We start from the raw sequence: 144,179 nt of genomic DNA, 5'->3' as shown, positions 1-144,179 counted from the left end.
TAAAAATGCCAATTGAAGAAAAAAGGAGTGGTGGTGGCGTAGTGGACTAAAGCAGTGAACTGGTATGCAAAAGGTTGCTGGTTCAATCCCCACAGCCACCACCATTGTGTCCCTGAGCAAGGCACTTAACTCCAGGTTGCTCCAGGGGGACTGTCCCTGTAATAAGGGCACTGTAAGTCACTTTGGATAAAAGCATCTGCCAAATGCATAAATGTAAAAAAAAAAAAAAAAAAAAAAAAAGGATCTTTATGAGTGCCGTCTCTGTGCTATGATGTGGTCGGAAACCAGACTGGAAATTGTCCAAGTAGCAATTTGAGATTAATAATTTGTTCAGCTGATTGAAAACAACCTTTTCAATGATTCTGCCTATGCAAGGAAGATTTGAAAATGGTCTGTAGTTGTTCAATATCAAGTTAAGAAGAGACTTGACAATTTGAGTTTTCAGGGACTTCTGAAACGTGCCTGAAAGGAGTGACATATTTACTATTTCTAACAGATCTTTTTCCAGACAGTTAAATACATTTTTGGGAAAAAATGTGGGGAGTGTGTCAAGACAGCAGGTTGACGTTTTAAGATGCTGTACTGTTTCTTCCAGGGTTTTGCCATCAATTGCCTCAAAATCAGACATAATGACTCATTTCTGAAGTTTTTGTGGTGAATGCTGTCTGACCTCAGTGCAACATGAGGACGAGCTGATCGCCATTCTAATATCATTGGTCTTCTTCATGAAAAAAGATGCAAATTCATTACATTTGCTGTCAGAGAGCATTTCATAGGGAACCTGAGTTGGGGGGGTTTGTTAGACTCTCTAAAGTAGCAAAAAGAGTGCTGGTATTGTTTATATTGCTTTTAATAATGTTTGAGAAGAAGGTCTGCCTAGCTGTGCCTAGTTCCAAATTGAAAGCATGAAAGCTGTGTTTATAGATATATAATGGACTTCAAGTTGTGTTTTCTGCCACATTTGTTCTGCTTTCCTGCATTTTCTTTTCATGTTTTGCACTGCTGTTGTGTTTCTCCAAGGTGTTTTACACCTGCCAGTAATTGTCCTTACTGGCAGGTTTAATGCAATGCCATCAATAGCATTTTTAACTTTTGAGTTAAAGTTATGAAGAGAACATCAACACAGTCTGCGGATATACTCTGTGATCATAGATATTGCCTTGATAAATTGCACACTAGTATTCTCATTTATGTATCTATTTTTGACGGACAGTTCTAACTTCAGTGGCAGGAGAAATCAATATTTCAAAGAACAAACAGAAATGGTCAGATAGCGCGGCATCCTTAATAGTAGTGGATGAAATGTTCAGACCCTTACTAATGAGCAGATCAAAAGTGTTTAAAACTGTTATGATTTCTTTGGCAGTGTTGTGTTCAGGAGTATCTATATGAATGTTGAAATCCCCAGCAATAATAAAAAAGTTAAATTCAGAGGAAGTTGTTGATAACAGTTCTGTAAAATCATTAACAAGCCAGGAGAGTATTTTGGAGGCATAAATATAATTATAAATAGAATGCGTGGAGCACCTTTTAGTACAATACTTAGATATTCAAAGGTCAAGTAATCACCAAGTGACACTTGCTTGCATTGAAAGACATCTTTAAATATTGCAGCTAATCCTCTGCCTCTCCTAACAGCTCTGCAGACACTCATAAAAGTAAAGTTTGGAGGGGCTGATTCATTGAGGACTGTTGCACTGCAACTGTTGTATAACCAAGTCTCATTTTGAAACATAAAGTCCAGGTTGTTTGTGGTGATGAGGTCATTGACTAAAAATGACTTGTTCTTTAGTGAGCGGATGTTTAAAAGTGCTAACTTGACAGTATCTGTTTTTTGCCCCACAGCAATGTCGGATTGACGTCTAATAGGCAACAGATTAGATCGGTTTGCCATACGTCTTGATAAGGCCTTAGCCTTCCTATCACTTAACATAACAGATATAGAAAAAGCTACTGGCACAGCGGGTTCCTGCTTGTTCTGTAAACATTTACGAGTGTTGCTGCTACCGTAGCGGGGACCCAACATATATCACTGAGAGCTGTTATCAGTTGTTTGTTGTTCACCGAGAGCAGAAGAAGGATGATGTGTGCCCTAGTGTTGTGGCAGTTGCCAGAGAGCTCTCTCAGAGGGAGGGGGAGGGTGAGTTGGGCCTGCAAGCTTTGGTGGTAGAGGGGCCCGCTGGGCTCACAACAGTGGAGTGGGAGAGCTTTCTTCCAGCATACACTAGTTCCTCCATTTTCTCAGCGAAGCGCAGAAGGGGGATATTGACGAGACGAAGAAAGTGTGTGTTGTGAGAGGCTGTGGCTCTGGTGTTTCCAGAGGCTGAAGTATGTTATCTTGGCACACTTGGCTTTTCTCCAGGAAATCATCCTTGGGTCCTGTATCTTGGAGCAGTTCTAAGTTGTCACAGTCCAATTGTAGTATGGTGTGTGTGTGGGGCTCAGCCTGGATTGTGTCCCTGAGGAGTGGATGTTGTGTCTTCGCTGTGTTATTGTAGGATTTGTCGACCAAATGTCCATCCAGGTGCTGATGTGTGATCCTGTGGTCATCCTGACACTGCAGTGGCGTTTGTGTGCCATCCAGGTTGAGTGGATTTGTGCATGTTGCAGATGGATGAAGGAGGGAGAAGTAGATATTGTCCTTTAGCACTTTTGTATCAAGTTTGTTTGGGTGGAGGCCATCTGATTTAAATAGTTCTCTCTGACTCCCAAAAAGATTAAAGTTGTCAATGTAGTTTTGTCCTCTCATGTTGTAGGTTTTGTGTTTAGACTTAGCAACCGAGAAAACATATTTGTTCCTCAGGCTAAGAGCGGTCCATTGATGAATGACTGAACTTTCAATCTCCCAAGTGTTTCAAAGAGTTCATTGAAATCCCTTTTAAGGAGTTCTGACTGCTCTTTCCGAATATAATTTTCCCCCACATGTATAATAACCTGATTCATAGTCTTATGGTTCTTCAGAATGTTCAGAATTCATTGCTTGGAAAAGGCAGCAAGTGGTAGTAGCCCAGCTACCAATGTTTCTAATAATGGAGTCCCCCAATACCAGAGTGCTGGGCTTGACTGTGGTCTCAGCCGAATGCTGCTGCCTGCTCGATCTTGAGCGCCTGCCAGCTGCAATGTTAACTGCTGGCTGATGTGATCTATGCCTGATCACGTTTGGGGATTCTTCCTCCACATTCATTAATGGCTCAAATCTATTTTCAAGATGAATACCAGTACTGGTTAGTCGAGTCATATATGGAGTGGAAGATGCCAATGTTGCAATATGCGATGCTTGTAACTGTCTGATATGTTGAGCACCTTTGGCACTAGCTACCTGTTTATGTCATTGATTTTTGCTCTCACTTTGAGCAGTCACTTTTTCCACCTGTTTTGCTGGTTTTTCTAAGCTCAGTATAGCCTGTCGAGGAACATTAGATTCACAGGACTCTCTCCTGTGTGTTCCGTCAAGGGTGGCAGTACTGCAGGTAGTTTTGTTCAAAAAATGTGATCTTTTGTTGAAGTCTATGGCAATTTGTGCAGCAAGTGGAGTTTGATCTGAAAGAGGGCATTTTCTTTCTCGTCTGTCTGTGTGAAGGCAGCTGTGTTGTCCTTTTTCAGGAATGTAAACTGCGGGTAGTAGGAGGCTGGTAGAACACTTTCACAGAAAATCCCCTTTTTATAGTAGTATTTCAGTACCAAAAGTCTCTGGTTGTAGTGTTGGTCCCAAATTAGGTTGTTTTGAGCACTGTGCTGAACTTCTGATATGAAAATTTGAGATTAGAGAGAAAATTATTTTCTTTTTTGCGTGAACTATCCCTTTAACCAGAGGCATAATTGGGACAGGAAAAGCAGACTTTAGATCAGCAGCTGTGGTCAACTTTAATCAATTACTATGTGCACACAGAGAAAATATAATAATTAAAAATAATTATACATTGTTCAAACAAAATTGAAATATAAGGAGAGTAGTTTGTGGGATAAAAAAAGTAATTACTAGATTATGGTAGCATTAAAATAAGGTTTATATCCACATTCACATTAATATGTGAGAATCTGCTAAGTGCACAGACACATTCCTTGAACATGTAAAGAGGGCACTCTCTACTGAGTTTTATCTTAACTTCCAAAAACCTTTTAAGATGGCACTGTCAATGTTGTGAGGACCTCATACAGTAGGATGGCCTATGATGCCAGGTTCAAGCGCAGGATTTTGCGGCATTCAGTAATACACTGTTTATTGTTTAATAAACAACAGTCAGTTCTGGTCCTTGAATCTGATTGGATGAGAGATTTTCCTTGAGTGCTGATGTCTTAGAACAGCAGTACTCAGACGCTTCAGTCTTTGTATCACTCCTCTGGTGTTTGTGGCATTCTAAACTAAAGTTTAACAGCAGCACAAATGTGTTAAAGCTAGATATGTGTCTTTTCATTTTTTACTGCAACATTAAATATTTAAGCCAGCAGGTGGCGACAAAAGATCATTTTGTTATGGGCGAGTTGAACTGACATTCAGCTTGAGTCAGCGGGTGGTTTCTTTGAAGTCATTGGCAATTGCCTCTCACTCCATGATCGCTCGGATTACTACTAGACTACAACTGGGAAATACAGTTAAACTAACAGCTTCAGCATTAAGGCTTACCACTGCTGAGAGACACAGCAGACGAAGTAATCACACATACTCAAGGTGCTTACCTACTGGAGTTTCCACGTTGGGAGCAGAATGCAGATATAAACATGGCAGAGGAGAGAAACAAACCATATACCGCAAAATACTCAGGGAGGACCTTGCACGGACAGCTATTTTTTACACAGAGAAAATAGAATGTATTTGAGCAAAATTACATTATCTTCACCTACTATGAAGATTAGAAATATAGTTTAACAGCTATAGCTTGATTGTTCATATCTGTTTGGGAGGCGTGACAGACGCAAGTAATCACACACACTCAATCGCTTTCTCTCTCTCTCAAACACACACACACACATATCCTTATTTCTTCAATAACTTGTTAGAAACAGCCACAGTTACTAATTCTAAAGTGTCGTTTTTGAATTAGTGACAAAGGATTGAGCGCATCTTTTGAACTAGCAACGGCAAATCCTGATCAGTGGCGTAAGAAATGGTTTGGCCTGCTGCCTCGTGCTTGTGGCCGAATCACAGCCGTGCTGATGTAGGGCCATATAGCACACTTGCTCGTGTGATATTTCTTTATTATTAGGCAGAGGTAAATAGTGTTAGCTGCAATTTACACTCCTAGTTAAATAGTAAAATATATATTTGTGATAATGTTGAGTTCATGGGCAATGGAGGAGTCAGGAGACAGTCAATGTGAGTATTTTTATTACTCTTTCAGCATCATATAAAAACTTAAACAAAAAGGGCTCTTTGTGGCCAAAATACACAAGCGAGTCAACAATTCTTGTAGCACACACAGGAACAGTCTCTGTCTCTGGTCTCTCTCTCCCCCACTCTGATGCTCTGGCATGCCTTTTCAGGTCTCCCTCCACCATCACTATAATTAGGGATAGGTGTTAGAGACAATTATGACCCAGGTGACGAGCCTTACCGCTCTCTCCACATGACCACGCCCCCCATGCCACATACCCCCACCGCCGAATCAGGCCGGGGCAACATCCGGCCTGCCTACTCCCCCCCCCCCCCCCCATTTCTGGAAAGAAAGTCAGCCACAACCACCTGCACCCCTGGTCTGTGGACCACCTCGAATTTAAAGGGCTGAAGAGCCAGATACCAACAGGTGATCCACGCGTTAGTATCCTTCATGTGGTGGAGACACTGCAGAGGAGTGTGATCGGAGCAGAGGGTGAAGGCCTGCCCCAGCAGGTAGTAGCGGAGGGTAAGAACAGCCCACTTAATTGCAAGACACTCCTTCTCGGTGGAACTATACTTTGTCTCCCTGAAGGTGAGCTTGTGATTAATAAACAGCACTGGCTGTACCTCCTCTCTCATCTCCTGCTAGAGCACCGCCCCCAGCCCCCTGTCAGATGCATCAGTCTGTAAAATAAAGGGGAGAGAGAAGTCAGGTGCATGCAAAAGCGGCCCCCACAAAGTGCGGACTTTACCTTCAGGAAAGCCTGTTGGCACGACTCTGTTCACTGGACCGGATCGGGGGCCCCCTTTTTAGTAAGGTCAGCCAATGGGCTGGTAACATCAGAGTAACTAGGCACAAACCTTACAGAAGGAATGTTGGTAAGACCCGAACGTAATGGGCAATCTACTTTATAGCTCCATGGTACATGGTTCCTGGATGCTGCGCAGCGCCACCTAGGCGATTTTTGCTGACGCCTTCCGCATTACCGTGCCGGCCTGGGGGTCCGCCAGAGACGGCAAGAGGAGTCCCCGAGCGGCTGCGCCCCACGGTGGCCATGCTAGGGGCCGTCGAAAACGGCCCCCCATAAAAGTTGTTCAGCCATCACCCACAGGGTGGTGACACCACGTTCCACAGCAAATGTATAGCAATGGGTGCTTTCTCCATTCATATGCATTGCAGCTGGACACCCAGGTGGGTCAGGGAACACCCCCTAGTGTTCCTCCGATTGGCTGACGGGGGGGGGTTGTCTGGGAGGGGGCGAGGCTGTCCATAAACAGAGTATTTGTCCACTTACCAAGTATATTAGACCACTTCATCCCTGTGGGGCCCCGGACCCCGGGGGTGTGTCCCGGAGGGGGCGGGGCCATCCATAAACAGTGTATTTGTCCACTTACCAAGTATATTATGCCACTTCATCCCAAAACACAGGAAGATACCACGTGCAATGTATTTAGTGGCTGCCAAATACTAGGTTTATGGACATTTAATTTATTTAAAATAACTATTATTGTTTGAAACACCTACTTTGCACTCAGGGCATACAAATGAAAAATATACATAACTTTTAATTCAAAATTATGTATAACAAGCATAAAACAGGACTGTCCACAAAGAATGTATTTGGATGCAATTGAATACATTGCAGCTGGGACCTTCCTGTGTGACTTGATGTCCACCAACCATGTCTTTGACACCAATTAAATTCATTTTAGTGAGATGGTCCCTTGTGCAATGTATATAATGGGTTCTGAATACATTGTTCATGGACATAAATTTTTATAAGTTGCATGATCAAAATATTGACTAAAAAACATATTAAGGTGACTATATGACACCCCCTGAACAGTATGCACCCTTCAAAACCTCAAAAATCCACTGTCCACAATACAAAAATATACAACCATGTATATTTGATAATATAAATACATTGGAAATGGGATGGTCCCTTGTACAATGTATTTTCATTATCAAAAATACATGGTTGGTGGACATCAATTTTTATAAGGTCCATAATCAAAATATTGACAAAAAACATACTTAGGTGACTATGTGACTCCCCCTGAACAGTATGCACCCTTCAAAACCTCAAAAATCCACTGTCCAACAACCATGTATATTTTTGTATTGTATACATTGCAGGTGGGATCTCCATATCTCAGAGTTGGGACCACTTAAAAACTTGAAACCTACACTTCTGTGCTTGCCCTAACCTCCCTTTCAATTGTGCAAATTTGAAGTAGCTCAGAGAAAGTCAAAAATTTAGACCAAAAAAGCTCCAAGGGAGTTTTGAGTTCCCTATCTGTCACTCACTCGATGTTGTGTCGATGTAGTGACACTAGGGGTCACTCTTGGGAGCCCGAAACACCTCTGGTCTTTGATAAAAGGCCAATGAAAATTTGCATACCACTCCCCTGGACATACGGGTATAAAAGGAGCTGGTATGTCACCACTCATTCAGATTTTCTGAACGGTCGATGTTCACTGAGCTGAATTCCACGACTGTTCATTCACCTTTGCTGGATCTGATGGCACATTTCAGCGGCTTCTCCCTCCTCTGCACTGGTGCACTGCAGAGAATGCCCCTGGGCACTTCAGCAGAAATAAAAGAGCATATTTCTCTAAAAGAGCAGCACACACGAAACGTCTTTTTAAAGATGCCTTTCCGTTTGTGTGTTATTCCTGGTTGCGGTCGTTATCTCTCGCCTTCTGATGGTCACGATCGCTATCTTTCGTGTCTGGGTGCGACCCACGCGGAGACAGCGTTCGTGGATGGATCATGTACTCATTGCGAGAGCATGACCATGGCAACGTTGTGGTCACGGCTTGCCTTCGTAAGAAAGCAAACCACCCCAGCGGCTCCCCGCCTTGGCCCTTCTACCTACGTGTATGAGGCCAGTGCGGCTAGCACTGGGGGCGATTTGGGGACCCCAATGGGACCACCTCCGCCGGGTATCCCCCCACAGACCTCCCATTCCCCAACACGCTCATCTGCCCTGATCGGGCTTCCGGATGAGTCCACCGGCTCGTCTCACAGCGAGTTTGACCTCTTGTTCGGAGCCCGTGAAGGCGATGAGCTCTCGAGCGCAGCATCGGAGAGCGGGCTCGTCCAGTAGGATGCGGAAGCCTCAGCTGGGCTCCCCCTCTCGGGTATGGTCGCCCAGTCACAGGCTGACGCGGAAATGACGGACATGCTTTCCCGGGCAGCCACGAGCGTTGGGCTAATGTGGAACCCTCCGCTCTCCCCTGAACCCTCGCGGTTCGATGATTGGTTCCTGGGCTCGCGGTGCCGCTCACGGCCACCCCCTGCCCCAGTTCCTTTCTTCCTGGAAGTGCACGAGGAGCTGACAAGGTCGTGGGAGGCTCCCCTGCCCTCACTACCCTCAATGGTGGGGCGGTCAGGGGCTATTCGGCGATTCCCCCGGTGGATAAGGCGCTCATGGTGAACCTATGCCCGCAGAGCGCCACCACCTGGTGCGGGCGCCCAAAGCTCCCGTCCAAGGCCTGTAGGTTTACGTCATCCCTGACGGCCAAAGCCTACAGTGCCGCTGGACAAGCCGCCTCTGCCCTGCACCCCATGGCTCTCCTGCAAGTCCATTAAGCCAAGGCGCTAAAGGAACTGCACGAGGGTAGTTCCACCCCGGGATTGATGCAGGAGCTGCGCTCGGCGACCGACCTCGCTCTCCGGGTGACGAAGGTCACGGCGCGGACTCTCAGGCGGGCGATGTCCACCTTGGTGGTCCAGGAGCGCCATCTTTGGCTCAACCTGGTCGAGATGGGAGAGGCCGACAAGGCACAGTTCCTTGCTGCCCCCATTTCCCAGGTTGGCCTGTTTGGTGACACCGTCGAGGACTTTGCCCAGCAGTTCTCAACGGTGAAGCAGCAGATGGAGGCTATCCAGCACATCCTGCCCCAGCGTGGCTCAAGATCCCGCACCCCGTCTGCTCATTGCCAAGGGCATCCCCCTGCGGCTTGGCCCCGGCATGGAGGCCACCGCAGAAAGTAGACGCCACCCGTCTCACGGCCGGCCGCCAAGAACCCGCGAAAGGCTTCGAAGCGCCCCTGAGATGGGTGACCCAGGGACAACGAAACCCACTACTTTGGAGCTGATGAGCAGACCACTCCATTCCCCAGTGGAGGGCCGGGAGGAGAATCTTTTGTTGTCTTTTCATTTAATTTCGCTGCATGCCCAAGTGGCTGCGGTAGCCAAGAGTTCAGCAAAAGAGCAGTTTCCTTGTTCCCTGGGTCACATACCCAGTGTGCACGACCGTCATCATGACCACCGTCCACCATTCCATTTTGGCAGGTTTGGCGCTCCAGTGGTGGTCTCCCCGCCCCTGCGCACCCAGCTGTGGCACAAAGCCGCCCCCAATGTGATAGTATCCACAGGTCACGAGGACAGGCCTCTTCCTCCCCCATCCCAGGCTGTTCTGGGGGTGGTCACAAGGAGCCAGGTAAGTGCTTCGATGTCACTGAACTCAGCACAGCCACGACACGGCGTGGCACCTCAGGCTCTGCCCCGCAGCAAGGCCCCACCCGCCGGTATGTCCGACGAGATTGTCCCCTTGGTTCCCCTCACCCGGAGCTTGGACTCGTGGCTTGCGCTTTCCAACCCGTGCCGATGGCTGGTCCGGACCGTCTGACTCGGCTACGCAATTCAGTTCGCCAGGCATCCGCCCAGGTTCAGCGGTGTCCACTTCACCTCAGTGAAGGGCGAGAACGGCACTACCTTGCGTGCGGAGATCGCTACCCTCCTACGGAAGGATGCGATAGAGCCTCTCCCTCTGGCCGAGATGAAGAAGGGGTTTTACAACCCCTACTTCATTGTACCGAAAAAAGACGGTGGGTTGTGGCCAATCTTGGACCTGCGAGTACTGAACTGGGATTTACACAGATTCCCGTTCAAGATGCTGACACAAAAACGCATTCTAGCGAGCGTCCGGCATCAAGATTGGTTCTTGGCAGTAGACCTGAAGGATGCGTACTTCCACGTCTCGATTCTACCTCGACACAGACCCTTCCTGCGGTTTGCATTCGAGGGTCGGGCGTATCAGTACAAGGTCCTCCCTTTCGGCCTGTCCTTGTCCCCTTGCGTCTTCACAAAGGTCGCAGAGGCAGCCCTTGCCCCGCTAAGGGAAGTGGGCATTCGCATCCTCAACTATCTCGATGATTGGCTAATCCTAGCTCACTCTCGGGATGTGTTGTGCACACAGGGACCTGGTGCTCTCGCACCTCAGCCGACTAGGGCTTCGGGTCAACTGGGAAAGGAAGGTGTTCCCCTAGAACAGATATCCAGGCGCATTGTGGTAATGACAGATGCCTCCAAAATGAGCTGGGGCACTGGACGGGCCCACGGCTACGTTGGCACATCAACTGCCTCGAGTTGCTGGCAATTCTGCTTGCCCTGCGGAGGTTTCGGCCGTTGATCCAGGGCAAGCATGTGTTAGTTCGGCCAAACAACACGGTAACGGTAGCATATATCAACCGTCAAGGCGGTCAATGCTCCCATTGCATGTCACAACTCGCCCACCGTCTCCTCCTCTGGAGTCAGCAGCACCTCAAGTCGCTGCAAGCCACTCACATCCCGGGCGACCTCAACACTGCAGTGGACCTGCTGTCATGGCAGGTTACCCTCAGGGGAGAGTGGAGACTCCACCCTCAGGTGGTCCAGCTGATATGGAGTCGATTTGGGCAGGCACAGGTAGACCTGTTCACTTCCCAAGAATCCTCCCACTGCCCGCTCTGGTACGCTCTGACCGAGGCACCTCTCGGTATAAGACACGCTGGCACACAGCTGGCCCCCCGGACTTCGCAAATATGCATTTCCCCCAGTGAGCCCACTTGCACAGACCCTGTGCAAGGTCAGGGAGGACAAGGAGCAGGTCGTCCTGGTAGCACCCTACTGGCCCACCCAGACATGGTTCTCAGACCTCACATTCCTCACGACAGCCCCCCCCGGCGAATTCCCCTGAGGAAGGACCTTCTTTCTCAGGGACGGGGCACCATCTGGCACCCACAACCAGACCTCTGGAATCTCCAGGTCTGGCCCCTGGACGGGACGTGGAAGACTTAAGCAGTCTACCACCCGCGGTGGTAGACATGATCACTCAGGCTAGGGCCCCCTCTACGAGGCGCCTGTATGCCTTGAAGTGGCGTCTGTTCACTAAGTGGTGTTCTTCCCGACGCAAAGACCCCCAGAGATGCGCAGTCGGATCGGTGCTTTCCTTCCTACAGGAGAGGTTGGAAAGGCAGCTGTCCCCCTCCACCTTGAAGGTGTATGTAGCCGCTATAGCAGCACACCACGACACAGTGGACAGTAAGTCCTTAGGGAAGCATGACCTGATCATCAGGTTCCTGAGAGGCGCCAGGAGGTTGAATCCCTTCAGACTGTGCCTCATTCCCTCATGGGACCTCTCTGTAGTTCTTCAGGGTCTACAGAGAGCCCCCTTTGAGCCCTTGCAGTCAGCTGAGCTTAAGGAACTCTCTTTGAAGACTGCCCTCCTGACTGCACTCACTTCCATCAAGAGGGTAGGAGAACTGCAAGCATTCTCTGCCAGCGAAACATGCCTGGAGTTCAGTCCGGGCTACTCTCACGTGATCCTGAGACCCCGACCAGGTTATGTGCCCAAGGTTCCCACGACCCCTTTTAGGGACCAGGTGGTGAACCTGCAAGCGCTGCCCCAGGAGGAGGCAGACCCAGCCCTGACATTGCTGTGTCTGGTGCATGCTTTACACATATATTTGGATCGCACGCAGAGCTTTAGAGTCTCTGAGCAGCTCTTTGTCTGCTTTGGTGGACAGCGGAAAGAAAGCACTATCTCCAAGCAGAGAATCACCCACTGGCTCACTGACGCCATAACAATGGCATATCACGCCCAGGACGTGCCGCCCCCAGCAGGGATACGAGCCCATTCTACCAGGGGTGTAGCGGCCTCCTGGGCCTTGACAAGTGGCACCTCTCTAACAGACATTTGCAGAGCAGCGGGCTGGGCAACACCCAACACCTTTGCGAGGTTCTACGATCTCAAGGTGGAACTGGTTTCATCCTGTGTAGTGGCAGGCACAAGCAGGTAAGTCCAGGACAGCTGGCCGGGTGTATCGCTTGCGCATAGCACCTTTCACCTGAAGACTTGAGCTGTTGACTCCCAGTAGTGTTCACAAACTGTGTTCCCTGGATGATTTCCTCCGAGCCCTGTGGCAGACAAGTTCGCAGAGAAACTCACTGCTGGCTCAGTACATGTGCTAACTAAGCCATGTACTGGGGTAGGTGCTCCACATGTGTTGGTTCCCCATAGGTAACCCCATGCGATGTATATCTTCTGCTAATTTGTTTCCCTGTTGGTAAACTGCATCTTCCTTGGGCAGAGGCCCCTCTGCCCCAGTCACCATGTTTGTAGAAACTCCTCTCCCGTAGGGTAAGACCTACCATAGGACTTCTCCACATGACATACTTCCGACAAAGCTCGGCAAGACCATGTGACATATTTCCACTCAAATTACTCCTCCTCCCCTCTCTCTGGGTGGGGTGCGGTCTCCGTGTTGTCTTCCCGACGTAGACCTGGTGGCCCCAGTCGGTTAATTCCTTTTTTGGGGGGGGAGAGGGAAAAAAGAGGATAAGAGGCCATGACTGGGCTAGCCTGTCTCTATCTTTTGGGCAGTTGACTTGTCCCCAAAGGGCCGTTCGACACTTATAACAGCGTTGGGGGAGGTTACATGTCGGCCTGGTGCGCTGGTTACGAGGCACACAGTGGCCTGCCCGTCACACACTGCCAGTTCACGTAACACAGTTCAGCCAGTTGTGGCGTTTCGTATAGGGACCCCTAGTGTCACTACATCGACACAATGTCGAGTGAGTGACAGGTAGGGAACATCCTGGTTACTTGTGTAACCTCCATTCCCTGATGGAGGGAACAAGACGTTGTGTCCCTCCTGCCACAACGCTGAACTACCCGCTGAAATGGCCGGGACCTTGTCTCAGCTCCTCAGCACAAAACCTGAATGAGTGGTTGGAGACCAGCTCCTTTTATACCCGTATTTTTGACTTTCTCCAATCCTCCTGATATTCAAAACATGAACAGGGGAGGTCAAGACAAGCACAGGAGTGCAGGTTTCATCTCTCTAAGTGGTCCTCTTTCTGGGAAATGGAGATACCACCTGCAATGTATACAATACAAAAATATACATGGTTGGTGGACAGTTGATTTTTGAGAATTTGAAGTGTGCATGTTGTTCAGAGGGAGTCACATAGTCACCTAAATATGTTTTTTAGTCAATAATTTGATCTTGTACCTTTAAAAATGGATGTCCACCAACCATGTATTTTTGATAACGTAAGTGCATTGTACGAGGGACCATCCCATATAAGGTCCATAATCAAAATAGATAGATAGACAGATAGTGCACATATTGAAAACTGAACTGTGCAAAAGTGCTAAAAGGTGTACTTTTTAGCACAAAATCACATACAGTTTAAATTTTTTGCACAAACTTTTTGACTTTCTCCAATCATCTTGATATTCAAAACATGAACAGTCAAGACAAGCACAGAAGTGCAGGTTTCAGCTCTCTAAGTGGTCCCAGTGTTGAGGTATGGAGATCCCAACTGCAATGTATACAATACAAAAATATAAATGGATGGTGACATCAATTTTTATAAGGTCCATAATCAAAATAGATATATTTTTCCCAATTTTCTCCAATCTTCTTGATATTCAAAACATGAACAGGAGAGGTCAAGACAAGCACAGGAGTGCAGGTTTCAGCTCTCTAAGTGGTCCCAATGTTGAGATATGGAGATCTCACCTGCAGTGTATACAATACAAAAATTATACATGGTTGGTGGACAGTTGATTTTTGAGGTTTTGAAGGGTGCATGTTGTTCAGAGGTCACATAGTCACCTAAATATGTTTTTTGTCAATATTTTGAGTATGGACCTTGTAAAAATTGTATTGTATTTTTGACAATGTAAATATATTGGGAATTGGATGGTCCCTCGTACAATGTATTTACATTAAGTCAAATGTCCACCAACCATGTATTTTTCACATACACATTTTATTAGTCTTGACATTAAACTTGACTGATTAAACCATGTGTATGCCACTCAGTGTGCTCCATAGAGCCATTCATCTAACCAACATTTCATATTTGTGTATAATTTGCTTAAAACATTACTGTCCATAAAGCATGTATTTGACAGCCATTACAGCTGGGATCTTCCTGAATGACTTAGAGCTTTTTCTTATATGAGGTTTAATATTACATATATAATGATCTTTTTGAATGTAACCACTTTAAGGGTACTTATACATCTCAGTAGAACCCATTTATGTAACTTACAACTCATTAATATGTATAATATGCATAAAAATGAGTGTCCACAGACTATGTATTTGGTGGCCATTACATACATTGCAGCTGGGACTTCCTGTGTTTTTGCTAAGTCATACAGGAAGATCCCAGCTGCAATGTATATAATGGCCGCCAAATACATTGTCCGTGGACATTCCATTTAAATGTATTTAATAAATATTTGTAATAAATATTATCGATTAAACCACATGTTAGCACTTAGGGCATACAAATAAACATATATACATACGTTTTCAGTCATAATAATGTCTAATTAATGTAATAAATGAATGTCCACAGACCAAGTATTTGGTGGCCATTACATACATTGCAGCTGGGATCTTCCAGAATGACTTGGAGCTTTTTTTTATATGAGGTTTAATATTACATATATAATTATCTTTTTGAATGTAACCACTTTAATGATACTTATACATCTCAGTAGAACCCATTTATGTAACTTACAACTCATTAACATGTATAATATGCATAAAAATGAGTGTCCACAGACCATGTATTTGGCGGCCATTACATACATTGCAGCTGGGACTTCCTGTGTTTTTGCTAAGTCATACAGGAAGATCCCAGCTGCAATGTACATAATGGCTGCCAAATACTAGGTTATTAACATTCCATTTAAATGTATTTAATGAATATTTGTAATAAATATTATGATTAAACCACTTGTTTAGCACTCAGAGCATACAAATAAAAATATATACATGAGTTTTAAGTCAAAACAATGTCCAATTTGCATAAACAATGAGTGGCCACAGACCATGTATTTAGTGGCCATTACATACATTGCAGCTGGGCCTTTCTGCATGACAGAGTGAAAATACCCTTAAATGTGGTGCAAACACCTAGAGTCTTCAAATGCTTATTCATTGAGCCCCTGTGAACAACATATTGAAATTTTATTTTGATCGGTGCAGGGCAAGTACTTGAAAAAAATCAGGAAAAATATTATAGAAAATAACTGTCACTTTTCATTCACAAGTCAGCCAATTTAGAACTTAACCAACTCATTCACACTTCAAACTTTGCACATTGTCTAGGGGTCCCCTGAGAAGATATAGAATTCAAATTGGAGTCATTTGGAGGATTCTGAGTGGTGTCCATAAACAGAGTATAGAAATGAATGGTATACATTGTACGTTAGGGTTAGAAAGAGAATATTAAAAGTACCGAGACAGAACTGAAGCGCCGAATGTCGTCTGAAGGCCTCAGAGAATTTACCCAATTGAAATACAGATATAATACTATTTTGTCACGGAAGGTGGAGTTTTGGTTATTTAGGGCAAGACTGTCATATTTTGAGTCGGGGGACAAAGCAGGGAAGCGTTTGTCTAGATATATAAAGCAGAGAGAATCTTTTTCTACCATTCCCTCAGTGAAATTGTCATGGCAGATTCCCCACAACAGCCATCGAAGTACAGTCGAGTCAAAGATTTCTCGGAGGCGCAAAGTTCTGATTCCAAAAATAGACTTTTATTACAGAGTAACAAAGCCGAGGTGTTCCATGGAGCATCTAAAATTACACTTCAGAATCATGTATTTTTATGCAGTTTCTGTTCCACCTTATCTCTTTGAGTGATGGCCTCTTCATCCAATAAAATCATCTTATGCCCCCCTATTTTCGTCATCACCGTCTCCCTTCTAGCTGGTCATCCTGACCCAGCTTGCTTCAATAGTGGCAAAAGCATGACTATTTCATTTCATATGCATAAAACACACTATAATCACTTCATATGGTTACATATTTTATATTAACTAACAATCATTACTTTCTGCATTCATTTGATTAGTATATTAAATGATTTCCCTTATTACAGTCGTTGGTTACACACATTCCTGCAAGATGGGAAATGTGTCCACACCCACATACATTCATTTAATCTTGTTTCTAGCACTAATTAACACACATACTGTATATCCTCTGCCTCTTTCAGGCAGGTACCAGACAGTGCCTGCCTCTGTTCTAATTAAAACATTAGATCATCCCTTTAGTATCAATACACACATTTTTTCTCTGGGTCATTCACAGAAAGGGTCATACACAGAGATACAGAGAGAGGCAGTAATTCTCCATTGATTTTCACTTTGATTATTAAACTAAATTATAAATCAATAAATTAATGATTAAATATCTAACGTATTTTATAACATTTATAGTGCAGTTATTCATAGGACATTGATTACACATTGTCATTTTTAGATCATTGCATATTGCATACATTTTAATTCAATTATCAAAAATGGAATAAAAATATTCTATATATTCCCTCCATTGGGACGTCCTACAAAGTCCCACTAACTTAGCCTAGTTCAAGAGTGCTACTTCACAATCCAGTCCCTTCACCCATCACTTTCTACTGACCAATTTTAGGTCACACAGTCTCTCTTATCTATGACTAGATCATGGAACTGCACTCGTGTGGAGCATCAGGACCAAACGTTTCCCCCCATGTTTAACAAGAGAGGAGTAAAAGATCCTGTCTCCCTCAACCCTACAGTCAAGAGAGAGAGAATATTGTGTTATAAGCATGAGCATGTAAATGGTTCAGCACTTGCTTGTGGTTTCAAGGTTATGTAGAATATAACAGAAAACACCATTCAAAATCATAACATTTTGATTAGAGTAGCACATTACAGCATAAAGATCAAAATCAGTAAATATATCAAAGACATCAAAAATAGTAGAAATAACCCAACACTAAAAAGTTATTGTTCTTTCAAAGATCCAGTTGACAAAAGATCTTCGACCCAGTTACTTTGTGTAACGAGGGCCACCACTGGGGAGAGGTTAGGCTAGTACTTACATCCCAGGGCATGGCTCATCATTCATCTCCTCATACATATCTTCATTGGAGGAATCAATTTCCTCCCAATTTTGGTCTTTCTGTCCATCCAGGGTAGTTGTCATTGTATTGCATTGGACCATTCACATTGATCAATGTCATCTGCTTCATTGTTGTGATTTGATCAATGGTAACAAACAACAGAATATTATTCCTCCCACAAGAATTGTTATCCCAATAATTATACTAATTTTAGCCAATCATGCACCCCAACTCTTAAACAATTCTATTTAAATTGTTATAAACAAACAAACAAGACAAGCAATCTTAATCTTTTCACCACCATGTTTTCTTCCATTCTTCATTACTATTAAAATGTACATGAATTCAATATAAGCATAAGTAAAAGTAATAAATCATCTTTCAATCTTAATTATTCATCATACAAACATTCCCAGGTTTGTTTAATACTTCTTTAATAAGTCAGGCACTCCTTTGTCTGCAACTGTTCTCAAAACTTTACCCGCAAATCAATCTATAAATAATCTTCTACACAGGGTATGATCCCTGATAGTACAGTGACAGAATGCTTGGTATTTAACACTGTGATAAATTGTTTTAGTAAAACGGTTATTAAAATGCAGTCAGGGTGGGAGGGCTTCCGGTGTCCGGCCTTGTGATGGCAGCACGGTAACAGGGCTCCTTACTTAGCAAGTTAAAACTTGCCCCAGTCATCGAGTCAGAATAAAATAAATGGGTTGTTAATATACATAAATTTGTTTTTGTAATTAAACAGTGAGTTTAAAATGCAAAGTCGAAGAAAATATCCGATGCCTTCAAGCCTAGCCAAGTGGTTAGCGTAAATGCTAACCAGAATGCTTTCAGTGACTCGCCGACCTCTGAAATACTCAACGAAATGCGAGGCATGAGGAAGGAAATAAACGAGAAGTTCAAATGTAAATGAAGGTATAAAAGGACTCAAAAAACGAATGGACGAATCCGAAGAAAGAATCGGCACTACAGAGGACAGATGTGAGCGATCGGACAGGTTGCTGACATATATGCTGAAAAAACAGCTTCAGATGGAGGAGAAGTTAGAGGACTTGGAAAATCACTCAAGGCATTCAAACGTGAGAATATATGGACTGGAAGAAGGTGCAGAAGGGAATAGAAACATGATTGAATTTGTATCGACAACGTTGAAGCAGATTCTTGATCTGCCTGAAGACGAAGACTTGGGTATAGAGCACGCACACAGATCACTGGGGATGAAACTGACAAATCCAAACACGGCCCCGCAATCAGTTGTGGTGAAGGTTTTGCACTTCCAGACGAAACAACAGATTCTACACAAAGCCTGGGCAACTAAGGATTTGCAGTTCAATGGGAGTTGCGTTGCGCTGGATCATGACTACTCCAGTACAGTACAACGCAAACGAAGAGAGTATAAAGACATCAAAAAGCAGCTGAAAGAACGCAAGATCAAGTTACTGTTTTCATGATACTGAAAGTTCAGCTTGAAGATGGAGAAGTGAGCTACAATTCTGCTTGGGAGGCATGGAATGTCTTCAACATCTGGGGATTCGAGTGAAACTTTCAGAAGCTGAGATGCGAGAAAAAGACTTGTGCAAGCTGGGCTGGTTGCCACGGAAACACGAGGAGACAATTTTCAACGGCTCTGGTTGTAGATATTAAATCTCTCTCAAAATGACTGATAAAATAAACTCAGGCAAGTAAGTTGAACAGACTTTAATGCTTAGAAATGCTCTAGAGACTGTCTGAGGTAAACACTGTTTTCTTTACTACACACATTACTATATGGATTTATGTTAAAATGTTTGGCTTTGTGTTAAATGATAGAATGATGGTAAAATGTTTAGCTACAATTAGGGATAACAGAATAGGCTGAATATGATGCTGACTAAAGGGGTAGGTTGAATGCAAAAGGGCGGACTTTGAAGGGAAATTCGCAGCAGGTAACTGGTAGTTCCTAATAGGCGAATAGAGTACCTGCTTTACTGCCTTTTATATCAGGCAGTGAAGGCCCAAGCACCAATAAGGCTGCTTGGACAAACCTTACATTTATAATTTCAGTTGGAAATGGCAAAAGGAACCCCATGGTTCTGGGGTGAATGTTGTTGTGGAAGTGGTTATGTTCTTTCAGATTCCACAATGTATTGTTCTTTGTTCTTTTTTCTTGTCAATATAGTCTTAATTTATGTTTGGTTTTATGTTTTTATTTATTTATTGTCAGAGTATTAAAAGAGTGGGGCTTACAACAGTACATCTACTGGTAATACTAATAAGTCATGTTTTAAGAGATAGGTGCAGGAATATTAGGGTGTTAAGTGAGTCAAAACAGGAGAGTAAGGGGCAATCCAATAGGACAAGGTAAATGAAGGGGTATAAAGTAGTATCTTATAATGTGAAAGGTTTATATAACCCAATTAAACGGTGGAAAATTATGGATCATCTTAAGCATATGCACTCTGATATTGTATACCTTCAAGAAACGCACTTATCAGATGATGAGCACAAGAAATTAATTAAGTCGTGGGCTTCACAGGTTTATTCTTCTTCTTTCAGTTCGGGCCATAAGAGAGGGGTAGCCATTTTATTACACCGATCAGTTCAGTTTTGTTTGGATTCAATATTTAAAGACAAAGAGGGGAGATATATCATAGTGAAGGGAACGATAGATGGGGTATGGGTAACTATGTGTAATGTATATGCACCGAATGACAATAAACCACAATTTATAAAAAAACATCTTTAGTGTAGTAGCAGAAAGAGCAAAAGGCCTTTTGTTGGTTGGGGGAGATTTTAATTATTCAATCTCTTTGTTATTAGATAAATATCCACCTTCATCCTCACCTCAGACATCAATGGCCAAAGCCCATAAGAATGTTTGTGAGGAGCTAGAGTTTTTAGATATCTGGAGATTTTTACATCCTAAATAAAGAGATTACACCTTTTACTCGCAACCTTAAAGTACATACTCTAGGCTAGATTACTTCTTTATGCCAAAAAGTGAAGTTTATAGAGCAAGAGAGTGTGAAATTCATAATATCTCTTTATCTGACCATGCTCCTGTGGCGCTGATATGGGAAGTTGGCCAAAGACATACGTGCAGTTGATGGAGGTTTAAAACATCTTTATTAGGAAGGTCAGAGATTAAAACATATATAAGACAAGAATTTGAACAGTACCTAGAAATTAACGATAAATCGGATATATCACCCATAACATTATGGGAGGTGGCAAAAGCTGTGCTAAGAGGGAAAATTATTTCAAGGGCTTCCACATTAAAAAAATGAGGATAGAAAAGCAAAACAAACTTGAAAAAAAAAATAATAACAATTTGGAAACACAGCATAAACAAAACCTAACAACAGAGAATTTAAAACAGCTGAAGGAGATTACATGGGAACTTTAGAGAAAGTAGAGAGGAATCAAAGAGTTTTGAAGCAAAAATTTTATGAACATGGGAGTAGAGCTAACCGTTTGTTAGCCTCTCAGTTGAGGAAAAAATTGATTTAAACATTGTGCAAAAAATTAAGACCAACTCTGCTGATAAACCTTTTTTTATATAAACCTACAGAAATTTTGGAGACCTTTGCTGTTTTTTATAAAAACCTTTACTCAGATATGGACATATGCTCAGAGGCAGAACAAATAAAATAATATTTAGATAAAATTAACCTCCCCAAGATGGATTTTTTTAGCTTCGGTGGTAATTGATAACCCCATAACAAAGGAAGAAATAGCGGAAGCCATTAAAAACGTAAAACATAATAAGATTCTCGGGACATATGGGTGTAAAAATGAGTTTTATAAAACATTTAGTGATATTGTAAGTCCTTTATTAGAAAGAACAATGCCCATATTATGGAAAGAGGTGAAATGCCCTATTCATGGAAGGAGGCAATCATTTCAGTCATTTATAAAGAGGGGAAGGACCTCATACAGGCCAGTTGCCCTTCTTAACACTGATTGCAAATTGTTAACATCTATACTGGCTAAGTGTATAGAGAGAATAGTTGCGCATCTGGAAAACCCAGATCAAACTGGATTTGTGATCGGGCGGCATTTACAGGATAATATCCGCAGGCTACACAATGTTATGACATATAGCTCCTCTCAAAAACTCCCCTGTATGGCACTAGTGTTAGACGTGGAGAAAGCGTTCGATCGTGTATCTTGGCCTTTTTTGTTTAGGGTGTTAGAAAAATTTGGATTTGGCCCTAAATTCATTAAGTGGATCCAAATGTTATACTCAGGCCCGCAGAGTATGGTCAGAGTGAATGGATGCCTGTCTCAGCCATTTCAGTTAGGTAGGGGGACAAGACAGGGATGCCTCTTGTCCCCATTATTATTTGCAATGAGTATAGAGCCACTGGCTCAGGCTATTAGAGACAGTAGATAATAATATGCATAAGTTGTCCCTCTACGCAGATGATGTCCTGGTATACGTTTCGGATCCACTAAGTTTAGTCCCAATATTAATGGAGGAAATTAAACAATATGGAAATTTATCAGAATACAAAATTCATGTGAATAAAACTGGAGCCCTAGCTCTAAATGCACACATTTCCCCTCATATTAAAGCATCTTTTCATTTTAGATGGCCAAGAGAAGGCATAACATACTTGGGAAATGAGTTATATGAGGCCAACTACATTAAGCTCATTAAAAAAAAATTACAAGTGATCTGGACAAGTTGTCTATGGCCAGAAGAATCGAGTCAATTAGAATAAATATCCTTCCCAGATTGCTTTTTCTATTCCAGGTATTACTCCTCACACTTCCAAGGTCCATGTTTTCACTGTTGGACAGATTAACTTCCAGATTTATCTGGCATGGAAGATGCCCCAGAGTTAGATACAAAGTTCTGCAGCTACAGAAATCGCAAGGTGACTGTGCTCTTCCAAATTTTAGATATTACTGGTTAGCATGTCAGTTGAGAGCCATGACAGTGTGGGTATCAGGTAGGTCTGATACAAGATGGCTAGAAACAGAGAAGACAAATTGCTCGTGTGTGCCATTGTCGGCTATTCCTTTTTGTGAAGAAAAGAGCTGGAAAAGCAGTTTAGGGAGATGGACAATGACTACTCTTTCAGCGTGGAGAGAAGTTCAGCGGAGTTACAGTCTCTCAACTGTCAGATATTTCATATTTAAAGAAATGTATGCTCCTACAGCTAGATTCAGGCTTTCAGAGGTGGAGACTACATCATTTACGTTTTATTAATCAACTGCTTACTGGTAATACATTGAAAACCTTTGAACAACTGGTATTAGAGTTTGGTTTACCAAGAGCTGATTTTTACCAATACCTTCAAATAAGAAATTTTCTTCTCAAACACCCAAATTCAAAAGAAAACCTAAACCAATTATCACCAATAGAACAATATTTTAAAAGAATTCAGCTTAATGAGTTTGCAGGTAAACTGGTATCTACTCTATACCGGGCCTTATCTGACATGAAAAAAGATAATGGAGAAATATTTTCATTGACTTGCATAAAGTCACAAATTCAGTTAAATGGAGAGAATTCAGCTGGAAATGTTCAATCCGATTTTTCAGAACACCAGTAGTGGTATCCAAGATGAATCTCAACCAGACAGCTTTTTGCTGGAGAGACTGTGGAGAGGCTTTGGCCAATCACACACATATATTTTGGACTTGCCCTAAACTAGCCGGTTTTTGGAATGAGGTATTTGATATTGCAGAGAAAACATTTGACATGAAATTAAATAGAGACCCCATGGTGGCTATTCTTGGGGCCAGTATAAAAGATGTGAAATCTAAGGAGGGAAAATATTTGCTCCAAATACTCTTCGTAGCAACAAAAAAAGTTATCACTATAAACTGGCTCAAAGAAGAGCTACCGACCTACAATAAATGGTTATCTTTAATTAGAGAAATATATGTCATGGAAAAAATAACATATACTCTCAGATTGCAACAGGCCTCATTAAAAAAGATGGGCAGCCTGGTTAGAAGGAATGGTTTTAGACTGGGACTGAAGGCTGTCCAGTTATGGCCAATCTATGAGATATACACTCAGTGATAGGACCTATAATAAAAAAAAAAAAAAGAAAGAAAAATAAATAAATAAATAAACATGATATGGCTCTGGCTTTAAGTCCCACTCTCCTTAGTTGGATTCAATAATTAATTTATTCATATAGTTTTGTTGATTGTTTTATTATGGTGTCATTATTTTATTATTATTATTATTATTATTATTATTATTATTATTTTATTATTATTATTTTTTTCCCTATGTGGATTAGTTTTGTATATTGTTTGTTAAATAAGTTTGTTTCTTGTTCATGTTTAGTGAACTATGTTGACCTGTAATGAATGTAAGAACAAATATATGTGATGTATGTTTAAGTTTGTTCCTAAAAAGATAAGAAAAAATAAAAATTAAGCTGCAGTCAGGTTGAGTGGAACTCACAATTTTCGGGCAGGTTTCTTCTAGACCTCCCTTTTGATGCTTCCGACCTAAGAGCATCCATCCACTTCCTTAAACCCATATCAAACTTTCTTGGTCAGGTTTTCAGGGTGGTGATGCCCTGCCTAAGGTTGCCCCCCCTTTTTGCCATTGGAGAGTCTTACCCATCATTGGGTCATCACCTCTTGCCACTGGTCTTGATACCGCTCAGTCCTATTAGCCAATCCTTAATAATTTGGTATCAGTAAACAGATATTTTCTATTGTTTCAGGGAGTATCACCAGAGAACCGTCACAGCCAATGGAACCATCTACAACTGCTTAAATATGGAGACAGTTCATGGTTAAATTCACAAAGCATTATTCAAAATGTAACAATCTATTAAAATTGTCCAAATTAAAAGTAAAAGTAAGAATGCTAAAATTGAACTCATTTATAGATCGTTAATTTCCCTTCAGGTTGTATTTCTGCTACTTTAGCAAATGTCACAAAAGACCATGTATCATGGTGGGGACTAACATCAGAACGAAACTAAAATCTTGAAAGACGATACCCTTTATTTTATCACCTTTATTCAATAATAGTCTCTAGATTGTTTTTGAACCTACATTAAGTGTGTCAGATCAACTTTTAACTGAATTTCTTGTCTTTAGTATAAACACTTAACTTCAAATTGCCCTCTGAATATATAAAATCTTTAATAATGATGAGGAAAGCTGTTTGAACCTCTCCTTCATATCACTGTATCTAACATTATTGTCAAGTCACATAAATTTCCATATAAAAGAAAATAAAATCAAAAGAAAATAAAACAATTTAGCGATGTCTCTTTAGCACACTTCAAAATCTGCTCTTGTGTTTCTGTTTCAAGCAGACACTTATCAAACCTAAACTGAGAGTGTGAGAGAGAGTAGGGCAGGGGAGAAATTCGGAGGGGGACATTCCACTCCCTCACGCTGTTTCTAATCTTGTTACAGTTGTTCCTTTTCATTTTAGAACCTCACAATAATACATTTAAGTTATTCTTCAACAGTGAAACTAGTGATAATTATAATAATTCATTATATTTACTGCTTTTCTCACAAAGCATCTCCAAAGGATTCTTTCAAACTTTCCCATCTTAAACCATCTTCAAGAAAACCTCTTCCAGAACTTTCAACCTACTTCTATCATCCCCTACTTTCTTTTGTCCATTCAAACAACATACATCAAAAACTGTAGAACCTTCAAATCTTTAATAAAACACAAACTTTGCCTTTCTTTTCTTGACATTCTCTTTACATTCAATACAATTTACTTTAGCCTTATGTTCAAGCAGAGCTTTAAATTTACAACACCTATCTTATCCCCTCTTTTTTTTTTAAAGTCGAATAACTCTCTTATGATTACTTTCTCCCTTAATCTTTCTCAGAAGGAACTTCCATTCTATCTAATGAAACAACATAAATCACCTTTTTAAACTAACAGAAAAGTAATTAAAAGTTTAAATAGAAAATAGTAAAGTGGCACAATGGAAATTCAAACAAATCTCTTTTCTTGTGTTTTGAAATAATTGATCAGTAAAATACACTACGTCCTTTTAATTTCTCATGTCTCTTTTTTATCCTGTTTTAGCATCATTTAACAATAAGATTTTTCAGTTATTATTCTCTTATACTTATCAGCATTTCCTGACAAATTATTCAGTTAAATAGCAGAACCAAAATTCACAGTGCAGAACTGTATGCCTCTAAAGTGATACTTTCATGGATTAACTATGGCAAATAGAAATAGTAGTAATAGAAAAAGACACTCAATCCTTCTTTGTAGCACCCACTAAACTTTTTTTTTTTTTTAAGTGAGGGTACTCTCTGGAAAATTTGGGGGAGTAACCAATCCAATAGGTAACACTAACTTTGCCATCAAGTTTGTAAAATTTACTCTTCAAATAAATAAATCAGTGGTTAGATGCTGGATTTAAATTTAGACCCTCAGAAAAATTTAGACATGGGTATTGAACCTATGGATGGCAGTCTGGAAAATAATAAATCCAATTGGTGGTATACGACTGAAATCAACTTATCCAGAGAAATTTAAATCCACATAAGAAATGGCAAATCAGTAATGATTACCAGCAGTCATGAGAGCGGGAGGACCAATCGGACAAAAGCCCACCTCATTTTCAGTCTTCTTTTTCTCCGGACTTCCTCCTGCAGTATTAGCAGCTTCAATAAATCATATGGCCCAGCCATCTGCAATGGTTCCAGAATTAGTTAGTGAACAACATCCACACAATGATGACAAAAGAAATGGTAAAACATAGTTAGTATCAAAGACACACAGAATAGATGTGTGAATATGAAGTTATTAACATTCATAGTTGAGGAAGTTACAATGTTCAATTTAATCTTAACGTTTCTCCATGGGTTTCACTTACTACCAATGACCAATTCTTCCTTAGCATTATCAATAATTTTTACAATCAAACAGGTCCAAGATATTTCTTAAATCTTCAAATCAGAACTTCTAGCACGAATAACATTTTCAGTTTTATGCACTTCCAAAAGAAGAAAACTTCAATTTTCTTAGATATTAGAGCATCTGAGCAAAACTGTTTACAACATTTGCTTTGTTCTGCCTCCTTATTGGAGGTTGGGACTTTATTTTCCATTTTAACTAGCATGATAGGTCACAGATCAAACCCAAGGAAAAAGCATCACAATATTGGCAAGGCTGCCACACATAAAGATCAGAAAACAGGTATTAGGAGCATGACTTTAGCGAATTGAAAAAGCAGAGAACATGAAATGATCCAAATCATTCTTAAATTTATTTTCCTATAATTTTAGTCTCAAATGCAGATCTCAGTGTACCCATGATTAACCAGTGCCTACACTGTGTATATAAACAAGAAAATAAAAGAAAAATAAATATCTAATCTAGACTAAAATAATCTGCTATCTATCTTTTTTAAATTTGGGGCGCCCCTGTCTGAGTGGAGACACCAGCAGAGACGAGTTTTCCCATTCAAAGTTTGCATACTATCATTTGCAAGCCATCCTCACAGAGTATTAATTTCGACCCTTTAATAAAAAAGGTTTTCGAGTTATGTGAGTAGGTGGGCTTCATTACATTTATCTATGATTGGGAAGGTTAATGTTATTAAAATGAATTGTATTCCAAAATTCAACTGCCTGCTACAATCTCTCCCTGTAGATATCCCCCTCTCTTATTTCAAGCAATATGATAGCATAGGGAAGTCCTTTATTTGGAATGGTAAACATCCCAGATTACATTTCAACAAGTTACATAGGCCGATTGACAAAGGTGGGCTAGGCCTACCCAAGATTTTGTTTTATTATTATGCATTCGTCTCAGACATCTGCCTCATTGGTCGCATCTAAATGAGAGAGCCCCTCCCTGGTTTTGTATTGAACAGGAAGTTCTTGCCCCTATTTCGCCATTAAGCCTTTCTATCAAACTAATCGGAGAGGTTACGTCACACCCCGTTATCTCGCATTTGCACGTGGTTTGGACAAAAGTGTCCAGAGTATTTAATTCGGACATTTATTTAAATGTTGCCTCACGCATATGGCTGAACCCCAAATTATGTATTAATAAGTCCCCTTTCTGTTGGTCAGTGGATTGTGAGGGGGGTTACTACACTCGGTGACCTATATGAGAGTGGAGTGTTTTCCCATTCAAAGTTTGCATACTATCATTTGCGCACCATCCTCACAGAGTATGGGGTGTAACCCCTCCGCTCACTCTCCTTACAGAGCGTGCGGTCTCTTTTTATTCAGGGCACTAACAGCGTCTCACTCAATCTTTCCATCAGACAGTCCCTAACAAAATAATAAACTCTACCTATCATATTTTTGTTGGTTGATCAAGTTTACACCGATAAAGTTGCAACTTTGTTCTCCAGACATACTTAAACACATAGGAAGTCAAAAACAAAACAAATAATCATGGGTTCTTTCATTTAGATATCAAGACTTTACAGTGTTTAATTTTATTCTCTCATAAACTGGACCAGACAGAATATAAAACAAATACATGAATGTGAAGTTTTCACATTTAAGGTTTGCTTTTCATACTCAAGTTACAAAATAGAATTTGGTTTTGGAAACATTTTTCTTATTAGTCAGTGTCACCCTTTTTTATTATTATTACTCTTTCCCATTTCTTTGAGATTTTATCAATCAATTCTCTACACAGTGGATTTCTAAATTCTAGTATTTCCACTGGAGTATTTGTCATAATTATACGTTATCGTAATATAACAACACTTATCTTCAATACAACCTTTGTTTAAATTCCAATTATTTAGTTGACTTTAGTTTAAAGTAATACACTGGCTCAAAGCTTTATTGTTTGTCCAGATAATGTGATATCCCAAATGGAATTCAATCACTTTAAAGTTCTTTATAATTTCAATATTCTTACTTGTCACTGTGATATGAACTTTAACTCTAAGCACAGTTATACAACTTGAATGTATAAATTCTCTGTATGAAGTCAAATAAGCTTCTATGCTACAGTCTAGTTTTAGGAGTTATAATCTGGCACACATCCAACAAACACAACAGCTGCTTTTTCTCAGTTTAGTTAATCTTAAGAACAGCCCAAGGCTAAATTTTGTCCAGCCAGCTAAGAGTTCACTTTTTGCTTTCATTCACACTTTTACAAACAATCGCACTTCACAGTCATTTCACACACACTTTCAGACACAGATACAAACACTCCCACAAACACAGAAACTTTGACAATTTTTACAAACACAAGGCCTTTATAAACACAGACCTCTCAAAAAATACAATACAATTCTAAAACGCAACTATTCTACCACCTCAACCAAGCTGCCTTTCTCGCCATTTCACTTCTTCGACATGACGAAAAGCAGTATTAGTAGGATTTTTGCCTACCCGTGCAGCCCTCTTATCTCTACGCAATAGAGCGGTATCTGTAGGACGTTTTCCTGCCTACCCGTGCAGCCCTCTTATCGCTACGCAAGAGAACAGTATCCGTAGGACTTTTTCCTGCCTACCTGTGCAGACCTCTTATCGCTACGCAATAGAATGGTATCCGTAGGACTTTTTCCTGCCTACCCGTGCAGACCTCTTATCACTACGCAATAGAGTGATATCCGTAGGACTTTTTCCTGCCTACCTGTGCAGACCTCTTATCGTTACGCAATATAGCGGTATCCGTAGGACTTTCTACACATTAATTTATCTTAAATTCTCACTGTTATCAATCAAGGCCCACTTAACAGTAAAACATTTTTTGCATGCAAGTAAATTATTTTGAATCAGAAATTTGTCAGTTATTTAATTTGGAGAAGCTTTTTTAAGAATGCTCTTACCACTACGGGCAGACCTGTGACGATCTACACAAAAAATTATACTAAAAGCAAAGTTGCTTACCTCAAGTGCCCACTAGTTTGTGTAGCTCGCCTCGTGCCAGCCCGATGCAGTAGCCTGCATTCCTCTCCTGTTCCAATCCTACTTCTGACACCAGGTAGTTATGTTGTGGCAGATTCCCCACAACAGCCATCAAAGCACAGTTGAGTCAAAGATTTCTAGGAGGCGCAAAGTTCTGATTCCAAAAATAGACTTTTATTACAGAGTAACAAAGCCGAGGTGTTCCACGGAGCATCTAAAATTACATTTCAGAATCATGTATTTTTTTATACAGTTTCTGTTCCACCTTATCTCTTTGAGTGATGGCCTCCTCATCCAATAAAATCATCTTATGCCCCCCTAGTTTCATCTTCACCATCTCCCTTCTAGCTGGTCATCCTGACCCAACTTGCTTCAGTAGTGGCAAAAGCATGACTATTTCATTTCATATACATAAAACACACTGTAATCACTTCATATGGTTACATATTTTATATTAACTAACAATCATTACTTTCTGCATTAATTTGATTAGTATATTAAAGGTGCAATATGTAAAATGTTTCATGTAATATTCGCCTTTTTTGCCAATATGTGGCTTGTAACGCAAATTAAAAAATTTGCCCTTCCCAGACTTCCTAGGTTGCCTATTAAAGCCTGTAGACTGATTTTCATGCGAAGGGAGCGGGTTGCTTTTGCCGGGAAAATCCAAAGGATGTGACGTTTTTCACGCTCCCGAGAGCCTTGCCTCAGTGCTTCTCTTCTGCTATTCAACAGTGTGAACAGACAGTCTGCAACACTAGGTAACGTTATCTTAGAGATGGAATCCAGCAAACGTCTGGCTCCTAACACAACACTGACTCCAACACAAACTCAAAGTAAGCAAAAAAACAAAAGAAAAAACAAACAAAAAAAACATTTACTGAATCCCTTCTGGCTAAGCGGGAACGTGATCATGGTTGAGCGAAAAGTAGAGCGAACATCGGCAGGACATTTGATTCCTGGAGGGGCCTTCGTTTGGTTTTGGGGATCAGAACCGACCCTGAATTGGCATTCTTCTTATAGGACAGGTAAGCTTACATAACTGCAAAGCATGTGAAATATAGTGCCATAAGGACTGATCTGTGTAATTTTAGCTAACTTGAACTTGCCTGCTAATGCTGACGAATTGCAAGCTACCTTGCTTTGTAACTTTCAAATAATTTCAACGATCTTCTCTTTTATACTAATAGTCAGATATGCTGATTCACAGTAACTGACGTAATGTTAATCTGTAATTATTCAGCAAGGTAAACTACAATAACACATGAAATGAATGCTAGACAATGTTCAAGATAATGCAAAAAGACCCATTCATTAGTGTAACGTAACTTGGTTATACAGAAAATATATTCATTCTATTATTATAAAACAATAGCGCATCAATATATCGAAATGACACTTATAATGGAATCACAACAATACTGAATTGTGTCAACATATTTATAATGTACAGACTATTTTATAAACAGCTACTGTCATCATCCACCAAATTTAGCTAACAGCTTTTGATAAAGCTGGCTAGCTAGCTAACTCCGACACAGGCTATCGTATAAATGCAGACAATGTATCATGCAAAGAAATGTGATTACTTCAAACTACAGTCTCGCATAGCCAGACCTATATCCACACTTTGTTTTAGCCCTGTTCCAGCACTGGAGAGTCAAATATAATGTACAGTCTCAAAGTTTGTAGTAAAACAATCATAACTGTGTCATTTTAATTATGCTACCTCATCTGTCATCATGATGCCGGTGAATCACGTTCAGTCTCTTTGTTTTGGTTGATGCTCGCTCGCGTCAATATGGAGTGTGTGCACGCGATCATGAGCAACAGGCTGCAGTTCACTTAACGGCAACAGGTGTCATTAATAACAAGAGTTTCTGAATCTTACATACTGCACCTTTAAATGATTTCCCTTATTATAGTCGTTGGTTACACAAATTCCTGCAAGATGGGAAATGTGTCTACACCCACATACATTCGTTTCATCTTGTTTCTAGCACTAATTAACGCACATATATCCTCTGCCTCTTTCAGGCAGGTACCATACAGTGCCTCGCTCTGTTCTAATTAAAACATTAGAACATCCCTTTAGTATCAATACACATTTTTTCTCTAGGTCATTCACAGAAAGGGTCATACACAGAGATAAAGAGAGAGGCACTGATTTGCACTTTGATTATTAAACAGAGTAAATGATAAATCAATAAATGAATGATTAAATATCTAACATATTGAATAACATTCATAATGCAGTTATTCATAGTTCATTGATTACACATTGTCATTTTTAGATCATTGCATATTGCATACATATTAACTCAATTATCATAAATTAATGATTAAAAATCCATAAAATCTGCTGGTGGTGAAATATTTACCTCGGCCATTGATTTTAAAAATGCTTTTAAAGAATTCTATCTTGATCTTTATAGTTCCATGTCTTCGTCTATTGATGAAGATTTTAGTAAGTTTGTGGAACCATTAGATCTCCCTAACTGACGACTGAGCAAAACAATTCTCTTGATTCTGAGATAATCTTGGAGGAGCTTGACAAGATAAAGTTATGACATCTCTTATACATATAGATCAGGTGGGGTTTATTCGGGGCCATAGCTCTTTTGATAACATTAGGCATTTCATCAATATCATGTGGTCAGTAGCAAATGATCAGACTCGGTCGCTGCCATCTCACTTGACGCCAAAAAGGCGTTTGATATGGTAGAATGGGATTATCTTTTTAAGATTTTGGAAATGTACGGGTTCGGGAATACTTTTATTGAATGGACTAAGTTACTTTATAGACACCCGGTAGCGGAGGTACAAACAAATGGATTCATTTCAGATTATTTTACTCTGGATAGGGGCACCCGGCAGGGTTGCCCTCTTTGCCCATTATTGTTCTGTCTTGCCCTGGAACCATTAGCAGCCACGATAAGAAAGGAAGATGATTTTCCAGGGATGATGGCGGGAGGTGTAGCGTATAAGCTTTTGCTTTACGCAGATGATATTTTATTATTCGTCTCTGACCCCATTAGATCTGTGCCTTGTCTCTACAGGATTATTAGTTCCTTCTCTAATTTCTCAGGTTACAGAGTCAGTTGGTCTAAATCCGAAGTTTTGGCTCTGACAGCGTACTGCTCAGTAACGGATTTTCAGCCGAGCACCTTCCAGTGGCCCAAACAGGGCATTAAGTATTTGGGCATTTTATTCCCAGCTAATTTGTGTGATTTAGTTAGAGTTAATTTCGACCCTTTAATAAAAAAGGTTTTCGAGTTATGTGAGTAGGTGGGCTTCATTACATTTATCTATGATTGGGAAGGTTAATGTTATTAAAATGAATTGTATTCCAAAATTCAACTGCCTGCTTCAATCTCTCCCTGTAGATATCCCCCTCTCTTATTTCAAGCAATTTGATAGCATAGGGAAGTCCTTTATTTGGAATGGTAAACGTCCCAGATTACATTTCAACAAGTTACATAGGCCGATTGACAAAGGTGGGCTAGGCCTACCCAAGATTTTGTTTTATTATTATGCATTCGTCTCAGACATCTGGCTCATTGGTCGCATCCACCTGAGAGAGCCCCTCCCTGGTTTCATATTGAACAGGAAGTTCTTGCCCCTATTTCGCCATTGCAAAGCCTTTCTATCAAACTAATCGGAGAAGTTAGGTCACACCCCGTTATCTCGCATTTGCACGTGGTTTGGACAAAAGTGTCCAGACTATTTAATTCTGACATTTATTTACAGTTGTGCCACCTGCTCTGTATTGTTTTTGGGAGTAGCACACACACCCCAGATACTTTGGAAGAGGTGATTACTGCTTTTGGAAAATGTCATGAGGCATCAGTGTATTACTCCCTGCTTATTCAGAGTTTGGGGGACGGAGTTTTAACTTCTATCAGAAGATTATGGGAGAAAGATTTGAACTTGGTATTGGAGGAAGGAGTGTGGACTAAGATTCTAAAAAATTTCAAGTCTGCATCTAGAGATGCAAGGGTTTGCCTTATGCAATTTAAGATTTTATATAGATTTTATTGGATCCCCTCTAGATTATATAGGCTTTGTCTTAAAGTCACACCCACCAGCTGGTGATGCCAGTCAGAAGTTGGAGACACAACTCATGTCTTTTGGGGGTGTGTTAAGATTCAAGATTTTTGGTTGAGGGTTCAGAGTTATTGTGTGACGTTTTGGGCACTCAAGTTTTACTTTGCCCCAGACTTTGTATTTTGGGTGATGGGGCGGTCATAAATGTTAGGGACAAATATATAAAAAAATTGGGTTCTGACTAGTGTTATGATTGGCAGACAAGTTATTTTAAGGGGTTGGAAGTTGGACGGAGCATTTCCGTAGTGGTGTGCGGAGATGGGTAGGGTGGCAGCTTTTGAAGAAGGGGGATCTAGAGGACTGGGAAATTTGCACTTGTTTGTGGGAAAGTGGGGCAGATATCTGGCATTTTTGGAGGGCTCTCTGGGAGGGACAGTTGAGAGAGAGGCGTAGTTATTATGTGTGTGATTATTATATTCTATTTATTTATTTATTTTTCTATATGTTTTTGTGTGTCTAGAATCATGTGGGACCACTGGGGTGTTCTTGTGGGTGGGGTTGAGGATATGTCCATGGCAACGTTGCAGTCGCAGCTCGCCTTCGTAAGAAAGCAAGCCACCCCAGAGGCTCCCCGCCTCGGTCCTTTTACCCACGGGTATGAGGCCAGCGCGGCTAGCACTGGGGGCAATTTGGGGACCCCAATGGGACCACCTCCGCCGGGTATCCCCCCGCGGACCTCCCATTCCCCAGCACGTTCGTCTGCCCCAATCAGGCTTCCGGCGACAGTAGCATATGTCAACCGCCAAGGCGGTCTGCACTCTCGTTGTATATCACAACTATCGAGGGACGCTGTCCCCTTCCACCTTGAAGGTGTACGTTGCCGCCATTGCAGCACACCACGATGCAGTCGACGGTAAGTCCTTAGGGAAGCACGACCTGATCATCAGGTTCCTAAGAGGGGCCAGGAGGCTGAATCCCTCCAGACCGTGCCTCATTCCCTCATCTGACCTCTCTGTAGTTCTTCAGGGTCTACAGAGAGCCCCCTTTGAGCCTTTGCAGTCAGCCGAGCTTAAGGCACTCTCCTTGAAGACTGCCCTCCTGACTGCACTCACTTCCATCAAGAGGATAGGTATCCTGCAAGCGTTCTCTGTCAGTGTAACGTGCCTGGACTTCGGTCCAGGTTACTCTCACGTGATCCTGAGACCCTGACCGAGCTATGTGCCCAAGGTTCCCACCACCCCTTTTAGGGACCAGGTGGTGAACCTGCAAGCGCTGCCCCAGGAGGAGGCAGACCCAGCCCTGTCATCGCTGTGTCCGGTGCGCGCTTTACGCATCTAGTTGGATCGCACGCAGAGCTTTAGAATCTCTGAGCAGCTCTTTGTCTGCTTTGGTGCACAGCGGAAAGGAAGCGCTGTCTCCAAGCAGAGGATCGCCCACTGGCTCACTGATGCCATAACTATGGCATATGTCGCCTAGGACATGTCGTCCCCGGTATGGCTACAAGCCTATTCTACCAGGGGTGTAGCGGCTCCCTGGGCCCTGGCCAGGGGTGCCTCTCTAACAGACATTTGCAGAGCAGTGGGCTGGGCAACACCCAACACCTGTGCAAGGTTCTACAACCTCCGGGTGGAACTGGTTTCGTCCCAGGTTGTGGCACGCAACACAAGCGGATAAGCCCGGGATAGCTGGCCGGGTGTATCTCTTGCACGTAGCGCTTTCCACCTCCCTTGGAGCTGAAGACGTGCGCCATTAATTCTCACTAGTATTCACAAACTTTGTTCCCTGGTTGACTTCCTCCGAGCCCTGTGGCAGTCGAGTGTTCGGAGAGACTCGCTGCTGGCCCACACGCTAACTAAGAGCCCTGTTCTGGGGTAGGTGCTCTGCATGTGGCGGTTCCCTGTAAGGCTAACCCCATATGATTTATATATCTTCTGCTAATTCATGTCCCTGTTGGCAAACTGCATCTTCCTTGGGCAGAGCCCCTCTGCCCCAGTCTCCATGTTTGTAGTAACTCTTCCCCCCTCCTTGGGCAGGATCTACCTTGAAGACTCCCCACATGGTTGGAAAGACCATGTGACGTATTCTTCCACTTAAATATCCCCCCCTCTCTTTGGGCGAGGTGTGGTCTCCGCGGTGACTTCCCCTTGTGAGGGATACCCCCCGACTAGACCTGGCGGCCCAGTCGGATAATCCCCCTTCTTTTTAGGGACTGGAAAAAGAGAAGGGGAAAAGAGGCCACAACTGGGTTAAGCCTGTCTCTATCTTTGGGTAGTCAACTTGTCACCAAAAAGGGCCGTTCAACACTCATAACTATGTTGGGGGAGGTTACGTGTCGACCTGGTGTGCTGGCTATGAGGCACACAGCAGTCTGCCCACCACACACTGCCAGTTCACGTAACACAGTTCAGCCAATTGTGGCATTTTGTACAGGGACCCCTAGTGTCACTACATCGACACAACGTCGAGTGAGTGACAGATAGGGAACGTCATGGTTACTTGTGTAACCTCTGTTCCCTGAAGGAGGGAACGAGAAGTTGTGTCCCTCCTGCCACAAAGCTGAACTACCCGCTGAAATGGCCAGACCTTATATCGGCTCCTCAGCATAAAACCTGAATGAGTGGCTGCATACCAGCTCCTTTTATACCCATATGTCCGGGGGAGTGGCATGCAAATACTACTCACCAATTTTAATTGGCCTTTTATCAAAGACCAGAGGTGTCTTGGGCTCCCAAGAGTGACCCCTAGTGTCACTACATCAACACAACTTCTCGTTCCCTCCATCAGGGAATGGAGGTTACACAAGTAACCATGACGATATATTTGGTGTGCTAGTGTGCTTTTATTGAACTTCAAGTGAAATACTGTATGTTCATGGCATCTCTGCAAGCAAATCCTAATAAGAAGGGGTTTGGGTGGCATTCACACTTTTCTGATATATCTTCAGTATATTGTGGAGTGATTTTTTATATTTTAAAGTAATTCGATCATTATTGATATTGTATTAATATCTTAGTTGAAATTATATAATTATTTTAGGTTTATTTATTCATACATATTTTATGGCCATTGTGGGAAAATGATTTGGAAAAAAGTAAGTGTCTTTAAACAAATGCAAGTGTGCCAAAATATGTTTCTTGCAATAAATTATGATCATAAATTGAAGTGCACTTTAAATTGGAGTGAGAGATACTGGGGGTAGTGACTGTCACTTTGCTCACAGCTGATTGGTCCAGAATCTGGATGAGCTCTCTGATCGGGAACATAACCTGCCCCGGAGCAGGTTAGCTGATTAGCATATGTTACTATGGCAAACAAACCCGATGAAAGCACTTTACTGGTACCGTGAATTCAGTATTCGCTTAAACTAAGTTTAAACTTAACTAGCTAGCTGCTTAATCCTGCTTTGTAACATAGGCCACATGTGTACACCCTTCCGTGTATCCTTTCTGACATTTGACCTCATCTTCCTCACTGATAGTTCCAAAATTTAAGTGTTATTTGTTCCTTGTGCTTTATTTGTTTGTATCTGTTAAACCTACAGAGTGTCTTCCTTTTTTGATTCTATATTGCCAATTGTGTATCACTTCTTGCTTTCATTAAACTCACACCCGCGATTATGTTCTCACTAGAGTCAGTCTCTCTCCTCCGTCCTAGTTTCCCTGACAATATGCTATTGGTGAACAGAAGCATCAATTTCTTTCAAACTAAAAAATGTTTTCTAAAACCATTGAACAGTAGTGTGTGTATGTGTGTACATTTTCAGATGTTGATGAAGCTGATATATTAATACATACATTATGACGCTTTGAAGCAGGATATATCCTGATATAAGACCTTTCACCTTCTGCATTCTCACATAAATTTCACCCTAGAGTTCACTAGAATATAACATTTACTATTGTATATTTTAAATCAGAGTGACTCTTTACACTAGGTGAAAATAGCACCTGCCACACAGCGGGGCCTTTTGAACTCCAGTAGTCTGGTATTGTAGTGTGTAAAGATACTGTGGATGTGCTTTTATCAAGCGGATGTCTTGGGTTCGAGTCCCACTTTTCCCCATCCTACCTCCTGTCTCAACTCTTAATATTTCCTTTAACACTACTTATAATAATAAATAAAATAATTATAAAGGTTGATTTTTTATTTATTTATTTATTTTTTAGACATCGTAGGGTTCCTGTAGTTCAACTGGTAGAGCATGGTGCTAACAATGCCAAGATCATGGGTTCGTATCCCAGGGAATACACAAACTGATAAAATTTATAGAATGAATACACTATGAGTTGCTTTGGATAAAACCAAATGCCAAATCTATATATGTGGTGGGGAGCTCAGAGAAAAGTTTTATGCTGTATAGCATCTATCCCTATTTGCACTTAGTGCAAATTAGTACACTTAGTGCAAATAGCTGCTGCCATTTTAAATAGTACAATAATATTAAATATGAACAGCATGCAACATCATTAAGTTCAATGCATTATCCAATATTTAATGTTAATATTTTATTAGCTTATTGTACAAATAAAATACAATTTCTGCTGATAACCATGCACATGCAGGGGCCATATGCAAATTTACATACATTTTTCAGCAGTAATTATACAATAATAATGTGATGGTAAGCAGGTTATTACAGTGAGAGAAATCAGTGTTTAGTCAGTGATATGACCAGTCTGAATGTAGGAATTCAATTAATTCTTGTGTATCAGTGACAGTGCTAAATATTTAATCTTCCTGATACAAAAACAGACAATACTGTAGTTTTATTAATATTTTTATTCATAGAAAATAATTCTACAACATTTGACTAGTAATGAACAGTATTTTATGCAAGAATAAACATACACTGAATTAATATTGAATAAAAAATGTACATTTATAAATTCTGTTACATCTAGGTATACACATATTTATGTATATTTCCATAATATATATACACAAATGTATTTGAGAAGGAATTTAAGGAAATATACGTAAACACTTTTAAAAGTTTTTCAAATAAATCAAAGTTTTTGCCTCTTCATTTTGAACCTCTTTTTATCCATCAACACATCAGCGTTTGGCATAAACCACATCTATGTAAAGGAATAGAAAAAAAATTAAATAAACATATAAAATGGTATTAGACCGAACAGACTAGTGTTAGGTAGATCTCAAATGCAGCCTGGTATTGATTAAAAATGTCGAAAAATGTTGTGACATCTTTTGCAAAACAAAATAAAAAATTAGTTTGAGCAAAGACTGCATAAACAGTTACTGTACATTTTTCGTCATGAAAGTAAAATTATTTCTATATGTTGTCAAATTATGAAAGAGACCGTCTTCAAGGTAAATAGCACTTGATTTTTTGTAATCTTATTATGTAATATAGATTACACGTAATCTATTACTACCCAACACGGCAACAGACATAGTAATTACGGGCACATTAAGAGCACACTAACCTCTGTGGTGGTCTGGATGCACATTTTCATAGATGGGATACAACAGGTTTTCCTGTTCACTGCGCAGCTTTCGTGCACGAAGTACGTCCCGAACACACTGATAGAGGTATGAGTACTGGCACTAGAGCAACACACAAACAAATACAGAATGATTTTAAGGATAGTCATTATCAGGTCACCTAGGCCCTGACGAGCCGCCCACGAGAAAGTATTGATTCATACTACACCTACCGATATGAGAATGCATTTCATTCTTCATTTACTTAACCCTTAAATGCATACCTCGGGTCTTTGAGACCCGGGACCTCATTCCACCCCCTGTACCTCATACATCTTTTGGAGTTCTGCCCATACCTCTTTAGTATTCCTCAGTACTATCTCTTATAAATAGTGACACACAAAAAATGGCAATGACAAAAGTGTATAGGATCTCTAGAAACCCGAGGTACGTAAGATTGTCGGGGTTTTATTCTTTTAAATAAATTATATTTTTTATAATTATTTCATATCTATTTAAGTTTACTGTCACATGATATATATTTATTTGTGTATTACAAGAGAAATGAGTACTATATTCATACAGATAAATACTATATCACATTGACTTTCTGTGCAACAATGAACTATCAACAATGGTGAATTATCAGTATTTTATATGCACATACACATACATAATATACATATTATTTCTTGCTCAAGGTGCACTGATGTTTCAGTGACTGACTTGATTTACATTTGACTATTATTTGATAAAGAAACAACATCGAAGTAAACTATAGCAAGTGTAACACATGAACAGCACGAACTGTGTGTATATTACCGCGCACACCCGTTTCTTTCTTTTCTTTTCTTTTCTCTTTTCCACTTGTCTACATCTCACATTTCGATTGCATGCATTCATTTTCTCTGTGTTTTACATGGATTATTGCATCAATCTCAAACATCTGCTGATCAGGAACTAACACAACAACAGCAAACAATTGCGTGAGGGATTCACATTGATCTCAAACCCTCGCCGCTCAAGAACAACCATAACAACAACAACAACAAACAATTGTGGTAAGTCATGGCACCCGCTCATATAATTGCTTCCTGCATTGCATGCCACATGTTTACTATAGCGTCTTCCATCAGCAGTGAGGGGTTTACATGTGATAAATGTAAGGAATTAGTTAGGCTGATGGAGAAGTTTAAAGAGTTAGAGACACTCATCCAAACGCTAGTGGAGACCAGTGAGAAAGAGAAGCTGGCAGATACTGTTTCGGTAGTACAGCGAGCAACACACACACTTTGGGTGACGTCTCTGCGGCATACTCACTCAGCAAACGACACCACTCTCCTGTTCCTGTTAGGGTTTCCAATTGATTCTCCCCACTCAGTGATGCACTCACTGAGAATCATGTTGAAAGAGCCTTGGTCATAGGTGATTCTATTGTAAGGAACATGGAAATAGAGACTCCAGCCACCATTGCTAAATGCATTTCGGTGCCAGAGCGTCTGACATCAGATCAAATTTACAAGTGCTGGCTAAAGCTAACTGTAGATTTTCTAAAATTGATATGTTAAAGAGGTGTGTGAACATGCAAAAACGATGTCAGACTCTGTAATATGCTTTGGCCCCCTCCCTGATCATCGTGGTGACAAGGTTTATAGTAGATTAGTGTCACTAAATGGTTGGATGTCTGAGTGGTGTCCGGAGAATAGCATAGGATTTATAGACAGTTGGAAGAGTTTTTAGGGTAGACCTGACCTGCTAAAGAGAGACGGACTCCATCCCTCTCCTCTCTAGTAATTTGGCTCATAGTCTTAATAGTGATAAGTGGCACCTGCAGCTGTACGGCCATATGCACTGTGCGTACCATAAGCACTCCGACTGACCTGAGAAAAATTTACTCTCAAAATATTTAATCAATCAAGTGTTTCCCGTGGCTGTTTAAAAGAACTAGCGATGACCAATTTGTGAATGAAAAATTCTTTTGAGTCGGTTCTTTTCAGTGAATTGGCCAAATGGGCTTGCAAAACAGTCTGAATCGATTCGTGATTCAGTACAATTCGTTCAGAGCCCTCTCTCACGGAATCATTTGGAGCAGTTTTTCGCATAGTAAAACAGCATCTGGATATTTACAAATATAGCGCTGGATACAGTGTAAATTTACCTACAGTCAACTGAAACAAAAGGCTGTTTTTTGAGAGGTAATTTTCAGAAACTTCAGCTAGTGCTGTGTCATGTAAACAAGAAGCTGTTCAAACTGAACATGTTTTTGCATCTGCTCATGCTGTTTATCAATCGTTTTCCATGTAAACATTCGCTAGATGGATGTCTTTACTGCGTCATGTTCCACTGTGTTTTTAGGATCTCTCACAAGAGCGCTACATTTTTAGATGCTGTTTCAAGTTAAAAGAACTTCTTTAACTGATAAAAATGCATCTCGAGACACCAGCGTTCTGCTCTATTTGCGTTTTGCTTTTTTAGTGCGGGAATGCATCTGTTCTGAACGGTTACTGGAAGAAATGCTTTAGACAATAGTTACATGAACGCTACTCATACTCGAGAAAAAAAAAGCTTCCCTCAAAGTCACCGGAATTGAATGCTATGTTTTTTTATAGATATGAGGTTATACAAGGCAGATTTCAGTGCGTACCCTCAAATGAAATCCTGCAGGCGCCCATGATAGTGATAGTATTTGACTAAATGGGGCACAGGTCAGGAAGCAGACAAACTGGCTAATCCAAATGTCTGGTAGCTGCCTTGAGACATCACAAAGGTCACATAAACTACAACACATAGATACTGTATCACCTAGATATCACATAGAGACTGTGTCTGTTCCCCGAACTACCAAACACAAACCCCTCCATAAATCATTTAGAAAAAATTATATTAAGGTAAAACTAAAATAACAAAAAAAAATAGAAGATAAACATCATATAAAGGTAGGGCTACTAAACATTAGATCTCTTTCAACCAAAACACTAATTGTAAATGAAATTATTACAGATCATAGTTTGAATGTGCTCTGTTTGACTGAAATCTGGCTTAAACCAGATAAATATATTTGTTTAAATTAATCTACTTCCCCAGGTTGTTGTTATAAACATGAGCCTCATCTGAAGGGTCGAGGAAGAGGTGTTGCTGCAATTTACAGTGACGTTTTTGATGTTACTCAGAGGACAGGATATAAGTTTAAGTCTTTTGAACTAATAATGCTTAATGTGACACCGTCATATACAATTAAAAAATCTCTGTCATCTTTTGTGCTTGCTACAGTATATACATCACCTGGGCCGTATTCTGATTTACTCAGATCTAGTAGTTACTGTGGATAAAGTTTAATTGTTGGTGACTTCAACATTCACTTAGATAATGAAAATGACACATTGGGGTTAGCATTTATCAATATTTAAACTCTCTTTGAGTCAGACAAAATGTGACAGGACCAACTCATCACCATAATCATATGCTAGATTTAATTCTGTCATATGGAGTTGATATTGATACTATAGAAATTGTGCCGCAGAGCATTGATATCTCAGATCATTACCTCATCTCTTGTATGCTGCGATCAGCTAATGTTACTCAATCTACACCACGTTGTCATTCAGGTAGAATTATTCTTTCGACCACTAAAGATAGCTTCACTAATAATCTTCCAGATTTATCTCATATACTCAGTTAGCCAAAAAGTTCTAGAAGAACTTGAAGTAATATCAGAAAATATATATACAGTCTTCTCTAGCACTTTTGATAGTGTCGCCCCCATTCAATTAAAGAAAAAAGCCCCACACCATGGTACAATGATCACACCCATGCTCTCATGAGAGCAGCTTGGAAAATGGAGCACAAGTGGAAGAATACAAAATTAGAGGTATTTCGCGGTGCATGGAAGTATAGTGTCTGTAGCTACAGTCAGGCACTAAAAGCTGCCAGGTCAGCATATTATAGCAAACTCATAAAAAAATACCACAACAATCCTCGGTGTTTATTCAGTACTGTGGCTAAATTGGTTAGGAATAAAGCCTCGACTGAACCAGATATTCCGTTGCAGTACAATCGCAATGACTTCATTAATTTCTTTACTGATAAAATTGGAATTATGCAGTCATCAGTCACAGTTTCACAGAAAACAGTATCTCATAATTTTCCTCATGAGCAACTTCAATCCTTTGCTGTCATAGGTCATGAAGAGCTAACAAAACTTATCGAAACATCAAAAGCCACAACATGTACTGTATGTTAGATCCAATACCAACTAAACTCTTCAAAGAGATATTCCCTGTAATATCAGGTAATTAAAAATTTTTATTGATTCGAAGATATATAACAAAGAAAAACAACATATATAAATTGAATCAACCCCCACCATTACCTTTCCCCCTCCCCAATCACCAATCCCACCCTGACCCCCAACGAACACCCCTGTGGTCACATATAAGAATACACACAAACAAAAAAAAGAAAACAAAAAAGAAAATATAATAATCATAGATGATTAAAACTAACCTTCTCTCTCCACAGCCCCTCCCCGAGAATCCCCCAAAAACACTAAATAATTGCCCCATTTTCTATCAAACAAATTCCAAAAATCCAGCCTTCTACTTAACACCTCCTTGAAAGCTGCCACCCTCCCCATCTCCGCACACCACTCCGGAAATCAGGGCTCTCCATCTGACTTCCATCCCCTTAAAATAACTTGCCTACCAATCATCACACTGGTCAGAACCCAAATTTTATGGGTTTATCCCCCATATTGATGACCGCCCCATCGCCCAAAATACAGAGTCTGGGGCAAAATGAAATCTGAGTGCCCAAAACGTCACATATTATACTCTGAACCTTCAATCAAAAATCTTGGATCTTAACACACCACCAAAAAACATGGGTTGTGTCTCCAACTTCAGATTGGCATCACCAGCAGGTGGGTGTGTCTTTATGACCAAACCTATACAATCTAGAGGGGGTCCAATAATCTGTGTAAAATCTTGAATTGCATAAGGCGCACCCTTGCACCTCTAGATGCAGACTTGATGTTTTTTAGAATCCTAGCCTACACTCCCTCCTCCAAAACCAAGTTTAAATCTTTCTCCCATAATCTCTTGATAGAATTTAAAGCTCCGTCCCCCAGACTCTGAATTAGCAGGGAGTAATACACTGAAGCCTCATGACCATTTCCAAAAGCAGTCATCACTTCTCCCAGAGTATCTGCCACTTTAGGGGGGTGTAAACTACTCCCAAAAACAGTACAGAGCAGGTGGAACAGCTGTAAATACCTGAAGAACTGAGACCTGGGAATCTCAAAATGTTTAACCAAATTTTCAAAGGATCTCAACACTCTCATATAGGTCACCGAGTGTAGTAACCCCCCTCACAATCCACTCTGACCAGCAGAAAGGGGACTTATTAATACATAATTTTGGGTTCAGCCATATGCTCGAGGCAACATTTAAATAAATGTCAAAATTAAACCCTCTGGACACTTTTGTCCATACCGAATGCAAATGCGAGATAATGGGATGTAACTTAACTTCTCCGATTAGTTTGATAGAAAGGCTTTGCAATGTGAAATAGGGGCAAGAACTTCCTGTTCAATACAAAACCAGGGAGGGGCTCTCTCAGGTGGAAGAAACCAATGAGCCAAATGTCTGAGACCGAATGCATAATAATAAAACAAAGTCTTGGGTAGGTCTAGCTCACCTCATCTGGGACGCTTTCCATTCCAAATGAAGGACTTCACTATGCTATCAAATTGCTTGAAATAAGAGGGGAACATCTACAGGGAGAGTAACTCTTATACTCGCTTGGATCTTTGTCCTTTTTAAGAATCAGACTGATCTGGGCTTGTGTCATGGTTGGCGGAAGCTTTCCATTCTTTAATGATTCCGTATAAACTTCTCTGAAAAAATTCAGCGGCAAAGCTGTATGGCCCTGGAGCCTTGCCTATAGGCAAGGCCTTAATTACCTCGCCAAGCTCCTCCAAGGTTATCTCAGAATCAAGAGAATTTTTTTGCTCAGTTGTCGGTTAGGGAGTTCTAATGGTTCCACAAAGTTTCTAATATCTTCATCAGTAGATGAAGCCGTGGAACTATAGAGATCAAGATAGAATTCTTTAAAAGCATTATTAATATTAATGGCCGAGGTAAACATTTCACAACCAGCAGATTTCACTGAGGGAATGGTAGAAAAAGACTCTCTCTGATTTATACACTACCGGTCAAAAGTTTTGAAACACTTCATTCTTTATTATAATTATTATTTTTTTTTTCACATTTTAGAATAATAGTAAAGTCATCAAAACTATGGAATAACATAAATGGAACTATGGGAATTATGTAGTGACTAAACAAAATCCAAAATAAATCAAAACTGTTTTGTATTTTAGCATCTTCAGAGTAGTCACCCTTTGCCTAGAATTTGCAGATATGTACTCTTGACATTTTCTCAACCAACTTCTTGAGGTATCACCCTGGGATGCTTTTTAAACAGTATTGAAGGAGTTCCCATCTATGTTGGGTATTTATTGGCTGCTTTAATTTATTATTTGGTCCGTCATCAATTACAAAAACTTTTTTTTAATTAAATTTTAGTTTTACAATGAATGATTAATATGGTGGAACAATTATATTTTTGGCTACAAAACTAATTTCAAACATTTAAGCATACGCCTTCAGATCAAAAGATTTTTAAGATCATGAGAAACATTTCAGTCAAGTGTTTCAAAAGTTTTGACCGGTAGTGCATATCTAGCCAAAAGTTTCCCTGCTTTGTCCCGCAACTCAAAGTATGACTGTCTTGCCCTAAATAGCCAAAACTCCACCTTCCGTGACAAAATAGTATTATATCTGTATTTCAATCGGGTCAATTCTCTGAGGCCATCAAACGACATTCGGCGCTTCAGTTCTGCTTTGGCACTTTTAATATTCCCTTCCAACTCCACAAGTTCTCGTGCTTTGGATTTTTTGATGAATGAGGCATACTGTATGATCCGACCCATAAGAACAGCCTTAAGTGCCTCCCAAGCCATGCCCAAAAAGGATACTCAAGACCAGTTGGTCTCCATATAAACAGTGATTTCGGCCTTTAACGTTTGTTGAAATTCAGGATTTTGCAAAAGGGATACATTAAAGCGCCAACTATATGATTTTTTTTTTCACTGTATGTGGCAACACCTCTAAACTCACCAGGGTATGATCTGAGACTAAGATGTTTCCAATTGACTTAGATATAAAAAAAAAATCTATTCTAGAATAAATCTTATGGACTGATGAAAAAAATGTATAGTCCCTACCAGATGGTTAAAATCTTGTAAAATCAAGATTTTTACACATCCTGTGAAGCGTCACTATTTCTCTAGGGGGTTTACACAATTTTGCTTCACTATTATCAAAGATTGAGTCCACCAAAAGATTAAAGACTCCTCCCAATATTATACCATGAGGGGTGCCAGTGGCTTGCAAAATCCCTTCAAGATCTATAAAAAAGCCCCGATCATCAGCGTTAGGTGTGTAAATATTAGCCAAAATCAACCTTTGTCCCTGAATTTCTGCTAAAACAATAATGACTCTTCCTAATTAATCATTAATCTGTTTGAGACATTTGAATTGTAGATGCTTACTTATCAATGACTCCCCTGCTCTTACTTGAGCCAGCACAAAAGAAAGCATGCCCACCCCATATCCTCCCAAAATGTTCAGCTTCCTACGGAGAAAGATGTGTTTCTTGAAGAAACACTATATTATATTTCTTACACTTAAGAAGAGAAATAACCTTCCTTCTTTTTATGGGGTGCCCCTACCCATTCACATTCCAATGGGAGAGAGACAATCTGCTCATATTAACATTTGACATTTTGGCATATTAGAAAAAATAGATTGTGTGTCAAAAATAAAATTATAATGACCACATTCCAACATTAGTGCAACAGTCAAACCCCGAACATCCCCAGAACAACAAAAAAAAAAACAGAAAAAAGAAAAACATGTGCATTAACCCCGCGCACGACAGCGCCAACTGGCGTCCATCCCTCTAAACTCAAACAGTCCATGTACATCTACAAGAGCCCCCGCGACAACTTTGCAGTCAGATTGCTCAAGTCCAGTGCTTCTATAAAAATTTTGTGAGACAGAATTGCACAACAGAAAATCTATACAACAAACTCCAGCCAATTGGAGGCATAAGCACAAAGAGTGTGTAGATTCATCCACATAACTGTCCTGAAGGTGTGTTCCTCCACAAAACAAGCTCCAGCTGCTAGCAGAACCAGCACAAAAAAAAGCCGTTTAGTTTCCTCGGACAGTCAAACGAATGTTCAGTGTGCCGGCTCATTCGGCTGTTACATGAGTGCAACAGATGACCTTATCACTCCAATGTCCTGCAAGAAATATTCCACAAAACAAACTCCAGCCAATAGGAGGCATAAGCACAAAGAACGTGCAGATTCATCCACAAACTGTCCTGAAGGAGTGTTATTCCACAAACTCCAAACTCCAGCCACTAGGCGGAACCAGCACAAAAAGAAACAAAAATGGTGCTCAGTTTCCTCGGACAGTCAAGTGTATGTTCAGTGAGTCAGGCCCACTCGGCTGCAACATAATTATCACACAATGATTTACTCACTCTATTGACTTTATGAAAGACATGGCTTGCTGTGGGCATGTAAATATTTTGCAGCTGTCCTTAGTATCTATTCTCAATTTGGCCAGGAACATCAGTGCAAAAGCGACCTTCCATTGATGTAAGAGTTTCTTGCTTTCCTTGAATCAATCATGTTTCTCTCTTGTCGAAATCGCAAAGACTGTGAACAAGAAAATGCTGTGGTTCTTCCAAGAAAGCCTTCCTTTACTCCTCGCCTCACGTAACACAAGATCTTTATCGGATGATCTCAGAAATTCGGCCAGAATTGATCAGGGCCTGTCTCCCTCTGCGGATCTCCGAGCTGGACCTCTGTGAGCTCGCTCGATTTCCAGCTTATGGCCTGTTATGTCGAGCAGACTCGGGAAGAGCCCGTCTAGGAATTTCACCATATCTCGGCCTTCTTTGTCCTCAGGAATACCAACAATTCGGATGTTGTTTCGCCAGTTACGATTCTCTAAGTCTTCCAACTTTTGCTGGATGTGCACCAAGCCTGCCTTGGTCGCTAGCGGGTTAGCAGCTAATTCCCTCTCCGATGACTCCAGATAATCGATCACCATTCCCTCAGTGAAATCTGCTGGTGATGAAATATTTACCTCAGCCATTGATATTAATAATGCTTTTAAAGGATGTGACGCCATGCGAGAAGCAGATGTGTGAATCACGAGCTCTGCGCACATTGCTAGTTTTGTAATTATTTTCATGTTATAACCGGTGAGATTCGATACACCGAGTTAATATATTTGCTCTTTGCCTCAAGCTGAGGCCTCTGATGGGCCTGCGACCCAGGGACTCGAGTTGAAAATCGTGCCGGGAGATGAAATCCAGTGTCAACTGTCCAACATCTTGGTGATGCTGACGAAAGTTGTTGCTGACTTGGAGGATCTCGCTGTAATACGTCGATCGATTACAGCAATGGAAGCAAAGTTCTCTGAGTTGGTCACAAGAGTGACAAATGTTGAAAAAAGAATCGATTATCTGGAGTCTTCGGAACGGGAATTATCCGCTAATCCGCCCGTGTCCAAAACAGACTTGGAATGCATTTTGGGAAAACTGGAATATCTTGAAAATATAGCCGAAGGAACAATATATGAATTATTGGAATTCCTGAGCATGAAGAGGGCAGAGATATGGTGAAATTCCTGGACGAGCTCTTCCCGAGTCTGCTCGACATAACATCATGGTTACTTGTGTAATCTCCGTTCCTTGATGGAGGGAACAAGATGTTGTGTCGATGTAGTGACACTAGGGGTCACTCTTGGGAGCCTGAGACACTTCTGGTCTTTGATAAAAGGCCAATGAAAACTGGCGAGTGGTATTTGCATGCCACTCCCCCGGAAATACGGATATAAAATGAGCTGGTATGCAACCACTCATTCAGGTTTTATGCTGAGGAGCCGATATAAGGTCTGGCCATTTCAGCGGGTAGTTCGGCATTGTGGCAGGAGGGACACAACGTCTCATTCCCTCCATCAGGGAACGAAGGTTACACAAGTAACCATGACGTTCCCTATCTGTCACTCACTCGACGTTGTGTCGATGTAGTGACACTAGGGGTCCCTATAAGAAATGCCACAATTGGCTGAACTGTGTTACGTGAACTGGAGGTGTGTGGTGGGCAAACTACTGTGTGCCTCATAGCTAGCACACCAGGTCGACATGTAACCTCCCCCAACATAGTTATGAGTGTCGAACGGCCCTTTTTGGGGACAAGTCGACTACCCAAAAGATAGAGACAGGCTTAATCCAGTCGTGGCCTCTTTTCCCCTTCTTTTTTCCACTCCCTAAAAAGAAGGGGAATTATCCAACTGGGCCACCAGGTCTAGTCGGGGGGTGTCCCTCCCAAGGGGAAGACACCACGGAGACCACACCTCGCCCAAAGAGAGGGGGGGATATTTAAGTGGAAAAATACGTCACATGGTCTTTCCAATCATGTGGAGAGTCTTCAAGGTAGATCCTGCCCAATGGGGGAAGAGTTACTACAAACATGGAGACTGGGGCAGAGGGGCTCTGCCCAAGGAAGATGCAGTTTGCCAACAGGGAAACGAATTAGTGGAAGATATATATCGCATGGGGTTAGCCTTACAGGGAACCGCCACACGCGGAGCACCTACCCCAGAACAGGACTCTTAGTTCGCACGTGTACTGGGCCGGCACCGAGTCTCTCCGAAAACTCGACTGCCACAGGGCTCGGAGGAAGACAACCAGGGAACAAAGCTTGTGAACACTACTGGGAATTAATGGCGCACGTCTTCAGCTCCAAGGGAGGTGGAAGGCGCTATGTGCAAGTGATACACCCGGCCAGCTATCCCGGGCTTATCCGCTTGTGTTGCGTGCCACTACCTGGGATGAAACCGGTTCCACCGGGAGGTTGTAGAACTTTGCACAGGTGTTGGGTGTTGCCCAGCCCGTTGCTCTGCAAATGTCTGTTAGAGAGGCACCCCTGGCCAGGGCCCAGGGAGCCGCTACACCCCTGGTAGAGTGGGCTTGTAGCCCTACCGGGGGCGGCATGTCCTGGGCGACATATGCCATAGTTATGGCGTCAATGAGCCAGTGGGTGATCCTCTGCTTGGAGACAGTGCTTCCTTTCCGCTGTGCACCAAAGCAGACAAAGAGCTGCTCAGAGATTCTAAAGGTCTGCATGCGATCCATATAGATGCGTAAAGCGCACACCGGACACAGCAACGACAGGGCTGGGTCTGCCTCTTCCTGGGGCGGCACTTGCAGGTTCACCACCTGGTCCCTAAAAGGGGTGGTGGGAACCTTGGGCACACAGTCCGGTAGGGGTCTCAGGATCACGTGAGAGTATCCCGGACCGAACTCCAGGCATGTTTCGCTGACAGAGAATGCTTGCAGGTCACCTACCCTCTTGATGGAGGTGAGCGCAGTCAGGAGGGCAGTCTTCAAGGAGAGTGCCTTAAGCTCGGCTGACTGCAAAGGCTCAAAGGGGGCTCTCTGTAGATCCTGAAGAACTACAGAGAGGTCCCATGAGGGAACGAGGTGCGGTCTGGAGGGATTCAGCTCCCTGGCACCTCTTAGGAACCTGATGATCAGGTCGTGCTTCCCTAAGGACTTACCGTTGACTGCGTCGTGGTGTGCTGCTATGGCGGCAACATACACCTTCAAGGTGGAAGGGGATAACCTCTCTTCCAACCTCTCCTGCAGGAAGGAAAGTACTGATCTGACTGCGCATCTCTGGGGGTCTTCCCGACGGGAAGAACACCACTTAGCGAACAGACGCCACTTAAAAGCATACAGGCGCCTCGTAGAGGGGGTCCTAGCCTGAGTGATCGAGTCTACCACTGCAGGTCTTCCGTATCCCGTCCAAGGGCCAGACATGGAGATTCCAGAGGTCTGGGCGCGGGTGCCAGATGATGCCCCGTCCCTGAGAAAGAAGATTCTTCCTCAGGGGACTTCGCCGGGGGGGCTGTCGCGAGGAGCGTGAGGTCCGAGAACCACATCTAGGTGAGCCAGTAGGGTGCTACCAGGATGACCTGCTCCTCGTCCTCCCTGACCTTGCACAGGGTCTGTGCAAGTAGGCTCACAGGGGGAAAACGCATATTTGCACATGCCAGGGGGCCAGCTGTGTGCCAGCGCATTTATGCTGAGGGGGTCTCGGTCAGGGCGTACGACAGTGGGCAGTGGGGAGGACTCTTGGGAGGCGAACAGGTGCACCTGTGCCTGCCGAATCGACTCCAAGTCAGCTGGACTACCTGAGGATGGAGTCTCCACTGTCCCCTGAGGGTAACCTGTCATGACAGCGCGTCCACTGTAGTGTTGAGGTTGCCCGGGATGTGAGTGGCTTGCAGCGACTTAAAGTGCTGCTGACTCCAGAGAAGGAGATGGCGGGTGAGTTGTGAAATACAACGAGAGCGCAGACCGCCTTGGCAGTTGACATATGCTACCGTTGTCGTGCTGTCTGAACTAACACATGCTTGCCCTGGATCAACGGCCGAAACCTCCACAGGGCGAGTAGAATTGCCAACAACTCGAGGCAGTTGATGTGCCAATGCAGTCGCGGACCCGTCCAGAGGCCGGCGGCTGCGTGCCCATTGCAAACAGCGCCCCAGCCCATTTTGGAGGCATCTGTCATGACCACGACGCACCTGGAGACCAGTTCTAAAGGAACACCTGCTCATAGAAACGAGAGGTCGGTCCAAGGGCTGAAAAGACGGCGACAGACTGGCGTGATGGCCACGCGATGTGTACCGTGGCGCCATGCCCATCTCGGGACTCGAGTCTGGAGCCAGTGCTGAAGCGGCCTCATATGCATCAACCCGAGGGGGGTGGCCACCACCGAGGATGCCATATGCCCCAGGAGCCTCTGAAAAAGTTTCAGTGGAACTGCTGTTCTCTGTTTGAACACCTTCAAACAGGCCAGCACCGACTGGGCATGCTCATTCATAAGGCACGCCGTCAAGGAGACTGAGTCCAACTCCAATCTGAGAAAAGAGATGCTCTGAACCGGGAGGAGCTTGCTCTTTTCCCAGTTGACCCAAAGCCCTAGTCGGCTGAGTTGTGAGAGCACCAGGTCCCTGTGTGTGCACAACATGTCTCGAAAGTGAGCTAGGATTAGGCAGTCGTCGAGATAGTTGAGAATGCGAATGCCCACCTCCCTTAACGGGGCAAGGGCAGCCTCTGCGATCTTCATAAAGACGCGAGGAGACAGGGACAGGCCGAAAGGGAGGACTTTGTTCTGATACTCCTGACCCTCGAACGCGAACTGCAGGAAGGGTCTATGTCGAGGAAGGATCGAGATGTGGAAGTACGCATCCTTCGGGTCTACCGCCGCGAACCAATCTTGATGCCGGACGCTCGCCAGAATGCGTTTTTACGTCAGCATTTTGAACGGGAGTCTGTGTAAAGCCTAGTTCACTACTCACAGGTCCAAGACTGGCCGCAACCCACCGCCTTTTTTCAGTACGATGAGGTAGGGGCTGAAAAACCCCTTCTTCATCTCGGCTGGAGGGACAGGTTCTATCGTGCCCTTCCGTAGGAGGGTAGCGATCTCCGCGCAAGGTAGCAGCGTTTTCGTCCTTCACCAAGGTGAAGTGAACACCGCTGAACCTGGGCGGACGCCCGGCGAAGTGAATCGCGTAGCTGAGTCGGATGGTCTGGACCAGCCCTCGTGACGGATTGGAAAGCGCAAGCCATGCGTCCAAGTTCCGCGCAAGGGGGACCAAGGGGACAACGTCATCGGACGTACTGACAGGTGGGGCCTCGCGGCGGGGTGGAGCTCGAGGTGCCATACCACATCGTGGCCGTGTTGAGTCTAAGGACATCGAAGCACTTACCTGGCTCCTTGTGACCACCCCCGGAAAAGCCTGGGACAGGGGAGGAAGAGGCCTGTCCTCGTAACCCGTGGAGACTGTCACATCGGGGGCGGATTTGTGCCACAGCTGGGCACTCAGGGGCGGGAGACCGCCGCTGGAGTGCCAAACCTGCCAAATAGAGTGGTGGACGGTGGTCGTGATGAAGGCCGTGCACACCGGATATGTGACCCAGGGACAAGGAAACTGCTTTTGCTGAGCTCTTGAGTACTGCAGCCACTTGGGCATGCAGCACAATTAAATGCAAAAGGTAACAAAAATATGGAGAGATCTGCTTACCAGCTCCAGAGCAGCAGGTTTTGTTGTCCCTGGGTCGCCCGTCTCAAGGGCGCTTTGAAGCCTTTCACGGGTTCTGGGCAGCCGCGAGATGGGTGGCATCTGCTTCCTGCAGTGGGCTCCACGGCGGAGCCGGGCTTATGCCTTCTGTTGGCTGGAGTTTGTTTTTGTGGAGTATTTTTAAGGGACATTGATTACGTCATCTACTGCACTCATAACAGCTGGCTCACTGAACAATTGTCTGTCTGTCCGAGGAAACTGAATGGCTTTATATTGGCTGGAATTTGTTTTGTGGAAGAACACACCTTCAAGACAGTTCTGTGAATGAATCTAAACGTTCTTTGTGTTTATTCTGCCTGTTGGCTTGGGCCTCTTTTACAAAGTATTTTCTGTTATGTAATTTTGCCTCAAATTTGTATAGAAACACTGGACTTGAGCAATCTGATGGCAAAGTTGTCGCGGAGACTCTCGTATGCGTACAAGGACCTTCTGAGTTTAGAGGAATCGACGCCAACCGATCCCTCTAAACTCAGAAGGTCCATGTACGCATATGAGAGTCTCCACGACAATGTTGCCATCAGATTTAATTCGCACGTTATTCTTTTTTCTGTTTGTTTTGTTCGGGGGGAAGTTCGGGGTTTGATTGTTGCATTAATGGGGAATGTGGTCTGTACAACCTTGCTTTTGACACACAAGTATTCTTTTTTATTATATCAATATGTCAAATGTTAATGTGAATGGATTATCTCTCTCCACATGGAATGTGAATGGGTTGGGGCACCCCATAAAAAGAAGGAAGGTTATCTCTTTTCTTAAGCGTAAGAAGTATGATATAGTCTTTCTTCAAGAAACACATCTTTCCCAGCAGGAAGCTGAAAAATTTGGGAAGATATGGGGTTGGCATGTTTTCTTTAGTGCTGGTTCGAGTAAGAGTATGGGAGTCATTACATTGATAAGTAAACATCTACAAATCAAATTTCTCAAACAGATTAATGATAAATTAGGAAGAGTCATTGTTGTTTTAGCAGACATGCAGGGGCAAAGGTTGATTTTGGCTAATATTTACGCACCTAATGCTGATGATCAGGGCTTTTTTATAGATCTTGAAGGGATGTTGCAAGCCGCTGGCACCCCTCATGATATATTATTGGGAGGAGACTTTAATTTATTGATGGGCTCAGTCTTTGATCATAGTGAAGCAAAAGTGTGTAAGACCCCTAGAGCAACATTGACGCTTCACAGGATGTGTAAAACTCTTGGTCTTGTAGATATTTGGCGACTTTTGAACCCATCTGGTAGGGACTATATATTTTTTTCATCAGTCCATAAAATGTATTCTAGAATATATATATATTTTTATATCTAAGTCAATACTCATTTCATCTGTTGTTGATTGCTCAATTGGAAACATTTTAGTTTCAGATCACGCCCTGGTGAGTTTAGAGGTGTTGCCACACACAGAGAAAAAGAAATCATATAGTTGGCGCTTTAATGTATCCCTTATGCAAAATCCTGATTTCCAACAAATGTTAAAGAATGAAATCAATGTTTATATGGAGACCAACTGGTCCTCAGTATCCTCTGTGGGCATGGCTTGGGAGGCACTTAAGGCTGTTCTTAGGGGTCAGATCATACAGTATGCCTCATTCATCAAAAAATCTAAAGCACGAGAACTTGTGGAGTTGGAAGGGAATATTAAAAGTGCCGAAGTAGAGCTGAAGTGCCAAATGTCGTCTGATGGCCTCAGAGAATTGACCCGACTGAAATATAGATATTATACTATTTTGTCGCGGAAGGTGGAGTTTTGGTTATTCAGGGCAAGACAGTCATACTTTGAGTCGGGGGACAAAGCAGGGAAGCTTTTGGCTAGATATATAAAGCAGAGAGACTCTTTTTCTACCATTCCCTCAGTAAAATCTGCTGGTGGTGAAATTTTTACCTCGGCCATTGATATTAATAATGCTTTTTAAAGAATTCTATCTTGATCTTTATAGTTCCACATCTTCGTCGACTGATGAAGATATTAGAAACTTTGTGGAACCATTTGAACTCCCTAAATTGACGACTGAGCAAAGAAATTCTCTTGATTCCGAGATAACCTTGGAGGAGCTTGACGAGGTAATTAAGGCCTTGCCAATAGGCAAGGCTCCCAGGCCAGATGGCTTTGCCGCTGAATTTTTTAGATAAAAATGTTGGCAAAAATTTTGGCTAACCGATTAAGTAAAGTTATGACATCTCTTATACATATAGATCAGGTGGGGTTTAGGCAAGGACAAGTTTAGACAGACAAGTCTCCGGGGCCAGATGGCTTTGCCACTGAATATTTTAGATCTTATGCTACAGAACTGGCTTCACTTTTGTTAGAAGTTTATACGGAATCATTAAAGAATGGAAAACTTCCGCCAACCATGACACAAGCCCGGATCAGTCTGATTCTTAAAAAGGACAAAGATCCAAGCGAGTGTAAGAGTCACCATCCAATTTCCTTGATCCAGCTAGATGTTAAAAATATTGTTATATAAATATCATCTAATATTATAGATGATATTTTATTATTCATCTCTGACCCCACTAGATCTATGCCTTGCCTCCACAGAATTATTAATTCAGAATACGGAATCAATTGGTCTAAATCCGAAGCTTTGGCTTTGACAGCGTACTGCCCTGTAACGGCTTTTCAGCTGGGCGCCTTCCAGTGGTCTAAAAGGGCATTAAGTATTTGGGCATTTTATTCCCAGCAAATTTGTGTGATGTAGTTAAGAGTTAATTTTGACCCCTTAATAAAAAGGTTTTTGAGCGATGTGGGCAGGTGGGCTTCATTACATTTATCTATGATTGGGAAGGTTAATGATATTAAAATTAATTGTATTCCAAAATTCAACTACCTGCTACAGTCTCTCCCTGTAAATGTCCCACTCAATTACTCCCTACTAAGTTAGAGTCTGGAGGACGGAGTTCCAACTTCTCTCAAATGATTATGGGAGAAAGACCTAAACTTGGTATTGGAAGAGGGAGTGTGGGCTAGGAATCTAAAAAACATCAAGTCTACGTCTAGAGATGCAAGGGTGCGCCTTATGCAATTTAAGATTTTACATCGATTCTATTGGACCCCCTCTAGATTGTATAGGCTGGATCTTAAAGACACACCCACCTGCTGGCAATGCCAATCAGAAGATGGGGACACAACCCATGTTTTTTGGTGGTGTGTTAAGATACAAGAATTTTGGTTGAGGGTTCAGAGTTTTATGTGTGATGTATTGGGTATTCAAATCTCATTTTGACCCAGACTCTGTATTTTAGGTGATGGGGTGGTCATTGATGTAGGGGATAAGTACATGAAGAATTGGGTCCTGGCCGGTGTTATGATAAGCAGACAGGTCATCCTTAGGGGATGGAAGTCGGCTGGAGTGTCCTTGTTTTGTGAGTGGTATGCGGAGATGGGCAGGGTAGCGACATTTAAAGATTTGTCACATAGAAGGCTAGGCAACATATATCTATTCAATAAGAAATGGGGCAGCTATTTAGCCTTTTTAGAAGGCTCTCGGGGAGGGACAGTGGAGGGAAACTTTTTGTTTTTTTAATGTGTATGTTATAACTTTTTAGTTTTTTGTTTTTGAACGTATACTTATATATATATATTTTTTTTTCCTACTGTTTTATTGTCTGTTTGTGTGTCATTGTCAATTGTCATTTGACCACTAGGGTGTCTGTTTTTGTTGAGTGGGGGGGAAGGGTTGTAAATGTATATAATGTGATTCCAAATATTCTGTTATGTTTATATATATATATATATATATATATATATATATATATATATATATATATATATATTTTAAATGGAATCAATAAAATTGTTAATAAAAAAAACTAGCAAAGTGCGCAGAGCTCGCCGTTCACACGTCCGAACCTCGCATGGCACCACGTGACTCCCTCCACAGAACCTCTTCTTAATATTATTAACTCCTAGCTATCCTTAGGACATGTCCCATGAAACTTTAAAATGGTAGTTATCAAACCGCTTATTAAGAAGCCACAACTTGATCCTGGAAAATTGGCTACTTATAGACCGATTTCAAATCTCCCGTTTATGTTGCAAATACTAGAAAAGGTAGTGTCCTCACAACTATGTTCATTTCTACAGAGAAATAGTATATATGAACAATTTCAGTCAGGATTTAGGCCCCATCACAGTACAGAGACTGCACTTATCAGAGTTATAAATTACTTGCTCTTAACATCTGATCGCGGCTGCATTTCTCTTCTAGTGCTTTAAGATCTTAGTGCTGCCTTCGACACCATAGATCATATCATTCTCTTGAATAGGCGTGACAATTACGTTGGCATTTGTGGACTTCCATTAGCATGGTTTAGGTCCTATTTAGCAGACCACTACCACTTTGTCTGTGTAAATGAGGAATTGTCAAATCAAACAAAAGTTAAGTATGGAGTTCCACCAGGATCAGTTTTAAGGCCTCTGCTTTTCTACTTATATATGCTTCCCTGGGAGATATTATCAGGAATTGTGGAATAAGTTTCCACTGTTATGCCGACAATACCCAACTTTATATTTCTTCAAAACCCAACAAAATTTCACAATTCTCCAAATTAGCAGAGTGTATCAGTGTAATCAAAGACTGGATGGCCAGAAATTTCCTTCTGCTCAATTCCGACAAAACAGAGGTACTAATTATTGGACCAATAACCTCTAAAAATAAGATGCTAAAATATAATTTGACTCTCAATGGATGTACTGTTACGTCGTCTTCTATAGCAAAGAACTTAAGTGTTACATTTGATACCAATCTGTCCTTTGAAAATCTAATTTCCAATGTTTGTAGAACAGCATTCTTCCACCTCGACCTCAAGACTAGATTACCTCAAGACTAGATTATTGTAATGCATTACTGGGATGTCCTGCAAGTTCAATAAATAAACTTAAATTGGTTCAAAATGCAGCAACCAGAGTGATGACTAGAACCAAGAAATATGATCATATTAGCCCCATTTTAACATCGTTACATTGGCTACCTGTTAAATTTCGTACTAATTTTAAAATTCTGTTAACTACATACAAATATTTGAATGGTCTAGCTCTGCAATACTAAAGTGACTTTCTACCATGCTATATTCCATCACGTTCATTACGATTGCAAAATTCTGGCCTGTTAATAGTTCCTAGAATATCAAAATCCACAAAAGGAGGTAAATCATTTTCCTATTTGGCTCCTAAACTATGGAATAGTCTCCCTAACACTGTTCGGGATGCATTGTCATGTCTAGATGTGTTTTTGTTCATGTTTTGTTTTAATGTCTTTTATTTTGACAAGTAGTTGCCATGTCATGTGATTCCCTGTTTCCATGTCAAGTCATGTGATCATCCTGTTTCCCTCCATGTTCATGTGTCTTGTTTTCATTGGTTTATTGTCTTGTTACTCATTATCAGTTCTAGTTTGTCATTGGTTTAAGTTTATTTGCCTTGTTATCTTGTTTATAGTTCTGTCTGTTTATTGGTTTTCTTGTCACCCTTGTCCAGGCATTTATACCCTCATGTTTGCCATGGTCCTTTGTCAGGTATTGTGAATTTAACTTGTTATTGGATTGTGGATTGTTCATGTCAAGTCAAGTTTAGCCAAGTCAAGTCAAGTTAAAGTCAAGTTCATGTTTTTGTATTTTGTTTACTTTGGGAGTTACGGTTTTTGGATTTCACGATTGATAATAAACTGCACTTGGGTTCATCACACATCATCGTCTTCATCATCTGCCAGCATCGTTACAGAATACCTGACTGACCTAAATGAACCCAGCAATCCAGCTTCTTTGCTTTCACCAGGGGAATCTTTCCCTGGAAAATTATGTGGAGGACTTCTGCGCTCTGGCCTACCGGGTGCACTTTAATGAAGTCGCCCTTAAGGACATTTTCCGGGTGGGACTGAATGAGCCAATCTGAGTCCCACGCAATGGCCGCCGAGCCCAAGTCCCACGCCATGGCCGCCGAGCCCGGGTCCCACGTCATGGTCCTGGCCCGCCTCTGTCCACGGTCCAGGCCCACCTCCGCCCTACCAGCCAGTGCTCACACCTGCCACGGCCAACGAGTCAGCATCCACGCCTACCATGGCAAAGTCAGTATACTGCTGTACCATGTTATCACGTCAAGTCACCACACCTCACATCGTTACACGCATACACACTCACTCAGTTTAAATCTAGACTAAAGACTCATCTATTTAGGCAGGCATACACCTAAATTATACATCAACTCTAAATTAGGCTGCTTTAGTGATGTGGACACCCAGGAACACATCACTGAGGAACTCACATGGTCTGTCCACACTGAGGCCGTTGTGAAGAAGGCTCATCAGCGCCTCTTCTTTCTGAGACGGCTGGGGAAGTTTGGAATGAACCGCCACATCCTCACACGGTTCTACACCAGCACTGTAGAGAGCATCCTGACTGGCTGCATCTCTGCCTGGTACGGCAATAGCACCGCCCACAACCGCAAAGCCCTGCAAAGGGTTGTGCAAACTGCCAGACACATCATCGGAGGTGAGCTTCCCTCCCTCCAGGACATATACACCAGGCGGTGTGTGAAAAAAGCTCGGAGGATCATCAGAGACTCCAGCCACCTGAACCATGGTCTGCTCTCACTGCTACCATCAGGCAGGCGGTATCGCAGCATCAGGACCCGCACCAGCCGACTTCATGACAGCTTCTTCCCCCAAGCAATCAGACTTTTGAACTCTTGATCTCTCATGATCAATATCAGCACTGCACTTTATTAATCTTATTATCTCACACTGGACTGTCATAAATTATATTCTCTCTTAACAACACACTGGCAGCTGACTATCAACCGACAGCCTGAATGTCAATACAGTACAATACAACCTACTGTACATTTTATATATACTATACATACTATTTTTTTTATTGTATAATGTGTATTCTATATTGTGTGTAATGTATAATGTTCATTGTATGTTACTATTTGTATATTGTGTTGTGTGTAATTATGTGTATATTAGATTTTAAATTGTGTTGTGTAAATTTGATGTTTATTGTAGATTGGTATATGTCTCAGCACTGTCACGACTGCTATGTTGCTCGGAACTGCACCCAAGAATTTCACACACTATTGCACTTGTGTATATGGTTGTGTGACAATAAAAGTGATTTGATTTGATTTGACTTTAGTTAGGTTTGCCAGAACCAGAAACATTTATCATGCTCTATAACTCTGCAAAAAATTGAATGGCATCTACGCTAATATTATTCTATTTGTTTCCCTGTCTCAACTTCAGGATTCATATCCTGGTTACCAGAGCCGGACAGATCCACCTCCATTCCTGCTTGGTGTTGGACTCCACTGCTATGTGTCTCTGAGTGATGACAACTAAACGCAGCCGGTGCCAGCCAGACATCACTTCAGTCTATTACGATGGACTTCAGGGGATGAACTGAAGCCATCTCTAACCATAAGACATGGATACTTCATGTGCCACTGCCTGAACCTTGGACTTAGGATAGAACTCACCGAAATGACCTGCTGGTTGAACTGCGATGCACCTCATTGATCTCTGCCTGCATAATCTTGGTCTAATGATGGACTACACACTTAAAATGGAATACATAGACTTTCAATTATTTGCCAACAAATGCCTTCATCAACCAACTAACAAAGGACAATACATCAATGTGAACTTCTGCAGTTAATCCAGGATGGACTTCAAAGACATTAGTCATTAATCTTACATTTCATCTTTGTATAAACACTGGCCCTTAACACTTACTTAGTTTACACCTTTTAAACCATGACCTGCACTGCACATAAATAACTATTATTGGCATTATATTCATGCTGGTTAGCCAGACGGGAACTGGCCCCCACAGTGAGCCTGGTTTCTCCCAAGGTTATTTTTCTCTCAGTTTTCATTTTCTGTTAATGCATAATTTTCTGTAAAGCTGCTTTGAAACGATGTGTGTTGTGAAAATTGCCATATAAATAAAAATGATGAACAGTATGATATCACTATTGTCATTTGGGTGAACTACTGAAATTATGTAAGTTGTGCATCTATTTAGACTCAAGTACCTGAAAAAATACACATAAGATACATATGAGCTACACATAAATTACACATACATTACATAAGTGTAGATTATGTGTTATGTGTAGCTCAATATGTGTTTGACAGCCAGTTGTATCTCATAAAATGTAATTGTGAAAATAATGAATCCTGTTCTTGATTTGTCCTGATTTGTTGCATTATTTCTTTAATTTATGAAAAATAAAACATCAAAATATATATATATATATTTTTGTTTTGTTTTGTTTTCTACCTGTCTTGAAAATATTTTTAAAATGTTACAATATCTGGGCATTTTCTAGATCAATTTTTGATAGATATAAGTGCCGGGTCTCTAAAGACCTGAATATGTAAGAGTGTTTGGGTAAATTACCATGCATTTAAGGGTTAAACGAGTACACCCGTATTTAAAGGGTCACAACACCCCCTGTTTAGCACAGTTGAGTTCTCACCACATTTTTAAAAGATGCACTCAAAGTGGGCATGATCAGTAGTGGGGTGAGGGGAGAAGGGGGCGGGGGGTGAACCCCAACAACTGTCTGATCCAGTAACAAAATGCACAAAAAAATTATACACTGTTTTGTAAGCTGACAATACATTACTCACACTGGTAATTTATATCTGTAATTTAATACGCAAATAAATGCCAAGCCATGTACATGTACATGAATGTTTTTTACACATTAATAACTTTTGAGACTTATTCCAAGACAACAATTTACAAATAGAAGTGCTTAGACTGGTTAACACACTCACATTATGGATGGATGGATCATGGATGGATGGATGGATCATGGATGGATGAATAGCAGGGTTGAGAGGGTTACTTTTGAAATGTATTCCACTACAGATTACAGAATACATGCTGTAAAATGTAATTTGTAACATATTCTGTTAGATTACTCAAGGTCAGTAATGTATTCTAAATACTTTGGATTACTTCTTCAGCACTGGTAGATTTTTTCACTTGTTTTGACAATAAAAACTCACAGTAAGACAAAACACACGTGTTAAAAATACATTCTCTGAAAAACCTAAATATCTTATGCAGTGTTGTTTCTAAAACCAGATCAATCAAATTGATCTTGTTTTAAGGATTTTTCGATATTTTTACAGGAAAACAATACAAAAATTATTATCAAGAATATGATTTTTGCCCTAATATCAAAGGTCTTACTAGAAAAAAAGAAATTATGATCCAATGTGAATTTTCTTGATAAAAAAATATGATCGTGTCTGGTAACGTGCATGTAAAATGTCTAGAAATAGCATTTTAGCTTAGCGTAAAGCTGACAATTTACACAAGGTTTATTTCTATTTCTTCTGCTCCAAACTTACTTCAAACTTACTTCTCTGTCTGCTCGTATGAATGTAACACATCATAAGAAAGTGTTTCACCGCTGTTCAAATGCACTTTGGATCACATCATTTATATGTATAAATGTTTTCCATCTGAAAGGACTAAATATTAAATGAAACAAATGACAATAAAGTAATCTCTTCAGTAATCAAAATACTTTTTGAATGTAACTGTGTTCTAATTACCAATGATTTAAACTGTAACTGTAATGGAATACAGTATTTTGTATTTTACATACGTAATCCCGTTACATGTATTCTGTTACTCCCCATCCCTGATGGATGGATAGCGTTAGTGTCTGGGACAATCAATGTAAACAGCGTCTCAAACTGGGGGGGGACGACTCGCATCACGGTACTATCAACTCTCAAATAATATTAATAGTGCGCTCAAGTCATGATGGAATGATCATATTTATGAGATGAGTGCACATGAATGAATAGTTCACCTAAAAATGAAAATTTGCTGATAATTTACTCGACCAACAAGCTTATGTCATCCCTCTCATGAGCGCACGTCACAGAGATGTACGGAAGCGAACATTTGTAGTTAAAAAGTATATAAGTATTGTTTTGTTTCTAAAAATAATCAACCGTTTGGGTTCAGAAGAACTTTATTTGTCGACTGGAGTCGTGTGGGTTATTTTGATGCACCCTAAATATGCATTTTGGACCGTCAAAAAATGGAGGACATTTACTTGCATTGTTTAGAGGAGGAGGTCTGAAATGAAATCCTAAAAGTCTTAAATTCTGTTTTGATGAAGAAACTCAGATACATCTTGGATGACCTGAGGGTGAGTAAATTATCAGCAGATTTTCATTTTTGGGTGAACTATTCCTTTAATTCATTTGACGCACCCCATTCACTTCCATTGTAAGTGCCTCACTGTAACCTCGACTTTTGCTTTTTTTTAAGAAAATGATTTTTTGAGGTAATCAGCATTATTCCACAAATGCTGTTGTTTGAGCTTAACTTGTATTGAACCCGGAATATTCAGTTAAAGCTGGAAGGGGATTGAAATGAGTGAAAAATTAACCTATTAGCCTATTGTCTCATATTTAAGCAGTGCAAATATTGAGGCCCTATTTTTAACAGTGTGCTTATATTTTTATACTGTATAGGTGGATAGTAACGAAGTACAAATACTTCGTTACTGTACTTCAGTACAGTTTTTTTATATTTGTACTTGAGTATAAATATTTCTTTGGACTTTTATTATCACTTCACTACATTTTGAAGAGAAAAGTAATACTTTTACTGGATACATTTCTCCAGACCATTTCGTTACTTCTGCGACTGAACACTGCAAAAAAAACAAAAAAAAAACAACTGTATGTGCAAAAATGCATGCAGATCAGCGATAGTGATGTGTGATTTGTTAAAAAAAAATCATTTGAGTCATATCTTTTAAATTGGATTCCATTGAACTGAACAAAAAAATTCAAAAAGCGGTCTGAATGATTCATTTTGCGAATCACGAATCTGAATCAAAATCACAAGTGAAGCGCGCACCAGATTACGGCCCTGTCCCAGTACCCACTCTTGCGGTCTTGGCCACATGAGTGCGCGTACACGTGACAGGAAGTAAGTGTTCAAGACTGTCCCATGTCTAAAACATGCCAAAGCTCAGTGCACTTAACCTACACTAAATCCACACTAGTGCCAACACCGCTACGGAGCGGTCTTTCAGGCTAAGTGTATCCCAGAGTTCATCACGATCAGGAGACACACCCCGCCTACCCGAGCGATCAGTGTATTTTAGCCATGAAGACATCAAGGGAAGCTTTTCAATGTAAGTTATTTATTATAATCAGATAGTGAAACATAAGTGAAGCATATATTTATTTTAGTATAAATGAAAGTATTCAACATTATATAACGTTTTTGGGATGATAATTACAAAATATTATTGATGTGTATATTTATATACCTGTTTGTTATCCTTCTCGCCCAGTAATCACCTTATTTTGTTTGTTCTTGCCTAATACTTCTGGTCATTTTGGTCATTTATCAGCCAGTGTGGCATATATAATATACGGTCTAGTAAATGTTGTTTTAAAATTTTAAATTTATCAACTACTACCACAGGTTCTTTCTCATCCTTATGTATTTAAAATATAGGTTTTAATGCTTTTTATTTGTTGTATGAAACCACATACCGATAAGTTGTGTAAAGCAGTCTTTGGTCATCTTATATAAATGACAAGCCAAAGCATACAATTTAAATGGTTTGTATTAGTAGCTATTAATGGATCACACAGGTTTATAGAATAAAGTTTTTATTTTTAAAGTTTTATGCAGCGTGTTGAGAAACAAAGTAGAAAGAAATTGCTAATATTTCATATTTTACAGCAGTTATGGATGACGCAATTTTACAGTTAAACATTTTTTAATGTGCAAAGTATTGAAAATCAAACTGAGCAAAAATAATTAACTTTTACAATTATTTTCATATACTTTCATGTACTTACATATTTTCTACAGCACAATACACTTTCAATAACCAGTAGTGTATTAATAAATGAAAAGATGGGTAAAATTTTCAGTTATTTATTATTTTAAGTAGGCTATAACAGTCACTGCTACCAAAAACAATCAGTCTTCAGCTGAGTGAAGACAAAAACAGCTGTCGCAACCAGCACCAACATCTTTAAGTCAACAAGTGTCCCAACGTGCAATCAAAACTCATCCACACATTGCAGTCTTCACGTCTACTTGCACACTAGTGGCCAAACACCAGAAATACGTAAGACAAGTGTGTAAGTAGGCAAGACCAAAACCACAAGTGGGGGTATTGGGACAGGGCCTACATGTTCCACTGGGGAAGAAAAGAAACTGCTCATGTGAGTTAAATTATTATTATTATTTTTTTTATTATTATTATAATTGTTTTTTTTTTTTGACTAATTAACTTGATAATTTGAATCTTAAACATTATGAAAACTGTGAAATAATGTAGTTATGTGCGATCAGTCCCCACCTTTCCAGGAGACCTGTTCATATAAAAGTCAATCACATGCGTTTACATTTTACATTTAAACAAGGTATGATGTGTATTAATAATTTCCAGCACACATGAAAATGTCCAACAATATTTATTTTTATATTTTATGAAGATGTGAATGGTTTTTGCCTAAGCAAAACTAGTTTTCTGGTGGTTACTAAAGTGTTATATTTGCTTTGTAGCATTTATGCTACAGTATGTGGTAACTAGGGTTTTCTGGATGGTTGCTATGCAGTTGTCAAGGTGATCTCTGCTGTGTGTTTTGGCGCATTGCTACAGTATGTGGTTGCCAGGTTGTTACTATGCTGTTGCTAAGTTGTTTTATGTGTTTTTTTGCACATTGCTCTGCAGTTGACAGGGTGTTCTAGTTGGCTGTCAGGTTATTGCTATGCTGTTATTTAGTTGTTTAAACTGTCTCTGTGTCTCGTTTAAGAGGCTGCACACTCCAGAAAGTTGCATTTGAAGGCCGGATGCGTCATCAAGGCTCATTTCAGAAATGCAGTTAGGACACTCCAAATGCAGCCTTCGAATTCGACCTTCTTTCACTCGAATTCGGAGGATGCTCGAGGTGCGTCCTTCGTGGGCACTCACAACCAACAGTTCTTTGCTTCAACGGAAATGAATATAATTTGTTTGGTAAAAATGACGCCAATTTGCCCGTAAATATGATGTTCAAATGCAAGTAAAGTTAAGTTGAAGTACCTCAGTAGATGGGTGTAAATATGTATATATAAATAATGATAAAATATAATGTTAGATAAAGTATTATACAGTAAATATAAATGAAGAGCTGCAAAATCCATTTTATTTTCCCTCTACATTGTTATAACTCTCTTAAAGTTTAGAATGATCAGAATCAGAATGAGCTTTATTGCCAGATATGCTTACACATACAAGGAATTTGTCTTGGTGACAGAAGCTTCCAGTGCACAAACAATACAACAAGACAGAGATAATAAAAAAAAATTGAATAAAAATGAAAAGCGAATAGAAAATATTAGTATATATACTGTAGAAATACACAATAAGACTATATATATATATATATATATATATATACAGTTGTGCTCAAAAGTTACCCATGGCAGAAATTGTGAAATTTTGGCATTGATTTTGAAAATATGACTATGTCTTTTATTTAAGGATAGTGATCATATGAAGCCATTTATTATCACATAGTGATAATAATCCTTTTTAAATCATAATGATAACATAAATCGCCCTGATCAAAAGTTTACATATCTTTGAATGTTTAGCCTCGTTACAGACACACAAGGTGACACACACAGGTTTAAATGGCAATTAAAGGTTAATTTCCCACACCTGTGGCTTTTTAAATTGCAATTAGTGTCTGTGTATAAATAGTCAATGGGATTGTTAGCTCTCACGTGGATGCACTGAGCAGGCTAGATACTGAGCCATGGGGAGCAGAAAAGAACTGTCAAAAGACCTGCGTAACAAGGTAATGGAACTTTATAAAGATGGAAAAGGATATAAAAAGATATCCAAAGCCTTGAATATGCCAGTCAGTACTGTTCAAACACTTATTAAGAAGTTGAAAATTCGGGGATCTCTTGATACCAAGCCACGGTCAGGTAGACCAAGAAAGATTTCAGCCACAACTGCCAGAAGAATTGTTCGGGATACAAAGAAAAACCCACAGGTAACCTCAGGAGAAATACAGGCTGCTCTGGAAAAAGACGGTGTGGTTGTTTCAAGGAGCACAATACGACGATACTTGAACAAAAATGAGCTGCATGGTCGAGTTGCCAGAAAGAAGCCTTTACTGCGCCAATGCCACAAAAAAGCCTGGTTACAATATGCCCGACAACACCTTGACACACCTTACAGCTTCTGGCACACTGTAATTTGGAGTGACGAGACCAAAATAGAGCTTTGTTTGGAGAGGGGTCAACAAGGCCTATAGTGAGAAGAATACCATCCCCACTGTGAAGCATGGTGGTGGATCACTGATGTTTTGGGGGTGTGTGAGCTCTAAAGGCATGGGGAATCTTGTAAAAATTGATGGCAAGATGAATGCAGCATGTTATCAGAAAATACTGGCAGACAATTTGCATTCTTTTGCACAAAAGCTGCACATGGGATGCTCTCTGACTTTCCAGCATGACAATGACCCTAAGCGCGAGGCCAAGTTTTCCCTCCAGTGGTTAACAGCAGAAAAAGGTGAAGGTTCTGGAGTGGCCATCACAGTCTCCTGACCTTAATATCATCAAGACACTCTGGTGAGATCTTAAACGTGCGGTTCATGCAAGATGACCAAAGACTTTGCATGACCTGGAGGCATTTTGCCAAGACGAATGGGCAGCTATACCACCTGCAAGAATTTGGGGCCTCATAGACAACTATTACAAAAGACTGCATGCTGTCATTGATGCTAAAGGGGGCAATACACAGTATTAAGATCTAAGGGTATGCAGACTTTTGAACAGGGGTCATTTCATTTTTTTTTTTTGTTGCCATGTTTTGTTTTATGATTGTGCCATTCTATTATAACCTACAGTTGAATATGAATCCCATAAGAAATAAAAGAAATGTGTTTTGCCTGCTCACTCATGTTTTCTTTTTAACATGGTACATATCTGTTATATACAGCAAGGAAATGTAACAGTAGGAGAGGTAGGATATGTTGGATAAATATAAATAGACTAAGCTGTGTATTGCACATAATTATTGCTCAGTGGGGCAGTTTTAACAGTTCATGAGATGGATAGTCTGAGGGAAAAAACTCTTCCTGTGCCTGACGGCCAGAAGGTAACAGTTAAAAAATGTAGTGGGCTGGGTGAGTGGGGTCCAGAGTGATTTTTCCAGCCCTTTTCCTCACTCTGGAAGTTTACCTCAGTTTCCCCTTTCATTTAGAGCACTCGCACAGCTTGAGAGCCAGTTGTGCTTGCTGTCATAGCAACCATGTTACGTTCTGTTTACGTTTGTCCTACGAAGGCCGTCTCATTTCAACTAAGCCTATTTAAAGGAGGACGTTCGGTATACTGCAGCCTTCAATGGACGCATCTTACCTAGAGCGTAGCCTTTGAAATGAGAGACAGCTTGTGTTTCAGCACATTGCTATGCAGTTGCCAGGTGTTCTGGGTGGTTGCTGGATAGTTACTTATTGGCCCAAATGAAAAGAGCCCACCCACACAAGTCTTTGTTCTGGTAACTAATACGACTCAACTCCCTCCTCCAATGTTCCAATTTCTATGGACTGTGGTGTTCATTTACACTCATCCCATAAATATGATCATTCTGATGTGACTTGAATGCGCCATTAAATGGATAGATCATTTAAAAATTAAAATTCTCTTATAATTTTCTCACCCTCATTCGATCCAAGATGTGTATGACTTTCATTTTTTTTCTGTAGAACACAAACAAAAAAATATAGCTGTTTTGTAGGTCAGTTCAATGTAAGTGAATGGTGGCCAAATCTTTGAAGCTCCAAAAAGCATATAAATGCAGCATAAGTGTAATCCATAAGACTCCAGTGGTTTTACCAATGTCTTCTGAACGGATCCAATTGGTATTGGGTGAGAACAGACCACATTATAACTCCTTTTTCGACTATAAAACTTGACATTAGCAGTCTCCTTGGCGATCAGGATTTCAAGCTCAATTACATTTCCTATAGCACCATCTAGGGCTCTGTGCATGCGTCAAGCACTAGAAAGTGAAATCAAGCTTGAAATCATGATCGTGCCTAGAGATTGCAATGGTAAGCTATACAGTGAAAATGACTTACAATTTGGTTTGTTCTCATACAAAACCAACTGAATCACTTCAGATGACATGGATTTAACCACTGTAGTAGTATGGATAACTTTATGCTCCCTTAATGTGCTTTTTCTAGCTTGAAATGTCTGGCCACCATTCACTTGCATTGAATTGACCTATAGAGCTGAAATATTCTTCTAAAAATATTTGTATGTTTTCTACAGATGAAAGAAAGTCATACACATATGGGATGGCATGAGGGTGAGTAAATGTTGAGCACCACCAATCAAATAAGTTGCCATGGGTTTAATTAACTGTTCCATAATTTATGCAATGTACTTTTGATACTTAGGTAAATTTAACATCAGTTATTTTAATACTTTTACTTAAGTTGTTTTCTCATAGCTACTTTAACTTTTACTTGAGTCAGTTTCCATGAAGGTATCTTTACTTTTACTCAAGTATGACAAATGGATACTTTATACAACACTGTTTTCTCTTAAACAAAGAAACCATGTCTGCAAAGGCTATATAGTTTTAAAGTTATGACCATTTTTAAACCATTGGGGCCCATTTTCATGATATGGCTTAGGACCCCACAAACTGGCCCTGGTCATTATTTGCAATGTTATTTACGAAGGGAAGCTCACCTCTGTCTGGACCATGTATGTGCGATGAAGTCTCAGATCAAACACGACGCTGTAGATGTCCACCGTGTCTCTTGTGTCCAGCTGCTGAAGGATCCTGTCGAGAGAAATGAAGGTCCCGGTGCGGCCCACTCCAGCACTACCGGAAAGAAACACAAACCAACATTCACTGTCAGATTGTTTAATTCTCAGACAGCACTGCCACAGTTTGTTCACTGACTGTCTGATGCATAGTACACACTATAATGACAAGCGCTACTCAAATCAAACTTCAAATCATACTTAGTAAAAACATTAAAAGCACACTTATGAAAGGATTTATTTTATTTAACTTAAAATGTTCTTAGCATTTTAATTGGGTTCAAATATGCATTTTAATTTGTTTTTGGTTTTTATAAAGAGGTAACTTTATACAGTAGCTACCGCTCACCCTCTGTCTACCGGGGTTGCTCTTACTGTCACATGACAAAAATGGTCAGAGGGTGAATGCGTCCTGGTCTGGGGCACAGAACAGAAAAAGGAAGGTGGAAAATGAAGAATTAAAATGAAGAAAGGAATGCCCAAGTGGATAAAGAGAGATTGGTAGCTTAATTTATCACTTTATCACTGAAAATCTTGAAGAAAGGCTTGAAGTTAACCGACATTTAACATTGACGAGAGGTACAGGTGGCCAGCTTATTTAAATACAGTATCAGTTCATTTTCGAGTATCTTTTCTGTCACTTTTATGCCAAAAAAATCGCCATATGTTTGGGAATGGCCATTCAGTCACTTTACATTTAGAAAGAAAAGCTTGTTAAAAAGTTGTTAACTGACCCTACACCATGTCCAACCTTTACCTGGGCTCCTCTTACCAACCATAACTAATGTTGCTGCACTTTCTTACCTTCGCCTGTTGTTGTCTCGCTGTCAAACATTACATGGGAAACCACTGGATGTGGTGTGAGTAAATTACCTCAAGAATTATTAAACAATCAACTTTTTACTATTGACCAAATCCAAAAAACTGGGCAAAGAAATGTGGAGAGGCTTGCTTCAGAATCAATAATTTTGAACATTAAGACTCTATTTTATTTCTTTTTCTGTTTGGATGGAAAATAAAGATGCAGATAACATTAAATTAATATATTTTGTATTATTATTATTTATTACTAAACAGTTTAATTGCTATGCACATTGACTGTTCATATAAAAATTATAAATACAATTATAAATATAAAAGTTTGAATTAAATAATAGCCATCACATTAAGTTTAACTTAACGTTAAATTAATTTTTTTTATTGAATTCTTAATTTAAATGGTAACTATGGTAACTTCAGGTAAATCCAAGCATGGATCTTTACTACCATGGTTAGATGTAGGCCTAACATGAATTCTATATAACAAACTATGGCATTTTTGTCATTAAAAAGAGTACCCTAAACATTTAAAAGTTATAAATACAAAATATAAATATTTATAAACTGCTGTAGTTAAAAAAATAAAAATAAAAATAAAAAAGTACTGATATTCCCTCACTCCCCTAATGTAGCCTATTATAAATTATTTTAATAGAGCTCTAGTATTGATAAGATAGTATTTATGAATCTATTTTTGCCTAAAGTACTATAGTTAAAACAGTTAGTAAATTCGTAGAGGTTAGAATTCGAATATGTTTTAATTCAATCGGACTCGTGCCGTGCTTCTCATTGGTTCTTGCAGCGCAGTATTGATCAGCGGTACACCTCTGAGAGCTTGAGGCTGACCGAAATTAAAATGTACCTGCTTTGCACTTGCGCTGCTTTGTCCATTAAGCCGTGCTGATAATTGGTCCAGGTGGTGAATCGTTTCGCTTTTGATGTGTTTGTCATTTGATGTTGCTTAACAGAAACTGACAGCGCATAAACGGAGAGAGGGAGAGATCTGTAGTAACATTGGTCGCACCAATGCAACCAAAAAAAAAAATTTAAGCATTTAGCCCTGTCCGGAAGTCAGGGTTCATCATTCCACCTGTAGGAAGTATTTTCCAGGGTTAATCCACCCCATAATTGCAGACTGGACCAGACTTTATTGCAATATTAAAAAAGTCTGGCTTCAGGAGACTCTTATACAGGTAATTCTGTTATTAAAATCTAATACTCCACCTGCAGTGCACTACAGTGGCTCCAGAGAAGGGTGTTCGGTTGATATAGTCCCTCACGGTCCTGACAAACTGAATGAGTGACTGTGTGATCTCTGGAACTCCGTGATCAGGCCACACGGTGTAGTGGAACTGACGTACCACTCTGGAGTAGCTCAGATGTTCCTCCTGTTGAGACATGCACCATAGCTCATTTACATCTCCATTATAATTAATCTGCGAGGGAGGTCTCGGTGAGGTTATACCCACATTACAGATCTTGAATTCTCGGATGGTCCACTCCGGCAGCACAGACTCGGACTGCATCTGGACGACCAGATCTCCATAGTACAGCGGTTCCTGATCAAATGGCCAGTAATGGTCACACTTTACCTTTTTATGAGAAAGAAAAACAAACTCTTTGAATTGATGCCATAATGTAACTTTAATGAAGATATGTGATCATATGCACATACCCTTCCTTTCTCTACACACTGTGTCACCATAACAATGTTGTGCACATTCTGCTCCCAGATCATCTTCCAGAAATCATCTTTAGTGCCGGGTAACGGACCCTGAGTCGCTATATACTCCCGTCTGAAGTTATTGCCCTTAAGAGTACAAGGCACATTTTTAACTAACTGGATCACATGTCATTTGGCCAGTTTAGAATATGAAATTTAATATAATCATTAGGGCTGTCAATTTAACATGTTATTTCAGTGTGATTAATAATATGAAAAGTAATGTTCAAAAAATTAATAAAAAAATGAAATAAAAAATTAAGGCTTAACCCTTAAACTCATGGTGCATTTTTTGGCAGCCGTCTGCAATTTTTCACACTCAATTTAAATAATGTGGGCTAATTGCAAAAAAATTGGTCTCATTTTTCAGAGAACCTCCCACAAATGATTTTGTTGTTGTCCTAACTTTGTAAACATGTAATTCTGGTGCTGTTCACTCAACCTCACTTTGAAAAGTCTCATTTTATTCCACTAGGTGGCAGAAAGCACTAGAATTGTTTTTTCTCTATCACATTCCATCACAATATACAGATCTGAAATGTAGGTGGCAGTCTAACGCATTTTAGACCTCACAGATGTGCTCGTCCATAGACATTCAGTCTTATTTTCAGATCAAGCACCACCCTCGTTGTTTCATTTAATATCTCGGCCTCTGAGTGGACTAGAAGCTCAATCTACATGTCATTAGAAAGCTGAGATCCTCCCCTTTACGGTAATATTTTATAATCAATAGTCGAAAACATATTTTCTGATGATTTGTTTTGCATGCTTTTCCTTCTGAATGGCATATTTTGTTCTGGACATCTAAGATATACATTGGATTATTTGGAATAGCCAAGCAAGCTCACAGACAAGTAAACAATGGCTCATTGTTTGGAGAACATCCTAAGGTAAAAGCAGATATAAACATTTTAGCTATTTGGGGCTTACAGCAGCAGTTATTGGAGCATAAAAGAGATGTTTGTAAACTCAGCAAAAATAGAAATGTCCCTTTTTCAGGACACTGTATTTTAATGATCATTTTGTAAAAATCCAAATAACTTTACAGATCTTTATTGTAAAGGATTTAAACAATGTTTTCCATGCTTGTTCAATGAACCATAAACAATTAATGAACATGCACCTGTGGAACGGTCGTTAAGACACTAACAGCTTACAGACGGTAGGCAATTAAGGTCACAGTTATAAAAACATAGGACACTAAAGAGACCTTTCTACTGACTCTGAAAAACACCAAAAGAAAGATGCACAGAGTCCCTGCTCATCTGCGTGAACGTGCCTTAGGCATGCTGCATGAAGGCATGAGGACTGCAAATGTGGCCAGGGTAATAAATTGCAATGTCCGGACTGTGAGACGCCTAAGACAGCGCTACAGGGAGACAGGAAGGACAGCTGATCATCCTCGCAGTGGCAGACCACGTGTAACAACACCTGCACAGGATCGGTACATCTGAATATCACACCTGCAGGACAGGTACAGGATGGCAACAACAACTGCCCGAGTTACATCAGGAACGCACAATCCCTCCATCAGTGCTCAGACTGTCCGCAATAGGCTGAGAGAGGCTGGACTGAGGGCTTGTAGGCCTGTTGTAAGGTAGGTCCTTACCAGACATCACCGGCAACAATGTCGCCTATGGGCACAAACCCACCTTCGCTGGACCAGACAGGACTAGAAAAAGTGCTCTTCACTGATGAGTCGTGGTTTTGTCTCACCAGGGGTGATGGTTGGACTCGCGTTTATCGTCGAAGGAATGAGCGTTACACCGAGGCCTGTACTCTGGATTGGGATCGATTTGGAGGCGAAGGGTCCGTTATACTCTGGGGCGGTGTGTCACAGCATCATTGGACTGAGCTTGTTGTCATTGCAGGCAATCTCAACACTGTGCGTTACAGGGAAGACATCCTCCTCCTTCATGTGGTACCCTTCCTGCAGGCTCATCCTGACATGACCCTCCAGCATGACAATGTCACCAGCCATACTGCTTGTTCTGTGCGTGATTTCCTGCAAGACAGGAATGTCAGTGTTCTGTCATGGCCAGCGAAGAGCTCGGATCTCAATCCCATTGAGCACGTCAGGGACCTGTTGGATCGGAGGGTGAGGGCTAGGGCCATTCTCCCCAGAAATGTCCGGGAACTTGCAAGTGCCTTGGTGGAAGAGTGGGGTAACATCTCACAGCAAGAACTGACAAATCTGGTGCAGTCCATGAGGAGGAGATGCACTGCATGCAGCTGGTGGCCACACCAGATACTGACTTTTCTGTTAGTCACAGTTATGTTTTAGTTGTTGAATCTTTTTATGTTCATACAAATATTTACACATGTTAAGTTTGCTGAAAATAAAAGCAGTTGAAAATGAGAGGACGTTTTTTTTTTTTTTTTTTTTTTTTTTGCTGAGTTTTTTGATGATTTACAGAAATAACATTTCACATTGATTCTTTAAAAAATCTTTTGAACTGTAGTTTTAGGGCAACATTAACTAATTAACTAAAAATTAACTAATTAATAATTAACTGTACAGTCACATTGAGAGTAAGACCTTTCATTTGATATATGTCCATTTATGTGCTATGTGAAGGACCTTTATTTTCATATATTTCTACCCCATTAAGCTAATTTTCAATGCGAGTTTTAAGTAACAAATGCAGAGGTAATGGTTATCTCTGAATGTTCAGATTCTAAGCTTTCCAATGATACCTCATATGTCTGATGTATGTATACAAAGACTTTTTTCATGATATAGCGCCCCCCTTTGAGTTTAAGGGGGTTTAAGCCCCTGATCTTTTTGGTGTCTTTTTTCAATAAATATTGATATGCGATTAATTGCAATAATGTTATTAATTTGATGAAATATTTTAATCAGTTGACAGCCCTAATAATCATATTCCATATCTAATAAATAAACAATATGTAATTGAGTGTCTCTGTTCCAAAACCTAGTGAGCTGTTTTCTGAGGCAGCATTCTCTTTTGAAGACAGCATCCTAACCTTGAGGAACACAACAATCTGGTTCCGCAAGTAAATAAACCCATACATTGTTTTCCGTTGGGTATTTGACTCCTATGACGCACATTGAATGACACAAGTCACTCTCCCTACAATCTCAAACTACTTATATAATTGCAAATATCTGAATATTGTTTCAATATATAATAAACCACTTTAAATATTTGTACATTTTACAAAATTTTTAATGATAGTTTTTTAATATACGTTTTAAATCATTTGCAATGCTTCATGGGATTGTAGTTCATTTCCTTATGAAAGACATTAAGTACACAGTCTTGTACCTTTATATTTTTGTTTGATTTTCAAATACTTTTTTGCTTCAAATCAAAGTATGTAATGTTGTGATTCCCCTCGGAACTGGCTATTTTGGTTCATGGCTTTTTATTACTTTTTTATGAAGGATTTTATGAAATCTCTGTAAAAAATGAATGGGAAAAATAATTCCGGAACCAAGATGGTTGAAACGGTGTGTACGAACTATTACACTCTATACTCTAATAAGCATATACACAGTAGCACATACATTTTGAGCAAAATAGTTTAAAAAAAATTTATTAGTTGAAATATATATATATATATATATATATATATATATATATATATATATATATATATATATAATTCATATAATTCATTCCATATTGAGTTTTTATAATCCAAACTTTTCTCTTACATTATCCACCATCTTGTATTTATTTTTTTTACTTTTATGAAATTGAAAACAGGCCCATTCTTTTAGACTAAAATCACTTGAATGCACATCACATCATAATAACGATTTTTGAACCTTGTAAGTACAACCTTTTCCAGCATTAGATTGACTTCTGTACAAATGATACATGTGATGCTGCATTAGAGTTTTGCCTTAGGAATCAGCTAAATTGAGTTGCTTACCTTTTGGAACAGCCTTTGTGTCAGGAGTTCCTATGATGCCTTTAAATGCTGCCTCCATAGGCAGTTCACTACATTTTGGAACATTGCAATTGCTAACACATTGTTACTGTTGCTGAACTATTTTAAAACTTCACCATAGACACAAAAGATGTGCTTTACATGAGATCTTATAATCAAGTTACTCAGGTTCATTGATATAAAGCTGAAGATCTTACAGGAATATAGCTGGCATTAATATAGTCTGAGCACGAATCATCATCGACATAAGACAGCTTCACTCGAGTGGAGTCATCTGTTTCAAGAACAACAGTAAAGTAAAAATCAAGAAACTTTTAAATGTATCCTATTGTAAGAAATAGTCTGACGTATCCAGAAGAAACATACAAGGCAGTATATTATTGTAGCGATTTTTTCCTCTATTTTCAGGCAATAATGCCGAGTCTTGTGGCTGATTACGACCAACATCTTTAAGATCCTGAAAGCAGAATCACAAGGTCACACAACGTTTATTGTGGTTATTCAGAAAACATGAACTACTCTGAATATAACAAACAGAAATTCAGAGGATATTTTACCTCGTATTCCTCTGAAAGTAGGTAGCTGGAGTCTGCTCGAAGTTTGGCCAAATGTGACTCAAAATTTGTAATACTGATAGGGCTGTATTTTGAACAGACAACATCTTACAATAAATAAAAAAGAACAACATTTTGAAAGAATATTTCTCTTAAATACTGCTTCAGTTCTGTTGTAAATTGTGAGATTGTACTTTTGTGTCACTCTGCAGTAATTTTTAAAGTGTTTATAAATTCGACTATTGGAGATTTGTCATGCAGTTCCCATGTTTGGAAAAAATGCTGTCATTACTTCAAATGGTTTCCTTGTCTTAAATCATTAGTTTTCATGACACTTGCTTGCAGCTGAAATATTTGGAACTCATGTTTATTAAACACTAGTCCATCACTGTGCAGATTGTGTGATATCTTGTACTGATAATCTGAAAATGATATGCTCTAACATGACTTACATCACATGATGTATATGCTTTTGTAATTGTTGTTTAGTTACATTAAACTTAAACCCTTATCATGTGATGATTTTGCTATTTTGTAGACCTACATGATGTATTTTCCTCTCAGAGAAATACAGTACCTTGAAACCCGACGGTTCCTAAAACACAGAAGAGAACAACATTGTAGCATTTTCAGTATACAATGTATAATAGTGTAATGTGATGTTTCCTGGTATATGGATAAAATATTTCTTTCAGTACTGTAATAATCACAGTGATAATGACAGCACCACAACAGTAAACTGTGGTATAACAGTCATGGTTACTGGTGTAACCTCCGTTCCCTGATGGAGGGAACGAGACGTTGGTGTCGATGTAGTGACACTAGGGGTCACTCTTGGGAGCCCGAGACACCTCTGGGCTTTGATAAAAGGCCAATGAAAATTGGCGAGCGGTATTTGCATGCCACTCCCCCGAACATACGGGTATAAAAGGAGCTGGTATGCAACCACTCATTCAGGTTTTACGCTGAGGAGCCGATATAAGGTCCGGCCATTTCAGCGGGTAGTTCAGCGTTGTGGCAGGAGGGACCAACGTCTCGTTCCCTCCATCAGGGAACGGAGGTTACACCAGTAACCATGACGTTCCCTATCTGTCACTCACTCGACGTTGGTGTCGATGTAGTGACACTAGGGGTCCCTATACAAAACGCCACAAGGCTGAACTGTGTTACGTGAACTGGCGGTGTGTGGTGGGCAGACTTGCTGTGTGCCTCATAGCCAGCACTCCAGGTCGACACGTAACCTCCCCCAACACAGTTATGAGTGTCGAACGGCCCCTTTTGGGGACAAGTCGACTACCCAAAGATAGAGACGGGCTTAACCCAGTCGTGGCCTCTTTTCCCCTTCTCTTTTTCCACTCCCTAAAAAAGAAGGGGGATTATCCGACTGGGCCGCCAGGTCTAGTCGGGGGGTGTCCCTCCCAAGGGGAGGACACCACGGAGACCACACCTCACCCCAGAGAGGGGGGGGGGGGGATATTTAAGTGGAAAAATACGTCACATGGTCTTTCCAACCATGTGGAAAGCCTTCAAGGTAGATCCTGCCCAATGGGGGAGGAGGTACTACAACATGGAGACTGGGGCAGAGGGGCTCTGCCCAAGGAAGATGCAGTTTGCCAGCAGGGAAATGAATTAGCGGAAGATATAGATCACATGGGGTTAGCTTTACAGGGAACCACCACATGCGGAGCACCTACCCCAGAACCGGGCTCTTAGTCAGCGCGTGTACTGGGCCGGCAGTGAGTCTCTCCGAAAACTTGACTGCCACAGGGCTCAGAGGAAGTCAACCAGGAACAAGTTTTGTGAACACTACTGGGAATTAACAGCGCACGTCTTCAGCTCAAAAGGAGGTGGAAGGCGCTATGTGCAAGTGATACACCCGGCCGGCTATCCCGGGCTTATCCGCTTAAGTTGCGTGCCACTACCTGGGACGAAACCGGTTCCACCCGGAGGTTGTAGAACCTTGCAAAGGTGTTGGGTGTTGCCCAGCCCGCTGCTCTACAAATGTCTGTTAGAGAGGCACCTCTGGCCAGGGCCCAAGAAGCCGCTACACCACCGGTAGAATGGGCTCGTAGCCCTACCGGGGGCGGCATGTCTTGGGCGAGATATGCCATAGATATGGCATCAACAAGCCAGTGGGCGATCCTCTGCTTGGAGACAGCGCTTCCTTTCCGCTGTACACCAAAGCAGACAAAGAGCTGCTCAGAGAGTCTAAAGCTCTGCGTGCGATCCAAATAGATGCGCAAAGCGTGCACCGGACACAGCAACGCCAGGGCTGGGTCTGCCTCCTCCTGGGGCAGCGCATGCAGGTTCACCACTTGGTCGCTAAAAGGAGTGGTGGGAACCTTGGGCACATAGCCCAGTCGGGGTCTCAGGATCACGTGAGAATAGCCCGGACCGAACTCCAGGCACGTTTCGAGAACAGAGAACGCTTGCAGGTCACCTACCCTCTTGATGGAAGTGAGCAGAGTCAGGAGGGCAGTTTTCAGGGAGAGTGCCTTAAGCTCGACTGACTGCAAAGGCTCAAAGGGGGCTCTCTGTAGGCCCTGAAGAACTACGGAGAGATCCCATTAGGGAACGAGGGGCGGTCTGGAGGGATTCAGCCTCTTAGCGCCTCTTAGGAACCTGATGATCAGGTCGTGCTTCCCTAAGGACTTACCATCAACTGCGTCATGGTGTGCTGCTATGGCAGCAACATACACCTTCAAGGTGGAAGGGGACAGCCTCCCTTCCAACCTCTCCTGCAGGAAGGAAAGCACTGATCCGACTGCGCATCTCTGGGGGTCTTCGTGTCGAGAAGAACACCACTTAGCGAACAGACGCCACTTCAAGGCATACAGGCGGCTCGTAGAGGGGGCCCTAGCCTGAGTGATCGTGTCTACCACCGCGGGTGGTAGGCCACCTAGGTCTTCTGCGTCCCATCCAGGGACCAGACGTGGAGATTCCAGAGGTCTGGGCGTGGGTGCCAGAGGGTGCCCCATCCCTGAGAAAGAAGGTCCTTCCTCAGGGGAATTTGCCAGGGGGGAGCTGTCGCGAGGAGCGTGAGGTCCGAGAACCATGTCTGGGTGGGCCAGTAGGGTGCTACTAGGACGACCTGCTCCTCGTCCTCCCTGACCTTGCACAGAGTCTGTGCAAGTAGGCTCACTGGGGGAAACGCGTATTTGCGAATGCCAGGGGGCCAGCTGTGTGCCAGCGCGTTTATGCCGAGGGGAGCCTCGGTGAGGGCGTACCAGAGCGGGCAGTGGGAGGATTCTTGGGAGGCGAACAGGTCCACCTGTACCTGACCGAATCAACTCCAAATCAGCTGGACCACCTGAGGGTGGAGTCTCCACTTTCCCCTGCGGGAAACCTGCCGTGACAGCGCGTCCGCTGTAGCGTTGAGGTTGCCCGGGATATGAGTGGCTCGCAGCGACTTGAGGTGCTGCTGACTCCGGAGGAGGAGATGGCGGGCGAGTTGTGACATACAGCGGGAGCGCAGACCGCCTTGGCGGTTGACATATGCTACCGCTGCCGTGCTGTCTGTCCGAACTAGCACGTGCTTGCCCTGGATCAACGGCCGGAACCTCCGCAGGGCGAGCAGAATTGCCAGTAACTCGAGGCAGTTGATGTGCCAACGCAGCCACGGACCCGTCCAGAGGCCGGTGGCTGCATGCCCGTTGCAAACAGCGCCCCAGACCGTTTTGGAGGCGTCTGTCGTGACCACGACGCACCTGGAGACCAGTTCTAGGGGAACACCTGCTCATAGAAACGAGAGGTCGGTCCAAGGGCTGAAAAGATGGTGACAGACCGACGTAATGGCCACGCGGTGTGTCCCGTGGTGCCATGCCTGTCTCGGGACTCGAATCTGGAGCCAGTGCTGAAGCGGCCTCATATGCATCAACCCGAGCGGGGTGGCCACCGCCGAGGATGCCATATGCCCCAGGAGCCTCTGAAAAAGTTTCAGTGGAACCGCTGTTTTCTGTTTAAACGCCTTCAAACAGGTCAGCACCGACTGGACGAGCTCGTTCGTAAGGCACGCCGTCAGGGAGACTGAGTCCAACTCCAAACCGAGAAAAGAAATGCTCTGAACCAGGAGGAGCTTGCTCTTTTCCCAGTTGACCCGAAGCCCTAGTCGGCTGAGGTGCAAGAGCACCAGGTCCCTGTGTGCGCATAACACGTCTCGAGAGTGAGCTAAGATTAGCCAGTCGTCGAGATAGTTGAGAATGCGAATGCCCACCTCCCTTAACGGGGCAAGGGCAGCCTCTGCGATCTTCGTAAAGACGCGAGGAGACAGGGACAGGCCGAAAGGGAGGACTTTGTACTGATACACCTGACCCTCGAACGCAAACCGCAGGAAGGGTCTGTGTCGAGGAAGGATCGAGACGTGAAAGTATGCGTCCTTCAGGTCTACCGCCGCGAACCAATCTTGATGCCGGACGCTCGCTAAAATGTGTCTTTGCTTCAGCATCTTGAACGGGAGTCTGTGTAAAGCCCGGTTCAGTACTCGCAGGTCCAAGATTGGCCGCAACCCACCGCCTTTCTTTGGTACGATGAAGTAGGGGCTGTAAAACCCTTTCTTCATCTCAGCTGGAGGGACAGGTTCTATCGCGCCCTTCCGTAGGAGGGTAGCGATTTCCGCGCGCAGGGTAACAGTGTTTTCGCCCTTGACGAAGGTGAAGTGAATACCGCTGAACCTGGGCAGGCGCGCCAGGTGGCGGCGCTCTGCGGGCATAAGTGCACCGCGAGTGCCTTATCCACCGGGGGGATCGCCGTATAGCCCCTGGCCGCCCCGCCATCGAGGGTAGTGAGAGCAGGGGAACTGTGGAGTCGGGGTAGGGCAGTAAAAGGTGCCTCCCACGACTTCGTCAGCTCCTCATGCACCTCCGGGAGGAATGGCACTGGAGCGGGGCGCGGCTGGTTTGAGCGGCGCCGCGAGCCCAGAAACCAATCATCAAGCCGCGAGGGTTCAGGGGAGAGCGGAGGGTTCCACTCTAGCCCGACGCTCGTGGCTGCCCGGGAAAGCATGTCCGTCATTTCGGCATCGGCCTGTAACTGGGCGACCGTCCCCGAAGGGGGAAGCCCAGCTGAGGCTTCTGCGTCTGACTGGACAAGCCCGCTCTCCGATGCTGCGCTCGAGAGCTCATCATCTTCGCGGGCCTCGAACAAGAAGCTAGACTCGCCGTGCGACGAGCCGGCGAACTCATCCAGAAGCCCGATTGGGGCAAACGAGCGTGCTGGGGAATGGGAGGTCCGCGGGGGGATACCCGGCGGAGGCGATCCCATTGAGGTCCCCAAATCGCCCCCAGCGCCAGCCACGCTGACCTCATACCTGTAGGTAGGAGGACCAAGGCGGGGAGCCGCTGGGGTGGCTTGCTTCCTTACGAAAGCAAGCTGTGACCGCAACGTTGCCATGGTCATGTTCTCGCAGTGAGAACATGAACCATTCATAAATGCTGCCTCCATGTGGGTCGCGCCAAGACACAAAAGACAGCGATCATGACCATCTGAAGTTGAGAGAAAACGACCGCAACCAGGAATAACACATGAACGGAAAGGCATCTTTAGAAAGACGCGTCTTTAAAAAGACGTTCCGTGTGTGCGCTCTTTTAGAGAAATATACTCTTTTAGAGGGGAAAAACGCTCTTTTAGAAAATATACTCTCTAGTTTTTCTGCCGAAGCGCCCAGGGGCGTTCTCTGCAGTGCACCAGTGCAGAGGAGGGAGAAGCCGCTGAAATGCGCCGTCAGATCCAGCAGAGGTGAATGAACAGTGCTATTCAGCTCAATGAGCATGACCGTTCGGCTCCGAAGAGAAAATCTGAATGAGTGGTTGCATACCAGCTCCTTTTATACCCGTATGTTCGGGGGAGTGGCATGCAAATACCACTCGCCAATCTTCATTGGCCTTTTATCAAAGACCAGAGGTGTCTCGGGCTCCCAAGAGTGACCCCTAGTGTCACTACATCGACACCAACGTCGAGTGAGTGACAGATAGGGAACTTTAGTTATAATATAAGTGCAGTAGTTGTTACCCTCTAACAATGATGTGAGTTCCAGAGGCTGCTTTTTCTCTTCTCAAACTCATTCTAACTACAGGCTCCTGAGCACCCCTGGAAAACACACAAACCCATCATGTTAAACTTATCATCACAGATCCATGATCATTAACTCATCATGCAAAAGCCACCATCACAAACCCATCACCATTAACATTTTACCATTAACTAGGGCTGCATGATTTGAAAAAAAAAAAAAAAAAAACTTTTGAAAATGGTGATCTGATAATCCAGATCATTTTGGTGGTCCTCTTGAAAGTTTCGATAAAACATGCTGTTCCTCGTTATTTTAGAGTTGAGAAATAAAAACTGGTGATGTCCGATTTGTAATGAAACAATTCATCACGAAACAGTATGTGATGAAATAATTAATTATTTTGAGCTGATTCTTTTCAATGAACTAGTTTAGCTGGTCGGCTCTATGATTTGTGCGGGATTCAGACTGATCCATGTGCGAGGTTCTCGAGTAAACGACTCACTGACTCAATAATGTAGTCGGCGCAAATCTCAAGTTTCCAAGATCACTTAGTTTTGCCAGCTCAAAATGAGCCAAGAACTTGAAGTAATATTGTATGATAATCAGAGCTGAATTACTGTATATGGTAGATCTGACGATGGAGTGAGAAGTGCGTTACTATAATAGCTAAATACAGACTATAAAGTATATACTGTAGTATATAATTTTCACTGAATGGCTGGATGTCTAAAGCCAGCATCACACTAGCCAATTTTTCGAGTGATTTTCAGGTGTGATCTTCATTAACATAATCACCGGCAAGGCAGAGGGAGAAGATACGCACATTAGCATCTGCCAGCAGGAGGTCGTTAATTAATTGACCATCGGGACTCTCTTCTGAGTTAATGGTTCCAGCAACGGGAAAAAGATCCAACATGACAGAAAAAATCGTTCTGTCACCAGGGCGAGCTCTTGTGTTCTAACCAAGTGACTAATGAGCTGCTTCTTTTACTGAAGAACTGACAAGACTTCAAGCTGATCTGAATGTCTTCATTCATATCACAAACACTGATTGTAATCCATATGATTGTCACCAAGTGTTTTTTTTTTTTTTTTATGCAAATAAACTCACTGAAGACTTAAAAAAAATTCCTTTTGTGTTCCATGGAAGAACTAGGCCAGAGGTATTCAATTAAAGATTCAAGAGGTCCGGTCTCTACATTTCCTTCACAGCAAAGGTCCGGAAAATACATGCACGGTTTCAGTAGTCAGTATGGCTTTGACATTTTTTTTTTGTTTGTTTTTTTTTTGTTTGTTTTTTGAATAGTTATTATAACTTTCCACGTTGGCAGCAACAGTACTTTGTAAAAAAATAATAATAATTTAAACAGTCAAAACAGTCTCTTCAAAGCAGAGATGAGGACGGAGACAAAGCAAAAGCAGGTGTTAGGGATCTTCTAATAAAAAGATTAGACTAATATATTTCATAGAGTTCATTAGTCAAGGGCACTTGGATATTAATATTACAAGATAAGATCAACATTTTATTTAAGCTGGGTGACAGCAGTCATGTGTGGGGGTTCAGGGGTAACCCCTGAAAGAAAATGTAGAAAATGTAAAAGTCTGAATGAACCGTTTTAATATTTTCCTAATGTGAGAATCTAATAACAATAAACTAACAATTTACATATTAAAAATACTGTTTGCTTAAGGTAAGTATAAATGGGCTGACTATGAAATAATGGGAACATTCTCATCAGAAGCAGATAACTCTACTAGCCAGGCTAAGAAATAATTTCTATTAATTATGACTAATAATCAGAGATGATGACATCTCTGATTAATTTTCACAAAATTAAAACAAAAAACTGTCATGAAAGGCATGTAACATGCTGATTAATAAAGCTAAATTTAGAAGGAAAAAAGACGTTAGTCTAAAAAGATGATAGGGTAACTTGCCCTGTAATAAACCTGCTTTAGCTGAACCATCCAAGTCATTTATCAGACAGATGAAGAAAGTTTCACTTTGCTTTATTTTCATTTTCTGCAGTGTGCTTTAGCGAAAGGTGCCAGTCTCCATCTACATTGCTGCTCACCGGGTCTCCACTGTTGTTGCTAAAATAACCGTGCCTGGAACTCTACGTATGCGACGCCTCACGTAAATCGCAAGGGAGAGAGGCAACACGCACAGAGCCGGAAATGAAGCATATTCGGCACTTGTGAAAAAGAAGATATAGCGCTGATCGCCCCTGAGTACTTGTGGTGTGATCACAATTATCAGACATCTAAACATAAAACATTATCTGTATTAGTTGTAAAAAATCTATATCAGTCAATCTCTATCACAAACCACTACCTCATCAATACAAACTCCTTATCATTTCAACTAATCTATCACAACTAACCCATCAAGTTAGACAAGAGGCCTTTGATATTTAAGACAGCACATACTGATTTACTTTTAGATTTAATGTACACATAGATTTTGTAGACTGTAGTGGAGGATACAAAGTAGGACTCACATTTTGTGTGCTTTCTGTCTGCAGATCAGGAGGACGATTAAACCCACCATGGTGGCGAAAAGGAAGAGCCCAGCGCTCACTCCCTCGATGACCCCACTCAGTGGCTCTGAACACACATACACACATACAAACATTAACAGCTAGCAAAGCACATGCAATCTAATTCCTCATTTACATTCTGGCGGTGCAGAATGTAATACCTGCATCTGTTGTAAAAGGCATGGACAGGTACGTATCAGTGTAGAGCGGAGAGAGAAACTCCTCATCCTTCTCATCAAACAGTTTAGTAAATGCTCGAACACTCAGTCTGAACATCAAGAGAAAGACCATCACCATTAACAGCCTGACTGCAGATTTAAATATTAGTGGAACAAGCAGCTGATAGAGAATTACTGTCAAAACTGTAACACAATAACTGTTTAGCCTTCAGGAATGATGTATCCTATAGTGTGGATCTTTCTTAAAGCCTACTCACTGACTAGCATCTGATGCAGTACCTGTACGCTGTCTTGGGTTTCAGTGGCCCATCACAGAACACTGCTTGATCTTGAGATGGTGTCTGATCACACGGTCCTCCAAGATTCTCCATGCCTGATCCCAGATGAATCTCAAACTCTTGCATTCTGCTCTGGCTCTCATCACAGTGGCTGCGGAAGTAACTGGTCTGGTAAGATTTGACAGAACTGTTTGATCTGTAGTCCAGGTATGAAGGAAGAGGATGATGCTGGTATGGCTGCTGGTTTTCACTGTCTGGAAGCAACCAGAGTGAAAATATATTTACTTAGGATTTGTTTCAGTGTTTCACCAATGAGAGAACAGAGCCCTACACATGGATAAGCTATCTGTGCATAACGCAAACAAGAAAAAATGTCTCCCAACCATCAGATTCAGTGACAAGGATGGTGAAGAATTTCACAGCCCCATTGATATCACTGAACCAGCTGCAGTTAAAGCAGAAGGAAATGGTTGACTCAGTGATTTGAAGCGTGTTCTCACTGACTCGAGTCGAGGGCAGAGGTGGACCTGAGAGAACATTAATAACAATAGGGCTATTCAACAAAGACATTCGTTTGCAAAAGTTACAGTCAGAATGTTCTCTGATCATGTATAGCAAATGAAACACTAAAAAGCCCAAACTCACGGTCTATCATTGTGACCACATTTTCCATGACTGCCTCGCTGGTCATGCTTTCGGAGATGACTTTGACAGAGACAGTGTACTGTTTATGAGGCTCCAGATCTTTGATCAGATAGACTGTAGTCTCTTTGACTGTGCGCTGTGAGTAGACCATCCTGTGAGAGTCCTGTCTTGAGCACTCAATGGTGTATGAGTCAAAGTCTGCGTTTGGAGGACTCCAGGAACACGAGATGGCCGTCGAGTTCTGAGGACGACAGTGTAGACTCTGGACACGCTCTGGCTCTAAGACAGAAAAAACAAAACTCATTTCACCACTTATATTATTAGAGTGGTTAAAGGAATAGTTCACCCAAAAATGAAAATTTGCTGATAATTTACTCACCTTCAGGCCATCCAAGATGTATCAGGAAAACGCGCTTCCTTACTCCTCCACGTGACGCGTGACCTTACCAACGAGCTTACGTCATCCCTCTCATGAGCGCACATCACAGAGATGTACTGAAGCGAACAATTGTAGTTAAAAGTATTAAAAGTAGTAGTATATAAGTATTGTTTTGTTTCTAAAAATAATCAATCGTTTGCATTCAGAAGACCTTTATTTGTCGACTGGAGTCGTGTGGATTATTTTGATCAACCTAAATATGCATTTTGGACCGTCAAAAAATGGATTGTTTAGAGGAAGAGGCCTGAAATTAAATCCTAAAAGTCTTAAATTCTGTTTTGATGAAGAAAGAAACTCAGATACATCTTGGATGGCCTGAGGGTGAGTAAATTATCAGCAAATTTTCATTTTTGGGTGAACTATTCCTTTAAATATTGTGGTACAAAGCAATAACGCTATACTTGTCATCCTAGTGAAGTCTTTAGAGACAGATAGACTGCTAAAAATGTATCTTGTTAAATCTTGTTGAAACTGAGACAAACTCTACAGATGAATTTCCATGCTGGTTTGCTGGTGCTGGTTTAGCTGGTGGACCAGCACAGACATGCTGTTCCCCAGCAAAACCTAGCAGGTGATGCAGGTCAACTAGCATTAGGATTGCCAACTGTCCCGTATTAGCTTATACTTGCAGGGATGATTGATAAAACCGGTTCTTCTAAAATTATGTTGTGTTCCACTGACTTGTTCTGATGCTTCTGTAGATGGGAAGGCTGTAGGTAGGGTTGATGGTTCCGGCACCACTGACCGTACGCAGACTGATGTTGTACTGGCGACCAGGGTACATCCCTTTCAGGATACGGCTGCCTGATGTGGGGCTGTGGTAGGGGTTGAACACAGACAGATGGTCTCTGGGGCTCCACTGAAGGTCAAAGTCATTATAATCTGTGTTTTCTGGCCCACTCCAGGTGATCTCCAGTGAGGTGTTAGTGATTTCTCCAAAGGAGAATGAGACAGGTGGCCTGGGGTCTAAAATAAATAAAAAAAACCATTAAAAATTGAGGAAACAGTCAACCAATTTTAAGAATCAAGTTCTCATTCTACAGTTAAGATGATAGAATAGTTATGAAAACTCCTTTTTTTTTTTTAAGGTCTTTTATGTACTTTTTTACTTTTAAGATTGGAGAATGTTCTTACCAGTCCTGCCCTTAGTAGTTGCCATATTGGTGAGATCTCCGCTGTGTGTGCGGACAACAGCCTGGTAGAGTCGTCCAGAAAGCAGGTTTTGGAACACATGACTTGTGCTGTCAGGAGCCAGACTCTGTTCTGTTTGTTGAGTCCCATCAGGGTTGTAGATGAGGATGGTGTAGCTGCTCACTTCACCCACAGCCTTTTTCCAGCTCAACCACAGATCCTCAGAGCTTCTTCTACTGTCAGCCTGCAAGAACGTGACAGCTGCGGGATCTACACAACACATTTGACAACTAATTTAAATCTTACACTCAGCAGGTTAAAGGAATAGTTCACCCAAAACTCATTCACCTAGTCATTCTGAACCCATATGACTTGATTTATGTCAGTTCTGTACAGAACACAAATACAAATTTGATGTCCCATTGATTGAATTTAATGGCAGTACATAGAGACCCACTTTAACATTTTAAAATACTGTTTACCTTCTGGTGTCATATGATCAAGTTGTATGATGAACAGACCATTATTAAAGTTATTCACACTCAAATCAAATTTTTGTGAAATGGCAAAAAAGTCAATAACTTCAAAGCTCATTGGTTTGGTAACGAGGCACTCAGATGAGGTATGATGTTATCAGCGTAGCTGCCATCAGGGACTAAAAACAAAATGTTCTTCATTTCGGTTCTTTCTGAGCAAAAACTTTATTTTTTCAGTCCATTTCAGAAGTTCCACAGCCTCCTTTCCAAATGGTTACTAGTAAGAACAAAATCAAAGAACGATTAATAATGTTCTTTTAAAATGACAGTACTTGGGGGGCCTGGTTAGCTCAGCGAGTACTGACGCTGATTACCACCCCTGGAGTCGCGAGTTAGAATCCAGGGTGTGCTGAGTGACTCCAGCCAGGTCTTCTAAGCAACCAAATTGGCCCGGTTGCTTGGGAGGGTAGAGTCACATGGGGAAACCTCCTCATGGTCACGATTACAGATTCTTGCTCTCAGTGGGGCACGTGGTAAGTTGTGCATGGATCGCAGAGAATAGCATGAGCCTCCACATGCGGAGTCCCCGCGGTGTCATACACAGCGAGCCAAGTGATAAGATGCGCAGACTGACGGTCTCAGAAGCGGAGGCAACTGAGACTTGTCCTCCACCACCCGGATTGAGTTGAGTAACTGTGCCACCACGAGGACCTACTAAGTAGTGGGAATTGGGCATTCCAAATTGGGAGAAAAGGGGATCAAAAAATTATTTAAAAAATGACAGTACTTAGTGATAATGGGTGGGTGAAATACCAATTGCAGTGTTTCCAGATCTCCCAAAATAAGCCACTTGCCTCACTAAAATAAGTGAAAATTAGCAATTAATTTTTTTGTGTGTGTAGTGGATTTATTAGCATAGAAATCATAACAGCATACAATTCATTCACAGTTAAGTATAAGTTTTATTACAGATCTGCTTCTCAGTAAAAACCCAACAGCAACAAATCTGTTTTAATGCAACAAATTTAACAATAATTCAGTGAAGACTTGGAAACAACTGAGAAAACTACTTTTTATAACTAATAATGTTTTCCTTGTATCTGAATTAGCCGTGCATGTATATGTAGTAATTATACATAGTTGTTTAAAAGGTCTTCATTCAGAGAATACAACATCCACAACAGACAATTAGGCAAAGAAATGTGTGATGCAGCAGTTTCCTTCAGGATCAAAGCACGTTTCATTTTTTTGAGCAACATGAAGTGGTTGTAATTTCAAAAACTTACTGTGATAAACCTTTGGTTTCATGAAAAAAGTATAGGAATGAAATTAACTGGTTATAACTAGTTACCAGCATTTAAAAATAACATTCCCTTATGATTCAGTTCACTTGCGAGGAGTGTGTACGCGCCACTGACAAGGAGCTGCTTCTCGTCCTTTCAAGGGTGGTCGAAGAGCTCAATCTCAAGTGGTCTCCTCCAGAAGAACTGTAAAAATCTTACCTTTGTGAGTGGTTCTTGCAGTCCGGACCTCGTCAAGCGACCGTATTCCACAGATCTGCCCCGTTCTTCCCGGAGGCTCATAACGAACTGACAAATTCCTGGCGCGTGCCCTATTCAGCTCGCTCGCACAGCGATTCCACTCTCCTCACTAAAGAGGACCAAGGGGAAGACAAAGGTTATGCCCAACTACCCCCTGTGGAAGAGGCGGTAGTGGCACATCTCTGCCTGGTGAATAGCAGGGCGTGGAAATCACACCCCATTCATCCTTCCAAGCCATGTCGATTAATATGCAAATGCAAATGGATGAGCAAGGCTATGATCCAGAGATGTTCAAAGAGCTCCACACTGCTATTGACTTAGCGCTGCAAGCCACTGCACAGGCCATTGGCAAGTCAATGGGCAACCTGGTGGTTTTGGATCATCACATCTGGCTGACCCTCACGGAAATCCGAGACGCGGAAAAAGCCGCTCTCTTTGATGTCTCCAGCCGGCCTATTCAGCAGCTCTGTGGATAGGTTTTCTGAGCGCTACGTCACGACTCAGCAACACTTGCAGGCCATGAGACATTTTATGCCAAAACGGAGCAGTACTTCATCACAACCGGCTCGTTGTTCAGCCGGCTCACTCCCACTCTGTTTGGGGCCAGTGCCTGGCTAAAAACCCCATGGTTGCTGCCTCAGCGCTGCCAAAAGTCACCATCGAGCCACCGGTAAAGCCACACAAGGCGTGGCTCAAATGAAGGGAGCCATCTTAGTGCAAGCCCCGTGCCGATGGGAAAAACCCCCCATGCAGCAAAAGCGCTCCTGACAGGTACAGCTCTATGAAGCGGAATGCAGAGCTCGCCGTTCCTTCCGGACCTGTCCCAAAGAAGGCTTGATTGGAGACACACAATACTGTTCCCCTCTTCCCCACTGCTGTTTGTCGGGAAATGAATATTTTTGTTCATAATGTTGTTCAAAATGTTGCTTCAATGTCTCACATTCAAATAAAGAATGCAAAAAAAGAGTATAGCGCTCGTTGCACATGCGCGAGACGCTCACACTTTCTCAGTAAAGAGCTCTTTTCCACATCAAAGCCCACACATTATGCACAACCACTTCCAATGGTGAGCGGCGCATTATATCATACAATGAACAAACCAAATCGCCCTCTATCCCGTTACGTGGATGAGTGGCGAGCTCTTACGGCAAAGAAAGAAACATTTTAGATCATTTGAATCGCGCACCCCCACACGATTGGTTTGTGTCAATATATCTGAACGACATGTACTTTCATGTACAAATTGTACCACATCACAGGATGTTTTTGAGATTCGTGTTCGAGTTATCCCTGGCTCCTCGCACGTTCACAAAGTGCATTGATGCATTACTTGACCCTCAGAAACTGAGCGACGTACACATTTTGAACTGTTTCAATGATTGGCTATTACTGGCCCAATCAGAGGTTCTGTTATGCCAGCACAGGGACTTATTGCTGAGTAAGCATGTGCATCTCATGAGTGAGTGCATTCAGGCCATCCTCCAGTGTCTGTCTCAGTGCAAACTGGGGAGAACACTTCCACTGGAGCTGTTTTATAAAGCATTGGGCGGCGGCATCCACCATCATTATATTAGGTCTTTTGCACATGAAACCTCTTAAGTGCTGGCTCAAGCACCATGTGTCATGACATGCTTGGTGCCAAGGGCGCATGCGCGTCACTATATCTCGCCGCTGTCTAGTTGCTCCAGCACCTTTGACAGCTCCTGCCTTCTACCAGTAAGGTGTCATGCTGGGGCAGATTTTCAGGCAGAAAGTGGTGACCATGGATGCTTCCAACGCAGGCTGGGGGGCAGTGTTTGACGGATGCGCGGCTTTCAGCACCTGGGCAGGTGTGAGGAGGCTATGGCACATCAACTGCCTGGAGCTGTCTGCTGTTTTCCTAGCCTTGAAGGCTTTTCAATCCAAAATAGCAAATTATCATGTTCTGATTCGCTCTGACAACATGACAGTATTTTGTTCCCTGCCAATGATGAGACTGATGTGTCACCTCCTCCTGTGGAACAAGCATCATCTCCTCTCCCTGCGGACGATATATGTCCCAGGCTGTCTGAATTAAGGTGCGTACCTATTGTCACGCCAAGGAGCGATGCCGGGCGAATGGAGACCTCATCCTCAGACTGTCCTGAGGATTTGGGAAATATTCGGCAAAGCGAAGAAAGATCTATTTGCCTTTGCGGAGAACGCCCACTGTCCCCTCTGTTACTCCAAGTCCCAAGCTCCACTAGGAGTCTGATTGATTGATGGCCCACAAATGGCCTGCGAAACGCAAATATGCATTTCAATCGGTGTGCCTCCTTCACTCTGTCATATGCAATGTCCGAGAGGACAAGGAAACAATTCTATTGGTTGCGCCGGAGTGGACAAATCAATCCTGGTTTCCAGAAATGATGATGGCCCTCCATGGGAAATACAGCTGAGGAGGGATCTCCTCTCTCAAGCGCAGGGCACAATCTGGCATAGCCAGCCCAAGCTGTGGAACCTGCATGTGTGACCCCTGAACGGAGCACACTAAACATGCCAGAACTAACTCAGCCAGTTATGAACACCATTTTACAGGCTAGACTCCATCTGCGAGACGTCTTTACGCAATGAAATGGAATGTGTTCATTAATTGGTGCTTTTCACGTGGCAATGACCCGGTGAACTGCCCCATACCTGAAATTCGTTTATTTCTTCAAGAGCGATTGGACGCAGGGCTCACTCCGTCAACGCTCAAAGTTTATGTGGTGACTATGTGCACCTGAAGCCGGCACCTCTATAGGATACCATGATTTAATCATAAAGTTCCTTAGGGGAGCGAGGCAGCTAAATCCCACTCGCCCGTCTACAGTCCCGTCTTGGGACCTAACTTTAGTCCTAAAATTACTTGTGGGGCACCCGCCAGTTCAGACTGTCTGACCAGCTCTTTGTGTGCTATGGAGGACAAATGAAAGGAATGTCCATCTCCAAGCAAAGACTTTCTCATTGGATCGTTTATGCGATCGCCCTGACTTACGAGTCGCAGAGTGCCCAATTGGTGTTAAAGCACACTCAACTAGAGGCAGGGCCTCTTCATACAAGACATAGGTTTTGCAGCAGAATGGTCTTCTCAAAACACATTCGCAAGGTTTTACAACCTAGACGTAACGTCTCTCTCTCATCGCAAGTCATCTCTGTCTAGAGCGTTTGCTATTTCATTGCACAAAAATATACTTATGCCCCTCTTTTTAAGTACGGGCTCCCCGTCATTTTACACAACCACCTGCATTCAGACCGTTGTATTTCCCAAAGTCACAACCACTTTCATTATAAATAAAACTTCCTTCTCGACTGGGTTCGTGAAGGGGTTAATTCATACTATAGTTCATATATCCATTCTGAGTGTTCCCCTCCTGGCTCACTATGAGGGTCATTCACTTGGGGTATACTCATATCAGTCGCCGTCCCGTGGGACTCTGGCGTCATGTTTCTTCTCTGGGAGGATTATGTCGTGTAGTGTGCCGTAATGGGACTCTGTTCTCCATAGCGTCAGCTTAGTGACGCAATGTCAAATGAACTGAATCATAAGGGTACATCTCGGTTATGTATGTAACCTCGTTTTCCTGAGATGAAGGGAATGAGACACTGCGTAAGCTGGCTGCAGTACAGACTCAGAGTTCTTTGAGGTGCGAGTGATGTGCTCTTTGTTCCTCAGTCAGGAAATTCTGAGGAATGGTGTTTGCATGCCCCTTTTATACCGGACAGCTTCGGGCCTAAAAGGGCGGGGTTTAAACACCATTTAAGAATTGCTGTTATTGTAGAAGGGTTTCAACTAGGTCCTGCAGAAGGACACTCCCTATAGTGTCGGCTTAGTGATGCATTGTCTCGTTCCCTTCATCTCAGGGAACCGAGGTTACATACGTAACCGAGATGTTTTCACTCCGGAACAATTGAAAATCACTTTGTTCCGGTTTGCAGTTATGTTCTGCTAAAAAAAAAATCAGTTTTCGTTCCTTGAACTGTTTTTAGTCCCTGACTGCCATATTGGATTTCAGCACTGTTTATAGACTTTATTAATGATTTGATTTTGATTTGAGTGTGGATAACAATGTAAAGTATGGTCAGTTCATCATACAAAGTCATACGAATGTCTTCAGAAGACTTGGTATATTTTATTAAGCATCAAAATGAGTCTCTATGTACTGCCATTGTATTCAATGAAATCCGCAAATTCTTTTGGGAAATGCACACACAGTATTTGTTTGTTTTTTAATGCTTATTTCAATTTATTTACTTTTATCATTTATTAGCCATGATACTGTCAGAAACACCTATGTCTCAACATTTATTAGAGGTTTAACAGTATTAATAATATACCTTGATGTGTATAAATGATATATGAGTAATAACAAAATTTTGAGTTCTGAAACTGCTGTGACTGAGCCAGACATTGAATGAAATCATACCAACACTGATAAATGTCCAATAAATATGACCCGAAGTTCAGTCGTGAAATATTACATGCCGCAAGCTGATTGGTTCTTTGAACTTGTTATCCGTTTAGCCAGTCAGCTTGCTCACATGTGATGTGTTAAGCCAAGCAGCTTGCATGGTGTAGGTAGATAGGTCCTTTGACGTGTTATCGGGTAACAAATCGACTTGGAAACTCTCTCTTTGCCTAACATTTATATTGCTCAGTTTGCAAGTAAGCCGTTTTCACTGCAGTGCACTGTGAGAGTTTTCTCTGAAACCCTCCACCTCCTCAGCTTCACTTGTCTAGATCTGCTACATGGGGATTGTATTTATTTGTAATTGTGCAGCAGAATGTCCACATGGTAACACTATATATGTTTGTTCCTTCAGAAGCATGTCTTCGTACTTTCTCTGCAGCAGCAGCAGCAGCAGCATAGCAGATCTAGTCTGCCAAGACCAAATCCTCTCAATATGTCTTATGCAAATTAACATGCTAAATCATTCCTAGAGTTGTCATGACTGAACTAGGGTTATAAAAATAGTCTGTAAATCATTTGGGAATCCATGATAACAAGACTGAAAAATAGAGCCGACTGGATTTTCAGAATATTTCTGTTTTTTTTTCACCTGTTCGGGCCCAGATGGATATGTCGCTGGTCTTATCTCCACTGCAGGTAACAACAGCCACCTTGTACAGTGTCCCTGGTTGGAGGTTCTGAAAAGAACAGTCCTGCATGATCACCCCTCCTGTTTTACGCTCGTGCAAGCTTTCATCACCATTGTACAGAAAAACATCAAATCCATCAAACTCCCCCGCTGGAAGCACCCAGTGGAACGACAGACTCGTGGTGGTGTTGCTTACGACGGACAGATTTTTAACAGTCGCTGGACCTGTGATAGACACATACACACACACTGTAATTGGCCTGTATTATCACTACTGAATTTTGAGATAAAGGCTTCATCTACATACAGGTTTGGCCATCAGTGATGACGTCTTTGCTGATGATTCCTCCGCTAACAGTTTGGACCAGGATGCGGTATTTTTTTCCCGGGGTGAGCTGTGTGAAGCTATGCTGGCTGCTTTCTGCTGTCTCAGATGTGTTGGACACTAGAGCACCTCTCTCATCTAAAAGCTGCAGCCGGTAGCCATCATAAATGCCGCGACCCGCCTGCCACGACAAAAGCAAACTGGACGTGCTGCGCTGGTTCTTCACTTGTAGAGCTGTCACGGAGGAAGGAACTGCAGGATTTCAAGAGGAGTTAGAAGGAATAAGTAATACAGCAAATTATGATTGGATTTATATAGATCTATTTGATATCGAGCCTCATTATGTCCCTACTCATTACATTATTAATTACTTACGTAGTTGTATCTGGATAATAAAGCGCATTCAACCTTCTTTAAAGGTGGTCCGTCCTTGACCACCTCTGAATGTAATTTCAGTGATCCAATCACAATCTGATCATAATGCATTTTAGGTGCACTTAGACATTTTATGTGGTCAAGTGCTATGTGATTGCGATCCTATTACCGAAAATGCATGTTATTGCCTGGTGTAAAAGGAGCCTGTGTTATTTTACCTGTTCGTCCTGCTGCCGTGCTGTTATTGATCAGAGATCCACTGATTGATGTGACAGTGATCATGTACTGCTGTCCAGGCAGTAGACCCTGGAAACTTATCTCATTCACATGCTTAGGGACTGATCTCTCCTCAGCCCGACTGCCCATCTGAGACAGCGACACAACGTACCGGTCCACATCCCCCTGTCCTGGTGTCCAGTTCACTCTAAGACTGCTGCTTTGCCCATCATTACTGATGTGAATGTTCTTTACTTTACTGGGAACTGAAATATGAAAAACACAAGATAATACTTTGAGTTCACAAGGTTACAAACAAGTGAATTTTTGAGATGTTAATTTGCTTATATTTCTCAAATATCCATGTTCTAGTGAGATGTACCTGTTCTGCCTTTGATAAACTGCACACTGAGGTTTGGTCCACTGAAGGTGGACACCACGATTTTGTAGAGTCGTCCAGGAGTGAGTGATGAGAGCAGGTATCTCTTCGTGGTGCTGGTCAGTGTAATGGGCGGAAACACCTTCATGTCATTGAAGAGCAACTGAACCTCATAATGATCAACATCTCCTGGAGCAGAATCCCATATCACCAACAGATCTTCTGTGCCACTGTCTGCTAGTGAGAGATTCCTCACTCCTGCTGGCACTGAGAGAAGACATAACTACAGTAAACTAAACTACAGAGCTACAGAACTACAATAACTACCAGCAAAGACATACATACATGTCCTTCCATGTGTGGAGACGCTGGACTCATATTTCCCGCTCCATGTACTGACAATGACAGTGTAGAGTCGACCTGGTACCAGACCACTAAACACACATTCATTCTGAGTCTTCAGTATCGTCTTATTCTGGTGGAAGATGTTGTTGTGCTTCAGGGAGACATGATAGTAGTCAAAGTCTCCAGCTGCATGACGCCAGTATACCTTCAGATGGTCATCTCGAGCCATGTGAGTGGCTGTAGGGTTCAACACGGTGGACGGTTCTAGAGCAGAGAGGAATCAATACATGGAATCACATGAAAAACAAATGAACCACATCAAAATGATCTGGATCCAGATGTACATACACTACAGTATCAACTCCTCCATTCATATCTCAGACACTGGATAACACAACACCTTATGAAGGTCCTTACGTGTACGCTCCTGAACCACGGTGTGGTTTTCATACTCTCCGCTGCGTGAGGTGATGGAGATGTTGTAGAGACGTCCAGATACCAGAGACTTAAAAACACACTCAGTACTGAACTTCGACACAGTCAGGGTATGAACAGTCCTCTCCTGATCTCTCAGAGTGACAGAGTAACTGTCCACGTCCCCTTCAGCGGCTCTCCAGGACACACTCAGGAAGTCCATGCGTCCATTGTTGCTTATGGTCACGTCTCTCACTGCAGAAGGAACTGATAAGCACAACACATACAGTATGATGGCTGTCACCTATATATGAACTTCAGCTGAGGTCAAAATTAAACTTAGAGCTCTATGATCCTATACCAGTCAAACTACTACAAGAGGTGCTTCCTGTCATTTCTGACTTTCCATAAATTTCAAACTGGCATTCATTAAAATGCGTACATGTGGTGAAACCACATTTCAGTCCTTATTCAGTCCTGACTAATATTTCAAATGTCTTAAATGCTAAGATGTGTCCACTCAACCATGCTCTTTCTTGCAGAGAAATTGTATTTATATAGACTTTCAGTCAGGATTTAGGCCCCATCCTAGTATGGAGACTGTGAGAGTTAAGAAATGACTTGCTTTTATCATGATCTCTCTTTTAGTGCTATTAGGTCATAGTGCCACATTTGACATTCTCTTGGACAGGCTTGAAAATTATGTTGGCAATTGTGGACAGGTTTAGAACCGAAATGTCAGTCCGCTACCACTTTGTTTGTGTAAATGATAAACTGTCAGTGTCTGACCTAACACTGGTGTGCCACAAGGCTCAGTCTTGGGCCCATTGTTACTCACATTGAACATGTTCCATGTAGGTAATACTATTAGGAAACATTATTACATATTATAACATATTAGCTTTCATTGTTACGTAGAAGATATACAACTCTATATGCCCTCCAGACCAGATTAAAAATTTTTTCAAGTTGGTGGATTGCATTAAGGACATAAAAGACTGCATGTCAAGTAATATAAAAATGAAGTGACCAAAGTTCTCTTACGTAAATAAATTTTTTCTCAGCTCTAAACATGAAGTCTGTGTTGTGTTTTCTTTGTGTTTAGTCTAACTATATACATCAACTCAAAGGAAAAGTAAACAAATTTTTTTGGAACATGCACCAGTGCCTGAATTTATGACTGATTCTAAAGAAAAGCTACTTGTTATTATGTAAAAAATAATAAAATGTTCAGTTTAGGTTAAATTTTTTGCTTGAAAAAGAACTACATCCTCCCTTCACAACAACATTCCCTGCAGGAAGTTACTCAGACAACCTTGACATATTCAAGACTTCCTGAAAATTCCAGGAGCATTCCTGCTGCTCCAGATAAGAGTGTGTTTGAACTTCAGCATACCTGTGTCAAACTATCATCTTTGAAGAATATAATACAAGTCATGTATTAATGAATTAAACTACAAGTCATGTATTAATGAAGTAAACTAATTAGATGTTGGTGGGAAATGTTTAAAAATAAAGGATATTGATTAAACTGTAAGATTAATGATTAAGTGTCTTTTAAGTATTGACTAATTTTCAACTGCTCAGCTACTAAGTAGTAGTTTCAGGTTTGTTGAACGAATTAAGCCTTGTTATATTTTCGCCTGGCACTGCAAAGCGTCTTGTGCACGTAGCTCTCGATGGCCTGAGACGTTTTTGCGTTGCATTGACGCGCACCGTGGTTGCACTCTTCTCAAAAGGACAGACGGCAGTGAAGGGAAAATATCAGCTTGTCAGGTATAATAATAATAGTTCATGTTTGCTGGTCATATGAAAGAGGTCTTTCTACACCAACACCAAACTCTAGTGTATTGTTTAGACCTTTTTATTCTGTGAACAAAAGGTAGGGGATAAATAGGCTTACTTTTCTTTCTAAACAAAAAAAACCTGTACAGTTGTATATGTGTAGAGAATGATGCTGCTGAAGCAAAAGGCCAAAAAAAAACATCAAAATACAATAGCACAGTACAGCATTACAATTTAGAATGATTTTATAACATGTACCACATACTGTAGATGTTGGATGAACCGCTTGGAGCGCTGCTTATGCAGAAGCATTTATCTGTACCCAGGAGGGATATTAGGATTTCAATCTTAGGAGGGCTCAGCCCCCAATGACATTATAAGATTTGCATATTTAATGTATTCCACTCTGCTGCACATATAGGGTCTGTTTCAAAACCTAGTGAGCTTCCTCTGGAGACAACACTTAAAAGGGGTCATGAAATGGAGAATCAAATTTTTCTTGATATTTAGAAATATAAGAGGACATATCAGAGGTAACTGTAAAAACATACTGTACTCAGAACTCAAAACTTCCTCCCCAGTCTAAAATGAGCATTTATAGTTACCACCCTGCTGAATAGATTTAGGAACCGAGAACCGGTTCCAGTCTTTATAAAATACCGAAATTGGATGATCTTCGTGACTTTCGGTTCTGTTAACGGTTCCCCTGCGTTAATTTTCCTCCGAAGCAGCTGGAGCAGTGTACTGAAATACTCAGACAGTGTTTCCAGCAGCACGTTTCTGCAGCAGAGCTGCCCTCTGCTGGGTCAAAAGCGTAAAACACACAAAACAAATGACTCTAATGAGCCGGTTCTTTTGAATCCACAGCACGAAACATACAGCACTTCCGGAACAGTCCGATTCCCGAAAGGATGACTCATATAAGCCAATTCTTTTGAATCTAAAGTGTGAAACATACAGCGTTTCCGGTCTAGTCCGGTATAGTATTAATCTTACATTGATGTGCAAGTTGTGAAGGTCCAACTCGAAATTAAATAAGAACTGTCAAAGTCTTACAAGCTTGAAGTACAACATTAGACAACAGAGCACTGTCTAAACTGTCTCTAGAACTGTTACTGTTATGTCATGTGATTTTAGACCTGTGAGACTTAAATCAAGCAGTGCAGTTACTGACTGGTTGTTCATGTGACAATGTTTAATTAAAGATACACAAGTTTTGTAATACAAGGAATTTTATATATATATATAAAAAAAAAAAAATGAATGAATGAAATATGCCATCACATTTCTTGTTCATTTAGATACAGTCCAGATATAGCCTAGTTAGGATCAATTATTGGATAGGATATATGTCTCTAAAAAGTCAGCAAACACACCTTTTACAAAAATTGTATTAAATGTATTTCTGATTTGTTATATCTGCTCTGTAGAAATCTTGGATCTCATCATTTGGCAACAGACTACAGAGGACAGTAAATCCAATAAGAATTGTATTTTTCATTTTAAAATAATTCTTCCTCAAAAGAACTACTGGAATCATTACTGGAACCGTTAAGGAACCGGAATCATTAAGAGGAATCGGAATTGGAACCGGAATCGTTAAATTCCTAATGACTCCCATCCCTGCTACTGAAACATCTCGTTTTGAAATCTGTGTTCGTGATGTCATGAGATATTGCTCATTTGCATTTACACTTTTTTTTTAGCTTTTATTTATTTATCATAATTTATTGATTTTTATTTTCACCAAAACGTATATGCTTATTTGGTATATGCTTATTTCTCTTCTTGTTGAATGAGATTACCTAACTTAACGAGCAACATGTCTCTCGTTCAGTCGGTTGACAGATCCTGCTGATCCTCACTCGTTACGATATGACGGGTACAGTACATCCCGCTCGACCAACTGGTCATATTCGTTCAGGGGGTTAGGGCTAAATAGTCACTGGTTAAACTAATGATATGGTCCTTCACAGCCGGCACTCAGGGCCGCAATAATATACGGGCTTACGAAGGCTTAAGCCCAGGGGCCCATGGCTGCGGGGGGGAGCAGTCCTGGCATCTGCCACCCGACGTTCGCGGCAGGATGTGTATGTAAACGTGTTCAGCGGGAGACCCTGAAGTAAACACAGAGACGGTGCGCAACAGCGAAATGCATCCCTGTAGCACATGGTTATAGAGCAACAACGTCCCCCCCACCCCAATGACTGGCTGGACCCAGCAAAACTGTAAGCCCTGGGGCCCCGGAGTACCTTTGTGTGGCCCTGATGGCATTAAAAAAAAAAAAAAAAAAGCAGGCACATCTGGCTTGACCCTTCCATTGAATTTGTCCAATGGGATTGAACCACTGCGCGAAAAGTTAAAAAAATTGGTATGTGTCCTACCAGACGAAATGGAGCCTTGCTAAGGCTAGGTGACAGCCACGATGACTTCACTTTATGCATTCAAACCCAACGCGTCAGGTATAAACCAGGCTTTCCTGTATCACTTCATCATGTTCTTATGAACTGTTCGTTTGAAGTTTCAAACTAGTATTGGTTGCTAGGGCTGTTTCAAAACAATATTCTTAATTGTTGGTGTAAGGAAGTAGTTATACACATTTATTACACAGCTCTCTGGAATACTCACTCAGTGTACATTACATAAAATTGGTAACCAATGTATAAGAGTAATAGTTGACTCTTGGCAATAATAATCAAACATGTTTTATGTTAGCTGTAGTACCTGTGCGTCCGTCAGCTACAGTCTGTCGTGACAACATGCCCCTGAGTACTGTTGTTACCACCGCCCTGTACAGAGCACCAGACCTTAGGTTGTGGAAGTGGTAAGATGTGACGTGGGGGGGCATACTTTCATTCTTCATGACAACACTGTCATGGATGAGCAGTACACGGTACAGATCCACCTCACCTGCAGCTCCATCCCACAACACCTGCAGAGCATCTGTGCTGCCCTGATTACTGACCTGCAGGTGTGTAACCTGAGCAGGGACTGACATACACACACACACACACACATTCCATTGACTTCTATAGTTTTTATATTGACCTGACAACATGTTCTATATCCTAACCATTTTTGGAATTTTTTGGATTTTAATTAAATCATTATGTAGTCCACACAAAACACACAATAATTACTTCTTCAGCAGATACAATTTTACACGGTTACAACATCCTCTCACAATATATTTCTTTGTAATAAAAAGATGAACATTTTCAGATTTAATATAATTTTAACACATATGATAACTTTGCATTTATCAATGACTCACTGGTTTTTCCTGTGACGTAGGTGGAGCTATTCAGATGTCCACTATTGGTTGTCACGGTAATGGTGTAGGTACGTCCAGGAGTCAGGTTATTAAAGCTGCATTCCCCTACATCATGTTCTAATGTCCTTCTTTCCACAGTCACATCTCTATCCTTCAGCAGGATGGTGTAGTTGTCCCATTCACCAACAGGACAAGTCCACACAATGCTCAGAGAGGTCTCATCACTGTGATGGATATTCAACTGCTGAACGGGCCGGGGAGCTGATGGGTAGGTGCAGATAAAAACACCAAATAAATACATGAGTAAAAGGCTTCTGTATTTTGTGATCTTCCTGAGCAAACTTGTTTCAGTGCTCATTTTGTGTGAACACAATTTGCCACGCACACATCAGGATTTATAAAAAATAAAATATAAAATCAAAAGAAAAAATAAATATAAAATTAAATATGTGCACATTCTTGATACACTCTTGGTGACTCCAAATTGCCAACTGAACTGAGCAGACTGATCACACACGATGTAATATTATATTATTTTACATAACTAATTGAAAAGACATTAAAATGTAAGCTGTAAAAAGGAAAGAATGGTAAAAAATTCAGTGCTTTTGAAAGACATATGAAGGGATCGTGCTTTTAATGAAATTAAGTATTTCTTGGCTTGTGATATTTTAGATTCCCAAAGGCTGTGTGCTTAAAATTGTGTTCTGTTACAAAAAAAAAAAAAAAAAAAAAAAAAAAACATCATGCTCTGACATAAAAGACAGCATTCAAAACAGAATCTGTGATGTGCACTTGACTCGGACTGATGTGTTAATGGTCTTGTAAAATAGACAGTATAATTACAGACACTTCCGGACACATTCAGAAGTTTAACAGGCAATAATATTGGAAAGACTGGTGGTTGGCTGTTTGGATAGGATTTTTTTCAGAAGCATGGGACTGCCCCACTTAACCCAACCCGAAACGCGATGCTAACCCTTTTCATAGTCTTGTGAAAATGTTTTAAAAATACCATTGCTGTTCAGCAGTGTTTTTCAAATATAAATTATCAGTTGAATATTAAACAAAAAAATAAGCTTGCACGTTTTATATTTTAAAAGCTCTTAGGGTGCATTACCCTTAATTGGATATGGCTTGGGTCCTTCCTTCAGTGTAATTGTATGGACAATTTTCCTATTTTGTCATCCACCAGGTGAAACATCGCACAGAATTTTATTAAAATTGAAATTTTATGATTTCAATTTACACATGAGCTGCACTAAATGACAGTGAATTAGCTTAATCTGAATAAACACACCTAATCTCCCCTGGCAGTCTGCAGATGAGCTTAGAGATCCACTCTCCACACTGACAGCAGCTCTATACAGTCTGCCTGGAATCAAAGTCCAATTAGTGAAGCTGAACTCCAAAATGTTCCTGTTGACCGTCTGGTTTAACAGCACAGAGGAACCATTGAAGAGCAAGATACGGTAGAAATCCCAGTCACCATCAGGAGGTGACCAGGTGAGCCTCAAGATCTTCTCATTAAGAGCCACCAGCTTCAGACAAGCCACTTTTCCCGGTGCTGATGAGGTAAAGACAGAACCAAAACAAATAGAATTAAGAAACACATCTCAATACAATGATTAAATTCTGTTTTAAGTGTTATTTATATATTTTTAACATCCTGTTGGTGGATCAGCTCGACTAGCAGCTGGTGGGGCCGAGGTAGACATCTTGCCTGGTTAAAGCTGGTGAGGTCTAACCAGCTACTTTGCACCAAGCAAAAGTTTGACCACCTTAAGCTGGCATACCCTGCTTTATTTTTTACCTGTTCTGTCTCCCATCTTGGTCTCAGCTCTGTGTTGTCCACTCTTAGTCTTATCTGACACTTGATAAACTTTTCCAGGTGTCAAGCCACTAAAAACCCAATGTGATGTGTTTGGGGGTAGGGTAAGGTCTCTTTTGGGAGAGCTGGAGGGCAAAAGGGAGAGCTGGTAGGATTCCATGTATCCACATTAGGAATCCATGCAGCTCTGAGAGAGTCCTAACAACCATTACTCTGGAGATTTAGTTCACAGTCACAGGAGCTCCACAAATAATACATTTTTTATCAGATATACTAGATGTGTTGACAAGACTTGATTCAAAAAATGGTACATACAAATATCTTTTACATTATTCACCAGGGGATTGTTTGGGGTAATCATTGTAGTTTCATTAATGACATGGAGTTTCATGAAAAGCTCAAACCCACAAATACAACACACATGCAACACTTTACTCAACACTTCTCTCTAACCATCCTACCACCTGCACCCTTGACCCTATCCCCCTCTTCTATGAGCTATCACTCCATACATCATCAACACGTCTCCTCATCGACACTTTGACCAACACATTCAAAAAGGCATGGGTGATGGCACTGTTTGGAAAACCTTCACTCAGAATAAATAGCTGACTGGTTTCTCTTCTCCCGTTCAAAGCAAAGACACTTAAGCAAGTTCTTTTAAGCCTTGCTATCCAAAACGTAAAGTCGTCTTTGAGATCAACCGTCCTCATTCTGCCATATTTGTCTCCAGTCTTTGATACTTTGACCCAGGGCATCACAAGTATTGCACTCCACTCATTTGAGTCCTACCTCACAGCCCACATAGCAAAGTTTTTGTGGCTCAACTTGGGCCACACAACAAATTATTTTGCTCGGCCCATATGTAACAAAAAATGAGAGCCCTGGGATAAGGCTATGGCTACTTCTCAATTATGGGGGAAAAGTTGAGATTCAGTACCAGTATTAAAATTTGTTCTGGTTCAGTGCAGGGCTGTTATGAGCTTTTGATCAGTTCAGATTTGGCATACGTGTGGTCCTTGTCTGTAAACCAGATCTGGGATGTCTAAGGGATGTTATCTTTGCTGTATGTGGGCTGAGCGAAAATTGACTGAGGGGACTCAAGCTGGACACAGAAACTTCGCTATGTGGGAGGCAGATGCTTCAAGGAATCTAAGGGAATCTATGTCAAAGTCATATCAGCTGACCACCAATTGGTTTGGTGCATGACTCCCTCCTCTTCTCGATATATATGCAACATCACTGGAACAATCATCCAGGCACATTTTCCTACCACTGGATTTTACAACCACTGCTATGCCAACGATACAGAGCGCTACTTCTTGTTTCAGCCTGATGACCCCACAGTGTGATGGATCTCGGTTTGCCTGGTAGTAAGGGCTGCGTTAAAAGAAAATTTTCTGACATTTACTGATTTTTTTAACCTAGTGAATTAATTTTGACTTCATTCTCTCTCTCTCACTCCCGGTGTGTGTGTTTGTGCCCGGTTGATTGCCTGGTATTAAAGGTGCTGTAAGTAATTTTTTTTTAAATTAAATTACATGCAGAAAACTCCTCCATTACCTACAACATATCCCTGAAATTAGTGGCATGAAAGATCACACCAGTCTCTGTAACAGCCCTAAGCTGCATAAACCATGGGGTAAAAGTTGTCCACTTGGGGTGCATTTAGATTGTTTGTTTATCTTAGGGGTTTTAACAGTCTTAAACAGTAATCCCCAAACAAATAAGTTTTATCAGTTATTGTCCTCTAGTGTTACATTATCACAATTCATCATATTTTAGGCTTTGGAGCAATTCACCAATGACGATCAATAACCTTAAATTCAGTCTTACAGACTCATTCGACAATGCATCATACACTGGTGTGTAATTAATGGCAATAAATATTTATATTAATAATATGAAACATTATTTTGCATTTCTTTTTTAAATACATGTTTGTCCTTACAACAATGGGATTATTTAATGGTTGGGATTGTTTTTTAGCCTATATTTGTGCTAAACTCACATCACATGAGCCAGTCTACATCTCAAGTGAAACTGCACTTGTCACAAACACATAAAGACACATCAACCTGACACCCTGTTGAACTCATAATTATGGACACGTTGTAATTTTGTTCAACATATTTTCATATGTAGAGTCACATGAGTTATGAAAAAACCTGTGTGCGTCCTAGCTAAACTTGTGCAGGTAAGCTTTCCACTGAGGTGAAAGTCGTAAAAAGACGCGAGTCACAACAGATGTTCTTACTTGACGGTTTTTATGTAATTTAATTTGCTAACATCTCTTACATCATTAACGAGCATCAGAATATAATTTCTTACAATACAAATTTATCCATGTATTATGCGGCAGTTCCTAAAAACGTTGAAGATTCCTCAAACTCCCGTATTGTTTCTCCCTCGATATACTGCATCTACAGAGGCATGTATAACCTGAATGCAAATGTAACTTGTTTTGAATAAAAGTGCCTGCCTTACAGCTCAGTCCATCATCAAGATGGCGCCGCAGATGGCCGCCTCGGTGTGTAGCTCTTCAGTTCTTTTGTTGTTTTTGTTTGTTTGTCCTGTGTTTAGTAATATTTTTCCAGTCAGTTTTACCAGGGACGAACTGCTGAACATTCGGCAGCATATACCAGACAACCTTTTCCCGGTTTTAGTCGGAGGCGCAGCTGTATTGTTTAAACGCACTATGAGATGCAGGCGAGGGAAACAAGCAGGCGCTCTGGTCAAGCTCCGTCAGCGTGGATTTCGAACAGCACTGCTGAGCATTCATCTAGCGAATCTCCACTCTCTTCCTAACAAAACTGACAAACTACATCTCCTCACCCATACAAACAAGGACTTTTCAAACTCTGCTGCCTTGTGCTTCACAGAAACCTGGCTGAGTGAAGCCATTCCGGACAGCGCGTTGCATCTGCCGGGCTTTCAGCTGTTCAGAGCGGATTACATCGTGGAGTTAACGGGGAAAACGAGAGGTGGTGGAATATGCTTTTACATCAATGAAAGTTGGTATACAGATGTAACAACGTTAAAGAGGATGTGCTGTCCTAATTTGTAAGCCGTTCTACTTGCCACGGGCGTTTTCCTCGTTTATTCTGGTGAGTGTGTATATTGCGCCAAACGCGTGTTTGAATGCCGCGCTGCAACAGCTGACTGATCAAATCACAGACACAGAACAACAATACCCAGACTCAGTTATTATTATTCTTGGGGATTTTAACAAAGAAAATCTCACACGTGAACAGCCCAAATACAAACAGCACATTACATGCCCCACCAGAGACAGGAACATACTGGATCATTGTTACACAACTATAAAGGATGCATATCGCTCTGTCCCTAGAGCAGCTTTGGGACTCTCTGATCACTGTCTGGTTCATCTTCTTCCAATCTACAGGCAGAAATTAAAATCAACCAAGCCAGTAGTAAGGACTGTAAAGAGATGGACCAATGAAGCAGAGCGGGAACTACAAGTCTGCTTTGATTGCACAGATTGGAGTGTTTTTGAGGCTGCAGCCACAGATCTGGACGAGCTCACAGATACTGTTACATCATATATCAGTTTCTGTGAGGATATGTGCATTCCTACTAGGACTTAAGTTCAACAGTGACAAACCGTGGTTTACAGCAGAGTTTAGGCAGCTTCGTCAGGCCAAAGAGGATGCTTACAGGGGTGGGGATAAAATCTTGTACAATCAGGCCAGGATCACACTGAACAAGGAAATCAGAGTGGCTAAAAGAAGATACTCTGAGAAGCTGAAAAACAAGTTTTCAGCTAATGAGCCTGCATCAGTATGGAGTTGCATGAAACAACTCACAAATTAAAGGACTCCTACCCCCAACCCTGTGGTGGACCAACAACTGGCTGACGACCTGAATGTGTTCTACTGCAGATTTGAAAGGCCCAATCTCACACCCCACACCCACTCTGACCTTCATTTCACACAAACACCAACACCTCCTGCAACCCCCCTCCTACCCCCTCCTGCTACTCAACCTGCACTTAAGATCTGTGAAGATGATGTGAGCCGAGTCTTTCGGAAACAAAAGACGAGGAAAGCTTCAGGCCCAGATGGCATCTCACCAGCGTGTCTTTGATCCTGTGCTAACCAGCTGGCCCCCATCTTCACACAGATCTTCATTAGATCACTGGAGCAGTGTGAAGTCCCATGCTGCTTCAAATGCTCAATCATTATTCCTGTCCCAAAGAAACCAAAAATCACAGGACTTAATGACTACAGACCTGTCGCCCTGACGTCTGTGGTCATGAAATCATTTGAGAGACTGGTGTTGGCCCACCTGAAGAAAATCACTGGACCCCTTCTAGATCCTCTTCAATTTGCTTATCGAGCAAACAGGTCTGTGGATGATGCAGTCAACAAGGGATTGCATCATATCCTGCAACATCTGGACAGACCAGGGACATATGCAAGGATCCTTTTTGTGGACTTCAGTTTGGCTTTCAACACCATCATCCCAGCTATACTCCAGAATAAATTACACCAACTCTCTGTTCCCATGTCTATCTGTCAGTGGCTTACCAGCTTTCTGATGGACAGGCAGCAGAAACTCACTTCCAGCACCTGTACAATCAGCACTGGTGCCCCCCAGGGATGTGTGCTCTCCCCACTACTCTTCTCCCTCTACACCATATGACTGCATCGCCAAGGACCCCTCTGTCAAGCTCCTGAAGTTTGCAGATGACACCACTGTCATCGGCCTCATCCGAGATGACGATGAGTCTGCATACAGAAGGAAGTTTGAACAGCTGGCTGTCTGGTGTAGTCAAAACAACCTTGAGCTGAACATGCTCAAAACAGTGGAGATGATTGTGGACTACAGGAGGAACACCCCAACACTGACTCCCCTCACCATTCTAAACAGCACTGTGGCAGCAGTGGAGTCATTTAGGTTCCTGGGCACTACCATCTCACAGGAACTGAAGTGGGAGACACACATTGACTCCATTGTGAAAAAGGCCCAGCAGAGGTTGTACTTCCTTCGCCAGCTGAGGAAGTTCAACCTGCCACAGGCGCTGCTGATACAGTTCTACTCAGCAGTCATTGAGTCTGTCCTCTGCACTTCAATAACTGTCTGGTTTGGTTCAGCAATGAAATCAGGCATCAGAAGACTACAAAGGACAATTCGGACTGCTGAGAGGATTATTGGTTGCCCCCTGCCCCCCCTTCAAGAACTATACACTTCCAGAGTGAGAAAAAAGGCTGGAAAAATCACTCTGGACCCCACTCACCCTACCCATTACCTTTTTGAACTGTTGCCTTCTGGCCAACGCTTCAGAGCTCTGAGCACCAGAACCGTCAGGCACAGGAACAGTTTTTTCCTTCAGGCTATCCATCTCATGAACAGTTAAACTGCCCCATTGAGAAATAACTATGTGCAATACACAGTTTATTCTTTTTTATATTTATCCAACACATCCAACCTCTTCTGCCATTTCATTCCTCTGAAAAAAAAAAAGTGCACTGTACATAACAGATTTGTATTTTGCACTGTACATAACAGATAACAGATTTGTATTAGATTTGCACTACGTATGTGTATGTGTGTATGTACGTATGTGTATAATTATTTTTTTTATTATTATTATTATCTATGTCTTGCTGCTGTTTTTGTATTGTTTTTGTATTGTTGTACACTGGAAGCTCCTGTCACCAAGATAAATTCCTTGTATGTGTAAGCATACTTGGCAATAAAACTGATTCTGATTCAGAGTGACGGATGAAGATTTATTCTAGCACAACCTCTACCTGGTAGAGATCTCAAGCTGGATGACTGAATAACACTGTAAGACTTCTCAGTGGAAGGAGGAGGCGAGAAGCAGATTTCCTGGTTCAGGTAAGCATTTTATTCTCCTTACTACAGCAAATACACACGTTCAGGGCTCTTGCACTGTTCAATGATTAACTCTAAAAATATACAAACTACTTCACAAAAATATACTCTTGAAATAATAAACTCATGGCTTCACAATTGGCTCTCTGGTGCCCAGGCTCTCTCTCTCTCTCTCGTCTAACTGCTCTGTGGCTCTATTTATGCCGCTCTCCCCATGCTCACTGAAATTAGAGACAGGTGTTAGACATAATTTAACATAATTTTTTATTTGTATAATGCTTTTCACAACACGCATCGTTTCAAAGCAGCTTTACAGAAAATCATGCTTTAATAGAAAATGACACTGAAATATCTATAAAGTCTTAGAGACATCATTGTGTAGTTTGATTAAATATGATTGTAAATTGTGTATAAAAATAAATAATTAAATAGTTAAATAATAATTGTATTTAGAACACCAGTGAGCAAGCCTAAGGCGACTGTGGCAAGGAACATAAAACTCCATAAGATGTTGATTAATGGAGAAAAATTACCTTGGGAGAAACCAGGCTCACTGTGGGGGCCAGTTCCCGTCTGGCAATGAATATAATTCCAATAATAGTTATTTATGTGCAGTGCAGGTCATGGTTTAAAATGTGTAAACTAAGTAAGAGTTAAGGACCAGTGTTTAAACAAAGATTTTGTATGAACTGTAAGATTAATGACTAACGTCTTTGAAGTTCATCCTGGGTTAAATGCAGAAGTTCACATTGATACATTGTCCTTTGTTAGTTGGCTGATGATGGCTTTTGTTGGCAATTAACTGATAGTCTGTGTATTCCATTTCAAGAGTGTAGTCCATCAATAAACAAAGGTGATGCAGGCAGAGATCAATGAAGTGCATCGCAGTTCAACCGGCAGGTCATTTCGGTGAGGTAATGGGGGGCCATCCTAAATCCAAGGTTCAGGCAGTGGCATATGAAGTATCCGATGTCTTACAGTTGGAGTTGGCATCAGTTCATCCTCTGAAGTCCATCGTAAAGAATCCTGGGAATACTGTTTAAAGACCTGCTGAACTTCACAGACCACATATTGACCAGCCACTGGATGTGCACCCTACCACCTTAACTCACCAATACAAAGTGGCACAATATCACTTTCCCAAACCTTGTCTTTCAGTGTACCTTGCTGGTGGAATGATCTTCTCGACATATGCATAGCTGAGTCCCTTGCTACCTTCAAAGACTCACAACTGTTGCACGCACTGCCATTCTCTTTCTATTGTGTCAGTGTCTCACCTACATCTCTGTAAGAGCTTGTATTTTTGTGCTTCACTTGTTACTGTCCCCCTGTATGTGATGAACCAGCAGTAACATCTAAATATCGCTATTTTCTTACACAGAGGTGAAAAACAGATAGCTGAAGAGTTCCCCTGAGGATGTGACAAAAAATGGTGTGTGGGTGTGCATTCTGTGTAATGGGCAGTAAAGGACAGGATATGCAGGCGGGTAGTCTGGGAGGGCAGGAAGGGAGGAGACAAGCTGAAAATATCCTGGAAACAATGATAAAAATGCTGATGGCTTTTGGTGAAGAGTAAAACAGTTGGCCAGACGTGTTTCTGTGGAACATGCAACTATAACCAGCATACAGAGATTATATTACCTTCATTTTGTACACAACTCATAGATGACTAAACTCTTTCTATGACTTTATAATTTAAATTGAACAGTTATCAGCCTGACTTTGGCCCTGATTTACAAAAGGCTTTTTGGATAAAAACACATGCAAACTTGATAGCACATGCAAAAAGGTCTGAGCTGATATACTAACATAGTCTACTGAGCTTTGTGTATTTCAGACACACAAAATAGCATCATGGCCATTTTTATTTCTCTAAATTAATATGCAATTTAAGGTTTACCTACAACATACGCAAAACAAAGGGCAGTGTCGATGCAAATGGATCCGCAAAGTGATTTACCATGCCAGAAAGTCATTTCAGAAACAGTAATTGGGGAGCAAATAAATATGACTGAAAGGAAGGTACTTATCTGATTCATGCATTGCATCATGCTGTAATTGTGGGAAACAGAGACTTTGAGAACTTAGAATATAGTAGAACCAATGCTGCTGGATTGATATTAAAGGTGCACACAGTAACCAGTGTTGTCACTTTAAAAATGTTATTAATTACTAACCACTAATTACATCTTCTACAGTGTAATTAGATTACTGTACTAATTACTCTGTCTGAAAGGTAATTGCATTACTTATTACTAATTACTTTCTAAAACCCTTATAAACCTCAACCAGATGAAAAATACAAGGATAGACAAGAAATTGTTCTTTTAATTCTTTCAAAATAAATCATATAAAATAAAATAAATTATTCATGAACTGGCCAAAGAATTTAAGGGGGCTGAATTAAATTAGAAAACATACATTTTAACATTTTAAATTCACTATTGTTTTATATGGAATTGTACTATACTCTACAGTATTTAACACAATTACATCAGAAGTAACTGTAATTAAATTACTGAAAAATTAAGAGTAATCCTTTACATTTTTCAATGAAAAAGTAATTTAATTACAGTAATTAATTACTTAGTAATGCATTACACCCAACACTGTCAGCAACTTTTGTCTTTGTGTCATCTTGGACTTACACTGACACCTAGCAGCTTGGATAGAGCATCATTTAAAATCAATAGTGTGGCATGGGGGGCGTGGTCATGTGTCGGTCTGCAGGAGAGGGAGAGCGGTAAGGCTCGTCACCTGGCTCATAATTATTTCTAACATCTGTCTCTCATTATAAGAACTTAAAAGGACGCCGAAGCATCAGAGAGGGTGTTCGTCAAGCACGACAGCCCGTACCCAGAGAGAGAGAGATTGTGTTCATGTTTAGAGTGTTTTCATTTATTCACATTTTCTCTATTATTGATGGTTACCGTCGATTGTGTGGTTTCAAATAAAAGGACTGACCTTGAACCTGCTTCGTTGTCTCCTGACTCCTCCATTGCCCCGAACTAAGAACTTGTCACAGTGGTGCCGAGAACCCGGCTTTGGAGGAGAGCGCTGTTATGGAGTCCTCACTGCTGGGTGAAGTCTTCAAGACCCTCACCAGCATCCAGCAGTCACAACACCATGCCCTCATGGAGGTACGCCAGGAGCAGGAACAACGTTTTCAAGTCCTGCTCCAGGCACAAGTGGAGGACCGGCAGGTGCTCTGGAGCTTGATCGCCAGGGAGGGGGCTGGTGCTGCGACCTCCTCGGAGCCCGTCCCACTGGTGGCCCTCACGAAAATGGGACCAAACGACGATCCGGAGGCCTTCCTCAAACTCTTTGAAAAAACCGCGGAGGTTTGGAGGTGGCCTCCCGATCAGTAGGCGGCCCACCTGTTGCCCCTGCTCTCCGGGGAGGCGCAGCTGGCGGCACAACAACTTCCCGCCACCAGCCACCTGGACTACAGTCACCTGAAAAAGGCCATCCAGCAACGGGTCGGTTGACCCCGGAGCAGAGTCGTCAGCTCTTCCACTCGTTGAGCTTCGGGAAGGACGGCCACCCGTTCGCTCTGTGACACCTGCAGGCAATGGCTGCTGGTGGGGGGAACCCGCGGCGTCGGGGAAGTGGTCGATCTGTTGGTACTGGAGCAGTTCATCTCCCAACTTCCCCGAGGCATGTCCGAGTGGGTCCAGTGCCACCACCCGGCGTCATTGGAGGGAGCCATCCAGTTGGCAGAGGACTACATGGTGGTGTTCCCAGGAGGCGGCAAAGCAGGCTCTTCTCTCTCTTCTCTCTCTTCTTTCTCTCCACCCCCTTTGCCTCATGTTCCCTCCCCTTCCCCCCGTTCCCCTCACTCTCGCCCAGTTCCGGCTCCGCGGAGGTGGGGAGGCCCACCCAGACCCCGCCCCTGGTCCAGAGGACCCTTCCCCTTGTCTGTCTCTCCTACCCCCGTCTACCTCCACTGTCCCCTCCAGGTTGGCGAGATCGCCCCCACGAGTGCGGAAGGAAGACCTGGGCCGGTCAGCTGGAGCTGCGGGGAAACTGGACACAGCCAGGAGCGGTGTCCAGTAATGGAGGTTGGGACACTGGTCTGGATCCCCGATGCTCCACAGGCTGCCCCTGATCGGGCAGGGGCATATCGGATACCGGTAAGAGTAAAAGGGGATACACATCAAGCTTTGGTGGATACAGGTTGTTCTCAAACCTTGATCCACCAATGCTTGGTGCAAGGCGGGGCATTGGATAAAAATAAACTGGTGAGGGTGAGGTGTGTGCATGGTGACATTTACAAGTATCCGGTGGTTACCATTGAGATACGATTCAGGGGAAAATGGCATAGAGTCAAGGCTGCAGTTAATCCCCGCCTCACCCATCCACTAATTCTGGTAACCAATTGGCCTGGCTTTAAAAATCTATTGAGGGTAATGTATGTGGATGGTTCCTGCAAAATAGTGGGGCGGGGTGTGACGTGCGATACAATGGCTGGTGAGGCAGTGCCTGGGCCGTCAATGTCAGCTCCGCATCAGGATGACGCAGATGGGGGAATTCCCGTTCTCAGGGCCTTCCCTGAGGGGGATTTCCCTCTGGAGCAGTCGCGTGACGAGTCCCTTAAGCACGCCTTTGACCAAGTGAAAGTAATTGATGGTCAACAGCTCCAGCCTGGTGTTGCGCTCACATACCCGTACTTTTCTATTATCAAAGAGCGGTTGTATCGAGTGACGTAGGACACTCAAACCAAAGAGTATACAACTCAGCTATTGGTACCAAAAAGCCGTCGGGAAACACTTTTCCAGGCGGCTAACTATAATCCAATGGCTGGCCACTTAGGTCATGAAAAGATGTTGAACCATATAATGGCCCATTTCTTTTGGCCGGGCATTCACGGGGACATTCGCAAGTGGTGTGCAGCATGCCGTGAATGTCAGTTGGTAAATCCACTGGCCACCCCAAAAGCGCCATTGCGCCCGCTGCCACTGATCGAGGGTCCTTTCGAGAGAATTGGCATGGATCTCATCGGGCCATTAGAACGGACTGCACGCGGCCATCGCTTTGTATTAGTTCTGTTGGACTATGCAACACGATATCCGGAAGCAGTGCCTCTAAGCAACATCTCAGCACGTAGTGTTGCGGAGGCACTCTTCAAAATTCTCTCCAAAGGAAATCCTCACTGACGAAGGCACAACATTCATGTCACGTACACTTCGCGAACTGTATGAATTATTAGGTATTAAGTCAATTCGCACCAGCATTTATCACCTGCAAACCGATGGGTTGGTCGAACGATTTAATAAGACCTTAAAAAATATGATTCGTAAGTTCGTACATGCAGGTGCTAAAAACTGGGATAAGTGGCTCGAAACCCTGCTGTTTGCAGTATGAGAGATCCCGCAAACCTCCACCAGGTTTTCCCCGTTTGAGCTACTATATGGGCGCCGGCCGCTTGAGTGCTTGATGTCATACGGGAAGCTTGGGAGGAAGGACCTTCGAATATCAAAAACCAAATTCAATACGTTCTTGATCTTAGAGCAAAACTCCACACTTTGGGGCAGGTAACATAGGAGAATTTGCTCCAAGTGCAAGAATGGCAACGGTGACTGTACGACAGGGCACTCGACTACGGGAATTCACACAGGGAGATAAGGTGCTTGCATTGCTGCCCACCTCGATCTCCAAATTACTCGCTAAGTGGCAAAGACTCTTTGAGGTCACACGACGAGTCGGAGATCTCGATTATAAGGTTAGGCGAACGGATAGGGGAGGGGCATGTCAAATCTACCACCTCAACCTCCTCAAACCATGGAGGGAGGCAGTACCTGTAGCCTTGGCGACAGTAGTTCCGGAGAGGGCGGAGCTCGGGCCGGAGGTATTTCCCAAATCATGTTCATTCACCCCGGTCCCTTGCGGAGACCACCTCTCACTGTCGCAGCTTACAGAGATTGCCAGGTTGCAAGCAGAATTCGCGGATGTGTTTTCACCCCTACCCGGTCACACAAACCTCATAGAGCACCATATCGAGACCATATCGAGGTGGTGGTTCGTATCCACCCCTTCGTCTTTCTGAAAACAAGAAAAAGATTGTTCAGGAAGAATTAGAGGCAATGCTCGAAATGGGCGTAATACAAGAGTCGCACAGCGATTGGGCCAGCCCGGTAGTTCTGGAACCGAAGAGCGACAGCTCGGTCCGCTTCTGTGTCGACTACCGGAAAGTGAACGCGGTGTCTAAATTTGACGCTTATCCAATGCTGCTTTTGACGATTGCCAAACTCAATCAGTTGGGCGCAGCTCAATTTTACTCGATGCTGGACTTAAAAAAGGATTGTTGGCAGATCCCTTTAACTCCAATGTCCCGAGAAAAGGCGGCTTTTTCCACACCGTTCGGATTACACCAATTTGTGACTCTTCCGTTCGGTTTGTTCGGAGCCCCGGCCACGTTTCAGCGCCTTATGCACAAGATCCTCAGACCGCACACGGCATATGCCGCCGCATATCTGGATGACATCATCATTTACAGTAATGATTGGCAGCGGCATATGCAACATCTGAGGGCTGTCCTGAGAACACTGAGACAGGCGGGACTCACGGCCAACCCGAAGAAGTGCGCAATTGGGCGGGTGGAAGTAAGGTATCTGGGGTTCCACTTGGGTCATGGGCAGGTGCATCCACAGGTTGATAAAACCCCAGCCTGTCTGGCGCCCAAGACCAAAAAGGGGGTATGGCAGTTTTTGGGGCTGGCTGGCTACTACTGAAGGTTTGTGCTTAGTTATTATGATGTCACCAGCCCACTGACTGACCTTACTAAAAAGGGGCTCCCGATCCGGTCCAGTGGACAGAGTCGTGCCAACAGGCCTTCCTTAAGGTAAAATCTGCACTGTGTGGGGGGCCGTTTTTACATGCCCCTGACTTCTCTCTCCCCTTTATTTTGCAGACTGATGCATCTAACAAGGGGCTGGGTGCGGTGCTCTCACAGGACGTGGGGGGGGGAGGAACAGCCAGTGCAGTTTATTAGTCGCAAGCTCTCCTTCAGGGAGACAAAATATAGTACCATCGAGAAGGAGTGTCTTGCAATTAAGTGGGCTGTTCTGACCCTCCACTTCTACCTCTGGCCCTCTGTTCTGATCACGCTCCTCTGCAGTGGCTCCACCGCATGAAGGATACTAACGCGCGGATCACCCGTTGGTATCTGGCTCTCCAGCCCTTTAAGTTCAAGGTGATCCACAGACTGGGGGTGCAGATGATTGTGGCTGATTTTCTCTCCAGGGATGGTATGGGAGTAGGCAGGCCGGATGGTTCCCCGGCCCGAGTCAGCGGTAGGGGCATGTGGCATGGGAGGCGTGGTCATGTGTCGGTCTGCGGGAGAGGAAGAGCGGTAAGGCTCATCACCAGGCTCATAATTATTTCTAACACCTGTCTCTCATTATAGTGATAGCGAAGGAAGGCTTAAAAGGACGCCGAAGCATCAGAGAGGGTGTTCGTCAAGCACGACAGCCCGTACCCAGAGAGAGAGATATTGTGTTTGTGTTTAGAGTGTTTTCATTTATTTACGTTTTCTCTATTATCGACGGTTACCGTCGATTGTGCGGTTCCAAATAAAAGGATTGACCTTGAACCTGCTTCGTTGTCTCCTGACTCCTCCATTGCCCTGAACTAAGAACTTGTTACAAATAGTTTTCAGCTTCAGAAGTAATTGTAAAAAATTTGAATTCACAGTCAGCCATGATTACTTTAATCAATGAGTGAAAGTGTCAAATAACAGGATGATTACTGAGATTAAGTGAGTAGTATTCGGCTGGTTATGTGATTCTAACATGGCAGCCCCCATGTGCAGACCATCTCCATGTAGAATTAAACAGCTTTTATAAAGTTACTGATATGACTGGAGTCTTCATTTTAATGTGAGTGATGATGACTTCCTACATATATTGCAAAATTACAATTCATGACTTTAGGAGTTCAACTTTTTTATGAGGAAAATATTAGAGTGCACCTTTAAACTTTCTCATGAAAAATAGTTTTATTCAGTTAATGTTTTTAGGAACCTACATCGGTGCATGGTAAAGACATCTCTGGGTTGAAATTCAGATTTTGTTTTAGTATACATCTGTAGTGCGATGACTTAACGTGTAAATAATACAGTATTTTCTTCATTGTGAAATATGGAATGAGACAATTTACTCCTTGCTCCACAATCGTTCTGAAAAATTTCAAGAGAAGTGAAATTTCATTATGATTTGATATCATTTTATAGATAAATATATATATATATATATATATATATATATATATATATATATATATATATATATATAACATGTATAATGAATGTACGGAGCCCCTAAGAGGACAGGGTGGGAATTTTTTTTCTGAAATAGTTTTGTGTGCCCTCGCAATATTTTGCGTTCCCTCACAATAAGTTTTGCGGTCCCTCTGAATAAGTTTACCAGCGGTTTTACTAAAATAAACATATTTTAACCTTTATATTCATAGTAAATAGTAATATTAAAGAAAAACAAATACAATTATGGTAATAAAAATCAAAACCATGAATTAACCATTGTTAATCAATAGTAAAACCATGGTTACTGTATGAATACAGTATACAGTTTGAAAATCATTGTTTCAGCAAAAAAAAACATGATTACTTGACTTACTTTTCATAGTACTACAATATTATGTTGCTATGTTGCTCGGAACTGCACCCAAGAATTTCATACACTATTGCACTTGTGTATATGGTTGTGTGACAATAAAAGTGATTTGATTTGATTACTACAATATTACTATAGTAAAATCATGGTTTCCATCAAGAAAAAAAAAATGGTTAACATACAACAGTTAAGGTTACTACAATATTACTGTAGCATTCTTGTGCAGTGTGTCGAAACTCTGACTAAACACCCAGTTACACCGTAGCCAATGAAGACAAAACTGTAGTAAGGTTGACCATTTACTGTCACACTTTCTCAATAACATGCTGGTGAAAACTGTAAATAAAAGCAATACAAAAATATTTAGTGTCCATGTTCTTGACTAAACATTACATTGTAAATAGCTTTAAATATGAATATACTTGCTGTCCCCCACTGTAAGTAGCAGGTGAGGTACCAAGTACCATGGTAACATGGCTACTAGTATTGCTGTTAGCTTGTACACAATAGTAAACAAACTGTTTTTTAATAACTTATCAAACATTATTTTTTCTTTAATGAAAACATTACTAATATGTGATCTTTAACACGTCTAATGTCAAATAAATGAACTTACTGCATTGCCTCTATGATGCTTCATATTAGATGCAAATGGAATATTAGAGCGTGCACAACATGTCTGTCTCTTTTCTTTTTCCACAGAACCAGGAAGAGCTTAACAGGAAGTGACATCATCACATGACACAAATAATATCAATTTTAGACATGAGTTTGTAAACTGTAATGTAGTTATCAACTTCTCATTTTCAACTAAAAATAGGTACTAGCAAATATTTCAAGAAAACATTTGAGAAAGTTAAACAAATTCCTTAAGGGCAACACACTCCCCGCCTGACCTATGTGAGGTCACTAAGAACTTGTGGGAGACCAGAACATTAGTCTCTAGATCAGTCTTTGGGTAGAAGTAGAACAACTTCTACAATTGGCCTCAGAAAGGTTTTTACATTGCCTTGGTCAGTTGTCATCACCTCAACCTTTCTTACATGTCCATCCTTTCCAGGAAATATGGCAGTAATCCTAGCCATAAGCCAGCAGTTGCGGCCTGTCTGCTTGTCCCTGAGCAGAACTAGATCTCCAACTCGAAGGTTTCTGCGAGGCATTGTCCACTTCTTTATGTGTTGCAAGGAAGGTAAGTATTCACGGCTCCAGTGGGTCCGATCATGCGCTCCCACAAGCCTCCCATGTGAGAGCTGTGTGGTGGGTTGAATTCCCAGCTTCATCCCTGCTCACTGAGGTACCACTGCATCATTTTGTCCATCCCAAGCTTCTTGCACGCTCCAATAGAATTGGTACCGCAGTCGGATTGGAGCTGTTTCGCAGGGCCTCTGAGTGCGAAGAATCACCTGAGAGCATTTATGCAGCTAGACGTGTCCATAGACGCGATGACCTCGATGTGCACAGCTCTCAAACTCATACAGCTGAACATGATGGCCCACCGCTTGCTCTCCGCCTGTCCTCCTCTGGTGCATGTGGTTGTGACAGACCAGGATCCAAATACTTTGAGTCCCACATACATAAAAGGAAGGCAGGTTTTGAGGCGTTCAGGTGGCAGGTCCGCCATGCGTTGTTCTTCCAGCTTCCCACGCAGCTTGCAGCAGGTTATGCATTTGTGGAGTACTGAACTGATTAATGTCTTGCCTCCCAAGATCCACAGTCCTGCTGCCCTGACCGCTCCTTCCGTCAGGTGACGGCCTTGGTATTTCACTCGCTCATGGTGATGTCGTGTGAGCAATAGGGAGATGTGGCTATCTTTGGTCAGAATGATTGGGTTCCTTCCTGCAGTTACAATGTGAGAGTGCTTTAATTGGCCTCGGAGGGATGACAGTTCTTTTGCAAAGGTTCCCTTTTGTGTTGCTTTATGGATAACATTCCTTGCTTAGGCCGTTTCAACTGGAGTACAAGGTAAATTACATATGTGCCAACCTTTGCATTTGTTGTTTTGGTTTGATTGTTTGTAGGATCTTGCCATGTGGACGAGGAATGCTACTCCTTTTACTAAGGAGGTGAAGGTGAAGAAGCGTTGGAAGCGGTCAGAGGTAAGCGCTTGTTCTTCCAGGTTAGTAGCACAGGTTTGTACTTGTGGTCAGATGTCTGAGTCCTTTTCAGGTTCAATTAGCTCAATTGTCTCACTTGTTTGTGTTTTCTCTGCAGATGGCTGACACAGGAAGGAGGGACCAGAGAACCAAGAAGTCTGCACTAGGCAGGATGCAGATAAAGATCTCAACGCATGGTCTGCAGGGTTTTCCTCTGTACGTACATAGTGCCATTGTTCAGGCCTTGAGGACTGACGGATACGTTGGACTCTATTGTGGACATACACATAGAATCGTCTTGACTCGTTACAAATATAGCCGAGCACTACTTTGCTGTCTGTGTAGAACTTTATGGCATCCAACTTTAGATCTAGCTCATCCTGGATGAGATTTGCCATCTCTACTGCTAAGATGGTGGTGCACAGCTCAAGCCTTGGGATTGTAGGTTTGGACAGGGATGCTAGCTTTGCCTTGCCCATAACGAATCCTACTTCAGCTTGCCCATCTTTCCGAAGCGCTTTCAGGTACGCTACAGCACCTATGGCCTTGGTTGACACATCCGAGAACACACACAATTCTGCGTGCACTGCTTCAGTGAGTGAGGTTGTTGTGTACGTAAGCTCGTTGGTAAGGTCACGCGTCACGTGGAGGAGGAGTCAGGAAGCACGTCATTGTTTACAAGAGAAACTTGTAAAACAATTTAAAAACAATATACAATTTAAAAAAAAAAATCATTTCCAAATAATAATAATAAAAAAAACAATGAAAACAATGAAGTGCTTCCTGACTCCTCTTCCACGTGACGCGTGACCTTACCAACGAGCTTACGTCATCCGTCTCATGAGCGCACGTCACAGAGATGTACTGAAGTGAACATTTGTAGTTAAAAAGTATATAAGTATTGTTTTGTTTCTAAAAATAATCAACCGTTTGGGTTCAGAAGACCTTTATTTGTCGACTGGAGTCATGTGGATTATTTTGATGCACCCTAAATATGCATTTTGGGCCGTCAAAAAATGGAGGAGATTCACTTGCATTGTTTAGAGGAGGAGGCCTGAAATGAAATCCTAAAAGTCTTAAATTCTGTTTTGATTAAGAAAGAAACTCAGATACATCTTGGATGTAAATTATGAACAAATTTTCATTTTTGGGTGAACTATTCCTTTAAGGGCAACACAATTACTATAGAAAAAAAAACATGTTTCCACCAAAAACTATGGTTACTACAGTCTACAATACTGATAGCTCTTTATTATAAAGTTCCATTTGTTAACATTAGTAAATGCATTAGGTATCATTAACAATGAACAAAATATTTTTGTATATTACTTTGTTAATGTTAGAATAAAAATAATAATGCAGTTGTTCATTGTTAGTTTATGTTAGTTCATAGTGCATTTACTAATGTTAACTTATGTTAACTAATAAAACTTTTGATTTAAAAAATCTGTTCGTATATGTTGAAATAAACATTAACCAAGGTTAATAAATGCTTTAAAAGTATTGTTGATGAATATTTCCATATTTTAAAATGTTACCACAATATTACCATAGTAATAAAACCATAGTTAAACTATTGTATTTGCAAAGTAAAACCATAATACACACAACATTATGATTTTTATTACCATAGTTTTTGTTTTTCTGTATTATTACTATGGTTTTACTACAAATATGAAGGCTCAAATATGGTTACTGTAGTAAAACTATGGTAAATGTATTGCTAGGGAATGCAAAACTATTTCACAAAAAATAAAATCCCACCCTGTCCTCTAAAGGGCACAGTATTAATGCCCTATCTTACATAAAATTACAATATATATATATATATATATATATATATATATATATATATATATATATATATATTTAGTGAGAGCCATAAGTGAGGGGCACGGCTACATTTGTTACAATTACCATACGCAAAAGCCTCCTTGTCCAACATTATGCACATGCACGTGTGGTTATTTGCGCAGTTATTCTTAGTGAATCATACACAATAAAACCACAAAGCTCACACACAATTTGATAGATTGCACAAGCAAATTAGTACCCTTTATTTGGGATCTTAGTAAATCAGGGCCTTAGTCAGGGGAAATAAAAGTTATTTACTTATCTCAAAAAGGTAAATTAATAATGCACCGATCTTTTTTACATTTTATAACTTCAGAAGACTTAGAAAATAGCATGCAAGTCATATTGATTACTTTTATGATACCTTTATTGTGTGTATTGTCTTTTTTGGAGCATGACAGTGCCCATTCCCATCCACTTTCATCACCTCTGACATTCTGCTAAATATCTTTTTGCTTTCTTCGTAACAATTATCATTTTGGGATAAACTTTTCATTTAAATAACTGAAAGGATTATGTGTCTGAGGTTATTTATTGTATATATGGGACAATGTTTTATAAATGAATTTGTAAGTAAAGTAATCAGTAATGTGATAAGAGTAATATTCCCACTATGTTTAAGAAAAACGGATTAATTAGTTAATGATTCATTTTGAGCAGTGGTGAATTCTCAGGGCCAGCAAAGCCTTCTCTGCTGGCCTAACATGCCAAATAAATAAATATTGTTCATCCTTTCATTCTCAGTCACCTTTTTGCCTATGTATTTTTAATCGATTTCCACTCTTAATTAATCTACAAACAAATAGAGAAAAATTAAAAGTTTATCCAGTCAGAATTTATTCCTTGATGCTTACAAGCAAAGTGTGGCAACTGTTTCACAAATTGCATGCCCGAAGCCCAAAGCAGCGTGTGAGTTTGTGCTCCACCCCCTCAGGCCTTCAGAATTTCTTCAGAATCCCTCAACAGTGCAAATGAATGGGCAACTAAAGTCAGATTGTCAGATTCATCAGCCAATAAGATTGATTTATTTGTTCTTGGTGGGTGTGATCTTTAGGAAATGTCCCAGTAGAGGCCTTCTAGCTGGGCTTGAGTGACGCAATCACACTTTAAGTGATGTAATTTGAAAGCAAAGAGCGCAATATCTTGCTGAGGAGTCGACTGTCATCACTGGATTTATGGATTTAAAAACCTGAGATGTTCGGCATGACGGTGTGATTGCTTAATTTATTAAACAGGAAAGGAGGGCTGATTTTCACTTCAAGTAAATTGGTAAGTGCTTTTTGCATTGTTATAGAAACATCAGGAGTTTTCTAAGTGTAAATTAGGCTACTTGAGCATTCAGTGTCGGATCAAGTTTTGAAAAGTAGTGCTGCGTTCCATTCAACTCGGAAAGTCGGATTTTACAACTTCCTACCAGGAAAAGTACAATGGAATGCATCTTGAAATCAGAATTACAACTGATATACAAAGATATACAAAGTAAGTGATAAACATTCACTTTATTAAGTAATATCGATAAATGAGTTCGTTTCCACATTACATGATATTAAAGCTTGTTTAACAATGCTTGCAGAAACAGGTGTATAAAACATAATCTCTTTCGATAATTGTACAGCGCTGCAGCATTGTTTCTCAGTTGGGTTACTAGGATACATCTTTAATGAGAGTCAAACCCCTACTAAGCTAATGGGAGCATTGCAGTTCTGAGTATCGGGGAATGGAATGCATTTATGATTGGAGATATCAAGTAGGAATATCCCACATCCAACTTGAATGAAACGCAGCATAACTGTGTACCCTGACATTTAAATGGCAAATATTATTAGATAGATTTTTCCAGGCATTATAGACCTCCTTGGTAGATTCATATGAAAAATTATGATTTTTGAATGTCTGTTCGTGAGATTTTCATTTCACAAAACAGTCATGCTGCAGTTAAAATTAGGCTTGCTTGAGCATTAAGTGTCGTTTCAAGTTCTGGCTTTCGTGCGTGGACGTGTTTTTAAAATGTCAATTGGTATTATTAGTTAGCTGCGACATAATGTATGATTCCCAAAGGCATAGGGTGTCTTATTCATTGTGAAACTGTGTTTTCTTAATGGCATGAATCATACTGAAGGCCTAGACATTTAATGTACTGCCCGCCACTGTTTTTGAGTAATGTCACCCCAGTTGCATCCTAAATAACTGCTCCTCTAACTATTAATGTACATTCAGGTAAGCTCAAATATTTTGATCAATAGCTTTTCAGGGAAAGTCCGGACTCATAACAGTAAAACTAGTACATTTATATGATTTCATTTTTGAAGGCAAGAGATGCCCTTCAGTGAGAAGGAATGTGTCCATATAATTGTTCCCACAGGAAATAAGAGTCAGCGAGGGATCACAGCAGGATGTAACAGACGGCTCTTATGCAACACATTGTTCAGTGCCAAAACCTCAATGAAGAACGTCTTATCAACATACACTGATTATTTACTGCAAGTCTGAAATAATTAATAGAAGCATCCTCTGGAATCTGTATGAATGCGTGTTTTGATCTAATCTATTAGAACAAATCAGAACAATGTGTTCCACTGGATCTATGTGAACAAAAAGAACAATAGAACACAACCATGAATTACTGCATGTTCTTGTGCAATATCAGACTGAGTCAAGCCCGGCCTGGCCCAGCCATTCATGAGCTTGGCCCACCTTGACAACCACACCCATATCCAACCCTCCAACTGTTTGGCCCACCCGGAGGGTCCTATGGCCCACCTTACATCTTAGAGTTGGAGCCGGGCCTGGACTGGGTATTGATTTAAATTACTTAAAGACCACTTTAAAGCACATAAGAACCCTCGAATATTCATTAACACCATTATCACAACAACAACAACAACAACAACAAAAAAACAATAGTTCACAACAAACAAAGTTCCTTTTTTTTTTTTTTTTTTTTTTTTTTTGTCCTACATAGAACATCCACTGAAATAAAAAATACAGAAACTAGAATACAAATTCAGGAATGTACAGTATATGAAACACTAAAAGGTTCATGTGGAGAAAAGTAAGAGGACTTACCTGATTGAACTGTAAAATTCAAGTGTGCACCATCTGTCTCCGAAAGGATTCCAAACGAGTAGGTAGTACCAGGAATTAAATCCGTTATAAGGCATGTATAAAGGTTGGGCATTTTCATGTTGTAAGAACATCTTGTTAATTGAGTAGCATCAGTCAAGTCCGTCACTGTGAAGCTGCAGGATTTACCAGGTGTTGTAACATTTATCACACAATAATCCGTATCAACACTCACTGCAGTTATGTTCACCAGACACTTCTCAGCCTCTGTTGTTTCAATCTACAAACAAAAAGTTTATATATAACAAAGCTGACAGAAACAGAAACTGCCTATGCCTGATTTTTTCTTTAATACAGAGCTGTTGAGGGCTCAACTTTTAAGTTATGTTTCCATTCTGATGCTTTGATACCTGTCTGGTTAAGTATTCTTTGAACAGCATCACTAATTGACCTGCAGTATCTTACAAAAAGACCCTCAAGAGATCTAAATGTTCCTGATTAGCAGAAATTTCACCTGTCGATTTAGCACAGGACTGCATCTTTACTGTTTTAGTTGTTAGCACTGGTGCTAACATTATTTCATTTGCTTCCCTGTCTCCACCTCAGGATATCCATTGCTTCAATGATCACTTCAGTCTGTAGGATGGATTTCACTGAAAATAAACTACTGCCAATCAACAACCAGACACACTTCACTGAATGCTGTCTATACATAAGTTTGTGCACCCTGACTCCCAGAAGTTGTGTAGCAGCTAATCAATTATATAGGAACTGATGACTATGCATCAGATGGTCCGTGGAATAGATTTGACAAAAGCAAAGTAGATTGGCATTACTGTTGTGCATGTCCTTTATTTAAATGTTCCTATATAATGTAATGTAATGTTTGCTGATTTTCTAAATGCCAGAACTACCAATGAAACCTTTTCTCATTTCTAGCCAACAAACCACCTAATAATGTTGGATGCTGTATTTGCAGGAATATCAAACAATTCTTTAAAGACAATTAATTTCCCACAAAGTCTTTATTACTAAAAAGAATTACATGTATTACCCAAAGATTGATAAAAAATGTGTAAAGCTTATTTTGTATCAACATACCTGTATGTAAATGTTTAGCTTATAAAATGTAATTCCTCACCGTTGATGTGGAGGCAATTGAAGGAGAGACTGTAGACGGTGGAGGTACTGGTGTTGTGCTCAGAGCAGCAGTGGACATGATGGTAGTTGTGTTTGTTTCCACAGTTATAGTTGGAGCCACAGTAGTTGTGTAAGTCACTGAGGTGAATACGTCTGTGTCTGAGGCAGGTGTTGATGTGTACAGGGCTGTTGGGGTAGTTATTGCACTATTATCTGCTCTAGTTGTGGCAGAATTGTTGGCTATATCTGGAGTAGAACTAGCACTATTGGGCAGAACCTGGGTTGTTCTTGTAATATAGCTTGTGTTTTTAAATGGCAACACCGTCTGAACATCTTTGTTGATCTTTGTTGAAGTTGAGCTTTTGGTTGTGCCGTTTGTCCAAGACCAGTCAGTGTTTGATAGAAGTAAACTGCTGGTTGAGCTCTCAGTCAATGCAGGATCTACATCAGCAGTGATGGCATTACCTTCAGACACTTCTGTATGAGAATCTAAAGTGGTCTGAGTGACAGTGTTTGCAATTGAATAAGCTGAAGGCTCAACATCTGAAGTGGAAAGTGTTAACTCTGTCTGGGAAATTGGAGAATTATGGGTAAGCTCCAAAACATCTGAGGTGGATTCTAAGTGATATCTATTCTGAGTGAAATTTTGAGGAACATTTAGTGTCTTTGTTACTATCAAAGCAGTGGAGTAACTACCAGAATCCGTAACATCACTCATCTCATAGGGTGATTCTGTCTTAACCGTTTGGGTGAACTTCTCTTTAATGTCTGTCTTGGTGGTAACTGTTAACAGATTTCCTAGACCTGTGCTACCAGTTCGTTTAGTTCTGGTTCTGACCGTGTTGCTGTGGTGAGTCACTGCTGTGTTCTGAGTAATGACAGGGATTGTAAAAGTGGTATTTTCTCCAGTGGATTTGATTGTTGAAACTGTCAATGGACCTGTAGAAAAACAGATTAATGCATAACGCAATATGTTGTTTTTGGCAGATGCATTTTTCAAGCATACACAGATGTAGTCAAGCACACTTTTGGCATGTTAAAGAGGTGATTCAGTTGTCTATATCACATTAGTGGAGTGATGCTGTCAGATTGCGGTGGTCTGCTGCATCCTCTGCTATATCCTTTTTCAGAACTGGCCCATAAGATCACAATTGTAAATGCAAATTGCGGCGGAAAAGATTTTGTGTCAACATTTGCACTGTTGCCTGATCTGCATAATTACTTTAGTAAATTACTTTAGCTAAACCAGGGAAGATAGTGTGCACAAAAAATCATAGGCATTAACCCCTCCCTTTGCTACTATAAAAGCTTTCAGGCTTTAACACTAGTTGATGAACATGGCCGTAGGCCTTTGCTCCCATTCAGACACAAGAGTATCAGTGAGGTCAAGCACTGACAGGGCCACATTAATGCACAGGCTTATCTGGGCTTATTACATGGGTCACTGGAATACTTGATTCTGATTGATCAATGACGCCATCTAGCAGTCTGATATTTCTGAGTAACAACCGCACATCTGGGGATTAAGACATATCAGACTGGTCATCTGGGTATTGCTAGTCATGTTTCCAACTACTTGTATGACCGCAATCTCTACAAGTAAGCGAATAAAATAATTTCAACTCATCATTTTCAAAGTATCAATGTTTAATGTCCATTTATTTATTTATTTGGCAAGTAGTTGAAATAAGATGTATAATGAGCAGTCAGAGTAACTTTTGCAAAATGAACACCAACAGTACGCAAACTGGAGGTGGAATTCAGCTGTTCAGCGATTTATTTTCTTCTCACATAATAACATAATTTTATGCACTATTCAAAGCAAATCAGTATTTCATGTCCATTTATTTATTTAGTTGGTTAGTAGCCGTATAATAAGTGGGATAATGTACAGTCAGCTGGTGGTTATCGCAAAACAGTCCGCTTCGCGTATGGGTCATATGACCCTGTTGGGGTTTATTTTGCTATAACAACCAGCATTATCCCTTACTTAAAATAATAAAAAAAATGTATCCCCTTTTCTCCCAATTTGGAATGCCCAATTCCCACTACGAGGAGGAGGGCGTGAGGACACACGCCCGGCCCTGAATCAAGCCAATCAGCCAGGAGGGGGATAAAGACCAGCCGGAGGCACCAGTTTGAGAGAGAGAGACACACATGGCCGCTGTGTGTGTGTGTGTGTGTGTGTGTGTGTGTGTGTGTGTGTGTGTGAGTGAGTGTGTGTCTATGTGTTTTATGTTGTTTTAAATTCATTTCTGTCATTAAAGTTTACGTTGACTGTTCTGCCAGTTCCCATCTCCTCCTTGCCCATCCCTTACCCGTTATACCCTTATATCAGTTTGCACAGGATTAGTATAACCAGGGGTTATTTTTACCGGGCATTTTATAGAGGGTAAAAGGCACTTTAATCTTTTCCAGCATGGGAGCGCGCATTCTAGAAAAATGACTGATATGACTGATTTGCCTGGGATTAAGATCACAAATTATCACATTACACAATGTCCCCATATGAAAAGAATCATGTCCAAATAGGGTTTAAGAGCACACAAATAACAATGTAAATTCACTGTGCTGTAACTAGGTGTATTTATTTTCAAGCATATTAAGGTCAAAGTGAAAATGTATCTGATGGAAAGGAAGGGTAAACTGACCTTTGGCAGGACACAGAGATGCGGTCACTCTTCTTCCCTCGGAGTCCACTGTGATCATCGACCAGTTCGAATACCTTTGGTCAAAGCAAACAACGACCCGTTCACCCTGTTTTTTCAGGAACATTGGCGTCTCTGCTAATCCAAAAATCCCTTGGCTGTTGTAGCACTTCCAGGCCGGCGCAGTGTTGCAGTCACTGAGTTTGACCAGGCGAGTATGCCGTGGGACAGCACTGTTCTGATTGGCCCACAGACATCTGGACATAAGTGTGTGGTTGAGTCTCATGGTGCTTGTCCAGATCCAGTGTTGAGACGGGTTACTTTCATCACACTTCCCTAAGACCACCACACCATTGTGTGTGCTCAGACATAACCCTTTATTAGTGTGTGCAATTAGAAACCCACCTACAAGCAAAGGGTTTTATGAAGTAGTTCAGTAATAGTAGTAATAAAAATGAGATTACTGAAAGGTACAATTTAAATCTCTAAATATGTAAAATAAGAGAGACTTGTCACATGGGTTAGTAAAAGTGCTTGTTCCAAGACACTGATACAAGCTAAAGCTAAAGCAATTTCACTAGTGTATATACTAACTCTATTCCTAAATTCACACGTGCAATTTAATCATTTTTAAGATAGACTTTTGCCTACTTTATAAAAAAAAAATCTCATTCCGAGGTGATTAAGTATTTTCATTGATTCCATTCATAATAATTTCACACCACAATTCAACAGCCAATATACATACAGTAAGACCAGATAGTGACAGACACCAGAAAACCCATCTTAAGATGGTAGCTGTGTTTTGGAACATGGAAGGTAGTCATGAGCAGGTTATTAGTTCCTCGACCAGCCACCATGTTTCAAAAACCTGCTTGACCTCCTGAAGCAGAATAGAACAACTGGTAGCCATAATGGTAGTAATAATTTTCATTAATAAGTCATTAAGAAACATTTTATAATGATCAATAACATATCAGTTGTTCATGAACATTTCACTATACTGTATAATGTTACATTAATATACTTTTTCATTTCAATTTGAATGTAAATTAACTAATGTTCCATTAATAATTACACAATAATATTATATAAAAAATATATGGTAATTTCCTCAGTAAAAGTTAATATAAAGTGTAATCAGTAAACATTTGTTCAGATCTGCTAACATGCTCAAACGATCAGTTCCTAATTACACTTTAAACTAGATTTTGAGTTTTTGGTTGGATCTTACCTCATCAATACATTTAACAAACCAGAGGAGTAAAAAATAATTACTCACTTAATGCAGATAGGCGATGCAGTGTAAATAAGATGAGAAATACAGTTTCCATGTTACTGGTTTGTGAGTTTCTGGGAGCTCAGATGAGTGTTTGAGAGCGCAGGAGGAAATTCTCGTTCAGGGGAAGGAAAAGCCACTGGCCGCTGTTTCCTTCTATTCAACAGTGTGAGACTAGTGACAGTACAGGGATCTTTACATGCAAATATTGAAGATTAACTCAAATAATGTGTAACCTCAAATAATCAGTAATAATTTAGGCAGAGACTATTTGCACCCCTAATTATATACTAACATACAGTATAGTGTCATCACTGGAGCATATTTATTGTGCACTGAGAAAAATGTCAATTTAAAAATGTGCTTCATGTGGTAACATCTAAATTAACTGGTTTCATTAGTGAAAAAGTTTATTTAACATCACTGAATCAACCTAAATACATTAGGTTACACCAACAAAACTAGTTTTAAGGGTTAGATTAGGTAGAAATAGTTATTTAAAGTAACAATTGCAGGTTACCACTTTTTACAATGTGTTTATTAAGAGTCACAGAGACATCCTACACCAATCCCTACCTCTAAACCTAATCCTAATCTTCCCACACAAAAATTAACCATGGTTTTACTACAGTAACCATAGTATCACCATGGTATTTTGATAAATAATCCTTTTCTGTTCACTGCCACAAAGTGAAAATGAACAAGTAATGCAGTGAAACAAGTAACAGATGAGTACTGTGTACAGACCTTGAAGTACTCCTGCCTATAAAAGCCAGTGTTGTAGTTGAGACCAGCTCATCTGAGTATGAGTCCAAGCTGAGACCAGAATAGTTCAAGACCGAGACCTGAAGAGGCTTAGACTTAAGACTCATATAGGCCTAATGTAATCTTAATGAATGTGTTAAATTTACAGTGTTAACAACTGAATCGAAACTAAGCTCATATTAAAATTAAATAAATGCCAAGTGAACACAACTGTGAGTGTTAACAATGTGTCAGTAAAACATGCAAGTGCAAGGTGCCTACTGTATGTAGCTTAGCATGGCAATACAAACTACCAGCTTCAGTGTACTATTCTATTCTATTAATTGTAAGTCAAGTAAACATTACTGCTATATAAAATACAGTATTACTGCAGGACCAAGTCCAAATGCTTCCGAGTCCATGACAAGACCAAGTCTGGTGTGGAATACTACAACACTGACTTATGCTCTTCAGCAGACTCGCGTCCAGCTCCAGCTCCCAGACCTCTCTGAGATAAAAGAAATACAGCATCAGGTATGTGCTTCACTCTTTACTAAGGATGATTAACAGCTCTCTCAACTTCAACAAGTTCTACACTTCTCAGGATGTGTACACCTTTTGATTTTTAAAAATGCTTCATACATGTTATTTATGAAGAATTTATGTTTCATATCTTTTATGGTAGTTTTCTTAAGCACATTGATACTAAATCCGAGAAGGTATGGCAATTAAGTATTTAATATCATGTTATTAACATGAAATAAAATGATCAGAATTAATACAGCAGTCTTTTTTAACAAACAACATTCATATCAACTGGTTTCCTCGCACTTTTGGAAAAAAACAGCACAATACGAGACTACAGTGAGAGAAAATTGTTTTGTAATGACCCACAGGATGCATATTTATTACCAAGAAAGCAATTCAGTTCTCTATTCCATTAACTACTAGCCTTTGTGTCTCTAAAGCTAGAATATAGTCAGATATAGGGATGTCTTGAAAAGAGAGTATTAAAGTGCTACCATTTGATCTTCTGTTCCACATAGAATTATGTTTAAATACAATGTGGTCACATTTAAAAAGAATTCACCAGGGGGCCTTGGTAGCTCAGCAAGTAAAGACGTTGCCTACCACCCCTGGAGTTGGGCGTGCTGAGTTACTCCAGCCAGGTCCCCTAAGCAACCAAATTGGCCCGGTTGCTAGGGAGGGTAGAGTCTCATGGGGTAACCTCCTTGTGGTCGCAATAATGTGGTTCACTCTCGGTGGGGTATGTGGTGAGTTGTGCGTGGATGCCGCTGAGAATAGTGTGAAGCCTCCACACGCGCTATGTCTCCGTGGTAACGCGCTCAACAAGCCACATGATAAGATGCACGGATTGACGGTCTCAGATGCAGAGGCAACTGAGAGGCGGTTCTAGGGTCAATGGATATTCGGGGCTTAGCCCAGACTAGAGGTCGACCAATAGTGGATTGTGCTGATAGCGATAACTAAGGTGTTAGAAAAGGGAAATAACCGAGTATTAGGCCAATAGTTTTTAAAAACGATTTATAGAATGTCAACAAAAATATATATTTCTTTACTATGGCGGGCAAAGACAATGGGTCCAAAATGAATAAAATCTCAGATGCAGTTTTTTGTTCAAAACAAAACCAGAAAAAAATGAAGATTTGATGCATAATGCAGGACTTTTAAGTATAAACAAGCCAAAACATTACTGGGCCTCTTATTTTGAAATGACAAAATTATGTAAAAACTGTCAGCAACTATCGACATAGATTTTTGTCGATAACCAATAGTTCCAAAAAGCAACTGTTGGCCCGATTATTTGGTAAAACCGATATATTGGTCTACCTCTAGTCCACAGGTGCTTTGCATTCATTTCTAAAATGAAAAACTATGTCTATTTGTTAAGAAGTATTCCAGGTGTTTCTTAATTTTTCCCTTTCTCTAATCAAAATGTTTTTTTTAAAAAAAAACGTTTATTGTTTCTATTTGTAATCAATTTATTATTGTACTTTTTAAAGCTTGACAGCACATGGTTACTATTACTGTTGTTTTATGGAAAAGATTTATGTGAAGATTCTTTAACTTTTTTCTATTTTATTTTTCCTTTCATAGAAAAATAACAGCATTTAGAAAAATATAACTTTAAAAAAAATTCAACAAAAGCAAATAAATTTTTAGAAACATTAAGGAGTTCAAAAAGTACTGCATAACAGGAATGACCCTTTAGTTTTAGCAGAAGTTAACCATTAGCCAAATTATTGGCTTTTGCCTTTTGTGTTCACATTTCTAACATTTCTAAACTTTACTATCAAACTTGCTTGGAAATTTGTGGACTACACATACATTTGAACTTTCAAAAGCAGCGGCCCAAGCAAGATGCACTGCATTACCTGTAAGGGTTTTGGTATCATTGCCAAAACGCCATTGAAACGAGTTCCCACACACTCTTGATGTCTCACTGAAGAAATACTTTATCGGTTATCAGCAAAAATCATTTTTCTTTATTTCTCAGTGTTCCTCTATATATACTGTACATATACATTAGAGATGGTGGAAAAGGCAGATAACCAATTAATCAGCCGATAGTTTTTAAAATCGATTAATATAATATTAAAACATTTTCTTAGTTGGCACATTCATAGAGGCCAGAGTACAACATTAATAAAATCCCAGATGTACTTTATTTTTCCAACCAATAATAATCAGAAAAAAAGAAGACTGGGTGCATAACATGGGACTTTTAACACTAAACACAGACACAGGGCAGTTCTTGTGTTTGTGCTTCATTTCCTCTTTGTCTTGTTCATAGCTTCAAGGACAGCATTGAAACGACCTGAATGAAGCGACCTGTTCCGGTTGCTGCCGGCATGCTGCTCGAGTCTCTGTTTGTTTGTAGCTTGCTAGTCTGCTTAGCACTGCTTATTCCTCTACGTTCATCATTTTATCCTTTGCCATTTTACCACGTGCTTCGGTTTTGGTTCCACTTTTCTACTGTTTCAACAGTGTGTATATTACAGCGTGCACCTTTTTTCCGCTTGTCTATATCACGCATATTGAATGCGTGCATTCATTTTCTCCCCTGTTTTACACAGATTATTGCATTCACATATCACATAGATATCACATAGAGACTGTGTCTGTTCCAAGAACTACCAAACACAAACCCCTCACTAAATCATTTAGAAAAAAATTAAGGTGAAGCTTGAAAATAAAGAAAAATAAAAAATACATTAAAAAAAAGATAAACATCATATAAAGGTAGGGCTACTAAACATTAGATCTCTTTCAACCAAAGCACTAATTGTAAATGAAATTATTACAGATTATAATTTGGATGCACTGTTTGACTGAAACCTGTCTTAAACTGGATGAATATATTATCTTAAATTAATCTACTCCCCCAGTTTATTGTTATAAACATGAGCCTCGTCTGAATGTTTGAGGAGGAGGTGTTGCTGTAATTTACAGTGAAGTTTTTGGTGTTACTCAGAGGACAGGATATAAGTTTAAGTCTTTTGAACTAATAATGCTTAATGTGACAGTCAGATACAAATAAAAAAATCTCTGCACTTGCTACAGTATATAGATCACCTGGGCCTTATTCTGATTTCCTTGGTGAATTTGCAAATTATTTTATCAGATCTAGTAGTTACTGTGGATAGAGCTTTGTGGGATTAGCATTTATCGTTAATCACAACTCTCTTGGAGTCAGACAAAATGTGACAGGACCAACTCATCACAATAATCATACACTAGATTTAATTATGTCATATGGAGTTGATGTTGATACTATAGAAATTCTGCCACAGAGCAATGACATCTCAGATCATTACCTCATCTCTTGTATGCTGCGATCAGCTAATGTTACTCAATCTAAACCATGCTATCATTCAGGTGGAACTATTCTTTCGACCACTAAAGATAGCTTCACTAATAATCTTCCAGATTTAGCTCATATATTCAGTTAGCCAAAAAGTCTAGAAGAACTATATGTAATAAAAGAAAATATAATTACAGTCTTCTCTAGCACTCTTGATAGTGTCACCCCATTTTGATTAAAGAAAATTAAAGAAAAAAGCCCCATACAATGATCACACTCTCAAGAGAGCAGCTTGAAAATGAAGCGCAAGTGGAAGAATTCAAAATTAGAGGTATTTCACCGTGCATGGAAGGATAGTGTCTGTAGCTACAGACAGGCACTAAAAGCTGCCAGGTCAGCATATTTTAGCAAACTCATAGAAAATAATCACAACAATTCTAGGTGTTTATTCAGTACTGTGGCTAAATTGGTTAGGAATAAAGCCTCGACTAAACCAGATATTCAGTCGCAGTACAATAATAATGACTTCATGAATTTCTTTACTGATAAAATTGAAATCATCAGAAATAAAACTAGAATTGTGCAATTGTCTGTCACAGTATCTCAGAAAACAGTGTCTCATAATTTTCCTCACGAGCAACTTCAATCCTTCGCTGTAATAGGTCATGAAGAGCTAACAAAACTTATCAAAACATCAAAGCCACAACATGTACTGTATGTTAGATCCAATACCAACTAAGCTCTTAAAAGAGGTATTCCCTGTAATCTCAGAACCTCTTCTTAATATTGTTAACTCCTTGCTCAGGCAAGGATCTTCCACCACCAGAGGTCCCATCCCTCAACCTGTCCTGTATGTAGATAGTCCCAGAAAAGTGGAGGAGGAGGGCTCCGGCCTCATCTCGACTTGCAGAACCTGAGGAGGCGCCCGCCCTGGCCACTGCCGGACTCCTGGGGGTGCCCGCCTCATCCGCTGCTGACTACCAGGAGGCGCCCGCCTCATCCGCTGCCGATCTGTGGACAGCCGAGCCCACTGCTGACTGCTGTGCTGCTGTCCCTTTATACCACTGTTTAATCATTTTTACAAGATCTGTTCTCAATTTCATTTGGCTTTTGTTCTGTTTTGCCCTGGCATTTTTCAGTTATTTTGCACTCACATGGGTTGATTTGTTTCCAGCCCCACTGGCTGTAGTCTTTACTACATTTGTATTGTCTGTGCCCAGTTTTGTGTTGTATTTTTGTTTATTTTTTTGTCCTATGTAATAAAGATTTTTTTTGCTTCACTGCTGTCTGCAACTGGGTTCTGTCTCTAAACCTGACTGACCAAATTTGAGTTCAACCTGGGGTGGACTGTCTACACTCTACTATCCTATAAATTAAAAAAAAAGCCCAAAATAAATAAATACCCTGCTAAACTAGTAATACTCCTGCTGGATGACCATGATTTTCCAAGTAGGACCTTACCTCTAAGTAGAAGAGTGCCTAACCAGTGCAAAGTAAGACGTAACCAACCTCTAAAACCAGAGGGAAAGGATAGGTTGATAACAAGCCCTTGTCAAGTCCCTGACCTGTAATCTAATCCTGTAAACCTAACCCTAAATTCTGACTGGTTGATAGGAATGTGAACATGGTTTCTGATCTAGGAACATACTGTATGCTTCTTGGTGAAACCACAGGCACCTTAAGATCTTTGTAAGGGGAGACAGTATAGACACTGAATTAGATGAAGTCCAGCGTGACCCCACCTGGAACTGTAACAACACGTTTACACCAGAGGAAGTTACACCCACTACAGGAAGACATGGAGTGTAACCTTCTGCCTGTACTGATACGTGAACATCTCTGACCTATGTGAAAACAGAACCACTTAAATGTAACTCAGAGTGTGTAAACTACACAATAAAGTTCAAGAACAAATAATACTATATCACCCAAATAGGACCGTTTGAGCTCTTGGCAAATGTGCACATCTACAACAACGGGTGTGTCCCTGAATTGGTTTGCCTGTTCGATAAATGCAGGTTTATAAATGCAGGTTTACAACATGTGTCAAAGACTTGTTATAAAAGTCTTCCTCTGGACTTTCAATAATGCCTATATAAGGCATTTCATTCTCAGATAGTAAACACTTCCTGCACTGCAATCAGTGATTTCCTGCAGTTATGAGACCTTGAGAGCAATGTGTTGGTCACATAACCAGGAAGGAGAGAGTGTGATGCTCCAGGTAACTTTCTGGTGGGAAACCCTGTGTCTGGGCATTTACTGGTCAATTGTTGTCAATTTGACACATGCCACCTAACATAAACACAATTTTTTTTTTTACTCTGATATGTTTATATGTGTATGAATTATGGGTGAACATTCCCAACACTCTGATAGTGCGATCTCTGTATGGGATATGTGATTGTTATCTTCTTCTTCTTCTTTCGGCTACTCCCGTTAGGGGGCGCCACAGCGGACCATCCATGATCCACATATTTGACTTGGCAAAGGTTTTACTCAGGATGCCCTTTCTAACGCAACCCCGAGTGGCTGGGGGACTCTCAGTTATGTGATTGTTATCATTTTTCTAAAATATCTGAAATGCGTGTCTTTCTTAAACTAAAAATAATCTGATCGGGGAGTCAGCCAATTCTAGGGCTGTCTCAATCGCAAAAATGTTCCAGTGCAATTAAACGGTCACTGACTAAAAATTCCCTGAATGCACCGTAAAAAAGTTTACATCGTTGCTCACTATGGGTGTTTCTCAATTCTAAGAACGCAAAGAATGGACTTGCATTCTCGTGGAGACCGGTCTTGTCAAGCCACTTTGGAAGAACACAGAACGCAAGTATTGCAAGCTTTGAGATGTGCTGCAATCTTCCAGCAATTAACTGTCATAGCACAGATGAAGCACCCGTGAGAGAACTTCTGGCATTATTACACCAGTGACAGCATTATTATCATCAAACCAGTGAGGCTTTTCAGGACTTGTAACACGTTAAAAGAGTAAAGACTGTAAACACTTGTTTCCTCCATGTGTTTAATACTATATTAAAATAATGCCCAACAAAACAACAAATGTTGACAGAGTACGACGACTCTCAGGAGCCGTCAGACTTTCGCGAGCTTACAGCGGGAAACTCTACAGGTAGAACCACTGTTATATGATATATTGGGAAAACACAATGATAAATGTCCTTCATCTGCCACTGTAACACCAGGTTTTTGCCCACAAGTCACCATCTGATGCATCCTTGATATTCAGCCTTATCAAAAACACATACGGGTAATTTTATGCATTCTGGGTACTTGCATTCTTGAGTATTAGAATTGAACTTTGGCAGTGGATGAAGTCGAACGAGTCCACGAGAATGTGAGAACACAAAAGAACGCACATTGAGAAATGTTCCCTTACCGGAAACGTTGTCATGTCTACTGAGGTCTTTCAAGTTGTTAGAAGACGAGCACAAGTGTAAAACAATGCAGTCAAGACTTCTCTGTTGTTTGTAATGTCTTTCATCCATAATGACCATGAAACAGAAACAATCTTTTAAATATTAGAGTTGTTAGAATTAGGTTAAAATACACTCCTTTATATATTTGGCACTTATGGTTTGCCAGATTGGCACTTTATTTGATCCCCTGAAATATGCCTACTGGTCACAAGTGGGAGCGGAGGATGCTATCATCTACCTCCTGAACAAGGCTTATCTACACTTGGAGCATGGTGAAATTTTTGTTCTTTGATTTCTCCAGTGCTTTTAACTCTATACAGCCATGCTTACTGCAAGATAAATGAATGGCAGCACAAGTGGGTGCCCATACTGTAACATGGATTACGGATTATCTGACAGGCAGACTGCAGTACGTTCATCTACAGAACTGTGTTTCAGATTTGACAGTCAGCAACATAGGTGTGCCTCAGGGGACTGCCTTGGCACCGTTTCTATTCACCTTTTACACCTATGTCTTTAAATATGACTCAGAGGCATGCCACCTTCAGAAATTTTCTGATGACTCTGTGGTCATGGGGTGTGTTAGCGAGGGAAAGTAAGAGAAGTACAGGAACCTGATGGAGAACTTTGTGGATTGGTGTAAACAGAACCATCTCCAGCTTAACACCAACAAAACCAAAGAGATGTTGGTTGATTTCAGGAGGGCAAATTCTGCACTGTTTGTATTCACGGGGAGGACATTCAGAGTTACCTCCTATAAATACCTTGGAGTGTACTTGGAAAATAAGATGGGCTGGACCACCAACTATTTTACAAGGTCTGTGATTGTACTAACATTTCAGTAGTTTTCCATGTTTGCACAACATCTCTGTAGTTTAATTTTAAATTTTATTATCATGCAGTATGATGTTGACTTGGTTTGTTTTACTGTCTTATTTATATTGGGCTACTGTATTAGGTTGTATTTTATGTTGGTTTGACAAAGCCAACATACTGATCTACTACATAAGCTTATTATTAGGTTGGCTTGAGGAAGCCAACATTCTGAAATCCTATTTAAACTTATTATTATGCTGGCTTGACAAAGCCAACATACTGATATATTATTTAAGCTTATTATGTTGCCTTGACAAAGCCAACATTCTGATCTACTATTTAAGCATATTATGTTGGTTTGACAAAGCCAACATTCTGATCTAATATATAAGTATATTATTATTATTATGCTGGCTTGACAAAGCCAACATACTGATCTACTATTTAAGCTTATTATTATTATTATTATTATTATTCTGAGCCCAAATTTAAACAGTATCTCCTCCTAGAGCTTTCATGCTACAAACACAAAACTCGCCACAGACTTTCAGACTGGTCTGACTCGGGTTGCTATCTCTTTTCTAACTGATCGGACTTCCGGTATTCCCGTATCAGACTTCCGAACAGGACTGATTTTAAATTGACTCCCATTCAAGGTGTGAAAACTTTTCCCTGTAATAACTCCTTTAGAGGATTCAATCTACTTACTATCACTCTACCACTCATACTTTCTATCACTCTCTTTTCTATCTTTCCATCACTCCACTCTTTTTATTCTTTCTTTCATTCCATCACTTTAACACCCTAGCAACTGCATACAATCTAGCAACCATTTAGAGCATCCTAGCAACCAAACCCCTTTGACTTCCATTCAAAAAGGCTGAGTGTGATATCTTCAGATCAGAATGTCCTACAGACATGAGAGTTGGCTTGTTTGAATTGGGTGAGCAATCAGTCTTCAAGTATCATCATGGAAACTACTTAGCCACGCCCTAGCAACCATTTAGAGCACCCTAGCAACCAAACCCCACTGACTTCCATTTAAAATTATATGGGTATCTCAGGATCAGAATGTCGTAGAGACTTCATTGTTAGCTTGTATGACTCAGAACAGCAAGCAGCCTTCTTGGTATCACACTGGCAACTGCCTAGCAACCACATGGGCTTACCCTAGCAACCAAGTAACAAATCACATATCTCTGCACCAGAATATCATAGAGACTTTCGGGTTGACTTATTTCACTCAGGATGGCAAGGAGCCTTGATAAGTATCACCCTGGTAACTGCTTAACAACCAGATGGGGTTACCCTAGCAACCAAGTAACAAATCATATATCTCCGCACCAGTACATCGTAGAGACATCTGGATTTACTTATTTCACTCAGGATGACAAGGAGCCATGTTAAGTATCACCTTGGTAACTGCCTAGCAACCAGGTGGGGTTACCTTAGCAACCAAGTAACAAATCACATATCTCTGCACCAGAACATTGTAGAGTCTTCCGGGTTGACTTATTTCACTCAGGATGGCAAGGAGCCTTGATAAGTATCACCATGGTAACTGCTTAGCAACCAGATGGGGTTACCCTAACAACCAAGTAACAAATCATATATCTCTGCACCAGAACATCGTAGAGACTTCCGGGTTGACTTATTTCACCCAGGATGGAAAGGAGGATTTATAAGTATCAACCTGGTAACTGCATAGCAACCAGATGAGGTTAGCCTAGCAACCAAGTAACAAATCACATATCTCTGCACCAGTACATCGTAGAGACTTCCGGGTTGACTTATTTCACTCAGGATGGCAAGGAGCCTTGATAAGTATCACCCTGGTAACTGCTTTGCAACCAGATGGGGTTACCCTAACAACCAAGTAACAAATCATATATCTCTGCACCAGAACATCGTAGAGACTTCCGGGTTGACTTATTTCACCCAGGATGGAAAGGAGGATTTATAAGTATCAAACTGGTAACTGCTTTGCAACCAGATGGGGTTACCCTAACAACCAAGTAACAAATCACATATCTCTGCACCAGTACATCGTAGAGACTTCCGGGTTGAATTATTTCACACAGGATGGCAAAGAGCCTTGATAATATAACCCTGGTAACTGCTTAGCAACCAAATGGGGTTACCCTAGCAACCAAGTAACAAATCACATATCACTGCACCAGAACATCGTAGATACTTCCAGGTTGACTTATTTCACTCAGGATGGCAAGGAGCCATGTTAAGTATCACCCTGGTAACTGCCTAGCAACCACATGGGGTTACCCTAGCTACCAAGTAACAAATCATATATCTCTGACCCAGAAAATCATACAGACTTCCGGGTTGACTTATTTCACTCAGGATAGCAAGGAGCCTTGGTAAGTATCCCCTTGGTAACTGCCTAGCAACCAGATGGGGTTACCCTAGCAACCAAGTAACAAATCACATATCTCTGCACCAGAACATCATAGAGATTTCTGGTTTCATTCAATTGACTCAGGGTAGCAAGGAGCCTTTTCACTATCACCTTGGTAACTGCCTAGCAACCAAATGGGGTTACCCTAGCAACCAATTTGCCATTCAGAAAAACAAGCAAGGGGTATGGTTGCATAGAACTTCTTGCAGCTGGCTGTCTATCTGTATGATGTTCCTTCTGTCTGTCTGACTGTAAGACCTTCAAACTTCCAACTCTTCAAACTATTTTAAACTTTCAGACAAGGCTTTGTCAAGCCAACATAAAGTTTGTTTTCAAACTTTACTATCTAGTTTTATTTTACTGTATTGTTTTTTTCTGTCCTTCGTATTTATTTATGTTTCTGCTGTTGTAACACCTCAGTTTCCCTCTGGGGATGAATAAAGTAGTATTGTTTCATTTTTTTTTCTTTATTTTAAGATTTTTTTTCTCATTTATTTTTCATAATAACACTGTACATTTGAATATATACAATGAAAATGCACTATAGTGTCAGCTATAAGATATGACAGTGTCAGCTATATGTCAGCTATACCAGCTGTGTTTTATTGCACAAGTTCGTGATCTAGTCATAAGTGTCCCAATGTTCAGTAAATTAACACCCTTGCCAGCCCAGTGCCTTAATTCGTGTTAACGATACACAACACAAGGAGCTAAGGAGTCAGTTGAGACACATCAATGGCTTTTTGGGGGAATTAAATAAACAAACAAACAAAAAGTCAAAAGGGGCACTTTTTTTTTTTAAAGGTTTCAGAAATCTAGATCTTTTTTAAGAGACAGTTGGATGCTAACATTGATATATTTTGCTGATTGTGCCAACATGAGTTGTGGAAAATTAAATGTGATCCAGGAGCTTTTTGATAGCTTTATACAGTGCATGTCATTGAAGAGATGGTAAGCCTATCTCTCACTAGTCTCAGCTTCAGATGGCACACCCACAGTCTGTTCTCTAACTGTCTGATGCACAAAACACAAAAAAATGGAAAATGCTTTCTCGACCCACTCAACGCAAATCTGATTTGCTGGTTCAATGGAACAAGACGTTTAAACAGTCCACCTGGAAGACGAGTTGAGTTCACAAGGTTCTGTGTAGCTTTTGTGGATGAAATAATCACAGAATTTGCCTAAGTTTGCCAGGTTAGTGACATCTTTTAAAGATATTCAGAGTTTCATTTGATGTAGCAGAAAGTGAAGCAGATATGAGCAGAGCTGCATTTTCTGCTTTGTTTAATTATGTCTGTGAAATTCTCTATAATGAGGTTTTCTGTGCTGTACTCTCTACACATTTTCTTTTATTCTTCTGTGTGTTTTCTGAGCAATCACTTGCAGATACTTGTGCACCACTATATAAATGATTGTTTTCCCCATGTCGGTCTTTTATTTTGATATGATACATCTCGGATAACTCCGCTCCTAAACACCCCATACTGACAAAATCGACTGTGATTGGTTGCTTAACATGTCAGTTAGATGGCTTTTACTGTCTAGATGGGCGGTTCTTGGCCAATTGAAGCTGCTGTAGAGCCCAGACCTTTGCAGTAGTCATAGGTCTGGTTTCATGAGACTAATCTCTTACAGCCTCATTTTCATTTCTATCAAAAATCAAAGATGGCGCTACTGTGAATAAGGACAAAGCTTTCAAGGTGTTGCTCTAGCCTCCAAATTCCCCAGATCTCACAACTTTCAGGACTTAAAGGATCTGCTACTAACGTCTTGGTACCAGATACCACAGGGCAGCTTGTAGAGTTCATGCCTCAGTGGGTCCGAGACATTACCTTCATATATACAGTATATATAAACGGTTTTGGTGAATGATTAATGGACTGTATTTTGCTTGATAGATTGACTGAAATACTTCATTTATTCCTAAATGGGAAATTTATTTGTTACAGTAGCTCACAAAATATTAAAGTGCAGTTATTAGGCAAAATACATACAACATACAAAAAAAAAAAAACTACAACTACAATTCAGAGTAGTGAATTAAAAACGCCAGTGGCAGTGGGCATTTCAGTGGTATACTGGGGCATGATCAATCTCTTGCTTT

At 41.2% G+C, this 144,179-nt stretch overlaps 1 protein-coding gene across 2 annotated transcripts; it reads right to left on the bottom strand.

Annotated features, from left to right (window-relative positions):
* Nucleotides 1–37,864: 37,864 nt before the first annotated feature.
* On the bottom strand, nt 37,865–130,996 carry LOC127435760 (receptor-type tyrosine-protein phosphatase beta-like). Of its 2 annotated transcripts, none has more exons than XM_051689428.1 (31): nt 130,846–130,996; nt 129,567–129,968; nt 126,917–127,854; nt 125,779–126,055; nt 103,743–104,009; nt 102,443–102,703; nt 101,893–102,159; nt 97,387–97,650; nt 96,970–97,233; nt 96,628–96,891; nt 96,248–96,511; nt 95,637–95,906; nt 95,291–95,554; nt 88,219–88,485; nt 87,766–88,050; nt 86,646–86,924; nt 86,384–86,527; nt 86,002–86,254; nt 85,705–85,811; nt 85,505–85,610; nt 83,003–83,080; nt 77,541–77,591; nt 77,000–77,081; nt 76,809–76,899; nt 76,640–76,716; nt 72,474–72,608; nt 72,268–72,390; nt 72,023–72,186; nt 69,902–70,037; nt 38,846–38,966; nt 37,865–38,476 (listed from the first exon to the last, which is right to left on the bottom strand). In XM_051689428.1, exons 1-31 carry the CDS (start codon nt 130,895–130,897, stop codon nt 38,454–38,456), a joined length of 6,576 nt encoding a protein of 2,191 aa, XP_051545388.1. In that variant the 5' UTR covers nt 130,898–130,996; the 3' UTR covers nt 37,865–38,453. The 2 variants fall into 2 exon arrangements, with proteins under 2 accessions (XP_051545388.1, XP_051545389.1); XM_051689429.1 differs by having other exon boundaries at nt 77,574–77,591.
* Between the last annotated feature and the right edge of the window lie 13,183 nt (nt 130,997–144,179).

The sequence above is a fragment of the Myxocyprinus asiaticus genome, chromosome 46 (assembly GCF_019703515.2).
Source record: "Myxocyprinus asiaticus isolate MX2 ecotype Aquarium Trade chromosome 46, UBuf_Myxa_2, whole genome shotgun sequence".
Lineage (NCBI taxonomy): Eukaryota > Metazoa > Chordata > Actinopteri > Cypriniformes > Catostomidae > Myxocyprinus > Myxocyprinus asiaticus.
The sequence above is the reverse complement of the archived record's forward strand: the minus strand, read 5'-3'. Positions and strand labels throughout refer to the sequence as shown.

What these genes read in the sequence shown, in the direction of transcription:
- LOC127435760 (XM_051689428.1), bottom strand. Translation starts at nt 130,897, where the DNA reads ATGGAAACTGTATTTCTCATCTTATTTACACTGCATCGCCTATCTGCA. An exon ending in AGACTGCCAGGGGAGATTAG is followed by an intron (nt 102,704 to 103,742) that starts GTGTGTTTATTC and finishes CCTACCCATCAG; the next exon opens with CTCCCCGGCCCGTTCAGCAG. An exon ending in TGTAGCTGACGGACGCACAG is followed by an intron (nt 97,651 to 101,892) that starts GTACTACAGCTA and finishes TGTGCTTATCAG; the next exon opens with TTCCTTCTGCAGTGAGAGAC.